The sequence below is a fragment of the Oryzias latipes genome, chromosome 11, assembly GCF_053564925.1.
Source record: "Oryzias latipes strain Hd-rR chromosome 11, Olatipes_Hd-rR_3.1".
NCBI classification, from domain to species: domain Eukaryota; kingdom Metazoa; phylum Chordata; class Actinopteri; order Beloniformes; family Adrianichthyidae; genus Oryzias; species Oryzias latipes.
Genome location: NC_136247.1, coordinates 22,423,921 through 22,565,302, shown reverse-complemented (window position 1 = coordinate 22,565,302; position 141,382 = coordinate 22,423,921). Strand labels below are relative to the sequence as shown.

General features: G+C 39.3%; 10 protein-coding genes across 17 annotated transcripts in view; 5 read left to right on the top strand and 5 right to left on the bottom strand.

The window, feature by feature from the left end:
* The window catches only part of rnf19a (ring finger protein 19A, RBR E3 ubiquitin protein ligase), a 23,523-nt gene extending 23,041 nt beyond the window's left edge, over positions 1–482 (bottom strand). Inside the window, exon 1 of the mRNA XM_023959646.2 lies at positions 294–482. The gene's annotated coding sequence lies outside the window, so the exon portion shown is untranslated. The remainder of the gene's footprint in view (positions 1–293) is intronic.
* Positions 483–6,047: 5,565 nt separating this feature from the next.
* ptpn2b (protein tyrosine phosphatase non-receptor type 2b) lies at positions 6,048–26,585 on the top strand. 2 transcript variants are annotated; one of them, XM_004073962.5, is made up of 10 exons: positions 6,048–6,336; positions 8,435–8,525; positions 8,627–8,727; positions 10,085–10,183; positions 17,278–17,415; positions 17,740–17,949; positions 18,148–18,309; positions 18,641–18,849; positions 19,070–19,165; positions 25,792–26,585. In XM_004073962.5, exons 1-10 carry the CDS (start codon positions 6,250–6,252, stop codon positions 25,811–25,813), a joined length of 1,215 nt encoding a protein of 404 aa, XP_004074010.1. In that variant the 5' UTR covers positions 6,048–6,249; the 3' UTR covers positions 25,814–26,585. The 2 variants fall into 2 exon arrangements, with proteins under 2 accessions (XP_004074010.1, XP_078811126.1); XM_078955000.1 differs by having other exon boundaries at positions 6,096–6,159.
* A 274-nt stretch (positions 26,586–26,859) lies between these two features.
* Positions 26,860–31,155, bottom strand: psmg2 (proteasome (prosome, macropain) assembly chaperone 2). Its single transcript, XM_004073797.5, has 7 exons — positions 30,961–31,155; positions 30,062–30,233; positions 28,849–28,907; positions 28,659–28,777; positions 28,393–28,572; positions 27,270–27,390; positions 26,860–27,168 (listed from the first exon to the last, which is right to left on the bottom strand). The coding sequence occupies exons 1-7, from the start codon at positions 31,015–31,017 to the stop codon at positions 27,085–27,087; spliced, it is 792 nt and encodes a 263-aa protein (XP_004073845.1). The 5' UTR covers positions 31,018–31,155; the 3' UTR covers positions 26,860–27,084.
* A 2,729-nt stretch (positions 31,156–33,884) lies between these two features.
* Positions 33,885–44,343, bottom strand: LOC101168130 (putative 2-ketogluconate reductase). Of its 3 annotated transcripts, none has more exons than XM_023960200.2 (7): positions 44,226–44,343; positions 43,814–43,959; positions 35,335–35,713; positions 35,065–35,236; positions 34,792–34,970; positions 34,632–34,728; positions 33,885–34,522 (listed from the first exon to the last, which is right to left on the bottom strand). In XM_023960200.2, the coding sequence occupies exons 2-7, from the start codon at positions 43,931–43,933 to the stop codon at positions 34,369–34,371; spliced, it is 1,101 nt and encodes a 366-aa protein (XP_023815968.1). In that variant the 5' UTR covers positions 43,934–43,959; positions 44,226–44,343; the 3' UTR covers positions 33,885–34,368. The 3 variants fall into 3 exon arrangements, with proteins under 3 accessions (XP_023815968.1, XP_023815969.1, XP_004073846.1); XM_023960201.2 differs by having other exon boundaries at positions 43,814–43,894; positions 44,226–44,315; XM_004073798.5 differs by lacking the exons at positions 43,814–43,959; positions 44,226–44,343 and adding an exon at positions 39,406–39,494.
* Positions 44,344–53,251: 8,908 nt separating this feature from the next.
* Positions 53,252–70,818, top strand: ncaldb (neurocalcin delta b). 2 transcript variants are annotated; one of them, XM_004073799.5, is made up of 4 exons: positions 53,252–53,556; positions 66,057–66,487; positions 67,492–67,597; positions 67,677–70,818. In XM_004073799.5, exons 2-4 carry the CDS (start codon positions 66,110–66,112, stop codon positions 67,769–67,771), a joined length of 579 nt encoding a protein of 192 aa, XP_004073847.1. In that variant the 5' UTR covers positions 53,252–53,556; positions 66,057–66,109; the 3' UTR covers positions 67,772–70,818. The 2 variants fall into 2 exon arrangements, with proteins under 2 accessions (XP_004073847.1, XP_020562672.1); XM_020707013.3 differs by having other exon boundaries at positions 53,348–53,488.
* A 1,828-nt stretch (positions 70,819–72,646) lies between these two features.
* grhl2b (grainyhead-like transcription factor 2b) lies at positions 72,647–107,673 on the bottom strand. 3 transcript variants are annotated; one of them, XM_078954997.1, is made up of 16 exons: positions 107,432–107,673; positions 90,972–91,161; positions 90,160–90,227; positions 89,098–89,476; positions 88,849–88,907; positions 88,566–88,722; positions 86,597–86,708; positions 84,279–84,373; positions 81,146–81,304; positions 76,945–77,002; positions 76,704–76,843; positions 76,095–76,132; positions 75,863–75,954; positions 73,666–73,751; positions 73,509–73,573; positions 72,647–73,420 (listed from the first exon to the last, which is right to left on the bottom strand). In XM_078954997.1, the coding sequence occupies exons 1-16, from the start codon at positions 107,536–107,538 to the stop codon at positions 73,306–73,308; spliced, it is 1,920 nt and encodes a 639-aa protein (XP_078811123.1). In that variant the 5' UTR covers positions 107,539–107,673; the 3' UTR covers positions 72,647–73,305. The 3 variants fall into 3 exon arrangements, with proteins under 3 accessions (XP_078811123.1, XP_023815953.1, XP_078811124.1); XM_023960185.2 differs by lacking the exon at positions 107,432–107,673 and adding an exon at positions 92,656–92,972; XM_078954998.1 differs by lacking the exon at positions 107,432–107,673 and adding an exon at positions 92,473–92,667.
* On the top strand, positions 104,290–110,500 carry znf706 (zinc finger protein 706). Its single transcript, XM_004073800.5, has 3 exons — positions 104,290–104,422; positions 107,823–107,958; positions 109,124–110,500. Exons 2-3 carry the CDS (start codon positions 107,824–107,826, stop codon positions 109,217–109,219), a joined length of 231 nt encoding a protein of 76 aa, XP_004073848.1. The 5' UTR covers positions 104,290–104,422; position 107,823; the 3' UTR covers positions 109,220–110,500.
* Positions 110,501–112,361: 1,861 nt separating this feature from the next.
* Positions 112,362–120,309, top strand: ywhaz (tyrosine 3-monooxygenase/tryptophan 5-monooxygenase activation protein, zeta polypeptide). 2 transcript variants are annotated; one of them, XM_004073801.4, is made up of 6 exons: positions 112,362–112,511; positions 115,078–115,376; positions 116,784–116,907; positions 117,699–117,862; positions 118,914–119,009; positions 119,089–120,309. In XM_004073801.4, the coding sequence occupies exons 2-6, from the start codon at positions 115,083–115,085 to the stop codon at positions 119,155–119,157; spliced, it is 747 nt and encodes a 248-aa protein (XP_004073849.1). In that variant the 5' UTR covers positions 112,362–112,511; positions 115,078–115,082; the 3' UTR covers positions 119,158–120,309. The 2 variants fall into 2 exon arrangements, with proteins under 2 accessions (XP_004073849.1, XP_011479072.1); XM_011480770.4 differs by having other exon boundaries at positions 112,372–112,511; positions 115,081–115,376.
* Positions 120,310–121,030: 721 nt separating this feature from the next.
* On the top strand, positions 121,031–137,433 carry pabpc1b (poly A binding protein, cytoplasmic 1 b). Its single transcript, XM_004073802.5, has 14 exons — positions 121,031–123,996; positions 126,956–127,149; positions 127,812–127,927; positions 128,565–128,704; positions 128,809–128,903; positions 128,977–129,114; positions 130,289–130,384; positions 130,517–130,883; positions 130,956–131,066; positions 131,159–131,295; positions 131,370–131,454; positions 131,624–131,754; positions 136,886–136,985; positions 137,065–137,433. The coding sequence occupies exons 1-13, from the start codon at positions 123,804–123,806 to the stop codon at positions 136,976–136,978; spliced, it is 1,896 nt and encodes a 631-aa protein (XP_004073850.1). The 5' UTR covers positions 121,031–123,803; the 3' UTR covers positions 136,979–136,985; positions 137,065–137,433.
* A 106-nt stretch (positions 137,434–137,539) lies between these two features.
* On the bottom strand, positions 137,540–139,227 carry LOC101159278 (type-4 ice-structuring protein-like). The gene is made up of 4 exons (XM_011480771.4): positions 139,152–139,227; positions 138,290–138,359; positions 138,096–138,201; positions 137,540–137,777 (listed from the first exon to the last, which is right to left on the bottom strand). The coding sequence occupies exons 2-4, from the start codon at positions 138,336–138,338 to the stop codon at positions 137,639–137,641; spliced, it is 294 nt and encodes a 97-aa protein (XP_011479073.3). The 5' UTR covers positions 138,339–138,359; positions 139,152–139,227; the 3' UTR covers positions 137,540–137,638.
* Between the last annotated feature and the right edge of the window lie 2,155 nt (positions 139,228–141,382).

Below are 141,382 nucleotides of genomic sequence, written 5' to 3'. Positions count from 1 at the left end.
GGAAGCTACTAACTTTAATCACCAGAGACTTGCTGCTTCTGACCAGCTATACTAAGATGTTAGCCGAAAAAGAAACTATTATATCCACTGTTATCAAAACAATATTTAGGAGTGGTAAAACTTTATTCGGTGTTACCGAAGAACTGGTTTCAACCCAAAGTGAAGTTAGACGAAAGAAATGTACAGGCTAACAAAGCTAGCTCATGATGAACACCCTCGAAGAGGAAGAAGTTCTGTTCATAACTGTTGTTAGCTAGTGCTGACTTTAGAAAGTCGGTTTCGCGAACACGTACCGTTTTATTTCGCCCCATCTCTTGTTACTTCACAGCAAAAAAATGTATATTATTGTGTCCATCTCACAAAGAAGGTTGGAAAAAAAATATGTAACACAAAACTTCAGCTAAGGTACACTTCCCGACTCCGACTGTTGTCATCAAGCCACCACGTAAGGAAATATACTCAAAACAACACCGACACTTCCGGTTATGAACTTCTCTTTTCAAAACAAAAGCCTTAGCTAGTTTTTTTCCCCCTACGTGCTTAACGATGTACTTGTCTTAATTTAAAGGAATAAAATGTTTTGGATTGTTTATTCAACTTTTGTTTATTTATTCTTCATGTGGTTTTTCGTGTACCAGATTACATATATGTATTTTTTGTAGCATTACTGTTTGTTTTAAGAAAATCATATTTTCAGTCTATTTACATGTATTCTCAAATGTTTTTACTCAAGTGTATCAATTGCTACTGTACGGAGCCCGTGTCCTGACATTCGTAAATTGCAAATAAATGTTCGATATTAACTTTCCCCAGTGAACTAAATAAATAGACTGAAAATTAGTTTATTGTTTGCTTCACTTTGAAATGGCAAATTTCACATTTTTAATACAAGAGGGATGATGCGCAATGACAGGATTTTTTAAAAATAATTATTTCATTATTCTAAATTTATTTATATAATTTCTTTTTTAAAACTTGTCCTGTTCAACAGCTAAACAAACAGATGAAAGCCGAAGGGCTCTTGTGTTGGACATATTTTACTTTTCCAGTAGGGGTTGTGAATCTACGGAAGAGGATAAGGGCCGTGGAGAAAGAAAAAAAAAGGCCATAGAAAATTCTGCCTTTAAACTCAGAATTCTAACTTTGATCTCAGAATTCTGACTTTATTCTCAGAACTCTGAGTTTAAAGTCAGAATTCTGAGATTAAAGTCAGAATTATGAGAATAAAGTCAGAATTCTGACTTTAATCTCAGAATTATAGGAGCCTGTGAGCCACTTCCTTCAGCACAGGCAGTGCAGATTTCGAGGAGCTGCAGGACTCAGGAGTCTATCAAAAATGTCGTCTTTAACCCTCGTACTATCTTAGATGACCCAACGCTTGCATCGACGTGTTCTCCCTACCATGACAAAGGTGGATCAAAGTGGAAAGATTTCATGTAATCCATGGACACCAGTGAAGATCACAAATCATTGAAGAAAAAAGGTTCAGCGCACTGTCTAGTGGGTCTAGATCAGTGTTTTTCAACCTTTTCGTAGCCACGGCACACTTTAACCTTAAAAAAAATCCCGCGGCACACCAGCATCCAAAAATTTAAAAAAAAGGAGAAACTCAGTCTGTATTGATCTACAGCCCCTCCCTCCACAGTCTCACATGCATTTTTGAGATAATTATTGCAGAAAAAGCTGGAAACTGCAGCTGTTTTTTTCTAAAAGATGCAATAAAAGTTAAGTTAGAAGATTTAAAAACAGTTTGAAGTGTGTTCGTTGGTTTCAAGACGTTTAACAACAGATCTCCTTGTGCGCTGTCACTCTCTCAACCCAATGCATCATGGGAGATGTAGTGCATAAAACGGCCGGCGGAGATCGCTTTTCGGAGCTTCATTGATGTGTTCACTTGTTCCACGGTCTGATAACGGACTCTGTGGAAAGCTACACCGCTAAAGACGAGCTTTAGCTGCTATTTTTGTTAGAACTGAGCGACTTTACGAGCTAAATCGGGACAAGGAAGTGAAGACTTTAACCACTTCTGATTGGTCAGACTGATGACATGTGATTAAGCTCCCCAAGAATGATTGGTGGAGACAGTTAAAGGGACGGGACTTTTCCAAAATACAGCCGGAGCTGCAGCTGAGTCGTGGTAACGTCATTCTTATCAAAATGTCTTTAATAAAATAAAATAAACGCAAAGAAAAAGTATTTTAGGATCTTTTATATTCCTAACTACTCAGTGTTTTATCAGGGCCTGTTTGGATGAACAGAGAGCTGAAATCCTGGAGATGGAAAATGTTGTTAAATCAGCTAATGAGGGCAATTTCTCCACGGCACACTTGACCATCTCCCACGGCACACTAGTGTGCCGCGGGACACTGGTTGAAAAACACTGGTCTAGATGACCCAACTCCCAATGTGCCTAGGATAGCACAAGGGTGACGTGACTTTTTGCGTGCTCGAGGCCTACCGGAGGAGGTAATTTTACTTATGGACGAGGAGAAGGTAAGTAAAACAAGACATTGTTTTAAAATGGATGTTGTAAATGAAAGGGCAGCAGGCTATGCTAGCATTTTGCAGCAGCTATCAGACGTCCACACAGATATGAAGTCATTTTTTTAATATGCAGAATGCTGCTAATGTATCAGGGTTAATATGTGTACCTGGAGCACAAACAACAGTTTTACTGAGTTTTAAGTTGTAGTTTATTTAATCTACGATATGAAGGTTTTACCGTCAGAATCGAAGGGCTCTGTCTGTCTGTGTTTTGACACGTTCAGCACCCCCATTGTGACCGTATATGAACTACCTTATAATCTCAGTTTTTATAGCCTTCAGAAAATACTCTTGACATTTGTCTAAGTTGCAGATTGTCGTGTTTTGTAACTACGTGATACCCACCGATTATTACACTGCATTACAATAGCATTCAGTTTTCCGCCTTCTCGTCACGTGACACCTTCTCTCTTTTTTACTATCTCATTGGCTAACACTGCATACGATGGTGCCCCGTTACTGAATCATCCCCTTTCATATCATTTAATACAACACCACGGGGGGGGGGGGGGGGGGGGGGGGGTGTCATGTGACACCCCAGAGTAGCATTCCGTCTCCACGTCAACTGCCGTTTCTTCTTCGCGTAACAGAGAACCGCAGGAATATGCTGACTATTTTTTAAACATATTAGCACCCACATTAGTGAAGCTAGCGCCATGCCTGTCGGCGCCGCTACAAACGTTACAGGGCACAGTTTATTTATTTATTATTATCATTATTATTATTATTATTATTATTATTATCAGAATTCTGACTTTATTCTCAGAATTCTGAGTTTAAAGTCAGAATTCTGAGAATAAAGTCAGAATTCTGAGTTTAAAGTCAGAATTGTGAGATCAAAGTCAGAATTTTCTATTACCTTTTTTTTTTCTTTCTCTTTGGCCCTAATCCTCTTCCGTATAAATCTTCTGACACACAAGGTATACATTTAAATAAACCACCTTTGTAATTAAGACTAAACTTTATTTATAATAATTATATTTGTAACATTTTTGATGGACCGGACGAAAAAGAAGATGAGGGAAGAAAAGGGAAGGAAATCACTAAAATCTCTAAAAATCACTCAATCTCATTGTACTATATGCACAATGACAATAAAGCAAATCTAATCTAAAGTTCAGTTTTGTTGTCTTATTTTTTTTTGTTTATTTTATTTTATCCATTTTTAAGCTCATCGTGTTTTGAGCAAATAAAAACAAACATTTTATGCTTAACTTTACATTATATTTTAAATTTAGAAGCCAGAAAAAATAAACAAAAATAAAATGGTGCTTTTATTCCTAAAAATAACTTTCCAGAATGACCACTGGTAACTTGACGGAAGGATTTGGCAGTTGTCCTGTGGTGCAAATAAGCCATCTAGTGGCCATTAAAGGCTATTTTCACACAGGCTAAAATCATCCTACATTCCTTTGTTTTCACTTTACAATGTCCTGATGGCGTACTACAGATTATGAATGACAGCTGACATGTCAATTTATCCTTATCACGGCCTCCATCAAGATCAAGATTCATTTATATGTCATTGTCATTAATGAACAATGAAAGTTTGGAGCATCAAACTTTCATTGTTTTGCTTCAATTTAGGCTTTGATATTATAAGCAGATTGTTAATAATATTTAAAATTACTTTTAAAATATTTACTCAAATAGAATATGATTTAAATGCAAAATGCATATATGACGTGGCGTTAAAAGTCACAAATACCATTTAAAAAAAATCACGAAGTTTATTAATTACACAAGAATTAACCCTCATACAGTTTACAAGTCGCTTCATTCGTTTTTTCAGGTTGAAATTCTCGAAACCGCTTTTTTCAAATGTGCAAACATGCAATAATTCTTTCTGTGACTTTTATAAAATTCATCTAAAACATAATTAGATAGATAGATGACTTTATTAATCCCACAATGGGGAAATTTCATTTCTGTGGCAGCAACACGACATTCAGAAATAATCTATATAATATAACATCAATAAAGGACATCACAAATGACATTTATATTAGATAATTAAAAATATTACTAAAATTATTATGAAAAATTATTATCAAAAATGAGATTCTTATTAAATAAAGAAATAAATATTAAATAAATACAGCTGCAAAAGTGTAAAAAACATGCGGTCTGCAAAACATGTAAACTGTAAAAAAAACATTACAAATTTTTTCAAAATACAGAAATAACTAATGAAGTTCACACCAAAAACAAAAACAAACAACTGTTCAGGAACAAAAAACAATTTAAAATTGAAAAACAACAACTACAACAAAAGTAAATGAATCAATGACTAAACAGAAAAAACACCCCTGGGACCGTGGAGTGTCACTTTGACACAGTGTTGTACAGTCTGATGGCTGTGGGGAGGAATGACCTGCGGTAGCGCTCCTTCTTACACTGAGGGTGCAACAGTCGTGTGCTGAAGGAGCTGGTCAGTAAATACACCTTTACAAATTATCTAGCAAAAATACTTAATACTTTTGAGCCTGCATTGGTTCATAATGAAAATAATCCTGGCAAAAGTGTGTATTTTTATCAGTCATTGTCTCAAATTGATTATAAAGTATTCATTTTAAAGTTGGGGATTTATTTTATTTATTAGTTTGATGTGTATTAGTTTTTGACTTCATTAAGTTACCATATCTCTTGTGTTTGGCGGAATTTCTTTTTTCTTTTTTCGCTTTACTCTATAGTTTTTATTTTTTTGTTGTTGGTGAATGTTTTGAAATACACATATATATTTTAACTAATTAAATGGTTTTCGTCATTTATGTCTCTCATCCCCCCGCCAACCCACACACACAACATTTTGGGGTCTTTGACAGAAAAAAAAATATATTTCAAAGAATAATCATTTTTGACGTGGTCCAAACCAAACTTCAATGAAGAGACAGTCAACAGTTTCATTGTATTCGAATGTTACGTTCTATTTATTGTGCTTGTCTTCTGGTAGAAAAAGTTAAGAGAGGGTCTTGGTAAGACAGTAAAGTCAATATCTAGTACAGCAATCTAAACATTTTAATTTTTTTGCTGCTGCATTACTAAATTTGAAATAGATATTAATAATAATAGTTCGTTTTTTGGTGACCAGCATTTCTACAGTGTTTTAAGAAAAGCTAAATAGAAAAATAGATAATATATATATATAATAATATATATATATATATATATATATATAATATATAATAATAATAATTATATATATATATATATATATATATATATATATATATATATATATATATATATATATATATATGTGTGTGTCTGACACGTCTGTGGGGAAATGTCTCCTGTTCTCATATTATTTTGAGAAATTGTGTTTGCCCTCTTACTGTTAACTCAAGGTTGCAATCGGTTTATGGGAAACAGTGACAGCTTTTTGTTTCGGTTATAAACAAATTCAGTGCGCTTCACACACATGCCAGGAAGCATATTTAATTTCCGTAAAGGTGTCAGATGACTTCTAGGTTTTGTAGTCGTTTTTTGTAGTTGAAGGAAGTAAGCTGAAGTTCGAAGGTTGACAGCTAGGGGGCATTATCTTGCGCATGCGTACAAGTATCTTCACTGACTGACAACTGGACTGACCAGATAACGGGCAGACGTACGGCTAAAGTAGGGAAGCAGTAACATTTTAAGCTAAAATTTTGTTATCTGATAAAGTAATGAGGGAGACAATGAAATAGTTAGTTAACCCTGGTTCATATGGAACATACAGAAGTTGCCTCGGTGAAAATGGACAAGGATTTCGACGACATAGACTCAGAAGGCCGGTGGCGAAAACTGTACTCCGTGAGTGTCTGTTAGCATGTGTGTAGCCTGTAGCACAAAGCTAAATGCGTTTTGCGCCGAGAGCGCGCAATTCTTTTTTAGCAAGCTCGCAACTCGTGCCTGCAATTTGATGATATATTTCCTGATTTCGTAAGCCTGTTTTAAAACTCAATTTTGTAGACACTGGTAATTTTCTTTGATCGTCAGAAAACACTAAACTCAGTATGTTAGCTTCTTGAGTTTGTTTGTGTCATACAGCTTTATACAGCTAAATTTAATCTATAAGCTTGTTCTTGTTGATATGGTTAAAGCTCTCACAGTGATCAGTGACTCATACATTTTCCGTTTGAGTCCAGTTATGGGATTTTGCTTTGGGTAATGCAGTGTTTATCACTTTGTTTCTGGTTTTTTCGCGATTCAAACGCTGATTTCCTGCGTACTGAAGACGTTTGTTTTGCGTCGCCGGTCACACACACTGCAGATCAGAACTACATGACTTCACAAACATGTCAATCAAATGCTTAAAAACGAGACACATGAAAAAATAACAGAAAAATAAGCACAAAAAAAGTTTTTGGTGTTTCCCCCCAAAAAACTGTACGCATCAATTTGCATATTGAGCCCCAAGAATTAAACATGTCTTGCTTATTTGCATGGTTACATCACATGACCTCATGTTTAAATAATCTAAATGGGTCTTCTAAAAATTTTTTTAAAAAAGTAGAGATGGTGTCAAATGAAGCTGGGATCAATATAGTGAACTATCAAAACAACAGGTCATAAAACTGATCCTATTGATGTGTCATAACATTAGGAGCTGTTGTTGGTCTTCAGAAAATATGCCACAGATGGACATAAACATAGCAAAGACATTGCTTGAATAAATGGATAAACAATGTTAAAATATTTGAAAAAAAAAGTCTTAGATTAAACAAAGATATTTGTTTAGTTTCTAGAATTTTAAGTATAAACTAATAAATAAATGATCACCACAGATGCATGAAATTAAACACTCTGATAAGCGGCTCTCTCTAAGTGTCTAAAGACCCACTCTGATGAAAACTGTGTTTTTAACATGTTCTTCTGGCATTTTTCTTATGATGGGAGAACATATATAGAGAAAGTTAAGCTTGAAATTGAATTTCTGAGTATTTGTTTTACTCAAATTGTTGTTAAATCAGGAGTAGACAATAAGGCAGTTTGAAAAAGATTGTATTGTAATGTAGAAAATACGTTGGGCAGGCCACAAGCTCCCTGCTCTGCTCCATTCTGATGCATCCGCTTGGAGACACCTAGATCCATGCATGTCTTTGTTTTCCTGGTCTGAGCTGGAATCTGGATCTAGCTGACAGATGGATAGCTCTGGTGTTGCTCGCCAATTTTTGTTGCACTGGGGAGTGTTAGGTTGGGGTTGTGAGGGGCTGTAAGCTAGTGGGAGAGAGGGTAACAAAAGGATGATAGGAAAGGGACAGGCTTACTCCGTGCCATCTGTCCCACCCACAACTCGGACGTAAACTTTTAATGAACTGCTGCTGCGCTGGAGAAACTATGTCCTACAAGACGACGAAAATAATAATCCTAATTAAAAGACCACTGGGATCTCTTTGAAAATGGTTGAAAGATGACCATAGCTTCAGTGTGTTCATGTGAATTTCTGGCATGCTAGTTAGTTGTACTTTGCCTTTAGTATTTTGACTCTGCTGTGTGCACACATACTAACAACCTCAAACTACCATTAAAAAATAATAATAAAGGCTTGGTGCCTAATAGCAAGAAGGCCCCTGGTTCAAGTCCCAGCTGGGGGTCTGGAAACACAACATCAATGGGGGGCCTTTGTGTGTGGAGTATGCATGTTCTCCCCATGCATGCGTGGGTTTTCTCCGGGGACTCCGGCTTCCTCCCACTGTCCAAAAACATGCTTCATGGTGTGAATGTGAGTGTCCCAGGGTGTGCTCTGCCTTCGCCTACGAGTGGCCGGGATGGGCTCCGGCAGCTCTGTGACCCCGAAAGGGTCAAAACGGGTTTAGAAGATGAATGAATAAAGAAAAAAGGGAGGACAAAGATTTACAGTAGTTTGTGTTCTTTTATGTTTGTCCTAATCCACCTTTCTGTCTTCCAGGAAATCCGGAATCAGTCCCACGAGTGCTCGTACAAAGTAGCGAAATATCCGGAGAATCGCAACAGGAACAGATACCGAGACGTCAGTCCATGTGGGTAAACATGTAGAAAAGTCCAAACTGTTTACCGCCAGATGTTTGTGTGAATTTCTAACCGTTCCTATGAACTTGCAACCAATTTGTGCGTCTTGCAGTCGATCACAGCAGAGTCAAGCTAGAGAACACAGAAAATGACTACATTAATGCAAGTCTGGTGGTGATGGAGGAAGCGCAGAGAAGTTACATACTAACTCAGGTGAGCTGAGGTGAACTACTCTGGACAGCTCTGTTGTGTGGGTTTAAAACTGTTGATTGATGTAGTTGATAATCAGACGACACTGTTGATGTAAAAAACAAGTCTGTTATTCTGAGTCTATTTTGGACTCATAAATGAATTCATTAGAGTCGTTAGACACTGCAGGCCTGACTTCCTTTCCTGAGAGTTTATTCTCAGCTCTGGTCATGTGACTTCAGGGTTCCACATGTTTATTGAAGAAACTAAAAAAAGAAAGAAAAAAAAGTCAGATTTTGGTCTTAACATTATATGAAAAGTTATAAGTACAGATTAGAGATGGAATAGTGTAAATCTCACAAAGATTTGTCAATTCTGGGGACTTGTTAAATCTAATTTCCCTTTACTGTCATTTTTTTAAATTCTTTTGCTCAATTTATCAAAACAATTTATGAGGATGTAAATAAAAATGACATATTTACACATTTTTACTATTTTGTATTGTTAATACATGTGAAATAATACATGTTAGGTATTGTCCCCTTTGTGGGACCAATACATTTCTATTCTATTCTATTCTATTCTATTCTATTCTATTCTATTCTACTGTGAATGTGGATTTTACACCAAATTGCTAACAACTTGTGGCTATTATGAAAGATTTTATGGGGATAGGATGCTAGTTTGTTGTCGTTGATTGTTTACTTTCTTTGTCGAAGTGAAATCTGTCGTAGGTCTCAAATTCTCATTTTGGTTACCGGTACACTAATACTAAAGAAAAAAACAAACCACACTGCAATCACAGAAAAAGGAGAACAAAAATCAGAGTTACGGTATGTTGTTTTTTTTTTCATTACCAAAAGCTGTTGCTCACGATGCAAATATGGTTTCAATTCAGTGAGAGTTGCTGTTGTTTGCAGCTTTTTTTATTTATTTTTAAAGAAACAAGGACACTTTTGTGGGAGGTTGTGCACGTAAACGCTCTCAAAGGAGCCACGTGCAATACTCTTAGTTCAGTCACCTATGCTGGAGTTGCGACACAGTTAAACGTGTATTTTAGTTGGTGTTTTTTTTATTAAATGTGGGTTGGAGATGAGTCATGTGGTTTGGTGAAGGTGTTAAAAAGTCCAATAAAAGTGATCAGACATAATTTAATGAATTAAAAATACTTTTTTGGGGGTTTATTCAGGAATATTAGTTTCACAAAATCAATTTAAATAGTTAACTATAGAATATAGAGCAGTTGTTTTAAAAAGTCTTGGAAGATTTCTTTATTTTGCACATCTAACTAATCAAGGGACTCCAGTTCTTGGCCTCATCTGCTGACAGAATCCTTCTTTTTCTGTCTTTTTCTTCTGATTGCATTTTAATTTATCTGCAGGGCCCCCTTAGGAATACCTGTGGCCACTTTTGGCTCATGATCTGGGAACAGAAGACCAAAGCAGTCATCATGCTCAACAGGGTGATAGAGAAAGGATCGGTAAGCATGTAAATATTTCATTATTGAATTCTGTTTTAACCGTCCACGCCACAGACCACATGTCATATGTAGACCGTTTACTCCACAGCTACACATCCGTTGTTGGTTTTTTACCATCATTCAGACAAATCAAACACAACCTACTCTGATCTCTACAAGCGTTCATAGTCAGCTGTTTTTTATCGTTGGGGCAGAAATTCTGTTGAGATGGTAAATATGAGGATGCAAGTTTTGCCAAACAGAAAGAATTCAAATTTTAATTTATGGTGGTCCAGAAGGGTCACAACACCACACAATAACTTAACACACAACACATTAACTCACAACAGAGTAACACATAACACATTAACTCACAACACAACACATTAACTCAAAGCACAACACATTAACTCACAACACATTAAATGACAACACAACACATTACACAACACATTAACTTAACACACAACACATTAACTCACAACACAAAACACTAACTCACAACACAAAACACTAACTCACAACACATCAACTTAACACACAACACATTAAATCACTACACAACACATTAACTTAACACACAACACATTAACTCAACACACAACACATTAACTCAACACACAACACATTAACTCACAACACAACATATTAAGGCTACGTTCACACCGCAGGCTGAAACGACCCAATTCCAATTTTTTTTGCCCTGAGGCGACCTGCATCTGATCTTTTCATGACAGTCTGAACGACACAGATCCAATCTTTTCAAATGCGACCCAGGCCACTTGGGCTACGTTCACACTGCAGGCTGAAACGACCCAATTCCGAATTTTTTGCCCCTAAGCGGCCCAATTCCGATCTTTTCATGACAGTCTGAATGACACAGATCCGATCTTTTCAATTGCGACCCAGGCCCCGTGGATTTGCCGTCCTGATTCCGAATTGTAGCCGTTCTTTTCAATTGCGACCGCCGTCTGACCGGCCAGGCAACTTGATTCCGAACTGTACGTCATCGACACGCAACAAACGTCATCATTTTGCGTTGAAGTAGGCGGGAACGAGAACGTAAACATCAACCATGGTGGACGATGCTGCTGAGACCAGACAGTGGAAGGGAAGCAGGTCACGGATTGGATTAATATTTGGGGTGATCGCTCTTTTCAGGCCAAACTCCAGGGCTCTGATCGCAACTGGGCGGTTTTTGAAAAAATTTCCAGCTAAATGGCAGAGCGTGGTGTTGAACCTTTCCCGCGATAACTTTTTTTTCTTTCTCCCCTTCCCACCGTGCTCAGAAGCGCAGGGGACCCAGGCGATCCTCCTCCTCCTCCCTGTTCTGATCCTTAGATTCTCCAGAACGGGTTAATAAAGAGTCCATAGCATTTATTCTGGGGGAAACCTTCTTTTATTACCGTCATCTTTCCTCCGTAACACACAACATGAATGCGCGCACACACTGCCCCCCCCCCCCCCCCCCTATTCTCTATCGCGGCACCCGCTTGCACACACACACACGCGGGCGCGCGGGCCCAACACATACACATTCCTCTTCCACTACAGTGGGTACAGACGATCCCGACTCCAATGCCTTCTTAAAATGAGAAGATTGTAATTGTGCTGCTCCTTCGTGAAAATAAATTTAATATTACAAAAAGAGCTCCGCTTTTGACAACACTGTTGTTGACATCCATTGTTAACGTTGGCTCCGCAAACAACAAGTGACGTCGTTCACCGTTGAGTATTCTTCTGGCTTCTGCGCATGCGGGTCTCGTTTGGGTCGTGTCACGGTCACACTGGAGATCACAAAAGTTCGGATTTACTTGGAAATGTGAACGGTCTAGCAAACAATTCGGATTTTTTGAAAAAATCCGAATTGAGCATTAAGCCCTGCAGTGTGAACGTAGCCTTGGGTATGTGGTCCTGAATCCGATACGTATCCGATCTTTTCAAATGCGACCTCCGTCTGAACGGCCAGGCCACATGAATCCCACCCGCTACAAACTTCATAATTAAGTAGGCGGGAACGAGAACATAAACATCAACCATGGTGGAAGATGCTGCTGAGACCAGTCAGTGGAAGGGAAGCGAGGTCACCGATTGGATTCATATTTGGGGTGACAGCTCTGTTCAGGCCAAACTCGAGGGCTCTTATCGCAACCGGGCGGTTTTTGAAAACATTTTCAGCAAAATGGCAGAGCGTGGTGTTGAACATTTCCCATTCCCGCAATGACTTTTTTTCCCCTCTCCGACCGTAGTCAGGAGCGCGGGGGACCAAAGGCGGATTCTCCTTCGGGTTCACTTCCCCGTTTGGACCCTTAGATTCTCCAGAGTGGGTTAATAAAAAGTCAATAGCATTTATTCTGGAGGAAGCCTTCTTTTATTACCGTTCTCATTCCTCCTTAACACACAACATGAATGCGTGCCCCCACTGCCCCCCCCATTCTCTACCTCGCTGAACGCACTCTTCTCCTCTCTCTTACACACGCGCGCGGCCCCAGCACATACACATCCCCATTCCACAACAGTGGGTGAGACAATCCTGGCTCCAATACCTTCTTAAAATGAGAAGATTGTAGTTGTGCTGGCTCCTTTGTGCAAATAAATTTAATACTGCAAAAAGAGCTCCGCTGTTGACAACACTGTTGTTGACATCCATTGTTAACGTTAGCTACTTCTGCAAACAACAGTGACGTCGTTCACCGTTGAGTACTCTTCTGCGCATGCGGGTCAATTCTGGGTCGTTTCACGGTCACACAGGAAATCACAAAGATTCGCATTTACAGTAAACCCTTGTTTTTTGTGGGGGCTACATTCCAAAAAGAACCCGTGATAGGTAAAATCCGTGAAGTAGAAACGTTTATTTTATTTTTTTTACAATTATTATACAATTTAATACTCTATTATACATTGAAAAGAAAGAATGAAACCATTCTACAGGCTCAAGCATTTGGTTCACAAATAAAAGTACTTTAGAAACATTTTTTTCGACAAATAACTTCTGTACTGTTCTGTCAAATAATAATTTGAATCATCAATGTGAACAGAAGGCTTCAAATTGCGGAGATTAGCCCCGCCCACCGCGACCCGAGTAATTGGATTAAACGGGAGAAAATTTAAAATGATTATGAAAAAAATCGGAGAAATAGTGACTCAGGTGTATTTCACTGATCTGCAGACTGAGCCGCTGCATCCTGAATCCGCTCTGCAGTGTTTTCTCCTTTTGAAGCCAGCGGTGCAGCTGTGTTTGTTCGGGAGAAGGACATAGTGATAGGCAGTTGTTGTCGCTCTTTTTTATATGGGTTTTTGAGAAACTCGAAATTGCAAGAGTATTTGCACATCCGTAATGTTAATTTGGCAAGCTGTTTAACGTACATGTACAGATTAAACTGCAACGTTATTGACGTAGAGAAGAAGCGGAGTGACTTTTTAGCCAATCAGAATGCAGAACACAATGCAAATCCGTGAAGTAGCGAAACCGTGAAAAGTAAACGGCGTTACAGAAAGGGATCACTGTAATTGGGAAAGTGAACGGCCTTGCAAAAAAATCAGATTTTTTTCAAAAAATCGGAATTGAGCATTTAGCCCTGCAGTGTGAACGTAGCCTAACTTAACACACCACACATTAACTCACAACACAACACATTAACTCACAACACAACACATTAACTCACAACACAACACATTAACTCACAACACAACACATTAACTCACAACACATTAACTCACAACACAACACATTAACTCACAACACAATACATTAACTCACAACACAATACATTAACTCACAACACAATAACTCACAACACAACACATTAACTCACAACACATTAACTCACAACACATTAACTCACAACACAATACATTAACTCACAACACAACACAATAACTCACAACACATTAACTCACAACGGAAGTAAAGCTGCAATGGAAGTGCTTTTATTCTGAAATTTCAACTGGGCTGAGCGGCTAACTACCTAACAGAAAGTAAGGTCACAGTGAGCTGTGGAGGGAGCATGATTTTTCTACAAGAGAAGCTAGCAGTGTTGCCAGATTGGGCGGTTTTGGTTCTAAATTTGCAGGTAAAAATGGCTTTGGGCGGTTTAAGGGTCGGTACGTCGGGTTTTTTCACTCATGCGACCCTTACAGTATTTTTGGGCCATAACTTAAAATCCTTGATTTTTAAAAATAAAAAATCTGCTTTATAATCCTGTGTGCCTTTAGTGTGAATTCTTGTTGACCTTAAATTCTTTTTCTGTGATACACGGCACTTAAAAATCCATCTAAATATTTTTGTACGACTTTGGTAAAGGATGAAACTTGATGGATTGTTGGAGCCTCATGGGAACTGTAGTCAGTGAAGTGATACTAGTGCTTTTACTGTTTGTGAATGAGTTGAATGACTCTTCTGACTGTTTCCCTTGTTGTCTGAAAAAGATGTCTCTTGGACTTTGATAAGCATGATGCTTCAGCTCAGTCCCTTTAAGGTTAATGTTGATTATTGTTTAAAAGTAGTAAAGAAAATGTAATGTAATAAACAAAAACGCTTTTTAATTTGTCTTTAACCAGAGAGCCACAATGGAGGGGTAAAGGAGCCACGTCTGGCTCCAGAGCCTCAGGTTGCAGATCCCCGATTTAGCCAAAATGCTTAGAAATCAGTGTTCTGACGGGTTAAGAATTAATGCGGATCTTTCACAAGATCCAGCATTTTGTGTCATAATTCATGTCATCCTGCACTGTGCAGATGAAACACCCACTCACAGCTTAAGCATCTGGCCTCCCTCTTTCTCAGTAGAGCAGCTGGCTTGGCTCCTGTTTGGGTAATGGGACATGTACACTAACATTTCTTGGAAGTGGAAGACCAAGAGCTCCAAGAGAATGGATTTAATCTTGGGGGTGTTTTCATGTTGATTGATTTGATTTGATTTATTAAATTAATTCAAGCATTGTAGTCAAAGCAATAAAGAATTTACACATATTATCAAACTCATTACAGAAACGATGAAATGCATAGATTAAAAAGACAAAACAAAACATTAAAACAAAACAAAAAAGTCACTTGAATCACATTTGCTTAATTAAATACAGATATCATTAACTAAAGAATAAGTAGAGTTTGAGTTAATGCTTGAAAATGAGTGGGACAAGCGAGCTTTTATAATCCCACCTCTACTGAGTTGATTCATTTGATAGTTTTTGTAATCCAGTTCTGATCAGATAGATTCTTTTCAAGTTACCAGTAATAGACTAGTAATTATTGCAGATCAAGTAAAGAAAATCAATCGATTATTGATTGTAATTTAAACATTTCAGTAATCATGCACATAATAATAATGGACATTACAATGGAATACTCACTGGTTGTAATTAAAAGAACTTTGATTATTTCACCACAATCAAGTTCACACATGGATTTGGACTTATTCAAACACCTGTTGATCCTTAACTCCCCTTATCTTCATATCCTGAAATCAGAGTTTCTTTATACATTTTCTTGAATATTTGAACATTGTTTGAGCTCATTACTGAACCCGTTCCAAAGTTTAGGGCCACACACCGACACACAGAAACTTTTCTTTGTGGTTCTTATCAGTTTGATCTTGAAGTTCCTACATCCCCTCAGTTTGTTCCTCCTTTGTAGCCTCCAAAAAACATCACTATGGTTTTATGGTTCAAAGATAATTTGTTGTGATCCATCCATGATTTTATTTTGTTTAACTCTGTGTTTACCACATTGATAAGTTCCCAATGATTGTCTGTAAAATAGAATATGTTTGTGTCATCAGCAAATAATGAGTTTCATAAGCTTTGAAACATTGAATACATCATTTATAAATACAACGAATAGCAGCGGGCCCAGACTTGATCCTTGTGGGACACCACAACTTTTCTCATTGGTTTCTGATGTAAATTCATCAATCTTGACTAATTGTTTTCTTCCCGTTAGATAGCTTTTGACCCAAGTTAGTGCTAGTCCTCTTATCCCATACACTTCCAGTTTGTCAAATAGGATGTCCTGATTGAGAGTATCAAATGCTTTTTGTAGGTCAATGAAAATTCCAGCTGCATTTGTTTTTGTCCAGAGCGTTTGTGAGGACGGCAGTTTAGCTCAGGTGGTATAACAGGTCGTCCAACAACCGAAGATTTGGCGGCTCGATTCCCGCTCTCCCCATCCAGCTGTTGCCCCCCGGGCGCGGCTAGACTAGAATTTCCCCATTGTGGGATAAATAAAGTATCAATTATGAATTAATCATTATTATTGTTTCCTCCACAGCATCAATGATGGCCAATGAAGTTGATCTGTTTTCTCTAAGACCATTTTGGTTTTCATTTATATTTGCACTAAATCTAAATGTCAACAGTGACCCTGATTTTCAGTAGAGAGTTCTGACCTGCAGACAACTTGACCTCAGCTTGAAGCTACACTGATAACAGCTGCAGAAGGACATGGACCTTAACAAACTAAGTCTGCAGACATTGCAGCAAAAATAACTTATAAACTCTGTTAAAACCAGAAGGATGGCTGTCAATCAAGCAGCAGAAGAAGGAATACCAACCTTGGACAATCGACCGGATAGGGACCTTTTTTTTTCACGTGATTACCTTAGCATTATAAAATTGCTCAATCAATATTAAAGATGGTTAAAGTGATTTGATCTCTAATTATTTCACTTCACTTGCTCCAAAAAAAATAGATTCATGATTCTTTCTAATGAAAAGAATGCTATGAATATTCCAAAAATAGTGTTATGTCTGACTGTTCTAATGTTTTAAAAACTTGATCTGCATATGCTACGAAGAATTTTGGAAAGGTGTTATGTCTATTTTTTCCGACGTAGTGTTGTTTTTAATCATATGATTTTTCTAATGAAAATAATTTGCATATATTTTAGATAACTGATCTAACAATTGCTATGTTGATTTTCCAAAATAGTTATGTCTATTTTTACATAATAGTTAAGTTTGATACGTCTTTGTATGGATGTATGAATGCTGATTGTATCGTTCTCTCTCTTGATAGTGGTCAGCTGGCATCTGCTTGTCATCCGGTGTAAATCTTCATCAGCTTATCGGGATCTTTGGAATCTTTTTTTCCTCTAATGTCTCCTTTCTCCCTCTGACAGGAAAAATGTGCGCCGTACTGGCCCACGGCTGAGGAGAAAGAGATGGCGTTTAAAGACACGTGTTTCTTGGTGACGCTGATATCCGAGGACATCAAGTCTTATTACACCACCAGAATACTGGAGCTGCAGAATCTGAGTGTAAGCAAATGCATCATCCAGGAGAACGTCCTCAGTGCTTCAGGAGGCTGTTGCATCACAAGTGTTTATAGTAATGTCAAAGAGCAGGTTTGCAGGGTTTTTGTGCCTTTATGTGGAGTCTCTTTGTTTCATATTTCAACATTTCACAGTTTTTAAGTATGGAAAGCTTTTAAAAATAAATAAAGTAACAGTTGTAGATTGTTTGTTATGAAAATAGTTTTCGGGTATCGTTCATTTCTAGCAAAAGTATTTTTTTAAAGTAAGAACAGAAATATAAGTCAAAGAAGTTCATTTGTGTTTGTTTAATACTTTATTTTATTACAGACTGGAGAGAAGAGGAAAATCTACCATTTCCATTATACCACATGGCCTGATTTTGGAGTTCCAGAGTCTCCGGCGTCTTTTCTTAATTTCCTCTTTAAAGTGCGGGAGTCGGGAGCACTGGAGGTGGACCACGGGCCGGCCGTGGTCCACTGCAGCGCCGGGATCGGACGCTCTGGGACATTTTCATTAGTTGATACATGCCTGGTCCTCGTAAGTTCTGCCTTTTTCTTACCTTGTCCCTGCACATCATTCAGAAGATTATAATTGAGAAAATATCATAGAGTTATATTATTGTCAGACCTTTGCTATGCGAAAATGGCAATAAACATTGTTAGGAGCCTACTGCAGACAAAGCAAAATCCTGAGAGGTGATGGATACTTCCTTGTACCATGTCCTGTTTTTTCTAGATGGAAAAGAGGAAAGAACCGTTCTCAGTGGATATCAAAAGCATCCTCTTGAATATGAGGGAGTATCGCATGGGTCTGATCCAGACGCCTGATCAGCTTCGTTTCTCCTACATGGCTGTCCTTGAGGGAGCAAAGCTCATTAGGGGGGACGCGTCCATTCAGGTAGCTGTTATTTCTGTCGTTTGCAGACAGTTTGAAGAATGAAAATTGCGTTTTGGTGTTTTTAACAAGTCAGATTTGACATTGATTTGAATTGGGAGCAGAGGGGAAAATATTATAGTATATAGTATTTTCGACGTAGAAAATATGTTGGTCGGGCTACAAAAACATTTCTAATTAGGGTAATAATTTTTCATTGATTACATTTAATGACAATAATTTAATGACTCTTGCAATTTCGTTGTACTGTTTTACCAAGTGTGACTGTACAATGACAATAAAGCTTTATCTTATCTTATCTTATCTTATCTTAATACTCATTGTCCCGGTTTAGAACCAGTGGCGGGAATTATCCAGGGAAGATCAGGAACCAGCTGTGGAGCCTCCAGCTTTAACTCCGACCCAAGCCAGGTCTCCCACAGAGCAATACAACGGAAACCAACGAGGAGGTCAACCAGAGACGGGAGGAGAGTACAGACTGGACTGCAAAGAGCCATCACAATCTCCCTTCAAAGAACAGGAACTGGACGGCAACACAACACAGTCAGTGCCGCCAGTCTCATAAAAGCGCACAGTTGAGATTTTAGTAATCCTGTAGATATAATAACAACCTGCTTGCCAGAATTTTCATGTTTTACACAAATTTTCTTTGCTCAATTCAAAAATATGAGTTTAAGAAAAAGTTCTGTTAAGTCTGAAAAAGGTTAACAGCTTTTACTTCATTCAATGTGGTTTATTTACTAAATGTTACTTTTTATTGCAGTAAACGACGCAGAGAAGACAGTATTTCCAAATCTGGAACCACCAAGACACCCCAAAGCAAGTCCAGGACAAATGACTCAGAGAGGAAGAGGAAAAGGTGAGGTTTGGTTAACGCTCTTCAACACAATCCAAGCATCACTTTCAGGACAGCTCACAAACGGAAGCATCTGGACCTTTAATACATGATCATACAAGCTGCTGATGTGCTGTTCTGTGCTTCATTTAAACAAGTTTTTGTTTTAGAGTGGTAAACACTGCTCATTTCCTGTCAGTCAAATGTTTTTTGCTGCAGAATTAAAACAGAATTAATCACCGATAACTGTTCCTAAAGCTTTTATCAGAAGTGAGGAGCAGAATACTCAGTAGTCAGTGTAGCATCAACTCAGTGTTTAAACACGTTGATGCTGCTTGAATGATAGTGATTTACAGACATGAGCAGGTAAAGTTCAATAAACAGAACTGTCAAACATGCAATGTTGGATGTGTTAATTATGATGGATAGTTTAAATTTCAGACTACCTTCCTGTGATGGTACTGTCTTTGGGTCAAGTCATTGTAAAAGATACTACCTTGTACAAAGAAGTACACCAAACCATAATGTTGATGCTTTAAAACAAACGTGTCACTACAACTAAACGGAACTAAAGTGAGTCATGACCTGCAGCTGGACTGCAAGGACCTTTGCAATTCTTCCTTTATGTGGCTTGGAGCAGAATTTTTTTTCTCCTGCCACCACTGTCATGCACTTAGTACAACCCCCCGCCCCCCCAATCATGACATCACAGAAGGAGAAAACATTCAAAAAGGAAAGAATCAGGCCAAAATCTTTTGTAGGGCTCAAAAAATATTCCAAAATGAAGTAACGAAATCAAAACACATGTAAGTTGTTGGAATCGAGGGAAAATGTTTTCTAATGTTTTGTTCTTTACAAAATGTCACACACAAAGTTCAGTCTACAACCACAATAGAGTTTTTTTTTTTTGTGGATCTTTGACCTCGGAAAAGGCCGCCATCTTGAATTTACCCCCCTTAAAAATTCCCTTAAGTTCCAGCTACAACTTAAAACTCCTCCTAGAGATTTTGATCTGTCTCCTCTAAGCCTCACTGGAAGGCGCCTCTGGGGAAAAATGCCTTAGTGTGGCGAGCTCACAAAAAGGCCTTTCTCTAGTTGCTCACACACTTTTTACTGGAATATTGGGAACATTTCATTCATGAATCTTTTGCTTCAGCTGAGCAAAACAATATGACACATGATACGAACATATAAGGACGGTGGTTGTGGCGAACAGAAACCTCAGTGTCCAAGGAAATCCCCACATTTACTTTTGCTGATTCTTTGCTAAAAAATGACAGATCTCTTTGACATCCCCCAGGCGACCAAAACACAAAACGGTTGTTATGGAGATAAAACCAGCAGAAAAGCTGCCATTCTGAAAAGAAGGGCTTTTTTTTATTAATTTATCACATGCAGCTCTGATCAGGGTTTAGGAAGTTTAAGGACGTGTAAGGCGGGGCAGAAGGGGGCACTGATACAACGGCGCTCGCGACTTTAATTATCAATTCATTTTTTCAATTATCATTTAATCAAACCTGATTCTATTTGGTAATGAAAAAGTGCTTTCCAATATCCAGCCATTTAAATGTTACAAAGGTGTTAATTTCATCAATAAAGTGATGAATCTTTACATGAAATCTAACTGAAAAGCTTTTTGGCCTTGAAAGAGGGAGAGCAGCAGTTGTTCATGTAATGTAACAAACAGAGGATAAACACTACAAACCCACTCAGTGAGTGAATCCAGACCAACTTCTACTTCGTGTGTGTTTTGGGAAGAGGCGGAGCTTGGTTCCTTTGTTTTTTCTTTTGTGCAGCGTCGCCTCCCTAAGTAGCGTCTGTCTGCAGCTCTGTGGACAGACAGTCAGTCAGACAGTCAGTCAGACAGACAGTCAGACAGACGGACAGTCAGTCAAACAGTCAGACAGACAGTCAGTCAGACAGTCAGACAGACGGACAGTCAGTCAGACAGACAGTCAGACAGACGGACAGTCAGTCAGTCAGTCAGACAGTCAGTCAGACAGTTAGTCAGACAGACAGTCAGACAGACGGACAGTCAGTCAAACAGTCAGTCAGACAGACAGTCAGTCAGTCAAACAGTCAGTCAGTCAGTCAGACAGACGGTCAGTCAGACAGACAGACAGTCAGTCAGACAGACGGTCAGTCAGTCAGACAGTCAGTCAGACGGACAGTCAGTCAAACAGTCAGACAGACGGACAGTCAGTCAAACAGTCAGTCAGACAGACAGTCAGACAGACGGACAGTCAGTCAAACAGTCAGACAGACAGTCAGTCAGTCAGACAGTCAGACAGACGGACAGTCAGTCAGACAGACAGTCAGACAGATGGACAGTCAGTCAAACAGTCAGTCAGACAGTCAGTCAGACAGTTAGTCAGACAGACAGTCAGACAGACGGACAGTCAGTCAAACAGTCAGTCAGACAGACAGTCAGTCAGTCAAACAGTCAGTCAGTCAGTCAGACAGACGGTCAGTCAAACAGTCAATCAGACAGACAGTCAGTCAGTCAAACAGTAAGTCAGACAGTCAGACAGTCAGTCAGACAGACAGTCAGACAGACGGACAGTCAGTCAAACAGTCAGTCAGTCAGACAGACAGTCAGTCAGTCAAACAGTCAGTCAGTCAGACAGTCAGTCAGACGGACAGTCAGTCAGACAGACGGACAGTCAGTCAGACAGACGGACAGTCAGACAGACGGACAGTCAGTCAAACAGTTAGACAGTCAGTCAGACAGTCAGTCAGACAGACAGTCAGACCTGCTCCGGCAGCCTTTTCTGAGAAATCTTCTGTTTTATGTTGTTGAAGTTAACCGCTCAAACAAAGCCCACCACTCGTCAAGTGAGGTCTTACTCTACTGTTGTGGTTTTCCTGGACAGTTTGGGATGCATTTGCTGCACATGACGACAGCTGGCCTGTCCAGTGGGGGGAAATGTATATTCACCCCCCTCTGCGGCAGCAACAACACCAACAACAACCAAGAGGAACAGATTTAGAGGAAGATGTTTACCTGCTGCTTTTAAAATCCAACACCTGTTGTACGTGGAGGTGTGTGTGTGTGTGTTTGGCGTCTGCTGTGCCCTTGTCGGTGTTGGGGTTGATTTTTGCTTGGCTCCTGTGGTTTAGAGTTGTGTTATTGCTGGCTGCGCTCGAGCATGAGTGTGTGTGTGAGAGGTGTGAACGTTGTGGTGAAGGATTTTTTCTTTTTCTTTTTAAAGGTCATGAAACTGAAAACAGTTGGGGTTTATGTTGTGCAGCATATATTCAAATTTGGCTGCAACGTGCAAAGGCAAAGAGTGCACAACCAAATTACATTCACAGTCAGTTCCCTCTGCATTTGAAGGAGACATTCTTTGTATTTTGTTGGTAAGTGATTACCTCGGGACAGAAAATCTTTAATTATTCATTTGCCATAAGAAATTGTCCCCAACAGTGCTAATGAAGAGGTCAAATGTGAGTTTTGGTCCGAGTGAAGGCTTCTTTAACTGTTTGTTGCATGGGTCTGTGTTTTCAGTGCAGCTCCAAACTTCCTGTTTTTATCATCTTTGTCATTTTTACTCATAACTTTTGGGTAATTCCTGCATTTGTTGCATTGTGGAGTCTACAAAAAACCTGCTTTTGTTGTGTTTTAGTAAGCAAGAAAATGGAGCTTTGGGAAGCTTTTTTTGTGTGTGTGTGTGGGTGTGTGCCTATGGCTTCACTTTTCAAATGGTTTGTAAATACTGAAAAAGTAAAAGCCTTAAGGTATGCTTTTATTGTTTTATTAAACTCTCAAGCCTGTAACAAAGACAATCTCCTTTGCCATAAAGGAGTGAAAGTCAGTTGTGACTGAACTGGTTTGATTTCCAAGAACCGAGTAATTGTACATTTTGTAAATCTTGTGCGACTCGCACAGGGCTCCAGACTAACTTTTTTCACTAGGAGCGCTGGGGCTCCTAAATGAAAATTTTAGGGGCACAACCAGAAAATTTAGGGGCGCATACCGTAAATCAACATGCTAACCAAATCTACTAATTTCCACTGTATTTCCACAAGGTAAACTGACAGCACCATCGCTGTCATGACAGTACAAATAGTAAAAAAAATACCATACATTCAGATTGGAAAAAAAAGTGCTTAGTAAGAGAAAAGCTCCAAAACTGATTGAAATTTATGTTGGCGACACCAAATAAGTGCAGCCAAGATGCACAATTAGCGTGTTTGAGATCACCCAGGTGGAGGAAACGCTGAGCAGATCACCTGGTGTGTGACGTTTCTTTTTGCTCCAACATCACCTGTCAATCATCACAAAAATATCACGAGAAAGGGGCGGGAGCAGCAAGGCCCCAACCTACGTGAACACAGCTGGAAATTTAGTAATGTTCTGACTGAACCTGTCCAGTCTAAAAGCACAATCATATCTATCCATCTATCCATCTATCCATCTATCTATGATTGGGAGAAACAACAATATACAGCTTTTGTAGATTTTTTCCCCTTTTTCAAAATAAAACATTTCTCAAAATCAAAGATAGTTCAGACTATTAATAAAAGGAGTACAGTGTTGAATATTTCTTCGGCGGACCGGCCTTCTTCCATTCATTTTCTTAATCCGCTATAACCTATGTATGACCTCCCCCAACAACAGGTTCGATGACAGAACCCATTAAACGTCTCTACCTGGTGCGTTCACGGAGCTTCAGAACATAAGACTTCAACAGCCACCCAGCTTAACTTAGTCCGCTATTATATATTCATGAGGGGGAAAAACCCGCCGAACCGACCCTAAAACCGCCCAAACTATGCATACCCGCCCAAAGCCATTTTTACCCGCAAATTTAGAACCAAAACCGCCCAGGACCAACACTGGTCACGTCCCCAAGAGTCATTTACCCCACTGTGATTGGTTGCTTTGTGAGCTCCGCGCACGACAATGAAAAGGTGTACACTAGCCGCAGGTCGGAAGAACGAATCAATAGTTCGCTTTCTCATAGCTCAGACGCACGCACATATCAGGTTGTGATGATATTCCCACAGATGTTTACGCGCGCTCGATTATCTCTAGGCCCCTCCCCCGAGTGTGTGCTCGTGTCTCATGAGTATGTGTGTGAGTGTGTGTGTTTGCGTGCGTGTGCGCTCACGTCTCATTGATCATTTCATTGCTCATTTCATTGATCATTGACGTTCCCCTTCCACGTTTAATGTATAAAAAAAATACGGAGGGTGGGGGAGGCAAATTTACTGGTAGCACATGTGCGACTGGATGTAAAATTCAGTCGCACTCTCAAATTTTGGTCGCAAAATTTTGGTCTGGAGCCCTGTCGCATCATCAAAATGGTTGGAAAAGAACTCCAGCTCCCATTTTTAATATTTGCCATGTTAGGTCGACCTGAACTTAAAACAGAATCAGTCTCTAGAGTCGTGTCTTGTCAGTGATGCAGCGCCCCCTTTGGTCAAAACGGCGTTTGAGTTTCAACCATTGACTGTATGAGAAGTGGACTCAGCGACTCCTCCCCCTGGTGTTCCAAACAGGAAGTACCCGCTGGCTCCAAGAAGCCAAAATCCCATAGACTTCTGTTGAGAAATAAACAGCTGTTACTCATTCTATTGGTCAGAATAACCGTTCCTACTCTGTTACCCTTTTTTAACATGTTCTTGCTAATCCTAATTTTTTTCCACAAGTGCAAGTTTTTCAAGTTATAAACCGACCAATCAGATGCCTCAATAAAAGTATGTGATCTCATGTCGAACATTGGAATTCTGGCATTGGTAGAGGTGTTGACTTCCAACAAGCTCACTCCTGACTGGAGAGAGTGGTTGCCATAGAAACGTTGAATCAGACCGGCTCGGATCGATCACAGCTTACTGACATGGTCTGGTTCCAACATGGCGGCGTGCGTGACTTCATTTGGTCGGAGCTGGAAGTAAACCCACTGTTTTCTATGGATGACGTCACGCTGGCTCGGTCAATTTCTCATACACACTCAATGGCAAAGCAAAAAGAAGCCTCATAATATTTGTTGGATAAGTAAGGGTTAATGGCCGACGAAGTATGCGGTTATTACTTTTTAACGCACGCCGTGGAAGCCTTCGCGTCGGACGGTTGCTTCCGCGAAGTGCATTAAAAAGTAATAAACGCACACTTCGAAGGCCATTAACCCGCTCTTACCATGGTCAGTTACAAAAGCAATACATATTAACCAGGTTTTAGTCCTTAATTCTCGTTTTATTTTCCGATTTGGATCGCTTTTCTCACAAAAAGCGGACTATATGTTACGTGATGCGGCGCATCATTGTTTTAAAGAAGCCGGCGCAGTGATACAAAACTAGCTAGCTGACCGAACTTCTTTTTTCACCGTGCGGTTATCAGGTTTTAATGCATACCCAGCACCCAATCAGAATCGAGTATTCAACCGGACCATGGTATAATATTCTATAATCCTTGACACATGTTTTTGAAACAAACAATGTTGTTTTTTTTAAATACATGTACAGTTGTTTGTGTCTGTTTGCTCCACTGCAGCTAAAAGCCTCAAAGCAGAACTGTTGCTCTACAGAAACGTCTGCTTTGGCTTGATTGCTAAACGTGGCATGAGTGTCTTTGATTGCTCTGCATCTATAGCTGTTGTTGATTCATTTTTATTCTTACACTTCTTCTGCTTTCCTTGCGGTGACAGGGTGAAAACCAGCGACTGCTAACCTCCGCCACCTGCAGCCACACCGCTACAGCTCCGGCAACAAAGCCAACACCGGCAGGGAACTCCAACCCTCTCCTCACCTCTGCATTCTTCTTCCTCTCTACTTCCCTTTTGTTCTCTTTAGCCGTCACGTAGCACAACTCCATTCTTCCTTTTTTATCGGCAGCAGCCCTCCTCCTGACCTTAAGATTTGGGGGATATTTGTCACCGATCCTCACTGGACTGTTTACAGAGAACACTTTGACATTCTTTGAAGACAAACACCAGCGGTTTACCTCCAGACAACTCAACACACCTTTAGTGCTACTTCCTCATCCAAATAAGACTTTTTTTGTTTCCTTCCAGCAGTTTTTCATGCTCCTTTGCTTTTATGAGACTGAAAATATAGGCTATGCATTGCCAATTTGTAATGCTGGTCATACGTGTATTTTTGGAGAAAAAAAAATCTATTTCAAACACATAATAAAAAAAAGGTTCTATTTTTTATTTTTTAAAGAAATTACTTGAAAGTTTTTTAGGTGATGTGGGGTGGTCTGATGACAATCACCGCTTCCTTCCACAAATACCAGTGGCATGACGTGTTTCCACCATGTACATAGTACTCTTTTTATTATTATGAGTAAAGATGTATTTTTTTGCCTGTAAAGACAAAAAAATAAGAGGGAGAGCTAATGTTGAAGAAATGACAGCTGTTGTGAGCTGCTCTCTTTTGGAAATGTCAAGTTTTTTTTCTTTGTGTAATCTTCTAATAAAACTTGTATTTGCTTAATTTACACACATTTTGTAGTTTGTTCCGAGTTGAACTCTACATAGTTATTGAGGGGAATGATCTCTTCTTTGCAGGAAGCAGCTAAAACAAGGCTGGAAGAGAAATCCACAAACCTGCTGGATAACGGAACGAGCATTGTGTCGTAATTCCGGCCTGTGAGGAATCAAATTACTCATAGGTGGGACTGCCAGGAATACAGCATGGCAGCCGGCCAAGCACTTTCAGTTAGGAGGGAGGAGACGGGACGAAGTGAGAGTAAAATGTAATCACAAACGCAATTCCCATGAAAATATTTTATTGTGGAAAACATTGATATTATCCTGGAAGTGCTTTCCATTTCCTGACATGCTGATGTGAATGAAGTTTGAGGAAAAGGGAGATCTTTAAGGGGTCAGTGATGTTTGACGGTGTTGTTCGACATCTGCAGCAGGAGTTTTGTGTAAAAGAAAAAGCTGCTTTGAGGCTTTTAATTGGTTAAATAAAAGATGAAGATGAAATTTGTATCAGAAGAGCGCAGGAGGGATTCCACTTCCAAACAGAAGACTCCAAGAAGTAGGAATTTTCCATCTGCTATTTGGCTCCTGGTCCTAAAAATGGAAATAAGAAAAATGATTCATATATATCTGTTAATTCAAACCTCTACACTGGATGAGCTTCATCATATCAGCAGGTTTTCTGTCTTTCAAACCTGGTTGTCCAGCAGATGAAGCCAGTCGTTGAGATGATTCACCAGAGCAAAGGCGTCGGGAATGTTGTCTCCTTCAGAACAGAAGAGCAGCAAGACGGCGAGCCGGAGATCCTCTGCACAACTACACACAGCATGAGATCAGAGACACAAACAAGAGCTGCAGTTGTTACGTTCTGAAGTTATTCTAAACTTTTTGTGACTAAACAAAAAGACTAAATGAATCAATAAGATTAAGCCATGTTTTCTTAAATTCAGGCTTTAAAAAACCATGCTGATATTATGATTTACTTTTAATAGCCATCTACTCAATATCCGGGTTTGTAGCGACCTTTTGGCTCTGAAGCTGCGTCTAAAACACGCTTGGCGGTGGACGAACTTCAAATGAAAAGATAAATGCACATTTAAGGTTTAACATTAAAAACCTGCGTTCACGCATGGCTACAGACATTTTTAAGACCATTTTTGGGATCTACAGTCAGGACCATAAATATTTGGACAGAGACACATTCTTTGTACTTTAGTTTCTGTACATTACCACAGTGAATTTTAAATAAAACAACTCAGATGCCATTGAGCGGGTCGTTCAACAACCGAAGGGTTGGTGGATCGATCCCTGCTCTCCCCAGCCAGCTTTCAAGGGGGGTGACAAGCAAAAAATTCTTATTTTCTGCTTTGCAATAAATTAATCTTATCAAGGAAACTTATCAATAGCAAAATAATGTTAGTTTAAGAAAACATGCCTAAGTGACTAGATTTTTCCCCACAATTCTTGTTGAGACCATTTTCTTACCTACTGGCAGATTTTTTTATTTTAAGAAACCATTTTGTTTTTCATATTTTAAGAATTTTTAACTTTCTCTCTGTGTTTACAGCCTGGATTTCAGGCAGGAGGTGTTTTCTGCAAAGAGCGCTAAACGCTAAACCCAAACTACCTTCTTCTTGAAGTCTTTAAAACAGAGAATCTCAATTTATATTTTTGTATTCCTTTGGTTTCAATTCCCAAATTACAATAAATTGTAATTTAACAATGAAAGTTCAACAACAGTTAATGGCCAATTACCAGGACAGCAAAGAGGGCTTTTTTTACGTTATGGGTACAGGTGTCATGTCGGAGTCCCAGTACCTGTCAGAGTAAAGTCCTTTTGTGATGCCTCCTCCTGGGATGCAGAGTCGAGGCTCGGCCTCAGCATCCGTTAGTCCGGGAAAGGCCGGCGTTCGCTCCATCTCCCTCCAGCCCAGCTCCTTCAGAGCATCAGCACTCACTCCCAGCAGAGACGGTGTGACCAGGAACCGAAGAGGAGAACTGATGAAAACGCAGATTCATCAGAACAGAAATGTCTGGAAATGGTTACAAAAATATACAAGGATGCTGTCAGACTGCAGGATTACCCCTGAAGCTGCAGGTCGTCTCTCTGGTAGGCATGGCTGCTGGACAGAACCATTGTTCTGGAGAAACCGCTCGCTTTGATCCAAGATACCAGCTGCTGGCGAAACCGCTTGGTCCTCGTCTGCAGTAAACAAACAAGTCAGAAATCTGACTAATTCCACGTAAATGTTGACGGGAATCAAACGGCTTTACCTGAATAATTGGGGCTCTGATCTGGAGAACTGCCAGCTTCATTTCTGCTGCTGTGTAAACTGCAAATGATTTATTTTACAGATTCCGTTACATTTTAATGAAATACGTTTTGTCTGCACCAGTGGTCCCCAACCCCCGGGCCGCAGACGGTCATTTGGTACCGGGCCACACAGAAAAAATAAAATAACTGACATGACTTCCGTTTTATTTATTTCAGAATCTGAAAGATGTTTTATTTTGAAAAACTGCAGATTCTTTGTTCCATTCGTCTATGTCACTCTTGACGCAGGCCAATTCGCTGATCTCGGTCACGTGATGGGTTACCGCTAAAATAAAACCCAGGAGCTAGTAAAATGAATAAAAAACAAACGTCTTTGGAAAGTTTCTTTGCCATGGGGAAAAGGCTCAGCCAGGAGACCAAAGAGGAGCCTTCCACTCCCCCCCCAAAAAAGAAAGCTACATTTAAAAAGACAGTATCAGGAGTCCTACTAAAAATACGGATTTATCTCAACGGGAGATTCCCTCGAACCATTCAGCACTGTGGTGAGTTGGATTTTCCATGCACTTATTTTGAAGGCATGTTTAAATGTTATAATAATAGCGACCAGAGAGTGTTGCCGGCAGAGAGGACGTTGCTCATGTCCTAATTCTTGTTAATTGTAATGTTTAGAAAATACCACCGTTTTCATGCAAGTCTCATCACTTTGTTGTATTGTAGTGTCTGTCACGTGCACGTTTGGTCTGCTGTCGGAGTTCCGCAGGCTGCAGGGGTTACTGTCGGAGCTGGTATCACAGGGAATTTTAGCACCATGAGTGTGGGAAGGGGAGAGGATGATGACACAAGTGCGATGAACAATGTTTAGCGTGTCAAAATAAAGGTGCAGAGCGCGTCTTATCACGCGTCTCTGCCTCTGTAGTAGCGTTGCTGCAGCGTGTGTCCGCCACATATAACATACCGGACCGTGAGAATTTTGCCAGACATCAAACCGGTCCGTGGTGCAATAAAGGTTGGGGACCGCTGCTCTACACAATACAGTGAAATATTAAAATCTGTCAGTCTGTCACATAAAAGGGTGATTGTACACGAAATACAAAACTATCACATAAACCCTTAAACCAAGTCACCCAAAAAACTGTCAACACAAATCAATGCAACAACATTTGCAGCATAGAAAACGTATCAATCAGACAGACTTTGCTGAACCCATGTTACCTTCTGCAGGAGTGTGCAGCTCCTCCGCATCCTCTTTGCAGGAGCTGTAGGGGTTGTTTCCAGCCATGGGGATGAGACAGTCTGTGTGCATGTAGCCCACTCTCCTCATGTTAAGAGTAGATACGATGAGGTCGACCGCCAGCTGACCCACGTTACCAACAGAAACAGCCGGCTAAGGGGACACCCAAAGAAACAGGACAAATATGGAAGACGGCTACTACTGTGAGGTGAAAGGCTTTCAGAAGGCCTGAAAACTCTTTTACATCACAATCGAATAAAACAGCACATTTCTAATGCCTTTTTCAAATCAAAACAACTTAGCTAGAACTTTAAAATGCAGTATTTCACCCTAGTTTATGAAACATTATGGCAAAAACTTGAAAAACAATATTATGTCCATGCATTTATCATTCTGGAGGTGTTAGGAACCAAATTATTAATACAAATAAATGTCAGAAAATAGCAATCGTCAATTAAACCTAACAATCTTTAGTTTTGGTAGAGAAAATTATCTTAAGTGATGGAATTTGTTAATACATACGTGACTTGGTTTAACCAATTAAATGTCATAATAATGGCCAAGGCCATTTATCACAACAGACCTGACCCCGGTGTTTTCTGCATGAACATCAAATCGCAGAGGAGCTACATTCTCCCTCTGACATCCTTTTACTCGAATGTGTTACAGTTTTACTGCTGTTATTTGTTAGAGTTCAATAACAACCACAATTATAATAAAGAATCAATCTACAAACTAACTGACTGGAACCAATTACAGCTATGAATAAAGTAAAAAAAAAAGAAGTAAGTAACACAGACTTGTTGATAGTAATATACAAAGTAAAACTGCTTGCAGTTGCAACAGAGAAACGTTTGCAAGAAGTGAAACAAAAACTCACCATGACGAGGGTAAAATCTTTGAAAACAGGAGGCGAGTCTTGCGAGGAAACAAACATGATGCTGAACAGGGAGCTGACACAAAACCAGAGAGTTACGGTTAAAAAAAGTATGTAGGAGTACGCTAATCACAACTGAAAATTTGTAATATCTAAGCACACGCTTCCTCAAGTTTCCATGCCTGATTCTGTTGTATACGTTCGTGGAGATTTTGAGGACTGAAACTAGTTTAGGCATACTTCAGGAATGCCTGACTATAATTCATCAAAAAAGCAAACTTAAGAAAATCTAAAATCATTATAACCTATTTTAACCTTTAAATGTATTGGTTTTGTAGTAGCGTGTGTAGATTATTATTAGTTTACCCCCACCTAGGAACAAAAACATTATTTTTTAGATTTCTTTAGTCAGGCTAGTAGCCAAAACACCCTCTAGAAATAAAATGGTCAATTTGTCCGCGTTTTTTTTATTTTTTTTATATAACTTTATTTAACAAATGCAAGTAAATTTGTCCGCGTTGAAGCTTTATTTATTTATTTATTTATTTATTTATTTATTTATTTATTTACCAATGTATAATAGTGTAGCGATCTGGGGGTTAGCCCCGCCTATTATTATTAATTTTATTATTATTATTATTATTATTATTATTATTATTATTAACAATAAGAATATTATTATTATTATTATTGTTGTTGTTGTTAGTAGTAGTAGTAATAGTAGATGTAGCTTGCCGTAGCTTGCAGCAGCAAAATGTGTCAAATTAACTTTAAAGCCCAAATTTTCTCCAGGGTTCATTTAATGTTTTTAATACACTATGATTTTTACTGTTGTGTGATCTTTTTTTTCGTTTGTTTCTTTTCATGATAGAAACTGTTGTCCCCACACGCATTTTAAAACTCGAGTGGATATGACATTCCAAGCAATGGCAGCCAAACTCTGGAACACCCTGACTCTGCTTCTACCATTGACTGTATACGAGACATTCAAGGGTTGTACAGTCATTGACAAGACTGAGGCATTCAATCATAAGACTTTTTTTATTTCAGCAGGCTTTTAGTTAGATTTGGGTTCTTTGTTGGATATTCTGCTTCTATCTTTAATATTTGTTACTTGTTTTATCTTCTTTTTGATGTGGTTGTAAACATTCTTTCTGGAAAATTACTGCATACACTACTTACTTTATAAAAAAGAAATAACCCACTTTCACAGGAATTTTTAAAATGTAAACTGTTTATTTTACTAAATAAAAAAAGAACATTTTCAAAGTCTTTCTACCTTTCTTTTATTGTTCTCTGCCCTTTGGTTCCTTTTTTACTGCTTACATTATTTTTTATTGTTTCTAATATTTTCCCCTCCAGGGGGGTATTCCAATAAGCAGGTTATTCTAGTTACCACGGTAACTTTGAGGCTAAGGAAGTTGATAACCTCAGCTTTTGGTTCCAAAAATGGAGGTATGTTTCAGGGTAGGTCAAGTTGCCATGGCAACTCATGCTCTGAACATAACCTGGTCTGGAGCAGGTTTAGTTGAAGCTTAGTTTGTTTTCAGAGAGGTGAAGCAGCATGGTGTGTCCATTTGAAGATGATTTAGTGGATGAAGAAGCTCAGATAATACTTTTTCCACCATGAGAGGGTGATAAGACCACATATAGATGTTGGAAAGATAAACTTTTTTACATTGCTCTAACTTAATTATTTGCTTCAGTTAAGATAAATCAATTATTTTGTTAAGTCATCTTAAAAATAACATCTAGTTATCAGACAGTTATTTTACCTTAATTCAAATTAATTTTATTAAGTAGGTGTAACTTTGATGCTGCTGTTAGATCTGCACCGCAAGCAATTGTGGGATACCATTCCATTTGCATGTCTGGACGGATTTGGGTTTAAGTGTGGGTTTTTGACCAACTGTGTTTAGTTGTTTAGCTGTTTTACTGTGTTTTGCTGAGTTATTTGTCCTTTTATGTTATATTTTTTCTGCACCATGAGTGAGGGAGGGAGAGGATGATGAGGTTTTATTTAGAAGCCGCTTATTCTTGGTGATGTATTGTCCAAGTAAGAGAAATTGTAAACTACATCTTGAGTCATGATACAATTCCATTTTGTTTCAATCATTTTATTGTTATAAAATGAGTATATCTGCCGGCTCAAACTTAGACATAGGAGAGTTCAAGAAGTACAATAAATTAAGATGGAAAAACATTTGAGTAAAATCACATTTAGTTATATAAATATGTAAATTTGAGTTGTAAAACAATATTGAGTTGGGTAGACGTAAGAAATTAGGTTGAATAAATTTAACTCAATTACTTGATACCAATAGAAGCAATTCATTTAAGTTGGATAAGTTATATGCGTCACAATGAAAATAGAAATGAGATTGAAACTCGTGCGTTTACTTTTTCCTTCTTTTTCTCCAAGCAGAAACTCTTTCTTTTGCTGATGATGCAGCCGTATTACTTTTTTGATGGACGTATAATCCTCACACACTGTCATTTAAATCTCAGACTCTGTCACAAAAGTATAGCGCTCTCTTTTGTTCTCGTCACGTTTCTATGGTGACTCTGGATATCGACGATCCATTGAGAATGTCTTTATGTACTTGCTGTGCACGTGCATTAACCCAGGGTTACCAAGTCCAGCGTAATTACGCCAACTCATATCCGGTCTTTTGGAACCGACATACCCAGAGTAAGCAAGTTCAGGCGGACTTCAGCCAGAGTTCAGGGTTAAAGTCAGGCTAGTTTAAACCTGCTTCCTGGAATACCCCCCAGTATTCTTCCATATTTTTTAGTGCGTTATTTATTCATTTAAAAAATGTTAATGTTAGTTCATTGTACATAGTATTGTGCGGTAAATTGCATAATATAATAGTTTGTATGGTAAAACCCATTTGTCACATTAAAAAGGAGGTCTTGGACTCACATTTTTGTCTTTTTGTTTATTTATTCAAGTACAAAGAAAACCTGTGATTCTACAGATTACGATTGAATATGTCGACAGATGCGCAACTGAGTAATTTACAACAATATCATACAAGAAAAAAAACATAAATGAGATAGAATGTATAAAGCCACTCTTTACCAACACCTAGATTTCCTGCTTCTCAGTCCTACTGTTTACAGTGGCTTAGTAATTTGAAAACATCTATTGATACAGCTCTTGGCCACGTTTGTTTTATATAAGAACTCTATGACAGCTGTAAATTTAAAGACATAACGTAATATAACCAGCGACAGACTGGCGGCCTGTCCAGGGTGCCCCCTATCTTCACCCACAAGTGGCTGGGATAGGCTCCGGCAGCCCCGTTTCCAGCCATGGGGCAGCCTCAAATAATCAGTCTTAAAAACCCCATAATGCTAAACTAATTTTTTGCTCTATAATTTCCATGTATTATCATGATAGCATTTTTAAAGCTTGACTTCATTGGGAACCTGACTACCTTTTACAACAGCGACAGCGTTCTCCACCATCAGCTGCACCATCTTTCTCACTGTGGTGTTAGTGTTGGTCCCTGCATGGGGAGTGAGGAGCACATTGGGAAGGCTGAGGAGAGGATGATCTCTGCACAAAGCAAGCAGCAAAGCCCAGTCACATGACACTTTTATTCCATCATTGCTTTTGTCTTTTTAATCCGTTTAAATAAACCTCAAGATGTCAAATGCGTTGTTACCTTGGTAACGGTTCAGGATAAGTCACATCCAAAGCTGCTGCTTGAATAACTCCAGATTGTAGAGCCTTGAGCAAGGCCTCCTGGTCCACAACCAAACCTGTTGAGTCCCATATTAAAGTAAATATGGTTGCATAAAAATGAAATCAGATCTAATCCCCACCTCTGCTGATGTTGACTAGTGTAGCCGTGTCTTTCATGAGGGCCAGCTCTCTATGACCAATCAGGTGTTTGGTTTCAGGGCTCAGATTGACCGCCAGCACAACAAAGTCAGACTCTTTCAGTAGGTCGTCCATGTTCCTGCAGTAAATCGCCCCCACAGCCTCCTCATCTTCCAAACACCTTAGGAACAACGGAACAAAACGTTTACAAATGTGTTTGTTTGGATCTATAGCTGGATTTCAGGGTCACATTGTTAAACATTGATCATTGTTACCGTCTTGTTCTATTGTGATATAGAATCCGCATGTCGAAGCCTTTGCCCCTCTGAGCAATTTTGTATCCAATGTTTCCCATTCCAATAATTCCCAGAGTAGATCCTGATACTTCAACTCCCATCAGGCTTGATGGTAAATATGTGGTCTTGGGATCAACAGAAATTAAGTGACCTGTAGAGGTGGAAACCAACAATCTTTTGTCCTCACCCTTACAGAAGAGGTATTGAAGAATAAAAATGTGAAATGATCAATTTCCAGTTTCCCTTCACCTTCAACAATCTTCCGTGCAGATGCCAGAAGCAAACCCATGGCCATGTCTGCAGTGGCAGCACTCACCACCCCCGGTGTGTTGGTCACCTTCACTCCAAGGCTGTTGATGTACGACACATCCAGATGATCAATGCCCACTCCTCCATTGGCAACCACCTTCAGGGACGGCAAGGAAGTCAGCAACGACGGTTCAGCTGCAGGGTAGCAGTTCCAGACAAACAAGGCCTGGATTTTGGGGCCATACACGAGTGGATTCTTCAAAAAGTCTTTATGGCAGATGAGCTGGAAGTGCTGTTTCATTATGCCAATGACGCCTTCCAGGTAACCCTCGCCGCCCACCTCGGAAAATAGAGCCCATGGTTTTTCCTCAGCCATCACCTAAAATAAAACCAAATTTAAATGTTACAGCTGTAGAATAGATGAGAAAATGACATCCTCATGACACAGGATACAATCAGGACACAAACTTGCCAGTGTCTGTTTTATTTTATATTGAATGCTTTGATGAAAAGATATGTAAACCTTTATGCTATTAAGCATAAAGCATCTCTAGATTTATATATTTATATATATAAATCTATATATATATATATATATATCTTCTTTTTTCCCCATTTCATTTCTGATGTATAAGAATTTGTGTTTTTGCTGTTTCATGGAAATAAAAATAAATTTAAAAAAATTAATTCAATAAGTTCAAACATAAAGATCGTAAAGTAGGGGTATTAACACCCATCAGTAAAAATTATTAGATTAGATTAGATTAGATGACTTTATTTATCCCACGATGGGGAAATTCCTTTATCTGTGGCAGCAACAATGACATTCAGAAAATAACATCAAAAAAGGACATAAAAAATGATATTCATATTAAATAAATAAATAAATATTAAATAAATACAGCTGTTTGTGATCAACTGTAAAAAACATGTAAAACGTTTTTAATACAAATATAAGTAAGTAATAAAGTACACACCAAACAAACAACCATTTAGGAACAAAAACAATCGAAAACAGCAACAACTGCAACAAAAGTAAATGAATAAATGAGTGAAAGAAGAAACACCCCGGGGACCGTCTGATGGCTGTGGGGAGGAATGACCTGCAGTAGCTCCGTCTTGCACTGTGGGGGCAACAGCCTTGTGCTGAAGGAGCTGGTCAGTGCCTCTACAGTTTGGTGCAGGGGGTGGGAGGGGTTATCCATGATGGATGTTAGCTTAGCCGACATCCTCCTGTCCGCCACCTCCTCCATGGACTCTGGTGTGCAGCCCAGGACAGAGCCGGCCTTCTTAACCAGTTTGTTTAGCCTCCTCATGTCTCTGTCTGTACTGCCACCCGCCCAGCACACAACTCCATAAAGGACCACTGAGGCCACCACAGTGTCATAAAAGGTCCTTAGCAGCTGTCTGCACACGCCAAAAGACCTCAGTCTCCTCAGCAGGTGAAGGTGACTCTGACCCTTCCTGTACTGAGCATCCGTGTTGTTGGACCAGTCCAGTCTGTTGTTCAGGTGAACACCCAGATATTTAAAAGTGTCCACAATCTCAATGTCTGAACCCTGGATGTTCACCAGTGAGTGTGGTGTAGGGATCTCCTGAAGTCCAGGACCAGCTCTCTTGTCTTGCTGGTGTTTAGCAGCAGGTGGTTGCTTCACCAGCCAACAAAGTCAGAGATGACCCCCCTGTACTCCTGCTCGCGCCCCCGATACACAGCCCATAATGGCACTTTCATCTGAGAACTTCTGCAGATGACAGTGGTGGGAGTTGAAGGTGTAGTCCGATGTTTACAGGGTGAACAGGAATGGGGAGAGCACAGTCCCCGTACTGCAGACCACCACATCAGACACACAGCCTGTGGCCTGTCTGTGAGGTAGCTGATGGTCCAGGCAGTGAGATGTTGGTCCATGCCTGCAACCTCCAGCTTCCTCCTCAGGAGTGATGGCTGGATGGTGTTGAAAGCACTGGAGAAATCAAAAAACATGACTCTCACAGTGCTCCCAGGGGACTCCAGGTAAGACAGGGCCCGATGCTGCTTTAGCTGGTATGTTTGTTAGAACTGAGAGACTTTAGGAGTTAAATTGGAACAAGGAAGTGAAGACTTTAACCACTTCTGATTGGTCAGACTGATGACGTGTGATTAAGCCTCCAAGAATGATTGGTGGAGACAGTTAAAGGGGCGGGACTTTTCAGAAAACAGTTATAGCTACAGCTTAATTGCGATACCATCATTCTTATCAAATTGTCTTTACTAGAATCAAATAAACACAAAGAAAAAAGTATTTTATGATCTTTCATATTCCTAACTACCCTGTTTTATCAAGGCCTGTTTGGATGAACACAGAGCTGATATCCTGGAGATGGAAAATGTTTTTAGATCAGTTAATGAGGGCAATTTCCCACGGCACACCTGACCATCTCCCACGGCACACCTGACCATCTCCCACGGCACACCTGACCATCTCCCACGGCACACTAGTTGAAAAACACTGCACTAGACCTCTCCACATATCACGGATGTTGTTTTCTGTTCCAGGCGCTGATCCAGCTTCTTCCTGTAGCTGTCTTGCACCGTCTGATCTTATATTTGTTGCTTTTTAAGTATTTTACATAATTATTATCAACGTTGTGAAGGGAAACCATTTATATGTACCATGTACCAAAACCTACTGGGACCGTGTTGTTCCCGGCAGTATTTGGAGAAAAGGCTGGAGTGTGACCCAAAGATTTATGATAAATAATGAAAGAAGAAGATGAAAGATGTTTCTTTTAAAATAATTCACAAAATTTAACCCACCAATCAATTCATGCTAAGATACAGTAAAACAATTCACTGTAACTGTACCTTTTGCAAAGAACACTCAGAAACATTAACCATCTTTTTTGGAATTGTACTGAGAGTAGACTTTAGTTTTTACAATTAATCAAAAAACATAACTTCACTCTGAAATTTGAACATATAATTTTTGGCTATCATAGTAAAAATGTGGACTCAAGTAAAAAACTCATTAATCTTATTATTATTATATTTGGCAAATTCTCCATTCATAAATGTAAATTCTCATAATCTCCTATACCCCTCCCCCATTTTAATCAAACAAGTTGAAATGTTGACAAGTTGACTGTCCCCACAACCACGGCTGGATGAAGCTCGTCTGCTGGATTTTTATATATGTAGTTGTAGATTTAGATAAGTTAATTCTTCTCTAAGAGTTCTGGTAAATCGCCTGTCCGTCCTGGGGGAGGATCCCTCCTTCATGTGGGCACCCCTGAGGTTTCTTCGTTTTTTTTCCAGAATCCGGTTTTTTAGGAGTTTTTCCTTACCGCGAAGGGGGGTCTAAGGGCAAGGATGCCAGTATAGCATAGTCAGTTTGTTAGTTCATTTTAGTATTTTCCTATTGAACTCTTTGTATTCGTGATCCTTTTAAGTTCATGTTTTACTTCGAAGCCCATCGAGACGACTGTTGTTGTGATTTTGGGCTATACAAATAAAATTGAATTGAATTGAATTGAATTGAAATCAATGTCCAATCTCTAAAAGCCTTAATCATAAAGCCGTATGCATATAGGAAAGTTGTAAAGCCTGGAATGTTTTTGTGTAAAATGCATGTTATATGTATGCTCTGGCATATTTTATTGTTATTTTGCAAAATTGTGATTTGTATCATTTTTACTTCCATTGTGTACAATAATTTTGTCAAAAAACATTTGTATCAACATTACTATCATTTGTATTACTTTTCTGTCAAGTAAAACATTTAAAATCAAGGTTTTGTTTTGTTAACTAAAGTATTTTTTGTTACTTTTCAAAATGTTTGTGACCATTTAGGGTTTTTCTATAATTAAAAGGTGTGTAAAGAATTTTGTGAACGTATGCACGTTATGTATTTATTAACTAAATCTCATAATCTCTGCCTGTCAGTGAATATATTCCTGTAAAGACATGCATAAATAAAGTAATCTTGTGTCAATATAGTAGTTTCTCTTTGAAGATTAAATTGATGATTAGCAAAAGATATCTGTGCTCAGAGGATAAGAAAAAGAAAGAAAAAGAAGGAAAAGGTGACAAAAAACCTTAAACAGTCCGGAAGCCGACTTGACTGTACATGCAACTTTTGCACTTCTTCTACTTCCTGTGTGCACAGTTGAACCAGGAAGTAATTCAAAAGACAGTGTAAAGAATTTCAAAACAAGAGCCTGAATTCAAACTTGTAAAGGAAACGTACATATACAGACCCCTGTCCAAAATATTTAAATATGATGAAAAAGTTTATTCTTTCCATTGTTTTAGTCTAAAAAATTAAACCCTCATAGAATTTAGATTTGGGGCCAATTGTTTGAAGGATTTCAAACAATTGGCGATCAAGCGGCTTGAGCCGAGGAACCCAAACCTTACAATTTTTTTGTACACCTCACCTGTTCTGTGTAAGCAGGTGTTTTCAACAGCTGGAGAAATGGTATTTAAAAAGGGTAATAGACTGAATTTAAAAACACTGAACTTTTTTTTAACAAAACGTTTTTAAATAAAAACCCAGCCCATGAGCATCCTCATTAACAACACCTTCACGTAGACTTTCACGTTAATTGTTTTCACGTAAATTCATGTTATTTACTGACTAGAAGTATCAGTGATATTTTAAATATAAATGAAGATAAGAAATAATTCAATGTAAAAAAATACAATACAATACAATACAATCACTTAAATTTTAACATTGTATATACTGGGTCAGGGTTCTGCAACCTCAGTTTCTGGAGCCACAAATGGCTGGTTTAGATTTTTAAACTGAGGTGATCAAACATTAGTTAAAAACATTTTGTGCCACTGCTGTCATAATGATTGAAAATGCCATGTTTGACTTGACTCTCCTGCATTTTTAATTCAAGTAAATCTGCTGCAGCAGGAGGATCTTATTTGAAACCGGGTGGATTTTATTTTGAAGGGAACTCATGTGTACTGCCATCTGAAATAAAAAAAAAAATTAAATTTTACACAGAAATATTATAAGCTGTAATAGGTGTAATAGGTATTGTAATCATTTAAAATGTTACGTTTTACACATTAATGCATCAAATGCTAAAACAAACAAATACATTGTTGTATTTTTTTGCATAATAAAGTGGGGGCAGTAGTACAGTACAGAATAGTATGGCACGGTGTGGTATAGAATAGAATGGCATAGCACCGTATAGTAATAAAGTGGGACTTTCTTCCCACTGGATTCTGGTAAATTGGACCAGATAGCTCTTATAGTGTTAAAAGCTGCAGACTCCCGTATTAGGGGATCAGTTTTAAATAAGTCTGTCAATAGGCTGCCTGTAGAGATTTTCATGGTTCAGCAAGTGTCACTGACAGAATCAAAACAGTTTGGTAATGTGCCTAAATGCTTTGCGATGCTTCATCAACCCATCAGTATAAGGTGGGAGTCCCACATCATTTAACTCTAACTGGATGTGGTATCCTGTGGAGGGTGCTCTGAGAGTATGGGATCCGGGGAGAGCCGGCTATCCGGTCTCTGTATGACCGCAGCAAGAGTTTGGTTCGCATAGCCGGCAGTAAGTCAGACCTGTTCCCGGTGCGCGTTGGACTCTGGCAGGGCTGCCCTTTATCACCGTTTCTGTTCATAGTTTTTATGGACAGAATTTCTTGGCGCAGCTAGGGGCCGGAGGGGATCTGGCCACAGGATTTCCTCTCTGCTCTTTGCAGATGATGTTTTCCTGTTTGCTTCATCGGGCCAGGAACTCCAGCTTGCATTGGGGCGGTTTGTGGCCGAGTGTGAAGTGGCTGGGTTGAGGGTCAGAACCGCTAAATCTGAGGTCATGATTCTCAACCGGAGAAAGGTAATTTGCCATCTCTCGGTGGGGAGAGTGCCCAGCCATCCCCACACCAAGACCCCACCACGGCACCATCGGAAGTCAGAACCCCCAATGCTCGCACGGCAGCAGATAAAAAACAACCGCCCCCCGGGTGATCACATCTGCCACCCGTGCCAGGGCCAGCAGGACCGCCACAGGGCCCCCAGAGCCAGAGAGCAGGGAGGCATGGGGGGGACAGAGAGTGCAGCTCCAGCTCAACCAGGAGAGCAGCCCCCCCCACCGCGCAGGGAGGGCCCAACGCAGGGCCCCGCCCCAGAAGAGTGCCCACAGCCCAGGATGAGCACCTCATCACCACCCAGGAGTTCTGGGCATCCCCCCGCCCCAACCCCAGGTACGAGCCAGGACCCCCCAAGGGAGACCCGCCCCACACTCCAGGCAGCCACCCACCCGGCCCATGGTTGGTCCAGGAAGGAGCAAGGCAGGGACCAGCCGCCCCTACCAGGAGGGGGACACTCAGGGGAAGAGGGGGTCCACAGGAGGTGTTGTAAACATGGCCCGACCAGGCCCACCCACAGTTGGAAATTTGGTGAGGCCCAGCGCTCAGGGGCAAGGACCAGAACCCACACCACAGGGACATGGACACCCCCAGGCTCAGATGTGATGTGATCCCCGGCTCTTGGCCTTGCCAGAAAGTTCAGGGATCCCTCTCCCTGCGTGGAGAGAGGACTGCCGGGCCCAGGAAGGCAGAACCCAAGTGACACCTGAATCTGCATTCTATGAAATTTTAATTTTTTGAATGGAAAAATGAAAATGGATATATTTTTTAATGATATTCACATTTTTTAGAAAGTTTCTGTACCTCCTCCACAAACATGAATCATGTAATTTGAACGTGAAGTTGTTTTATTGTACAATAAATTATATAAAAAAGTTTTTTCTTCACGTCTGACACACAAGTTGAAGCAAGACTGCAATGCACAACCAACAAAATACAGCAAGTGGTGGACTTTAGCCAATGTTTATATTCAGCCACATGATTTCACACCCCTGACATGAACATTATGTTAAAAAAAAGACTATTTCGATTATATTTTAACAAACAATTGTGCTAAAAATCCTAATGGACTTCTTTGAATCAGCTGCAAATTCATGCCTGGACGTTCATATTTCAAAAGTAGTAGTAAGTAAATTGTTTTTTCAATGAACCTAATAACCTAATAACTTCTTTATTTTACTAATCTTACTTGAGTATATGCATAACTAGTATACTTTTCTATACTCTTCTATGCTATAGTATAGTATAGCATAGAGTGGACGGCAGTTTAGCTCAGGTGGTAGAGCAGGTCGGCCAACAACCGAAGGGTTGGCAGATCAATCCACGCTGACACCCCCCCAAGTGCAACCAGCCTGTAGCCCACCACTCCCCCCAGGGGATGGGTCAAATGCAGAGAATTTCATTCATATCCATTGTGGGATAAATCAAGTATCTATTATTATTATTATTGTGTGACAAAACTGTGCATAATCTGTACATTCAACGTCATATTTGTCCTAAATAACTCTCAATTTTGGCTCCTCTCATCAATCATAACCCTTTGCAAAAAGTAGTCTATTTTAGGTATACTACAATTGCACTTAGATTATACTAAAAGTTAGGCAGTATACTTAAAGTTTTTGCTAAAGGAACATCAAATTTAAAAACATGTGTGCTATTTTATTTATTTAAATAAATTAGATTTCAATCTTTAGATCCTGTCTTCTTTTCCAACCTTTAGCAAAAACACTTTACGTTTACTGTATTAAGTTTACTTGAGTATAGTATAGTATAGTATAGTATAGTATAGTATATTGTAGTATAAGTATAGTATAATATGGCACCGTATGGTATATTATAGAATAGCATAGCATAGTTTAGCATAGTTTTGTATAGTGTAGTATTCAAAACAAGAAAAAAATACATGACAGAATTGAATTAAGGCGAATTAATGAGTGAAAACATTGTGATTAGATATCCAGTATAGTACTGTATAGTGTAGTATAATGTAGTACAGTACAGTATGTCATAGTATAGTACAGTATAGTATAGTATAGTATTGTATGGTATAGTATAGTATGGTTTAGTATAGTACTGTATGGTATGGCATGGTATAGTATAGTATAGTATAGTATAGTATAGTATAGTATAGTATAGTATAGTATAGTATAGTACTGTATGGTATAGTATAGTTTAGTATAATACTGTATGGTATAGTATAGTTTAGCATAGTGTGGTATGATACAGTGCAGTACAATATAATAACGTAAAGTAACATATAGTATAGTATAGTATGTATGGTACAGTACAGTACAGTAGAGTAGTATGGCACAGTGAGGTGTAGTATAGAATAGCACAGCATAGCGTAGTATAGTGTTGTATAATATAGTACAGTACAGTATGGTATAGTATAGTTTGGTATGGTATATTATAACATAGTTCATGCACATGTGTGGGAAGTATACTAACCCAATACTTCTTCAGATTAAATTGAAACAGTTGACAATAGATGGTATAAAATGGGTAAACTTCAATTATACTACCTCACTTAAGTATAGATTAGGTATACTTGTAGTACACTTAAATACACAAATTTTTGCTAAGGGAGTCCCAGAAGCAAAGTAACTGTACCTTCTTCGGTGGTAGATGACATGCAGATCTCTGCAGGTTTGTCACTTTCAGCAGCCCCGGAGCTTCTACTGGAGCCCACAGCTTTGTCACACGACGGGCAAAGTGGACACATCGCATCATAGTTGGCAAGTTATTGATTTAATAAGCTATATGATAGAATTTTGAAAAAGAAAAAACGGAACAGAGGCACTTGAAAAAGTCAAGAAACAGATGCTAATATGATAGGAAGACAAAACACACAACTGTTTTTCACCAGCGAACACAAATGTCTGTCACATTTCTTTTAAACATAAATCATTCTTTGATTTTAGTGTTTATTCATCATGAATTTGTATACAGATGTTTGTTAAAAATAGTAATCACGTTCATCTAAAATGAAAAACATTTTATTTTTTGGAGCTGCAGCTCTTACCTATTCAGTTAGAATTTCTTTGTCTTGGAAACTTTGTTTTAAAATAAAGTCTGCAGAGAAAACACATCAATTCTTCCTGGAAAATTAAGAAAACTAAAGATGAAAGGGGAGTTATAATCTACTGACACCCACTGTGTCTACACAAGCAAAGTTTTGAGCATTCAAGCGATCAAAGGTCATCAAGCCCTTTCACTGTGCATAAGAGACTGAAGATGATTGTTTTTTGTCAGAAGTGTTTTTGCATTTCCTTCAAAGTTTGGAGAAATTTTAACTGATAAATAAAAGAGAACCTTATATATTTGCAGTTAACACATTCAAGTGTGCAGAGTTGGCAGGAAACTAGTTGTGCATTGAGCTAGAGATCATGCTGTAGTTATTGTTTCCTTACAAATAGCAGCATTATATTCAGGCTAATGTACAAGAACAGAGACCACAATACTCTACACTCAGATTAGAAAAGGAAACATGGTTTGAACTGTGTGCATGTTCTGCAGGAAACACTTCTGTAACTCTCACTTTTACGTTGATTATTTCTATGATGTATTGTGATTTTAATGCATTTTTCTGTTTTGTGAAGCACCTTGAATTACTTTGTGTACGAATTGTGCTATACAAATAAACTTGCCTTGCCTTGCCTTGCCACTGTGTTTTTGATAGTTTAACCCACAAACTGAAGCAGTGAGCTGTTTAGTCACACATTGGAAGAGACAGCTGTGAATGATTAATTTTCTAAAGCAACTTTTTTTAAAGAGTTCTAGGAAAAAACAGATTTGAGTACTATCCAACAGGTATGATCTGCAAGCCTCGCACTTTTTCAGATGTTTACAGGTGCATCACTTTATTGGGACTTTCGCTGCCAAAAAAACCTATCAAGAGTGTCCTGGATGTCATTCTCACATCTACTCCAACTCAAAAAGGTCATTATGTTTCTGTGCATGTCTTCTTCCATTAAACTTCTTGGGAAAGACACAAAAGACACAGATTGGGACGAAGTTATGACACCAATTAAGTCATCTTCAATGTGTGTGAAACAGTGTCTCACAGTGAAAACTTCCACATTTCCAAATTGGCTAAAATGTATCCATAAATGAATCCTACATGTGACAGATCTCATCAAGGGCCACTTTGATTCACATTTTGGTTTTGGTTCCTTAAATACAGTGTTTTTGGGGGGAATATTTTTAAAGCATTCACCAGTGGGATAAGAATAACTCTAAACCCACTCATGCTTTTGTTTGGGATCCGTGAAGAAGGGTCAGAGGATCATTGCTTTCTCTACATTACTGGCATGAAACTTGATCCTTCTCAAAATGGAAGGACGAGGCTCCACCCACTGTGTCACACTGGGTTCAAGTTGTGTTTTTTTCATCTAAAACTTGAGAAAAGAAGAGACGCCCTGAGAGGTTCAGCCGAAACAGTGCTATACACCCATCTACAAGAGAGAGAGAATGACCTTTCTTTCTTTTTTTTCTTGTCATTTATTCTACATTCTATGTTCTTATTTGTTTATATTCTGATCAAATATGTATCCTTAAATGTCTTCTCAAAATATTAATATTTTATTAATATGCAGCAATTATAGGTTTTGTAATTGTTGTTGGCAGGAGGGCAAGAGGGAGGGGATTGTCATTGTTTGTTCTGTTTTGTGTCATCATGTTTAAAACATTTAATAAACATAATTAAAGACAAAAAAGACTGCAGTGATGAAGTGTGCAGAATATCAGTCTTTTTGTGGCGAGTTTCTAGTTTTTAACTTGTTTTCATCTGCCTCCATTCATCCTCTGCATCCACATCCTTCCATCATACATATCATTCTTCACTACATCCATGAACTTCCTGTTTGCTCTTCCTCTAAGCCTCGTTCCTGCTCGCTCCACCCTCAGCACCTTTGACCAACATCATCACTGAACGTGTCCAAACCATCTCCATCTGCATTCATCTCCATAACATTTACCCTGTTCTATTCCTCTGAAGGATTCACTCCAGATCCCATCCATCCTCATCTCTCCCAAAGAGAACCTCAACTTCTTCATCTCTGCTAAGTCCAGATCTGCGGCCACTGTCTCTAAATTTCTGTGTAAAAAAAACCTGAATTTGTTCATCTTGATTAGGACAAAAAATCTCACAACCACTAGATGGCAGAAACATTGTCTGCATCATGCCAGTGTGAGGACTCTTCTATTTGGATCAGTTAAATTCCTACAGGCAGCTCTTCTCTTATCAAACTTCACAAATGAAACAATTATTGCTTTAATTTGTAGCATTTGTCACCAAAATTGTACAGTTGTAGAAATGCAGAAGACTTGTGATGTAAACTTTTATAGCGTATGAGGTTTATATTATGTGGGATTTCGAGTTAGACATAACTTTTTTTCATAAAGCATGAGACTAAATTTTTTGACAACTGATTCCAATTTTCTCTAAACCACTGATATAAACCAGACAGTTGTTTTTACTCTGCATATTTTGGCTGAAAAATAACACTCCAAATATTAAAGTTTGTTGGTTTCCCCTTCATTTTTTAAACTTTATAATTGTACTTTATTTTTTTTATGTTTAGCTGGTGATTTCTTATGATGTGTCTTAAAGCCATACGCATCTTTTCAACAGTAGCTGACATTAAAGGTGAAAAGTCTTTTTTTAAGGAACTGCATACAGTGTGTATATGCATTAGTGTGTGTGTGTGTGTGTTCATGCTTAAGATCACCAGGGAAGGACATGTGCAGATCAACAGATTACGTTCTTTTCACTGTTGCATAATCTCCTCACCTTCATTTAAGGTGTCTCCTCATCTCCACATGCTTGAAATGATGTCCATAAAATTAAAATCCAACAAACTTTATGAATCTATCAACATAAATGACTTTTATTGGAACAGAAAACTTTAAAAACACATGAAAAGGGATCAACTGTATGAAAGATGTGTTCAGGGGAACTAATAAGAAACCAAATGTTCATTGTGGACAATTTCACTTGTTGCAGTGATCAACAGATGTGGTAGATTTAGTCCAGTATGGTGGTCAGTCATGACGTTTGATGGAAATAGTCTCTCAAACTTTACCAAGAGCACCACAACTTCATCTTCCTCACTTCACCTCCTCTGCTCTTTCCATCTTCACCACCTCCTCTCATCCAGGTGCATCAACCTGTTATCTCAGTAAGACTGCTGACTTCAAAAGGCCAGGAGTCGTTCAGGCTTTCACTAAGCCACTTCAGACCTCCAGCCAAGCTCCTCTTCATCTGCTGTCACGTCCCACAGCAGGTGGCCTTTTAGCAAAGTGCTGACTCATTTGGTAGACTCAGCAATTATGCCTCTGCTCCATTACACAGCGTTTTAGATCATGCTGGATTTCATGGATGCATGACCCGTCACTGTCACATCAGGAAAACAAAGCGTTTTGTCACTTTTTAAAAAAATGTAATGAACATTTATGACCGCTGTTTAGTTGTGTGTCTGCTCGCCAGCGTTGAACTTGCCATGAGGTGTCATTAATAGATATAGATAGATAGATGACTTTATTAATCCCACAATGGGGAAATTTCATTTCTGTGGCAGCAACACGACATTCAGAAATAATCTATATAATATAACATCAATAAAGGACATCACAAATGACATTTATATTAGATAATTAAAAATATTACTAAAATTAATATGAAAAATTATTATCAAAAAATAAGACACACGGAGACGCTGAGGACACAAGTCCTTGACTAAAACCCATCCTGATGCAGCTTATCTGATCACCTTCAATGCTTCTGAGCAGACAAAAACCCCAAAATTAATGGATACGTTTGTGTGGGATTCATGTTATTTCTTCAAATTTTGAAAGAAAGTTTTCCTCTGCTTTAATAGACATTAGATAATAAAATCCTCATTTTTATGCAACATTCTCAAGTAGAACTGTCATTCGACAATTTCTGTAGTTAAAAATTCACATTAGAAGCTTTTGTTTTGACATTGAATTCTCTCTTATGGACATGTTATTAAAAAATAATAGTTGACCACATCCTCTGTCTTCTTATACATTAATCAGATATAGATCCAGTAAAAGTAGATTTGCTGTTTAAAAAAGTGATCAAAGTATGCAACAACTCAAACAAAATATGGCGTATCACCTATTCTTTCTTTATTTATCAAAGAGGAAGGTATTCGACCAAATTCATCAGTTTTTGGAAGAACATTAAGAGATCTGGAGTAGCCATGTCCTGTTTGATGACATCAGTTTCTCAGAATGTTGTGGAGTACTTCTGATCTACTTATCTCCACTTATCTTCATTTGAGGTTTGTGGACACTCATTTGAGCTCAATGTACCACCAAATTTTACACAGATTGAAGAAAAGGTTTCAGTGGACCATTAACCTCTCTTTTGGAGGCAGATATCATCACGTTGTGGACTTCAGTGACAAAGGAAAGAATGGAGTCCATGGTTTTCTTTAGAGTATGCAAGGCAGCCAGGAACAGAGGCAGTGAGACAAGCCCAACATTGGGCTCAAATTTCAGAGGGTTTGTGGTTATATGTGGCCACTGGTTCTCTCCAAATTTGCATTGTTCATTCTAATCACACATTTAAACTTTGGTCTCACATAAAACAAAGTCTGTTCCAGAAACATTGTTTGCTCATTTTGCAAATACCATGTTGGGAAACTAAAAACAGAGAGTAGTGTCTTACAAGACTCACTCCAAAGAAAATCGAGTTTTTGGTGTTTTTAACTTGTTCTTGTGGCTTTTTTTTGATGATGGAGGACATATATAAAGAAACTTGAGTATTTTTTTCTTTTTAAATCATTGTGAATCAGGAGTAGACGGGAAAAAAAATGCTGTTTGAAAGGAGTTTCTTCGTGAATTTGAAAAGTGTGCGACATGCTCCCTGCTTCGCAATGGGAAGGGACTAGAGTGCTGCTGCCCTTAACTCAGAGGAGAATTGCTAATGCACTCCTGGCACTATGCAGAAACTATGCCCTAGAAAACGACACACAGCTTAGATTTGGCTAAATATGACACAATCATAATTAAAAGACCACTGGAAATGCTTTTAAAATAGGTCAAAAGATGATTGGGGTGGACTGGACTTCCACTGAGCCTGTGGAATCTGTGATGGTTTCCAAGCAGGCCATGTTCTTATCTTTGGATGCTCTGACTAAATGGGCTACAACCTTTTCAATGGTAATTAACCAGCCACTGCAAAAGACCTTAGAGTGTCTAAATAACCATGTAGCCTGTTTTTGAAATGTAGGAGAAAATGAGATTACCGTACGACAGCGTACTCATGGGCAGGGAAGTCATTTAAACCCCACACAGACAAGACAGAACCAGAAAGCTTCTTGTTGTGACACAACAGAGCAAACCCTTTGACCCCACATTAGAAATGCTGACATGCTAAACTGTTTAGTTACAGATTCTAAAACAATTTCCAGATAAAGCTTTAGTCTCTGCAATGGACTTGGTACCTGTCCAGGGCGTATGCCACCTTTGCCCAAACATTAGCTCGGTGGGCTCCAGAAACTCTACTCTAAAAGCGTTCTCAGTGGTCTTTTGATCATGATTGTGATGTTTTTAGCCAAAATAAAAAAAAAAAAAACTGTCATTTTCCAGGACATAGTCTCTACAGAGCGGCAATAGTTTATTAGAAATTCACCTCTGAGTTGTGGGCGGGACTGTTGGTGCTAAGCAACCCCCCCCCCAACCCATTGTTTAGAGGTCGGAGCAGTCAGCTTGTGGCCCGCCCAGCGTATTTTCTACATCACTGCTACAAGCTTTTTTCCAACTACGTTTTTTCTTCTGACCCTGATTCACAATAATTGGAATAAAAGAATACTCAGAAATGCAATTTGAAGCTTAATTTTCGTTTTATACGTCCTCCATCATCAGTAAAGTGTCAAAAAAGCTTGTTAAAAACACAAAAACACTTGTGGGTCTTTAAGTGAATGGTATGTTTTGGTAAGCTGGACTGTAAAATGTATCAGTGGCTTAAAAAATAAATAGGATGTGATTATTATTTTATTATAGTCAATGACATGAGGAGTTCATGGGTAAAAGGTAACAAACATTTGCTTGAATTTTTATGTGTGGAGAAAATTTGCAAAAAAACTCAAAAAATTAGAGTTTGGGATGCCATATAAATATATCGAAACAATCTTTTTTTTTTTCTTTTCTAAAATAGTTTTTGAATATTTCCCATCTTGCTAGTGTTGCAGAAAAGTTATGTTTGGAAGGCACACAAAACAATGCATAGCATAGCAGTGACACTTGTGTGGTTCGGATTCTTCTGAAACAGTTAAACCTGCATTGCACAGTGTTTGAGTTCAGCATCCATTCACGTGCTGGGTAATCCAGTCAGCCTGAACATTGGTTTGCTTCCAATGACGCACAGCTTATTCAGCCTTGTTTCCTGACTGCTGATACTGGACCTTCATTTGTTTTCTTTCTTGTATATTTTTTAGGAGCTCCAACAAATATTACAACAAAGATTTTGCGCTGGATTTTTTCAGCAGTGAGTTTGAAACTGTTATGCCATAATGATGCACGCTCTCTCACTGATGAGGAGGTGCATTATCAGAATCAGAATCCTTTTATTGTCGTTGTACATGGTGATACAATGAAATTGCAGCAGCCTTGGCGTGATGAAGATAAATAAAATAAAATAGAAATAGTGGACTCACATCTCTAACAAAAAATGTAAAATATATACAGAAACAGTTAATTATTAAATATGTATGGACAAAATAGAATGGAATGAGTTGAGCTGCTATGAGTGCAGCATATAAATATTGTGTGTTATTGCACAGAGACCCGGTTATTGCACAGAAGTCAAGATATTGCACACATGTGTAGTAGTCAGGAATTTAGCATTTGTAAAAAGTCAGAGTGGGGTGTAGTTGGTGGAAGTATGTGTATTCCATATAGTGATTGCCTGTGGAAAAAAGCAGTTCCTTAGTGTGTTTGTCCTGGTTCTGATGGACCATCTACTTGAAAGATGTTTTTTTTCTCTAAAACGTTGCAGTGCGTTGAAATGGAACACTGCTGGAGAGCAAATGTTATGTTTTGCCTCATCCTGACAGCCGCATGAGTCTGACTTTGTCTCATTAGATAACAGCTAATCAAGCAGAAAAGTACTTTTTTCCACTGTGAAGCTTAGTGGCTTCTCCAGCCTGTGTCTTTTACTTCTACTTAGTAGCGCTCTTAAAGCCCCTGTTACCTAATGACGAAGTCCACTTAAAGCCATGAAGACAGCCGTCCAGTTAAAAAAGACTTTTGGCAAGGGTGCTGCGATACACTGTTGTGTGTATTTATGTGCTTGAATGAGTGCAGGGTTTGAGGACTGCTCTTCAGTGGACAGCCAGTCAGATCAATGTTATGCAAACCTATTAGAGGTTGCAGCATTCAGGGACTTTCCCCTCAGGGTCAAACTTACTGATGAGCTTCCACCTCTGTTAAAAGTAAATAACAATGTGCTGCGCCGATCAAAGTCTGCTGACAAAAGATGCAGTGATTAGAGTAAAAAAACGAATAATTGCAGCAGTTCTACATTTGCCTGAGGCCATTTGTAAAAGCACCTGCATTTGAATCCAAGAGCTTGCAATTGCAACTTAAAGAAACAAACTTTGATGCAATTAAAACTTCTTTAAACGGGTTTACCTAACAAGTAATTTGACAATTCTATTTTTTTTAGCTCTAACTATTCAGCTTTTATATCATGTTGTAAATTATGCATAAAAAACTTAATATCTTTTCCTTCATTGCTGCTCTTCTGCAATGAGGGGAACTCAATAGAACTTGCGAACGTTTTGCACTTTTGGCCATTTCTGAAGAATCTAAACTTCAAATGTGTTCTTTGTGTTTGCTACTTACATACTTGCTTGATGCATGCAATAAATCACTGTTGCACAGTCAGACTTTTTGCCAACTCAGGTTGAAGGACAGGCTCTAAGTGTACTTCATAAGGCCATTAAGATGAGCGGCTGAATAAGACCTCTGGGTTTGACTTCCTCTAATCATCTTACACTAAGCATGCCTGTCAATGTGCCTACCTGAGACCTCTTGTACTGGGCTGCTGCAGATGCATGTTGGTCATAATCATAAGCTGGTTCTTTATCATCATGCAATACTCAGAAACAAGAAAGCTCATTGAGGTAGAATGTATCGTCTGCAAGAATTTTGTTTGAATCTTGTTTTGCAAAAATATAAAAAGAGGTATAACAAATATGAGATTGTAGCAATGTAAAGATAACCTCTAGCTTTTATCTTATTTGCAACAAAGAATAAATAAGAAAATAAAAAAAGATATAGAAAAGACTGAAGACTGTTTTTAAAAAGATAGGAATAGGAATTCTCTTTTTGTCTTTCAATTTTTAAAATATTTGTCACTAATGAGAATTAAATGTTTACAACAAATTATTTTTTATCCCTGAAAAAAATATGATAAACTATCTTTTTTTAACTTCATACAACGCAATACTACAAAGCCTTACATTAAAAATAATCATACAAAATATTTTTTTTCCTTAAATTAACACTTTGTGAGCACAAAACGCCAAAGTATGCCTACAAAAACTAATTTTTGCCCACAAAGTGTTAATTTGTGCGCATAAAATGCTAGTTTGGGACCAAAAATTCCCAATTTATGGTTATAAATTGCAACTATGTGCAAACAAAATGTTAAGTTGTGTGCTCAAAGTAGCCTATTTGTTTGTGTGTACGAAATGCTAATTTGTGCACATACAAAGTTAATTTGTGTGTACAAATGACGAATTTGTGTGCACAAAATAGTGAGTTGTGGCAACCATTTTTTTCATTTGAGGGAACATTTTTTAATGAATCCAGGGCTCTTGATGATCCTTTTTTTTCATGAAAGCTGCTTTTAGAAATGCTGCTTTTCTATATTTTTTATTTCGAACTATATTGAGTGAATTAAAATGGTGAAAAAAATGTTGTTATTCCATTTATTAGAAAAGCAACCGTTTTGGTTTTTTTAAAGCAACCCTTTTTGTGCACACATGTTAATTTCCCGTAATAACCATTCAGGTGCTCGGCTTTTGTTGCCAGGACAACGACGCTCCCCATTGGTGCCCTGCGCACCACGTGATCCACAGCATTGACGTCACAGCAGGAGGCTGCGGGGCTAAGCGGAGTGTGAGCTGCGGCTCAGATACAGGCGCCCGGAGTTTGGACTACGAGCGGCACCAAACTGCAGCTCTCCGGTGCTTCCTTCCTGCTGCACCTCAACGGTTTACCAGAAACTTTGAGCTTCCTCTCACAGAAGTAAGCTAATGGACTATTAAAGGAAACTTTCTGCAAACCTTCAACTACAGCTTTAAATTTAAAGCTAGGTAAGTTGTAGCTAATTTGTCCGTCCCGCCGTCTTAGTTTTCCCTTTTCCTACTTTAAAATTTAACAATATAAAAAAGGTAGGACGCACGTGCTGATTAAATTCGTGTTTTTAGGCACATACTCGTTCCTTTTTGGGGATATTTGTCTATGAGAACGACTAGTAGTAGTAATTAAACTTTTTTTTTTTTTAATTCCATAACTTTGTTGTTGTAACAGGACACGATGCTAGCAAGGATAAGGCTTTATCCACATTGTAATCGGATGAAGCAGCTCTTTTTATATCCTTAATGAGGCTTCAGGTGTACCAGAGAAACGGCAGACATTTATCTTATTTTTTAGTTAGAGTATTTGTTCGAACAGGAAGCTAAAGATGCTTCTGCGGTGAGCCATAGGATCTTATTTCACCACCAAACACACACCAGACCAGGCAGGAGAGATAAGGCAGCTTCAACACTTGACAATTAACTGGAAAATATTTGGGGGGTTTTGTTAAAACATTTTTTTTAAACTTATTTTTCCAAGTAAATGAGTTTTTGAAAGTGTGAATTCCTCTGACTTCCAAACCTGTCAGTGTTTTGGTTGTAAAGGATCATTTAGTAAGATAAAGTTTCAACATTTGCAAGCTAAATCAAATAGGATAGTAAATTATTTGCCAGTGTTTGTGTTTGTAGATTAGCATCTAACGTGTTTATATTTCTGAATTATCTTTGTGAAGACCGTTAAAATGTTTTAACAACTTGAGCTGCATATTAGATATGAATAGGGCTGTAAAAATAGATTTATTAAAAAAGTTGTAATATTGATTTATTACATTCATAAAAACAACCTTTTTCTTAGTTTTCAGGTGCGTGAAGTTTTTATTAATAACTAAACAACATTGATTGATATAATTGACATTTGTAAGTCCTAATAAAAACATCTCAGAATTTAGTTTTTATAAATATTCTATTTCCAAGGTTTATTATTTATATGCTCCTGGAGATTACTAATCCTTGTTATGATGTAGAGTAGAATCATTAAGTTCAATGTATTTGTTATTTATTTTACTTTAAAGGTAAAAATGTTACATATTTCAGAATTTTTATTGAACATAAATTAGTATACAGTAAGCCCTTGTTGTTCGCGGGGGTTACGTTCCAAAGAGAACCCGTGATAGGCAAAATCCGTGAAGTAGAAACCTTTTTTTTAAACTATTAATATACAGTTAAATACTCTATTATACATTGAAAAGGAAGAACAAACCATTTTACAGGCTCAAGCCTTTGTTTCACAAATAAAAGTACTTGAGAAACTTTTTTTCAACAAATAAGCTGTTTTACGTACGTGTACATATTAAACTGCAACGTTATGATGCACAGGTAGAGAAGAAGCGGAGTGACTTTTTAGCCAATCAGAATGCAGAACACAATACACAATGCAAATCCGTGAGGTAGCAAAACCGTGAAAAGTAAACCGCGTTATAGTTAGGGATCACTGTAGTTAGAAATTACACCATTTGTGGTGTTTATAAATAAGCAATAAAGCAAATAGAGATGATTTGGAATGATAGTAGGTCTTGTAGAGTAATAAATAAGATTCAAACTGGAGTCCGCTTCTCAGTGGCTTTTTTTACTTGGTGGTTTGTGGTAAATAAATGGCTTCGGTTTGATGTGGGATGTATATAGAAATAGATCATAGTTCCATTTTTTTTACCTTTTGGCTCACTCAAATGTTTTTTGAGGAGAGGGGCTTTTATGGATGTTAAAACTGAAACCCCACCTTCTGCCCTCAAATTTGATGCAAACCAGGAAGTTCCTGCAGTTCCCCCTACAACCACTGGAGGCAGGTTCCACAGGGGAGTGCAGTGCTCTCTCATTTATTGCAGAATTATGTTAAAAAAATAACCCGCGATAGGAGAAATTAGCAAAATAGGATTACAGCTGTTTAACAGCTATTAAACCTCTCACTATACACTTTAAACACTTTTTTCAGATGTGAACATTTTCAAACATTTCTCTCTTGTTTAAACTTAAAGTTCAAACCATGAAAAAATAAGTAGAACAAAAAAATATCTGTTTGTGATCAAAGATTTATACGACTGAGTTTTAGGGCCACGGTGAAGAAAAAAAATTCTGGCCAATGTGACGAGTTTTTCTCGTCATTTACGAGATTAATGTCGCCATGACGAGAAAAAACTCGACACAAAGTTTCGAAAGAAACTTGTCGTGTCGAGATAAAAATCGAAATAAAGTTTCCAGATTAAAGTTGCAATGTTGCCAGTCTTTCAGGAGTATTCAGTGTTATGTTATCTCGTAAATTTAAAAGATAAAAACTCGTAAATTTCGGAGAAAAAACTCGTAAATTGACAAAATTTTAAGTCGTAAATTTATGAGAAAGAAACTCGTAAATTTAAGAGATTAAAGTGGACGCGAGCATGCGGAGCAGCAGGTGAACGACGCGCATCAGCAGAGCAGACCGACTAAACTTGGTGGAACAGGTGATCTGAATGTATTGATAACGTTCCAAATGTCTGGAAGCTCCTTTGTTTGATTTATTAAAGTTTTATTCACTGATGGGTGGTTTTGCAGGATCTCTGCAGCCCGATGAAGCCGTCAGTATCCCTGCAGCTGTCCACTTCAATCCTTTCTTCCTCCACCAAAGACCAGATCACTACGTCTGTGTGACGCTTATGTTCAAAGGAGGAGCACTTTTTTGGCATTTTCAACGTTCTAATGCTAATATAACGGACTAATTTCATTCATCTTTGTTTTTTAATGATCAAACGGGACGCTTAATCTGCAGGAGTGGGCGTATGTAACACTGTTTACTTCCGCATTGGTGTTCGGATGACAGGTTCATGACGTAAGGTGACAAATGAACTTCAGGTTATGTGAATGAAAAGGAGAATAAAGTCTGCAGCGGTTTTCTACACCCAAACGTGTCTCTGAGCTCCTTATTTTAAATATGAAAAATTCGGAAAGCCGACTACACTGACAATAATCTGATTTTGAATCATCAAAAGGTTCAGAATCTCTTTGTTTTAAACCTATAATAATCGTGAAATAAAGCTTCACAAAAGGCTCCGCATATTTTATCTTCAAGCTAGGCACCGATAAACGGAAAACTTCGGTGTTTTATCCATGTTAATGTACGACATTTTTCTCGAAGATTTACGAGATTTTAAGTCGTAAATTTATGAGATAAAAACTCGTAAATTTACGAAACTTTATTTCGACTTTTATCTCGACACAAGTTTTTTCTCGTAACTTCGTGTCGAGTTTTTTCTCGTCATGGCGACATTAATCTCGTCATGACGAGAAAAAACTCGTCACGTTGGCCAGAATTTTTTTTCCTCACCATGGCCCTAAAACTCCTTCGTAGATTTATTCAGATTTGGCAAACTGAACTCATTCTGCGGGAGCCACTGCACGGAGGAAATTGATTGGCGAGGTCTCCAGCCAATCGGGACACAGAACTGTAACCAAAACTGTAAAATAATTAATTCTAAAACTTGCAAAAAATTCGACAGAAAACAAAAAAGTGAAACAGCGAGACCACGACAGATGAACCCTGTGATATAGTCAGGGAGCGCTGTGATTTCTCATTGTTATAAAATCAGGTTTTTCCCCCAAAATAAACCCATTTATAATCTGATTCAAGGATCTTTTTGATGTACAAAGCTTTATTCCCCATTTAGGATCACTGCGTGGAGGCTAAGTTTGAAAAAAAAAAAGCTCTTTTTATTTAACAAGAGCTACTTGTTGCACGTTTTGTTGCATCCACGAGTGAACCCAACATAATTCAGACTTTGTGCTGTTTTTGAGCGGTTGTTGAGGTGGACGGAGTTGATTCCGGTCAGCGTGTCCATCCCTCTTCAGGGTTCGCGTTCGGCCTGTAGAATCTAACGTGCCATCGAAGATTATCTGTCCAGTTAAATGTGTGTATGATCTGAACAGGAATTGAAATTGTCACATGAGAAAACAAAGTCTGCTGGTCTGGAGAAAGCAGTCACACAGAGAAAATGGAAAACAAACATGTATTTGTGTGGCTTTTAAACTTTTTATTTCAGATTAGTAATTAAACAGCTTAAGCTTTCCGCCTAACAAGAAGACGTTAGAATCTACAGAGGTGTTGATACAAGAGTGGAGTCTAGCTAATGTCTACTGTTGGTTTTAAAGGCGTCTTCCCAAACATTTCAAGATGCTAAACTCTAACAAATGTTTGCTAAATTTGAACACATGCTTTATTTTTGTCAGCGTGGGTTTCTTGCGGTCATGCTCTGGGCCTGACTGGCTGCATCGACCTTGCATCCTGTAGTTAAGCTTGTCGAAGAAGAGTTTTTAGGGAAAGCGGATGTGGAGAGAGGAAAAAAGATTAAAGTTAGTCTGTTGCAGAGGAGAATCAGCAAAAAAGGAAAAACACTGATTACAGCCTGTCACGTGGATACAATTGTGAACTGATGTCTACATTTATCTCACTCTGTGGTTCAGATACCACTAACAGAGGGAACATTTTCCTTCACTATTTAGCACAAAATAAACATCCTTCTCCCTTAAGGATAAGTAACAATTTACCATGTTTTCCTGTCTCTTTTTTTGTGGGTCTAGTTTTATCTGAGTTGTTTTGTGAATCATGTTTCCTCATAAGTCCCTTCAAGGTCAGGATTGTGGTTTTCTGAGGCACTTCGACGCACAAACCTCTCCTGCTCAATGCTTGTTCATTTGGATCTAGTTGTTGCCTTGAATTTCTCAAATACAGAACAAAAACGACTTTTTATACGCAAGTTTAAAAGTAGGTAATGAAGTCATCTTTCAAGACGAGAGTGTAAACTTCACGCTGTCTGTCCAGAGGAACTACGGCTGCTTTGTGTCATCACAGCATCATGTGACATCAGGACAAACTCAAAATAATGACTTTGTAAATACAATTTTGTGGCTAAATAAATATGTGCTTAAAGGGATAAAAATTTTTAGCTTTGAAATTTTTAAAAATATTTATTCAGAGTTGGCCAAAGATTTGCATCATCATCTAGAGATACCATCACATTTATGAATTTCTTTAATATAATTTTCAAAATAATTTGTTGTTGCAGATTCATTGTTTATTTTTATTGTTTTGTAATATATTCTTCAGATCAGATAAATGTTCTGGCATAGTTCTGGATGGTATTTTTATGGGTTTTGTTAACCCCTTGACACCTATTGATGCAAATATGGACCAAACCACTTCAGCTTCAAGTTTATCGTAATTTAGTAACTACTTGAAAGCAAAAACATATACTGTATATATTTTAATGTTATTTTATTTTTTTCACAGCTGGAAAATAAGTTGTGGGGAAAGGGGTTAAGCAAAGTTTGATACATTTTCATTAGGGCTGGGTTGATAAATCGATGATTCGATCTGAATTGATCCAAGCTTAATCGATCCATAAAAGTAGAGATCGATCTTTGGTGCTTTTGCTTTTCCGGTGACCTAACGCTATTCCCGTGAGATTTTGTGAGATCAAGCATTGAAACAATGACGGTGTACAGATGTAAAACTGCTAAACAGATTTCAAAATACAATCAGAAGGTTCATGAAGCATTACTAATGTACTCTGATACATCTACAGAGTAATTTTAACAATAACAGCAGTAAAGCCAAAGTCAGCTAGCTTGATGCTAACGTATAATGGAACTTCCCATAGGACGGCTAATGCTAACGCTTGTTTGACCTAAGCATACATTGCTAACTAAATGAACAGCTTTATATATCCAGCCATGAATATTCTAAACTTTTTCAAGAGTTTAAAGTAACCATCTGTGGTCTAAAGTACTTTTTTTTTGCTCAAATATAGCGTGTAATGCTAAACCGTAAGCTCCACCTAGTGGCCAAACTGAAACGCAGGTTTTCTTAACGATCTGTGCGTTTCTGTTGGAGCTTCTCCGTTAAATAATACATTTTACAGTATGTGAACTGTATTAGATTAATATGAATATCTTCTAAAAATGTACATTATTATTGTATTTCTATACAAATATGTGTAAATGTGTAAATTCAAAATTGAATTCAACCAAGTTTATTGAAAGAATCGAGAACATTTCGTGCATCAAATCGATCGATTCTGGAACTTATTGGTGAAACCAGCCCTAGTATTTTAAAGCACAATCGTTCAGCATGAATAAAACCAATACTTTAATCTAGTTTAAATCCTTTAATTTTTATTACATTATTTCTAAAAAAACTTTTTTTTTGTTTGTTTATTAAATTATTTTATGTGTTAAGTTCCTATCAGATAGATAAAAAAACAATCTAAAATAAAATGAAACAAATATTTGACGCTTCCTCTAGTAGTGATTAGCATTTTGGATCCAATTTTCTTTTTGATTTATTTTTTAAATATTGTGGAGTGCAGTTCTAGTATTACAGTGTTAGACTCAGTTTACATTTGCTAGAAATTCTTCATGGTACTAGATTGTGCTGCACCAATATTGTTTTTATTTTTAGGTATGTGACGGCATATGCTGTTTGTTGTTCATTATTTATGTTTAAGACAAAAAGGATCAGATAAAGGTAGAAAAAAGTATCACCGTACGCCCGCTGTTGGCTTTTTTAACAACTATACAAAGGTAATGGCTCCTAAAATATACTTTTACTTGTAATTGTACAATTTTGATAAATTAAGTTTATTTATCTCTGGTTTAAAAAAAATAAAAACCTATACAGCTTTAATCTTTTAACTCTTTTTTTTTTTGTTTTGTTTTTTTGTTCGGACTTTCCTGCGGCTCTGGTACAGGTGGGACCAATAGCGGCTCTCTGACCTTAAACCAAATAACGCAGCAGATAGAGTTGCAGTCGGACATTCAAGGAGTCGCTGAAACCAGCAACACTTTGCCACGGTACTTGAAATGTGAGCATGCGTGCTGGTAAAGTTATGCCTGGCTGCAGCTGTGTTTAATGGAGTCAGCTGGGGCTTGTTTATAGATGAACTGATGCAGATATAAGTTCTGAAGCTTGTAAAACTGTGTGGTCCTTTCATCCATTAGCAGGATCGTTATTTTGAAGCTCATTGAGGTTTTAAGGAAGTAGCTTTTTTATTTCTTGGTTATTATTGTGCGGATTGAGACGAAGCCTTAGCATGAAAATATTGAAAGTGGTTGTCAGGAGAAAGTTTATGCTCCATTTTTGGTTTTTTAGATTATTAGTTGGAAGCAGATTAATAAACCTTTAAAGGCTTTGATGCAACATCACTGTCTGCTAAATAAAACCCAGTAGCTTCAACAATTTCCAGGATTATAAGTGTGCAATACTAGCGTACTTTGGTAACGCGTGAAAATCAATGACTACATGAAATATCTAATGTGCAACTTTCTGTATTTAAAAGCATTTTGTCGACATATCAAGCAACAGCTAGTATTTTCGCTAATGCAGATGGAGCAGGAAGAATTTTCAGGTTTGTCTGATACTAATAGTTACAGGAAATGTTTGACATGCAGACCAGAGTGTGGTTTAAACACCCGCTAACAGAGGTAAACAAACGTTTGTTCCTGGGTTGCAGTAATCGTGCACCACTGAGAACAAATTACTGATGAATCCACCCAACTGCAGAGAAAATGTAGATTACATGTGCTTTTGCAGAACTACTTTCGTTTAGAGAGAAGCTTTTTTTGAAGCGTAACATTTTTTTTTCTTCCACTGAACTTTCTACATCGTAAAATAATTGATCTTGTGTGAGAGGTTATCAGGTTGCAAATCCTGCAGGTCTGATAATTGCTTGTCTGTGTGGTGGAGAATAGCTGCACTCAGCTCTGCAGCTTGGTTGCAGATGCATCGGATTTCCTTATGAATGCATCATTCATAAACGCACTATTTGTTTTTGAGTTTCTCCCAGCCGCTGCGTCTTGCAGGCTGCCTTCTCCACGCTCCATGCTCTTGGATTATCCGGTAGAGTCTTGCGTTAAGATTTACGGAGAGGATCTAAATGGAGACTTGCCTGTTACATAAGTAGACTACAAGATGTTCTAGGAGGAAGGTCTCATTGAGATCAAACAGCAAGTTTGTCTGAATATAGAGAGCACACCGCTTTATTTCACTTGCATTTTATTTTTGTGATACATGTTCTGTTAAGGACAAATCTACACACATTTAAACCTCCGAATTGTTATGTTTGTCTTCCTTTTGAAAAGTTTAAAGTATATTTTTTGATGTCTTAAAGGTAATTTATGGATTTTAGCTTTATTTATGCCACAAGTTTGTTGATATATTTTGTTTAACTCATTCAATAGTGCAACATACTTAACAGAAATATAGTAAAAATATTAATAAATAAGTTAAAAAAACAATTTTCTTGTCGATCTGCTATCTATTCAGAAATTCAACAATTATTATAAATAAATACTTGTTGGTTGCTAATTATTTCTTAAAAGATATGAAGTTTAATGGGTATTTATTGTAAATAATCCATGTTTACCTTTTGTTTGTTATATATAAGGGAGGCTAATCTGCCATTTTCTTATTCATGAATGAATAATAACTGAATAAGTAACGGTGAAGATCTCCTTTTAAAGATTTGAAGGTCTAACATTTTTTTTTGATGGATTAGAAAAACCAGAACGTGGGTCACTTCTGTAAATTTAATAAAGGGGCTCTATTTTTTAAATTTGACCCATTGGGCTCATAGAACTTAAATGCTTTGCTTTTATTTAAAAAACAAATCCTGATGATTGTTGTATCATCAAACAGTTGTGGAAATAGTTGGATTATTCAAAACAAAGCAAAACATTGGCTTTTGTCTGCAAGTTTTCTTTCTTGAACATATCATTGGGAAAATGTTAGCTTTGGATGCTACTGATCACATCGTATTGTGCCAGGAAATGCCGTGTTATCATTCCCATCACAATCCACCATTCCCGTCGAGTCAGCGTCTGCGCAGATCTTGAAAGAAAAAGTGACGGCGTGAGAGCCGAGTGCTTTACTGAACATCCCATCAGCCAGTCCTCCTTTCTATTTCTGTCCCTGTGAGATCAATGAACACTTTTAACAGTTAAGACTCTTACCTGCCTCGCCTGGCAGCCAGCTAAAGTCACAGTTATATAACCGAGGCTGCGATGCTTGGAAAGATAACGTAGTTGAAAAGTAATAACCATTTCACTACCAGCCCAGCGAAAGCTAGTTTTGCGTGGAAGACAGGCCTGAAATAGAGATGCTGACCTCAGCCTGTGCAGATGATAGTGAACTTGAACAGTTGGTGTCCATTTCCTGCAACGCCACCTCTATATGTGGCCAGTGTAAAACTACAGTCCAGCTACCTGCTGAATTTAATTCCAAAAATACATAAAAATGTCTGAAAAACATCAACGAAAGCAGTAACTTTTGTGTTTAATGCAGGTTTTGATGACAAAAAAAAACCTCCTACTTTTTTCTGTACATCTGGATGGGAATATTTTACATTCAGCAAGAGGAAAATCCCAACATGAGCTTACAAACTCCACAAAAGAAATGTTATTTATAGTTTGCCTTTTAAAACAAAACAGCAGAAAATAAAAAAAACACGAACGACTCACTGCAGAGACGTGGCTCTTGCATAAATCACAGTTCCTTAAGTCATTTTAACCTCAAACGTGTGTAAAAATATTCTAAAATGGCAAATATGCCACCAAAGCTAAATATTGCGTACATTATGTCAAGCAAAAAAGTTTCAGGTTTGAGGAGTTTTTAGCAAACTGTACATTTATAGCCATCCACAGTTTACACACCTTTGACGCTTTCAGCCAAAAACATGCTAGTCTGCAGTAGGGATGCAACTATTACTACGATTCAGTTCAATGGTATAACAAACTGAGAATTGTGGCGTTCCAAGAGATCAATCCTCAAAGATTGGAGGGGCATAAACACATTTTAAATCAAATACATGTACTTTTGATTTAGTAAATCCTGTGGTTGTTTCTGCAGAGCTATTTGGAATCAAATTAATTCACCTTTTCTCTCCGGTTTGTAATAATGAAGAGAAAAGAAAAACATTTCATCCATTCTGTCATAATTGTGAGGCTGGAAGGAGTCTGTCTGATTACGTCTGCAGCTATAAAACAAGCTAGTGAACAATCAGCCTTTTACTGGAAGCTTGATTCATTTTGTTGTTGTTGTTTTTGTGGCGAGTGAAAATTGTTTAAAGTAATGTTGTCATGTTTTCTAGCTGGAGCGTGCTGAAAGGCTAGGGTGATTACTTGTTCAGTTGTCATGACTACTCTTTCCCAGTAATAACAAGAGTGTACCACAATCCATCAAGCAATTAAAATGCAAATTGTTTGACAAGCCAGTCTTTTTTTCTAGCCACTTCACCAGGCTGAGCGAGAGCCTGACAGAACATTCCTAATTTGATATGAAAGAAAAGAACACGGACATACTGATGGATGTTCCAAAAACATGTTGATTTGAGCTTTTTAGATGCGTCAAAGAAGAATGGAAAGAGTCATTTTTCAACCATTTCAGTTTGGCCTGAATGCATGTCAGTGTAAACAATTCATGAAATATCAATTAATTAGTAAAACAAACAGAGGCTGCATTGTAAATTCTACAGTCTAAATAGGATTTGGAGTGGAATGGGTTTATCAAGAACAGCTACTTATTAATAAATTCGTCTAGATGGCCTGAAAGCAGATTCTTAGGATGTCATCTAATAAATCTGTTGTTTTTTTGGATTTGCTTTAGTGGCTGTTAATGACTCAGATATGACAGGAAATTACTAATCACCTGGTTGAATCATTTTTACCAACAGTTCTGCTGTTTATAATGGTAAAAACACAAAAGCAGGAACTAAATCTACTTTAAACAAAGTTATGCAAAATAAACTATTAAAAGCATTAAAGAAGAATGTTTTTTACATCCTCTCATTGAAAAGATCACGTTAGAGGGGATAAGATGCAGCTTGCCTTTAGCTAGACACAACTTTCAATTAGATTTAATCCAAGAAATTATAATATCAGTAATAAAAAATTCTAATTATGTAGAAAATTGTTTTACATCGCTTAAGAAATGGGTTTTAACTCCTAGGAACCCAAAAACAATTTCCCTGTGGGCTTTTAAAGTTAGTTTTTGTGTGTTTGTTTATTAATAGCAGCCTAAAAAAAAAGAAAATAATGAAGATACAATTAAACTAATAAAAAAAATATAAATGATCTAAATTTGAGCACATGGGTTCTTAAAGGTTAAATGTAAATGTGAAAAATAAATTAATGACATGAAACAATTTTGCATGTTTGCATAGCCAGTCTTGTTCCAAAGCAGGTTTTCAGGATGGAATTGTCATAACTTGGTATCTAAACTAAATACATTTGGAACTTGTATTAATAAAATTAGAGAAAATAATGGGAAGGTTTTGATTTATATGTTTTCCTTACAGAAATGCAGCACAATTCCTCCAAATCCTAAATGCAGATTTTATGCAAAATAAAAGGACAAGTGCACAGCTAAACATTTAAATGAGTTGGCCCTAAAAGCTTTTGTGCAGGAGGATTCATTTAGGGAGGCCTGCCATTAACAGCAGCTTCTGCAGATGGAGGGAAATACCACTGAACATGCTGCTACTGTAGTTAGTCAGCGTTCAGGGGAACGATTGGTTTCTGCAGGGCTGAAAGTCCCTGTCACCTTAATAGAAATCATAATTTATGTGAGGTAATTTAAGCTGCTTTTTCGGGGAATTGAAGGAAATTTAAACTAAATTTCTCAGGATATATCAATTCGAGAGCAAAGGTAAAGCAACTCATTTAGATGAGTGAGTGTGAATTAAGGTAACAAGTGTTTCTTTCCACAGCAGGAACATGCGGCATGTACTTTGTTGCTTGAACTGACCTGACTTGACTAATCTCATCTGACATTATCCTTGGCCAATCTTTACGGCTTGCTTATTGACTTCACCTTGGGTCAGAGGCTTGCAGTCAAACAAGGGAAGGTGCTAAGCACATTAGGAGCATGGTTTTTCATGCTCACTGTCTACAGCTGGCTGACAAGCTCCACATTTCTGTACGTTGCAGAGGATATGCTCCTTTTGTGATTGTGTTCAGGTTGTCTGCTGTGCAGAAGTGAGACTGAAGGTGCAGCCTAACAAAACCAGAAAGAAAGCTTTAAAGTTCCTGCAGGAAATAGAAAGTTGCATTTGCAAAGCTGCATGCACAGACGTACTGGCACGCATTGGGTCTTCATTCAGCAGGTGTGATTGTGCTTGTGGAGGAGCTGTGCAGCTTTTGGGGGGTCTCTGTTTAACCTCCAGCGGGGTATTATTGGAGAAAAATATACAGATGCAGCAGAAAATGCAAGAATTTTACATTTATAAATTGAAAGAATAGAAGTTTTACAAACTCTTCTCTGAAGCAAGTAAGTCCATTTTTAACACTAGTTTCCTTTCCTAAACAAACTAGCTAAAGGTGAGGGTTTTTTTTTTGGTCTTGAAAGCCTCAATCTCCTTCAGGCTTTCAGTCCAGCTCTGAGTCACCAAACAGCAGATGAAAATATCATCTAACCAACTGCTGTTTGCCTTCATCTGCAGTCGGAAGCGCAGCTCCTCTCACATCTCCCACAGCCTCAGCAACAGCCGCCGTCATGGGGAAGCAGAACAGCAAGCTGCGTCCCGACGTCATGCAGGACCTGATGGACAACACGGACTTCACGGAGCACGAGATCACCGAGTGGTACAAGGGTTTCCTGCGAGACTGCCCCAGCGGCGCCCTCTCCATGGAGGAGTTCAAGAAGATCTACGCTAACTTCTTCCCGTACGGCGACGCCTCCAAGTTCGCAGAGCACGTCTTTCGCACGTTTGATGCCAACGGCGACGGGACTATAGACTTCAGGGAGTTCATCATCGCCCTCAGCGTCACCTCACGGGGTCGGCTGGACCAGAAGCTGAAGTGGGCCTTCAGCATGTATGACCTGGACGGGAATGGATACATTAGCAGAGCAGAGATGCTGGAGATCGTGACGGTGAGTCTTTTTTTATATGTATGTTTTCCTTCTAAGCTCTCAGTGATTGAGACCAGCAGACGTTAAGTGAACTTATCTCACAGCATTTGTTCAATCGCCTCCCATAAGGCCGTTCCTGACAGTTTAAGTGGAGGTTTTGGACGGCAGCAGGTCCTCTCTGGTCCTGGATCTCTACAGAACCCCCTTCCATCATCCCGTTAACCTCCTCCAGCTTCCAACTAATGAGCTTCAGTGTCACACATCACCCAGCAATCCTCTTCACATGTTTGTTACATCAGACGCCTGATGGTTTTAGACTGAGCTCTGAAAAACGTGTAATCCCACATCTTCAAGTGTTCCAAGAGGGCCGCTACTTTTATCCATGATGTTTTCATTCATAAAAAGTTGATCTAAAATGATAAAGTATCATTGTTCCAGTTTGGATTGCTACCTTCATCAAAATGACAGTATATCGTCATTTAGCTTGTAAATATTGTTGAGTTTGTACTTGAACAACTTGAATGATTTTAACTTATTGTTGGGTTCATTCAACAGTGTTTGGAAATATTGTATTTTTAGAAGGTATTGAGAATAATAAGGGAAGAATAATGTAAAACATTAAAATTGCAGTATAAAGTGTATTAAAAGAAAAAATCAACCATAGCCATAAACAAAAAAATCCTTCATACACAGGATAAGAAAATGATATAAATTAATCTGAAAGGAAATGCAGAACATTACAAATCTGAAAGGCTTAATGTCCTACTCTGATAATCTATTTACATATCTTTACATTATAATTATTCAGTTTTTAGGCAAAATCAAAAACATTTTATTTCCCACAGTTTCAGAGAGAAAAGCCAAAAAAAAAAGAAGTATTTTCTTTGGTCTTTCTCAGCTATGGACCTCATAGATGATTTTTATTTTGTTCTTTCTTTGGTTGTCAACGGGTTGTACTTATCTATCTGCTTTTTTTATGACTTTGGCAACGAAACAATGTCTTATTCTGTTTACTCTGCCTTCAGGCCATTTACAAGATGGTTTCCTCTGTGATGAAGATGCCGGAGGACGAATCCACACCAGAGAAACGCACAGATAAGATCTTCAGGCAGATGGACACAAATAAAGACGGTAAGGATGGATTCATTGTCCGAATGGAAGAGAAATGCCATGAATTCAGGGGCTCACAAGTCTTCTCTTTGTGTTCCAGGTAAACTGTCTCTCGAGGAATTTGTCGAGGGCGCAAAGAACGACCCTTCCATTGTGCGACTGCTGCAGTGCGATCCCAGCAGTGCTGGGCAGTAGAAAACTGGACTCTTCCCACTGATAAATCCCTTTTAATCTTTCCAATCTGACCTGCCTGAGATTGTTTTTAACACAACATGAGCTTTGGAGGCACATGAACACGCAGACCTGCAGCTGTACATGACACAAAAAAACGCAAAAAATGTTCTTTAGACTCGCTCACTGACACACTGTTCATGTGCCTCTTTTGCCTTGGCAAAGGCTGCTGTCAAAAACAAGTCTCACTCGGGGTACAGAAGGGACTGGAAAGACTGAAATCCCATCAGACTTGTTAAAACAGAAGCTGTTCCTGCTCCTACTGAGAGGAAAAGCCGGCAAGGATAACCCTGTGGTTTGCGCTATTCATCGAGCCGATTCCAAGTTTGCTGTTTTGTTTTCTTTTTCTTTTCAAGAAAAAAAAAATTCTCAATTCAAGAGGAGTTCCGCGCGTTTGCGAGTGTACAGAGTATTTCATTGTAGCTCCAAGTCAACACTGGAAGAAATGAAATGTACGAGTGCAGGACTCTCCCTGTCCACTTGGATTATTTATAAGCAATATCTGGGAATTTTAGTTTTTATAACCATTATAATGTTTTTTATAGTTAGTCTGGAATGATGTTACAGAAAAAACAGTTTTTCTTTCAAAGGAGGAGAATGAAAACCATCCGGTGTTTTGAAAGTGACTTTCTGCCAAGTTCTGTGGACACATTTTAGAGATCCCACTAATACTCATCTTTGCACATAGTTTCAATACAAGTCAGAGTTTTCAACGTTTTAAACTGAGCTGTGATTCTCTGTGCCCAACTATGGATTAACCATTGACTGTATTTGAGAATGGGACTGAGTGACTCCGCCCCAGTCGCGTTCCGAAAGGGAAGTACCTGCTGGATCCAAGAAGTCTAAATCTCATAGACCTCTATTGATAAACAAACAGCTATTACTCAGTCATTCTGTTTGTGTGGTTAGCGCTTTTGCCTCACAGCAAGAAGGCCCCTGGTTCAAGTCCTGACTGGGGGACCTTTCTGTGTTTGCATGTTCTCCCCGTGCATGCCGGGTTCTCTCCGGGATCTCCGGCTTCCTCCCACCGTCCAAAACATGCTTCGGAGGTTAATTGGCAACTCTAAAATTGTCCATAGGTGTGGAGTTAGAGCAAGTTATTCAAGTTCTAAACAGACCAATTGATGAATTGACAAAATGACAAATATATACCACAATGCATTGCATTTTTTATGTTAAAAAAGTAAAATCTAAATTATTATTTTATAAATCATCCAAGTTTTCAGAGTCAGAACAGTGGATTCATAAAACGTCTTTGTAAAATTCTCATATATAATCACATAATCAGTGATGTCTTTAGAAAAAGTCAAAGTCCCACTATCTGTCACATACCTACTTGTGTGAAATTTGTTCTCGGCATTTGACCCATCCCCTGGGGGAGCGGTGAGCTGCAGACACAGCCGCGCTCGGGAACCATTTGGTGGCTCAACCCCCCAATCCAACCCCTTAATCCTGAGTGTCAAGCAGGGAGGATTTGGGTCCCTTTTTTTTTAGTCTTTGGTGTGACTTGGCCTGGATTTGAGCTCATGACCTTCCAGTCACAGGGCAGACACTCTACCACAAGGCCACTGAGCTAAAAGTAGTGAGCATTGTGTCCAAATTGCGTTAACATTCAGGCCAATGGATAGTTCAGCACTGTAGTTCAGTTTTTTATTAATTGGGGAGTAGGGAAGGAACATTTAGTCAATGGTGCTCACACTGGCCAAGAAGGGAGGGGCTTCCTTTTCTTTTTCTGCTGTTTACTACATGTCCGCCTCCTACAGTTGGAAAAACCTTGGTGCGAAATATCGAAGCTGAAATCTGGTGAATTTATCTCCTGGCTTTCTCTTTCTCAGCTTTAGTCCGTAATATGAAAGATGTGTGCTATAATCTATGTAAACGTGCATTTACATAGATTTTTCCTTGAAAATGGTTACTTTAAAGCAGGTTGCCAAGTGTGGTATGAACACAGCTTGACAGGTTTTGTGGGGCCTGCTTTCAAATGGTAGGGTTGTGGACTTCCAACAACCTCACTCCTGATTGGTGGGTGTGGTTTCCATAGAAACATTGACTCAGACAGACTTGGACCAATCACTGTCTGGCTCCAACTTGACCATGTTCGTATCAATGGCAACTGAATTGACTTTCTATCGTTGGAGCCGGATGTAAGCCATTTTTTCTATGAGTGACATCACAATCACTCAGTTCAGTTCTCATATACAGTCACTGGGCTAACAAGTGTGTTTGGAAGATGTTATATGAACATATAGCTTGTTCTTATATATTCTGTTACTCTGATGACATTGTGGCGTTTTGCTGCAATAGATGAGATTCACTTTAAAGCTGGAAGTTATTGGCATTTTCCATTCATCATTTATGCTAGATGTTAAAAAAGAGAGGACCACACACATTGCTTTGCAGACACTTTTGAAAATCTATTTTATCCCTAATTTTTGTAAGAAAGGAACTGTCTGCAAATGTTGATTTTCCTTAGTGGTGAGAACAGTTTTTTGGGGGGGACGAGTCCCGATGTCTCCTCCTGAATGGCTTTTATTTTCATCACTGAAGCAGAAATTCTGTTAGTCACGATGGCGATTGGCAGCAGACCTCGCCGGCGTGCTCTGAGCGCTCTTCATCAGCTCTCATTCACACCTGCCTGTGGACAGGAGGTACAGTGTTTCTCACATGATAGCATGTGACTTTTGGCTGAAAAAAAATGGAAAAATAAAGTGCAGATTTATTCTCTGAATTTCATCTTATTTATTTTTTTAAATATAAGTGAGTCGATCCGGTACTTCGACCCCATGTTTCATTTCAAAAGTATCTTGTGGTCAAGTGCCAAATATGGATGGAAAAAAGGAAAAGAACAGTATTGTGTCCGTCATAAATAACCTGCTGAACAAGGATATAAAATGTTAAAAAAAAAAAAGCTTTCACTGTATCATTTTGTAGATTTTATATTTGTTAACTTGCATTATGTGTTTTGTGTAGTATGTCCATTTTGTTATTTAAATAAAGGCAAAATGGGAAAATGTATTTTTTTTTTCCCAATTGCGCCCTATTTACCCACTGTCTCAAATTTGATGCACATATGTTTTAACATAGCAACTGTTTTATGAAGAATTATCAAGCAAGCCATCATTTAAAAAAAGGAACAATAGATGAACTCTTATCCTAATCTTTTGAAAATTAGCAAAACTTTTTCCTGCCAAATGTGTTTTTGAGATTTAATAGAAGCGACAAATTTGAAATGAGCAGGAAAACGCATTTTATTGCCTCTAGTGGAATGATGATGGACTACAGGGCAGAAGACATGGGCCAAGTTATATGCTGTACACTTTAAAAACAAACAAGGGAACACCGTGGTGCAGCGGTAGGGCGGTCGACCCATGATCGTAATATTGCGGGTTCGATTCCCGCCTTGCACGCTCATGAGTTGAAGTGTCCTTGGGCAAAACACTGAACCCCACCTTGCCTCTGGTGGTAGGCGGGCGCCTGTGTTTGGCAGCGGAGCGGCCACCAGTGTGTGAATGTGTGTGTGAATGGGTGAATGGGGCTGTGACTGTAAAGCGCTTTGTCCTTGTAGGTAGAAAAGCGCTATAGAAGTATGCCATTTACGCCATTTTATAATTGAGCGTTACTCCAAGCCAGTCACAGTTCTGTGTAATCAACCTGTTCGATTGGGAAGCACAAATAAAACGCTTTCCATTTTCTTGGAAAGCTCAGCACTTCACTTCAACCTTTTTTTTTCTTTTTGACAACATTTTGGTCATTAGGGTGTCACTGCTGAACATCCTTCAGTGATGAAGCTCACAAGGAACCAAACTACTGCTTACCCAGACACAGAGCTGTTAGGTTTCGTTTTTGGCACATGCAGAGTTATGTTGTTTCACCTGTTAAGCTTTTCCTTTCTCCCCCTAGTGGCGGAATTGCACATTTCGGTTATTTCTTCAAAAATCATAACTCGCCACAGGAATGGACTAGAAACTTGCTTTCTTTTTTAAACATCCTTATGATTTTTACTCTTCATGTGTGGGCCGGACTAAACCACCTGGCGGGACGGATATGGCCCGCGGGCCGTATGTTTGACACCCCTGGTCTAGTGGGTCTAGATGACCCAACTCCCAATGTTAAAGTGCCTAGGATAGCACAAGGGTTAACAGGGATAGAGTGTCTGTCTGTCTACAGGGGTTGGACTCGCTACCATTCCCGCCCAGGAGGAGGACACCCAGGAGAAGAGGGGGTCCATAAGGAGTGTTGTAAACATGGCCCGACCAGGCTCGCCCACAGTTGTCATCTCAGGCGACCTTCGCCCTTGTGTATTTGACACTAGGGTAAAGGGAGGGGCAGAGCTGTCCACTTATTGCTATTTGATGGAGAGTTGAACTCCCACATTCGGTAGAGCTTCAAACAGCTACTGAAGGGAGGCTGGGGACATTGGTTCTGAGTGGACCATGTTTTCCACCTCTATTTTCTCTGGTGCTGTTCTGAGCTGTGGTTGCAAGGTCTCTGGTGCCTGTGCCTGTGCAGGTGGAAAGATTTCATGTAATCCATGGACACCAGTGAAGATCACAAATCAATGAAGAAAAAAGGTTCAGAGCACTGTCTAGTGGGTCTAGATGACCCAACTCCCAATGGTAAAGTGCCTAGGATAGCACAAGGGTTACAATGATTGAGTATATTGCTTATCATACAAATCTTTATTTTATGATTTAAAAAGGATACCCCATTCATATTCTTAAAATCATAATTTCTTCCGGAGTATGTAATCTTATTACCACAACTGTAGAAGATGAATTTCCAAGAAGAACATGCTTTTCTGTAAAATGTGCACAAAAACAAAACCCACAGAAACATGAATTCTTTATCTATTTATTTATTTTTTAAATACTTCAGAAAAAAAGGAAAAATACACTCACAGGTTGAGTCTGTCCAAAAACAATAATGGAACACATTTTTTTTGCTTCAAACATGAGGTAAATGTCCACCTTAAAGGGAAAATACTCCAAAATCCTAATATTACATGAATTATTTAAATGTCATGAAGGAGCTCCTAAAGGTCGGCGTTGCAAACCTTTTAAAAACCTTCTAAGTTATTTAGAAATGGTGACTGGAAGAGTCACTGAAATGTTCTATGATATTTGAAATTCTGGGATTAAATGTTAAAGATTTTACAAAATAAATAACATCTAAAAAAACATGCAAAAAAAGAAAAAAAGACCTTCTCAGTTACTTGGATTTGATTAATATGAAATGTTTCCATATGTTTTTCCTGGTTATTGTTTGGCAAAAATATTGAATCTGTACAAAAAAATATAATCATCTATATAATAAAAAAGGGAAAAAAACAATCAAATGAACATGAATAAGTGGGATCCATATTTTGAATGTGTGTCCTTTCATAGATGGACAGTATGACTTGCTTCATAGTGTTGGAGCGTCCCATTTCTCCACGACTGAGCTTATCAGAGGACACGCTTCCCCTCTGACTGCAGTCTCTGAGGTGTGGCGTGAAGATGTCAGATCTCCGTCAGGATGATCTTGAAGGAATCTGCACAGCTCTCGATGTTGAGGATGAAGGTGTCTTCGTTGGAGTAATGCTCGATGATGTTATCATCCATGTTCACCAGGATACTGTTGCAAAATTAAAACACTGGATAAATCAGTTGTTAGGGATCAAAGTGATGGAGTTGTTTTTCTTTCTTTCTGCATCCACGCTCACCCTTTTTTACTTTTCTTGTATACTTTGGCGATCCTCTCTGTAGGCACGCCGTACTTCTCTGATATCTGTGGACAAATGAAGAGTGGCCTTTAAGCAGAGGCTCTGCTGGGCACTAATTGCAGCTTTCACCAAAAGCGGGCGGGGAGGCGGCACTTACAGCATCCATAAGGCCTCTGAGTGTTGGAGACTTCAGCATGAGAGCGTCAAACACCTCCTCCGTCTCCTTTCTGACGTACAGCAGCACTGCAGATCAGAGGAAGCCAAACACACAGTGCATATGTTTTATCATGTATCTGGGTTTGGACTGGAAACAACATAGAAAACATTTTAGACTCAAAACCGGCTTTTTTATTTAATTATTGAAAAAAACACCACCACTATATATAATGAAAATAGATAAATAAACTGTTCGGAGGAAGTACAGTTGTTTTTCTTTTAAAGGTGTAGTCTTTATGAAAATAACTTGCTCTAATGTTATATATGAAACCAAAACCCAATTTTCTAGCATGACTTTGCAGCAGCCACGTGTTTTTACTCCCTTTAAAAATGACTTTAATTTGGTACAATTCTCCAGGAGGCCATCCTAAAAGCTTTGATTTTAGAAAAATGTTGATTGCAATAAGCTAAGGAAGCCACAGGGGGGCAGTACAGCATGTACCACGAGTAGTTGTCTTCATCACCCTCTGTAAAAGGATCCTTATAACAGCTGTTTTTATCTTACTCTTTGTAATGCAAAGGCTCTGCAGCTGGCTTATTTGTGTAAAAAAACAAGATTTGCAGGGTTCACAAGGCTGGAATAGTTGCATCTAGAATTTGCAAACCAATCTAGAAGGTTAAAAATTATTTCCTATCCATTGGGGTTTCTCTGAATGGAAACAACGGTTGGTAAAGACTTTTAATAGTAAAACAATTTTAAAAAATCACTAGATCTAGCTGATCAAATAATAAAAAGAGATATAAAGGAAGAAGGGGTGTGGCATCCCCCAAATCATTAAGGCTACGTTCACACTGCAGGCTGAAACGAACCAATTCCGATTTCTTTTTTCCCTATGCGACCTGCATCTGATCTTTTCATGACAGTCTGAACGACACAGATCCGATCTTTTCAAATATGACCCAGGCCACTTGGATATGTGGTCCTGAATCCGATACGTATCCGATCTTTTCAAATGCGACCTCCGTCTGACCGGCCAGGCCACATGAATCCGACCCGTACGTCATTGAAACGCTACAAACTTCATAATTCTGTATTTACGTAGGCGGGAACTAGAACATAAACATCAACCATGGCGGACGATGCTGCTGAGACCAGTGGGACGGTTTTTGAAAAATATTTCCAGTGAGATGGTAGAGCGTGGTGTTGAATCTTTCCCGCCATGACTTTTTTTTTCTCCCTTTCCGACGTTGGTCAGAAGCGCGGGGGAGACCTTCTCCAGGGCTGAAGGCGGATCCTCCTCCTGGGTTCACTTCCCCGTTCGGACCCTCAGATTCTCCAGAGTGGGTTATAAAGAGTCCATAGAGTCCAAAGAGTCCACCTTCTTTTATCACCGTTCTCCTTCCTCCGTTACACACAACATGAATGCGCGCCCACACTGCCCCCCTCATTCTCGACCTCCCTACACGCGCTCTCCTGTCTCTTATTACACACACACGCGTGCTGCCCCAGCACATACACATCCTCATTCCACAACAGTGGTTACAGACGATCCTGGCTGCAATGCCTTCTTAAAATGAGAAGATTGTAATTGTGCTGGCTCCTTTGTGAAAGTAAATTTAATAATTCAAAAAGAGCTCCGCTGTTGACAACACTGTTGTTGACGTCCATGGTTAATGTTAGCTACTTCCGCAAACAATGAGTGACGTCGTTCAGTGTTGAGTACTCTTCTGCGCATGCGGGACACTAATGGGTCATTTCAGGTTCACACAGGAGATCACAAAAATTTGCATTTAATTGGAAATGTGAACGGCCTTGCAAAAAAATTGGATTTTTTTCAAAAAAATCGGAATTGAGCATTAAGCCCTGAAGTGTGAACGTAGCCTTAGTTTAACCCATGGGGCCAACTTTTGGCCACAGTTTCTGTAAATTGAAAAATGTGCAATTAAGTTTATTGGGAAAAAAGGTACTAATAATAATATAGTAATCATGACTGAGAAATCATTTTTGAAATCATTTTGGCCGCTGTCAAAATGAAAAAAAAAAAAAAAAGGCAAAGCCCAGACGAAAATTGCTCTTGGGTTCTCCGGGAATGAATAATTAATTATGTGTATATGGTCTGGGTGGAGTTATATATTTTTTCAAATAAGCTTTAGCTAATCAAATTGTGTTTGTCAGGAGAATGTGGAGCGATGTTTACCTCTTTTGTGCGTCTCCTCTTTGATCTGTTTGAGAGGGGATGGACACAGATCTTCATCTGACGGCCTGAACATCCTCTTCACCAGCACGCCTCTGAAAACACACAAACATGAGGTGTGCCATGCTGTCAGGTGGTCTCTTTGATTTGTGCTAAAACTAGGGTTTGATCTGGCATAAACTATACTAAGGACATTATTTGAGCAAAAACAATACCTTTTTTAGATAATACTCACCCTTCTCTATCCATTTCCTCTGTGTTGAAGGCAAACACCTGAAAGGAGAGTATTAAGATGTAAAAACTCTGAAGCTTTGTTCCCCCCCCGGGCAGATGACAGAAGGTGCTAAAAACGCGTTTAGGATATGAGGTCACTACCCGATACCAGCAGATATCCGCCACCAGAAAGTGGTGCAAATCTGGTGGATCTCGCTCCAGGCTTTTCCTTTCACAGCTCTATTTTGAAATATGAACGACCTGGTGTCGTATAATTCCAGTTGTACACAAACAGCAATTATTAAATTCTCCTTCATGATCAATTTTCAAACGGTTGGAACTTCCGTAAATTAAAAAGGGACGTCTTCCATACTTCACTACCAAATCTGAGTCCCTGATTGGTCAAAGTTCAACCTGGTTTAAGTTTCAACATGCATGGATCGGCTGTGCGTTTTGTTCGTGAAGCCCAAAAACGGACGCAGAAACGCAAGAGTTTTCAACGCGGAAGCCTGAAACACATGTTTACATAGACTTTTCATTAGAAGTGGTTGTTTGAATGCGGGTTGCAGAGGGCGATGTGAATGTAGCATTACACTAAAATATCATTGAGTGGAACGTGTTATAAAGTCACCTGTCCAGCCCTCTGAAGGGTCCCAAAGTGAACATCAGGGATGAACAGAACTGGCTGCGCCTCTAGGTCGGTCATGGTCTTGAAATAGGTGGTGTCGGACTTTTTGGGAACGGTTATGACTCCAACATTGCTGTCTTTGCCTGGAAATGATTATTACTTTCATTAATATAAGAAACAGATGGAGTCATGCCTGTATGCTGAGATTTGATGATTGTGACGTTAAAATAAATGCAGATCCAACCTTTTGACTTTTTGCGGAACAATTTTCTCTCTTCATCTCTTATTTTTCTCTCTGCTCCCTGAGAGGGAAAATGTAGAAAAGGACAAACAAATAAATAAACGATTAAAAGTTTAAAACGATTCATGAAATTATCAGCAAAATTCTGTGTTTTCTGTGCATCTCCAGCCTGGTCTGAAGATGAGTGCAGGCAGACCACTAGAAGTCTGTCATGTCTGTACAGTTTTACTGAAAACATCATAACTGATGACAGACTTTACAATACAAGCCATAAAGAGTCATTTTTTTTGGTTGTTTCTACCCATTATTGTGTTATTGTGTACATTTTCTTTTAATTTCATACTTAAAAAGATAGAAAAATCAACGACAACTTTGTGGAATCTAAAAAACACTTTTTAGATCTCTTACTGTGTTTCTATATCTCAAACCTAAATGTTTTTACTGCCAATAATTCAAATGTGTTGCCATAACTGTCATTATTTTGTGTTATTTATGGTTTCAAAAAACTAACAAAAACACCTGATGTTGATCAGATGTTTTTTTTTAGAATTTAAATTCTTTTTCACAGCTTTATGAGCAGGAAGCAACGTTTCTGTAAATTTTCAGAGTAAAGTTCATTTTGAAAATAAGTTGAAACCAGAAACAGTTTGACAAACTTGAAAATGGATCTTTACGCCACATCATCAGGATGTCTGGCCTGGGCCTGTGTGACGTAAGGCTTAATGGAAAGTATCTGTGTTGAAGATATCTAGCCACAGGGGTTGCAATCTAGCCACAGGGGTTGCAAGCCAGTAACTTCTGTGCCGGTCCCAAGCCCGGATAAATAGAGAGGGTTGCGTCAGGAAGGGCATCCGGCGTAAAAATTGCCAAAATAACCATGCGAATCATCCACAACACTTTAGACATACCGGATCGGTCGAGGCCCGGGTTAACAACGACCGCCACCGATGCTGTTAACCTACAGGGTGTCGGTGGAAATTTGACTACTGTTGGTGGAAGAAAGAGGGGAGGCAGAAGGGTCCGTGGCCAGAGAGAGAAGGGAAAAGGCAGGAACATAGGTTTGAGAATAGGGACTCTTAACGTTGGCACAATGACAGGGAAAGGCAGAGAGCTGGCAGACATGATGGAGAGAAGGAAGGTAGATGTACTGTGTGTGCAGGAGACAAGGTGGAAGGGCAGCAAGGCACGTAGTATTGGAGGAGGATATAAACTGTTCTATCATGGTGTTGATAGGAAGAGAAACGGGGTAGGAGTGATTCTGAAGGGGGAGTTTGTAAACAGTGTTCTAGAGGTGAAAAGAGTCTCAGACAGGATGATGAGCCTAAAGTTAGAAATTGAAGGGGTGATGGTGAATGTAGTCAGTGGGTATGCGCCACAGGTTGGCTGTGAGTTAGAAGTGAAGGAGAGATTCTGGAGTGAGTTGGATGAGGTCATAGAGAGTTTTCCCAGAGGAGAGAGAGTTGTTATTGGAGCAGACTTTAATGGGCATGTTGGTGAGGGCAACAGAGGTGATGAGGAGGTGATGGGCAGGTTTGGTGTGAAGGAAAGGAATCTGGAGGGACAGATGGTGGTGGACTTTGCGAAGAGGATGGAAATGGCTGTAGTCAACACTTACTTCCAGAAGAGAGAGGAACATAGAGTGACATACAGAAGTGGAGGTAGGAGTACTCAGGTGGACTACATCCTATGTAGACGAGGTCATTTGAGAGAGGTTAATGACTGCAAAGTGGTGGTAGGAGAGAGTGTAGCCAGACAGCACCGCATGGTGGTGTGTAAGATGACTCTGGAGGTCAGGAAGAAGAAGAGAGGGAAAACAGAAAAGAAGACCAAGTGGTGGAAGCTACAGAATGAAGAAACTTGTGAGGAATTTAGGCAGAAGTTGAGGCAGGTCCTGGGTGGTCAGGATGAGCTTCCAGATGACTGGGAAACTACAGCAGAGATTATCAGGGAAACAGGTAGGAAGGTGCTAGGTGTGTCATCTGGAAAGAGGAAAGACGGTAAAGAGACTTGGTGGTGGAATGAGGAAGTACAGGAATGCGTCCAGAGGAAGAGGTTGGCTAAAAGGAAGTGGGATGTAGAAAGGACTGAGGAAGGTAGACAGGAGTACAAGGAAGCGCAGCGTAGAGTGAAAAGAGAGGTGGCAAAGGCCAAACAGAAAGCTTACGATGAGCTATATGACAGGTTAGACACAAAGGAAGGAGAGAAGGACTTGTACAGGCTAGCCAGACAGAGAGACAGAGATGGGAAGGACGTGCAACAGATAAGGGTGATTAAGGACAGAGATGGAAAGGTGCTAACAACCCAAGAGAGTGTACAGAAAAGATGGAAGGAGTATTTTGAGGAGCTGATGAACGAGGAAAATGACAGGGAAAGAAGGGAGGAAGATGTGGTTGTTGTGGAGCAGGAAGTAGCAGAGATTGGAAAGGATGAGGTTAGGAAGGCTCTGAAAAGGATGAAGAGCGGAAAGGCCGTTGGTCCTGATGACGTACCTGTGGAGGTATGGAAGTGCCTAGGAGAGACAGCAGTGGAATTTCTAACAAGGTTGTTCAATAGGATTTTAGAGAGTGAGAAGATGCCTGAGGAATGGAGGAGAAGCGTTCTGGTCCCAATCTTTAAGAACAAGGGTGACACGCAGAACTGCAGCAACTATAGAGGAATAAAGTTGATGAGCCACACAATGAAGCTGTGGGAAAGAGTAGTGGAAGCCAGGCTTAGGAAGAAGGTGGAGATTTGTGAGCAGCAGTATGGTTTCATGCCCCGTAAGAGCACCACTGATCCCATTTTTGCTTTGAGAATGTTGATGGAAAAGTACAGAGAAGGTCAGAAGGAGCTGCATTGTGTGTTCGTAGATTTAGAGAAGGCGTATGACAGGGTGCCGAGGGAGGAGCTGTGGTACTGTATGAGGTCGTCTGGAGTGGCAGAAAAGTATGTCAGAGTAGTTCAGGACATGTATGAGAGAAGTATGACGGTGGTGAGATGTGCTGTAGGTCAGACAGAGGAGTTCAAGGTGGAGGTGGGACTACACCAAGGATCAGCTTTGAGTCCTTTTTTGTTTGCTATGCTGATGGACAGGCTGACAGATGAGGTAAGACAGGAATCTCCCTGGACAATGATGTTTGCGGATGACATTGTAATTTGCAGTGAGAGTAGAGAGCAGGTGGAGGAACAGCTAGAGAGGTGGAGGTTTGCTCTGGAAAGAAGAGGTATGAAGGTCAGTCGTAGTAAGACAGAATACATGTGTCTGAACGAGAGGGATCAAGGTAGAAGCGTTAGGTTACAGGGGGCTGAGGTGAAGAAGGTGCAGGAGTTTAAGTACTTGGGGTCAACAGTTCAGTGTGATGGGGAGTGTGGAAAAGAGGTGAAGAGGCGAGTGCAGGCAGGTTGGAGCGGTTGGAGGAAAGTGTCAGGAGTGTTGTGTGACAGAAGAGTGCCAGCAAGACTCAAAGGAAAGGTGTACAAGACAGTGGTGAGACCAGCTCTGCTCTATGGGTTAGAGACGGTAGCAGTGAGACAGAGACAAGAGGCTGAGATGGAGGTAGCGGAGATGAAGATGTTGAGGTTCTCCTTAGGAGTGACCAGGTTAGACAGGATAAGGAACGAGTACATCAGAGGGACGGCTCATGTTGCCTGTGTCAGCGACAAAGTCAGAGAAGCCAGACTGAGATGGTTTGGACATGTTCAGAGGAGGGATAGTGGATATATTGGTAGAAGGATGTTGGAGATGGAGCTGCCTGGCAGGAGGGCAAGAGGACGGCCAAAGAGGAGATACATGGATGTCTTAACAGAGGACATGAAGTTGGCTAATGTTAGGGTAGAAGATGTCCATGATAGAGTGAGGTGGAAAAGGATGATTCGCTGTGGCGACCCCTGATGGGAAAAGCCGAAAGAGAAAGAAGATCTGTGTTGAAGATAAACTCTTTACAGGTGACAAAAGTGTCTGACGTGAAAGTGATAGTTTAACAATAGGTTGTTAAAATTCAGGATTTTTGGAATCTCTTTGAACAATTAAAGATGGAGGCCTCCCATCCTGGAAAACTGACTTTTATTTTATTTTTCTGTCTGCTTCCGATCCCACATTGGTCCTTCTTCAGCTCTCCTACAGTGAGTTATGTGGCCATAAACTACAAACATGTGGATTTCAGTCTTTCTCGTCTCTGGAGAGAAATGATGTTTTCTGGACTCTTTTGCAGGAACCTTTCATCACCTTGTCACAGAAGACCTTGATCTGCGAGTAGGCCCTATGCAGGGGCTTGTTGCTGCGGTTGTTGTAACTGTAGGTGTCGATCTGGATCATGAGCGGGAGACCCTTGACCCCTTTCTGAGAGGAGAAGTCTGTGCTCAGACAGTTGACTGTGATGAAGATCTTCAAAAGAGAGAAAAAGGAAGGAAAAAAAGGTTTAAAATGAGTCTTTACATGCAGCTGCATTTTAAGTCTAAGGATTATGTTCAGGTTCACTTTAGTAAAAACCTGAATCTTGTTAAAGTTTAAAAATGTTTCATTGATTACAGAAGTGAAACTGGTATTTGATATAAAACTAATACTTCCCTAGAAATTCCCCAGAAATCTTTGCAAAACAATAAAAAAACAATGTGCATTAATGCTCATATAGACAACAATGTTCTCTGTAAAATGCTTATATTTATTAGGCTTTTACTTTGGCAAATAGGTGACATCATATCTGCTGTTTCAGAAAAAGAAAAGTAGTGAGCCTGGTGTCCAGATTACATTCAAATCCAGGGCTTGGATTGTCCCGCACTAAATGGTCTTTTAGGAGTTAGGGAGGGAATCTGGATGTAAAAAAAACAGTTTTGGAGCCTCACAGTGTCACACCCTGATCAGATAATCAACTCAAACACCGGCAAAGGTTTCCTAAGCCCTTAAACAGCCACTCAGTCTGAGTCAGAAAGCCACACTGTTACAGGAGAGAGTCTTCACAGCCTTCACACGGACGGACATCATGCTAACTGTTCACAGAGTGCTGTTTCCTGGGGAGGGGGGGTAAAGGTGGCTGATTCTAGGGGCCCAGACTGAGGGGGGGGGGGGGGGGGGGGCACATAGGTCCCTAAAGATGATGAAATGATAAAACAGACTAATTGCAGTAAGTCATTAACCAATATATAATTAAAAATATTTTATTTTCAATGTCATGGTAACAATATTATTTTGTCTTGGAAACATGAAGTTCTGCAGCCCCCACCCCAATTTTTATTTTTAAATGTGTCCGAATTTCTACCTTAATCCCTAACAACTAGTCCGGCACTATGTAGTGCCCTGGATTATGAAAGCAAGTCAGACACCACGCTCACTACTTTTTCTTATACGGCGGATAAGGCGTCATCGATTTCACAAAGTTGAAATTTAATTAATATGAGCGTTTTATGACAATTATTTATGAATCCACTGTCTTCTGAAGATAAAAACGTTGATGGTTTATCAAAAAAATATATTTAAATTCATTTTTTTGGCAAAAATTGTTCAGACGCAATGCATAGTGGTTTATATTCGCTGAGCATATTCTAGTGAGCATCGATGCACACTGGTTTTTCACAGAGACTTCTGGGAAATTTCCAGGGCACTCAATTTTGGAATTGTAGATTTGGACAACACTATAAAATGGTGAACGTACTATAGCGTGCACCATGTAGTGATTAGTGAAGGAATTTGGACACAACCCTAGTTTGTGACAGGCAGCGTGAAAATGAAAAAGCATTTCTGTTAAACCATTTTAATTGTCAAATTAAATATTTCTAATTGAATTTAACTACACATTTACTAGAGAACTTTTTGAAAATGAAATGTCTAATACCATTTTCTTCATCATTTTAATTAAGTGACAGAATAAGCGGTGTTGAAAAATAAAAAGCCATTTTGCGGATTGATTTTTTAATTTAATTTTTGAGTCAACAAACGCAGCTTTAATGTGAAAATACAAAAATCATTTCCGGTATAGACTTTTATTTTGAAATATGAGACACATATGCTTCTATGTGTGGTGCCGCTGGCTGTATCCAAGCATTTTAACAGAAGATTGAGAGGAGGAAAATACATGGTATCCAACAGCATTTTTTCGTCTGCTCCTGATTTACAACAATTTCAATTAAAAAAATACTCTGAAACGCAAAGTTCATCTTAATTTTCTTTATATGCGTCCTCCATCATGAGAATAATGCCTCAAGATCGTGTCAAAAGCACCCAAAAACACATTTTTCATCAGAGTGGGTCTTTAAAGTCCAGTGTGAAGTCAATGTTGGGTTGAGATGCCATGTCACCTGCAGGTAAAGTCCACTGTGTTTTCTGACGTCCACAGTCTCTACAAACTCTAAAGCACTTCTTGCTGCTTTTTACCCATAAGCTGCATGGAGATTATGTTCTTTTCCAGCAGGACTTTCCACCTGCCCACGCAAACAAAGGTACCACAAGCCGGTTCAGGGACAATGGTCTGACTGCATTAGATTGGCCGGCAAATTCACCTGACCTGTTATGATGAGGAAGATGAGAGACACCAGATGACACCGACGACGATGACCTGAATTCTTTTGGTCTGATGTGATATCTAATTTTCTAAAGACACTACATTTAAGGTTTTGGGTTATCTAGAGCTATTGCCTTAGCTATAGATAAGTATTTAGTGCTTTAAGAGGTGCAGTAACGCTCAGCTGTCACACATATTAAGATAAAACGCGGGAAAGAATCACAGGCAAAAATGTGGACAGAGTCAATATTGGCATGAGAAGTGGGCTTGGATTTCCTCCAGCGATGTCTTTATCTGCGGGCCGCTAGCGCCGTGAAAAAAAAAGCTGCATTACACACTAAACACACACACTTGTGCTCACATAGAAATGAGGGCAAAACAAACAAAAGAGGGTGGGGACAGGGACCGGTCTGTGTTGGCCCTTGGGGGCACTCTGGAGTTCAAACACCAACATTTAGGGAGTGTCCACAAAGGAGTGGGCTTCAAGGAAACAAGGAGAGCAAACAGAGCAACAGTGAACCGCTCTGCCCACTGCTTTAAAACCAAGTTTAAAAGATGAAGTGAGGGCCAAACTTTCCGCATTTTGTTATCGATTTGGAGGGTTTGTTGCATCTGCACGCCGGATGCTTGCCTCCTATTGAAAAAGCATTTTGTCAAGTGTGTGCGTTTGTCTGCCAATCGGCGCAAATAAACCCGTCCTGCTGCTTTTTTTTTTTTTTCCTTTCGCATTTACGCCACACCTCCAGCAAAAGTAAATATAGTAGGCCGTGTTCTGGGAAAATTACAGTGACATTAAACTCCTGCATGCAGGATTTGAGGAAAAGGAAAACAATAAAAAAAAGCTGTAACATTAGTCGTCTGTACCTTGGCCTCTTCGTTAACATCCCAGGTGAAGGAGATGGCGTTGTAGGCGATTTCTTCAATATTGTTGATTGTGTTGAAGCTTTCTTTGTAATCAGCTGTGAGGGGGGGAAAAAACAAAATGAGTAAATCCACAAGAATGCAGCAGACAGTGATAGAAACTAAAAGCTGGTAGCTTTTGTTTGGTGAGATAGGCTATTAAACGGCACGCTTCAGTTTTAGGAGATAACGCCTTATCTGCTGGAGCAAACACGGCCCCGGGCTTCAAAGACAGTGAGAGAAAAAAACAGGAGGCCATTCGACTCGGAGAATGGAATTAAAGGTCAGCGCATCAGTTTACTGTTCCTGCCTTGTTACATGGCAGACTTCAGCTGGATACTAGACAGCTATTTAAATAAATAAATAAACTTTGTAAAGAACAAGCTGGAATTTTTACTCGTCTCAGTTAATTTGATTACTCAAATCCATGATTATTTGGCAGATTTGAATTAGTCTTCACTGAGATTTGTGTTCAATGAAAAATATAAAATTACCTTCTTGTTTTTAATTAGTGTTATGTTTAGACCTATTCTGTTCCTCCAGGGTTGATGTTACTCCTGCTCATATTTTGTTTTTTATTGGCATAACACTCCTGATCCAGATGATCAGTGGTGGGTGGGGCAGGGATAAGACGCATTGGACACCTCTGGTATAGAGAGATGTCTGGAAAACCTCCAGAGGAGGAAACTTGTCTCACTTTAGATCTGCTTCATCAGGCTGACGCCGCTTGGATCAGTACGTTGAAATTCCTCAGGTGCATTAAAGACAGGAACAGGCACCAGACTGCCCTCCTATACGCAGTAATGACCCCATTGAAATGATCCAGTCAGCTGTGCAGAAAACCTCCTCTGATCTTTAACTGAAACAACCACTTGGACTTCCTCAGCTTGAACCCAGTCACCGGCCTGCTGTCCATCCTTTGTCTATAGTAATTGGCTGCTGTCATTTGACCCACATACATCTAAAATATGTATTCAAATAACTGAATTCTGGTGTTCCAGTTGCTTCCATGACCAACGATAGACATGCAGAAGACAAACAGAAGCTCAGCAAACTCCAGATTGGTACTGTGGCAGAATGCTTATTGTGCAAGGAGTTCAAGCACATTGACTGTATATGAGAACTGGACTGAGTGTGACATCACCCATGGGAAATGCCTTACTTTCACCTCCAACCAAATGAATACAATCTGGCCCCCTTTTCTTTTTGAAGTGGGGGACCAATGGACTCTAAAGCAGTGAGTACATTTGGAACTTTCCTCCATATTTTTACTAATGAATGCTGTTTATGAAAATGAATTACAATGGTCACTTGTTTATTACGGGTGTTAGGTTGATAGGTGAAGTCCACCAAGTAGGATTAAGGATGTTTTAATGCCGTAAAACCCCTCACTCCACACTTTATAGACCCTATCCACATTATGACCTTCATAGGAAAATAAGTCCAGTATTATAGAGCGATCTGCTTGTGATCAAAGAGTTGTTTCGATGCTTCTGTACACGAGACACCGCATGGAGGAGATTGATTGACAAGGGCTACAGCCAATCAGGAAGCAATACCCAATGCACTGTTGAAAAAGCACAAACTTGGACTGAAACAATGTTGCTAAACGGTGAGACCGCAGAAGATTATGATCCGTTTGGCTGGTGTTACCGGCAAAAAGACGTTTCCCGTTTTTTGGCAATTGTCTCAGTTGGAACACAGGCTCCAAGATAAGGATCTGAATGCTGAAAAAGTACTTTCAACAGACCAGAACAGTTAAGGTAATGGTGTGACGAGCATTCCTCTCCGTGTCCCAACAAGCTGCACTCAGGTGTGTGTGTTTGTGGGTCTGTTTGTGTACTCTTGTCTTCCATCCCAAGTCTTTCACATACCTCTTGATTTTCGCCTGCCCAGCAGGCCTGAGCTTGTCAATGCAGACCGCCTCCAAGCTTAACACAAACTCATTCAATAAGGCTCAAATTTGAACGCATCGACTGAAAATCAGAGGAAGCAATTACATTCGTGGATGAATTGAAACAAAAAGATGATTCTAGTTTTAGAAGACACCTAAGAGGCTGTAAATGTGTTCGTTTGAAAGGCCCGCCTCCTCCCAATGGTGGATGACAGTGGGCAGTTTAAAAGGCAGACAGATGGGTGGAGGCTTGTTTGCTCTTGGTTTGGTAATGCCTTGCTTGTTCACCGAGCACATTCCAACACTAACACTCATTTTTCACTCTGTCACGTTCTGCCGATCTTTCCTATCCCACCACCATCTGCTCTGAGAAGCACCGTCAGCTTACCGATGTCCAGGACTCGCTGTTTGGCCGTGTGCTGGCGGGAGTGCCAGTACTTCCAGTATTTAAGCTGCTCGTCTCGGTTCTTGTCCTGACTGAAAACCACCATGATCACGCTCTGCCAAACGAGAGCAAAAACGTCAAAATCCAGAGGAGCTCAGAAAACTTCATGAAAACCTCACTTACAGTCTGGATTCTTTCAAACAGGTTGAGGAATGTTAACAGAGGACCATTATGTTCTTGTAAAAAGTTGTTTATTGTAATGTTGTCTGTGTCGTTACGCAGACCGTTTGTTTAGAGCTGCCATGTAATGCATCCATGATAGCATCTGTTAAAAATAGCTTCCACGATGTGGGATCTGCATTTGACATGATGCAACTGAGGCAACCACATTTAAAACAAGTTCCCTTTGGGGTAACAACAAGCATCTCTTTTTCCACTTTTTGGAACTTTTTTTAAAGTTTATGCTTCTAACAGGAAAAAAACAGACACAATATGGTTTAAAATCGTCTTTGAAACCGCCTCACAAAAGGCAGAACAAACACTCTGAAAAGGCAGGAACAAAACAAAATTCAGCATTTTTTAATTTCACGTCTAAATGAGCGGGAAAACCGTGAATGGCTAGAGGAATTTTTCATTTGATTTCCAATGTGACACATTTTGATTCTATGTTGATTTATTTTTTTGCTTTTTGTGACAGCAAAAACACCCTAAAAACAATTTTATTTGTAAAACCTTTTTGCACATATCAAGTATTATATATAAACAATTTTCAAGGATTATCTACCAAAGATTTGACGAAAAAGCTGCTTCTGTGCCTGAAAAAACAAGAACTGACTTTAAATAAAAACAACTAATACATTTCATAAATAAATGAAGAAATAATCTTCTAAGTGAAGATCAATCTGGTTTTTCAACAAATTGGCTGATATTGATAAAAGGTTGTTTTTTTTTGTTTTTGTTGAAACATTTTATTTATTCACCACACTTCCTTTACAGCATTTTATTTTAATTAAGTTACAAGTGGATCCTTAGTAGTACAGTCGTCCTTCGTTCTAAAATTAACCTGCAATAGTCGAAATCCACCAAGTTTATCTTTTTCGATTTGTAGATGTTCTAAGGCAGCAAAACTTACTACACTTATTTAAACTCTTAAAGTTAAAACCTTCGTGAGAAAAAAAAGCCAGTCTCATAGAATAAAAACAAATATCTGATTGCGATCAAAAATAGATGTAAATTTGGTCAACTGAATGCATTCTGTACAGAAGACACAACACAGAGAAGATTGATTGACAATGATCTACAGGATGCAGCAGGATGCAAAACACAATGTGCTGTTTAAGAAAGAAAAAGAAAAAAGCAAGCAACGTTTCAGCACATACATAAATCTGCAAAACATTGAGGCCGTGAAAGGTGAACCAGGATATAGCGAGGAACCAATGTATTTAAAACGTTAAAATCCTAGCTAGAACTTTCTCCTAATTTGTCTCGGCCCCCACACAACTTCTCGGAGGATTATCCGACTTGTCTTCAGCGTTTCATGTCCTGCTCTCTGCTCAGCACCTGCTTTGGTCTCACAGACATAGACAGTGCAAATCCCAGCGACCTCCAGTTTCTCAGAGTGACCTTTTCTCTGTCTCCCCCTGATGCATAAGGATTTGAATTTTTGTTTGTTTGTCGTGATCTATACATTAAAGATGAGTTGGTTCTACTTCTTCATTACTTTATAGGAAAAGGCAGACTCGTCTAAAGCAGTTTTATATTATGGAATCCCCCTCACCCCCCCAAAACAACAAGGTTCTTTGTTGTCGCGACCACACTTGCAGAAGTGCTACTGGGAAAGCATTGAGGCTGTTTATGGAAGTGGACCAGTGCTTAAAAACATCAGTCGTTTGCCTCCAAAATTCTCTTTTCTACTTGTTAGTTCAGAGCTTTTGTCATTGGGGTGTTCAGAGGAGTCAAAGCAGACGCTCACCCGCACTTTGCTGATGGGGTGACGGAGACGCTTGTTGGCACTGAGCTCATTCAGGGTCACGGCGTAGAACTGGCCTTTGTTGAGATATGTCATGGGTCCTTCACCCTGCTTTTGGCGCAGTGAGCGCGTCGCATCCAGCGTGTACTGGAAGCTGTCCCTGCGCACAGTCAAAAGATAACTAATTAAGAACAAGAGCATAAGCACAGGACTTTTACCTAAACCTTCAGACCTCACCTAGGCTCTGATTTATTAATGATTAGGCAAAAATAGTACAGTAACTCACACTCCCGCCTCGTGAAATAAGAAATCATCTGGAGCCAGAGAGGAAGACGAGTGGTACTTCTGTTTAGAATGCAAAAAAAAAAAACACACACAAAGAGGAAATTATTCATGACAAATGGGAAGTGGCTAAATACTAATACAAAGAAAAAATTCAAACCTCTGAGAGGTAGTGTAAAAAAACTAGATTGACAGGGGATCAACTGAAATGTGGAAACGTTTCCTGAAAACATCCACTAGATATGATTCTCACCCCATCAGTGTCCTCGTCGTACGGGCTGTCAGGTGGACTCTTCTGGTCCTCTTTCAGGTACGTGCTGTGACTGACAGTCGTAGCCTCGTAGGGGCTCTGCTCAAACACCACCCTTGTGGGCTCCTCTCCTTCCCCTCTGTAGTGGAGTCCAGCTCCTGGCATGAAGACGGAGGGGAAGCCTTCAGCTTTCACCATGGCGTGGGGCGGTGAGCCGGCGTCCGCCGACCCCGGCTCCGTCGAGGTGCTGAACGGCTCTCGTTTGGCCTCCTGGGGCTCTGTGTTCACTGACAGGTTCACTGGTAAAGACTTGAGGACTTGAACCCGGTTGTCCAACGTTTCTGGTTCAGATTGGTTGCTGCTGTTGCTGGGCAACATAGATCTGTGTGATAACATACAAGTGTTGAGGTAATTTCATTCGATTAATATAGTTCTTGTTGCTGGTCACAAATTAATTTGCTAACAAAAATCTAAAAATGTATAACTTTAATCAGGTAATTCATAAATATTTTAATTATGAATGTAATCATTTCAAGTTTTTATGATTCAGTTGTGGTTTTGTGTGTCTGTAAAGGACAGGCATGCATGGTCACTCACACACACACACGAACTAAAAATGTACTCCGTATTTTTCAGACTAAAAGTTGCACCAGAGTATAAGTCGCAGCAGACAGATGCATAATAAAGAAGAAAGAAATCCTATGTCAGTTGCATCCTCGGCCAAACTATGCAAGAAAATGCGACTGATACTCAAGAAACACTAAATACAGATATGGATTCATCGAAAATTGATCATTTTAGCGAAATATAATGTAATGTAATAACACAGACACACATGAAAGTGCATGTTGATGCTAAAACAGGATTATGATCCCATGAAGGTGATAATCACATGATGCAGTTTGTTTCATAGTAATCTAAGAGCATCAATCTGTACTTTTACTGCAGCCACTGAGTTTGATGGAAAATGCAAATGCATCGATGTGATTGCAAGACAACCTCATGGATACGGTGTATCTATGCATACGCATTCTTTTGGAGTGACATCATATCCAGTTTTCCAACCTCTTTTCCTGCTCTTCTATAACTTCAGCCACTTTGGGAATCTGTAGGAGTCTTTTTTCTTTGGGAACCTGCCAGAACACAGACATCATAAGAAACAAACATCATTTCATATATCATTTCATATTTTTAAACCTCTAATTGAAACTCATATGTATGAAGTTGAAGGTTTTTAAAACAATACATAAAACCTGAAATACATATTTTTGATACAGCCACAGTTGTTTGGGTTATGCTTTATTTTACCTATGATAAGTAGTGATGGGTTTTAAAAAATTAAAAAATCAAATCTGTAATTTCTGGGGTGCAAAAGAAGCTTTTTTTCACAATTCTTTTTGTAATAATTTAGGATTTTACTGATGAAAGTTGCAGTTTTCCTTCGGGATGCCACTGTTTAAAACCAAACTCTGTGTTACACTATTAAATAGATTGTGGAAAAAGTGAATTGTTGCATCCCTACTGCAAATGTTTGCATATGGTTCCATTACAAGTAATAAAGTCATGTGTTGTGCTTAATCTCATATTTTTTTGATTTATTCCGTTACACCGGGCTTATTATAAGCCAACTGAAAGGGTTTTCTTCATTATTATTTGCTTATTAGTCAATCAAAAAGGGGATTTTTTTGATTTCTTTTTAGAAAACACAAATCATATTTTAAACCAAAACTAAATTGTGACCCAAAAATCAAGCATTCCTAATTTCTATGACCATAGAAATTCGCCTTTAGGTGACAATTTTAAACGAGTATTTCTTCAAACCTAAAATGTGTTGGTTTATAAATGCTTATGGTATTTTGGGTATGATTTTGGCAAACCTTGTAGTAGTCGTAGAGCAGGCCCAGAGCGTTGGCGCTGTCCTCGTCCCCGTTGATGCTCATCATAGCTTTGGTGGCGGCTGTAAGCGGGTTCTCCAGATACGACCTCCACGCTTCATCCTCGCTGGTGTACGCCCGTCGCATTGCAGGGAACGAGTTCTCATTGGGGACGACCACGACCAGACGCTTACTGTCAGAAAACATTAAAAACAACAAGAGTTTTTCTTTTTTTTTAGCTCTTCAGATGCATCTTCTCCTCTTTTAACTGTTGATCTGCTGGTTTCAGTTTCTGCCAATAAAAGCTTTTTTGTTGTGTTTGTGACACAATCTAAGGCTTTCAGGTTTCTGTTTGTTTCTCAGCTATTAGGGCCACTTAAGTGAAGATCACGGTTTAGTTAAGCACACATGTTGTTGGCGCTACGCCTCTTAAATTAACCAACCACAGGAGACGCTCACAGCGCGTCGGCTTGACTGCTACAATAAATAGCGTTGGTATGATGTCATCTCTGTCAGTTCTTTGAGCAACAATATAGATAACCTATGTATAAACTATCATTATATTTAGTTCCAAAAAAGCATTATAAAGAATGTATTTATGGTCCTTTGAATAAATTGGAAAAGAGAATTTTTTAAGTGTAACAAACAACTTTTAATCTTGTAAATAAATTATGTCAACCTTTGCTTTAAAAAAATACCTGAAACCCAAATTTGTTTTTCTGTAATATATTTATTTCATAACATACGATAAGGTTTAACTTTTTCAAATTTGACCTTTTCCTGCATCTGCACCTCTTTTGTAAGAAAGGTATGCGTTTTACCATTAATCCTAAATGCGATACTCTCTCTAAAAGCAAGTTTGGGTAAACATATTGAGTAATGAATGGCTTTTTGTTGTTATTTTTGATTTTTTTATTTAAAAAAATAAAAAAGTGACATAAATCCTGTTTATATAACTGATGTAATACCCTGGAAACAGTCGGACTGCTGAATCGGGTGGAAGAAAAACAGTTGTTACATATAAATATATATTTTTTATCCTTTAAAAATCAGTATAATAAATAGAAACTTTATAGTAACTTTAATGATAGGAAGTTTATGTCAAAAGAAACGTTTTAATTGTAAAAATCAGTTTTTCTCCAAAAAAAGCAACACTCTTTTTATTACTTACAACTTTTTGAGTTATTATTGTGACCAAAAATGTTTCTTTTTTAAATTTAATGTTATTACATAATTATATGACTTTAAAAAATTAATATGAGTAATTTTAAGTGAATTTTTAAATGCTCTAATACAAATGTTAGGAGTACCAAAAACGTTGCACCAACTCAAAAAAAGTTTAAAAAATAAAACACAATGACGGTTTAAAGCAGAATATTTGAACGTGGAGCTACAGAACTTTAGGTGTTCATCATGGAAACCTGCCGCTGCACCTTAAAGCCTGTTTTGTCTGTGAAAAATGGCGATTCTAATGAAATCCACCGCGCCAGAAACCTGCGCTTACGCCTAAAATGCTTGGAAATGTGTCAATAACTGGCATCCACAGGTGATAGGATCCGTCATTTTTGTTCCTGAGGTAAACACGGTCTCAGAGGATTTAAAGTAGCTCCAATCATGTCTGTCCCGAAGTTTCAGGTAGAAATCACCCAAATCCCTCTCCTCTCCTCCAGCCAGGTCGATCACTTACTTGTCTGTCTCCTGTGACATTTTTTTGCTTCCTCTACGATTCTTCCTAGTGAAACTGGACTTTCAAGTCGGAGCAGGTAATAGAGTGCGTTGGGTGCCAGAAGTTGGGCTACAGGTAAGTCAACTTTTCTCGCCCCGCGTCTTTTTCTCCCTGCCCCTCTCCTCCTCCTGCACTCCTCCACCTGCCCAGGTAAACGCCGCCGCCGCGACCTAAGCCAATCAACTGCTGCTCTTGGGTTCCGCGCGCACGCAGATTGGGAGTAATATGGCCATAGATGATGCCGCCATGCGCTGAAATATTTGCTTTTGCTCGCTTTCAACAACTTTAGGGTGAAATTCTGAGCTTGACACTGATTGGCTGCTGCTGATCATAGCGGCGCTCTGATTGGCTGGCAGTCAAGAGGCCCACCTCACCTGGTTGTAAAGTGGTATTTTTTGGAGATTTGAGTGGGACAAACAAACAGGTGTCAACCGTGGAATTACATTTTATAAATAAAATAACCCATTCCACTTCTTATATAAACTGAGTGAGATTATGGATTGAATATGAACTTTGAAGTCTTATTTTATTTGTGCCCTCAGGATTTAATAATGGCTCCACTGTGTGTGTTTCAGGTCATTTCAGAGGAGACCTAAGGCGAGGAGGAGCCCTGTCATTAGCTGATACAATGCCATTGTGCTCTTAATGAAGCCATTGTCCAAGGAGATCCCTGTGTCTGACTGAGCAAACACTATGTGTGGTACTTATATAGTGTCAGACCTGCTCATAGGGGATGTGATTGCTTGAAGTAAAAGTATTGAACTCTTTTTTCATCATAGTAGTTTGTTTGTTGTGTGAGTTCTGAGAGATTATAGCTAATAAAATACAAATTAATTGCTTCATTTTAACAATAAATTAGAGCAGGGGTCTGCAACCCGATGCTCCAGAGCCATGCAGCTGTTTTCTCCCTCCATTGAGGCTCTTTGGCTTTAAGAGAAATACTAATATTTTAAAAAATATACTGGTTAGTTAGTTATTTGACACATTAGGTATTTTTAGAGGGACTTTTATGTGCTGATTTCTAAAGTAAAAGAATGTCAAATTGTAATATATATTTATAAAAACACAAGACTATTGTAATTCAATCGTTGTAAATATTTAATCTAATTAATGACCAAAAAACATAATTTTCCCCCCCAAACAGTGAAGGGGGGATTTGCGGCTCGTTGGTTTTTGGTCATCAGAAACTGGACCAAATGGCTCTTTTAGTGTTAAAGGTTCCAGAGCCCTAATTTAGAGTGAAGGGGGAATTTTAAAAAATTGTACTTTTCATCACTTTTAAATGTTTAAAACTTTATTGAATCTATTCATCTTCTTTATAGATGGTATTTTCCCCCCAGTTTTTCTTGTTTATTTTAAATCGTACAAGTTAAAACCCATTTTTGTTCCATTTTATTAATTTTTCAGTTCATGTTGTAACTGCCAGTTTTTTTTTAAACCTTTCACTAACAGAAGATTGGGTTTTTATTCGTTTGCAGTGTTTTAAAATCTCACATTCAATGGACACACAATGATGTGTTATTAGTCACAAAATATTACTGTGCTTATTTGAACAGAGAAAGACGATTTAAAATTGAAAAGCTGTCTGTCTGTCTGTCTGTCTGTCTGTCTGTCTGTCTGTCTGTCTATCTATCTATCATAACCAGATTAATTTTTGTCATGATCAAAAAGACAAACATAGAAGTATATAGCAAAAATTAAAATTGTAAAAAAAAGTTTGGCAAATAGTCATTCTGCAGTTTGTATGATGAAAGTGTTTCCATAACAAATGACTGTCCTTTGCTTATGAATGCCTTCGGGCGCCCTTGTATGGAAATTCACAAAAGTAGATGTCAGATTCAGTTTAACCGTCAACAGCGTGCGTTTGTTTGTGTGTTCAGTTGATGCATGCAGGAAGAAGCTTGCGTGTGGTGCAGACCATCACTGCCATCCTCCCTTGTCCAATTTGCTTTACACAGCACCTTGGCCTTGCCTGAGCTCCCAGCTCCGTTTGTGTATGTGTGTGTTTGAGTGAGGCTGCAGAATAAATACAGGTGGGGCTCTTTTCTTCTGGAAACACAGGTAGAGAGAGTGAGAGCTCAGCAACACAAACAAAAAGCCAAAAGCATGAACCGTTTTCATTCAGCTGTAAGGCCTGATCTCCACTTTTATCAGAGTGCTTTGATGGATTATAGAAAAGTACACTTGTGTGTTAATGGTGGGAAATCAGGGAAGCTGATATCACTCAACATAAAACAGGTAAAAGGAAAAAAAACTACTAACTCAGGATCTAAACATAGCTGCAGTAAGAGGAACACAGAAATGCAAAATAATAATTGGTGAACTGTGAAAACAAATGATATGAAACAGTGTTATGTCTATTTTTCTGATAGTGTTATGTCTAATCATATTCATGATTTTTCCAATGAAAAAAAATCTATACATATTTTAAACAATTGATCTGCATGTGCTAGAGTTATACTATTTGACATAATTTTTAAGTAATTCATCTTTGTCGTGATAAATCATGTAATAATAATGAATACAGTAAAACAGGGGTGCGATTATATAAATTCACTTCCTTCCACTCCCTTTCAAGCAATCTTTGATTTAATGTCTAATTATACTAAGTTTTATACGTCTTTGTATGAATGTAAAACTGCTGTGTGTATTGTTTTGTGTGTTCTTCTTCCTTTGATTGCTTGAAATAAACCATTTTAAAATAAAATAAATTAAATATGGGATCACAAATAACATTTAAAGTCAATGCAAAGAGTCGCAATTACAAAAACATAATTTTGGTAAAGATAAATGCTGCTGATGCATATACTATTTGTTACAAAGAAATGGAAAAAAAACTGCCAAAAATACAATGTACTATTTGAAAAAAAACATCCATCGATCCATTTTCCAATCCTAGTTAACCCTTGTGCTATCCTAGGCACTTTAACATTGGGAGTTGGGTCATCTAGACCCACTAGACATTGCGCTGAACCTTTTTTCTTCAATGATTTGTGATTTTCACTGGTGTCCATGGATTACATGAAATCTTTCCACCTTTATCCACCTTTGTCACACCGTTAGCACAACGATTAATACCTTTCAGGGTCATGGGGTTGCTGGAGCCTATCCCATTTACTGTTGGGTGAAGGCGGGATATAACCCAGAACAGATTGTCCGTTCATTGCAGGGCTGCACTGGGAAAAAATACTTTAAATAAAATCATTCATCCACCTCAAGAACGTCCTAAATCCTTTTGGGGGTCATGGGGTGAAGGTATGGTATGGTACACCATGGACAGGTTGCCAGTCTTTTACAGGGCCACACAGGAACACACACACACCCAATCTGTAGTCGCCAATTAACATAAAGCACGTTTTTGGACTCCCACGTGTGCACAAAAAACGAAATGTCAACTTTGAGCTGTGAGGCAAGAGTGCTAACGACTACGCCGCTAGGCAGCCCTTCAAGAAACCAAAAGAAAGACATTTGGGATGTAAAATAGATTTTTTATATCATAATATAAAAATGCTTTCATGTGCTGCAAAATCTGGACCGTAGACAGGTCAGCTTAGGGTCTGGATTATGTTACGATCCAGCATCTTTAAAAAGAAACAGTATATAGAAACAAAGTGTTTATTTTGTCTTTGACTTCATGTCTTCTAAAAGGGAGTTTTAACTTTTATCCGCAGATAAAATAATGAACCGGCACTGAAAAGTGAGGCTTTGCTGCATTACAGCTGGTGCCAGGGTGTTGTCTCCCGATTTAGTTTACTGTTTACTGTAATTCTGTGGCATGCCAAAAAGAAATAACGGTTAAGCGTTTCTATTATTTTCCCCATTCCCTGCATCGCTTCTGCCTGCTGGAATGTCTGACATGCAGCGATAGGACAGCTGAAGTACTGCGAAAACTCATACGGGCTGCCGCAAGCAGGCATGGACAAGACTGGAGAGTCAGGGACCATGAGCCGCCAAATACCTTCCTCTGATTGAGCCAGTGTGTCTGTGAGTCCCATTATGTGAGAAAGGTGAAAGGTGTATACCACATACCAGGAGGGTTTTTTTCCTTTCCAGGAGGAGCAGCTTGTCTGGACTTGGCCAGGATAAGGTGCCAGAGTCTGTCTGTTTGAGTGTAGAGCAGCACAGCTGGGATGGGGGTGTGTGTTTGTGTGTTAGGAGTGGGGGCTGCAGTATGGATCAACAGGGGGAGGAGAAGAAGGGGAAGACTTAGACTGATGAGCAGGAATACCCTGGAAACAGTAATACTGCAGAAAATGTGAATGAAAAAAACAAAAACAATTGTGATATAATTGTTGTACAATACATATATGTGTCAGACGTCACCGGGTCAAACAAGGTCTGCATCAGGTGCTGGGGGACCAGAGGAGCCTGATGGAAAGTGGGCTACTGGAACAAGACGGAAATGGACTAGATGTGAGAACAAGGTCCTGTTGGAATGCTACAACTCAAGTAATCCCACCCAGAGGGGTTATATGCAGAGAATGTGGAATGAATGGATGCTTCGAAACCTACAATCAAGGCTAACTGCCAAACACCTGGTAGCCCAATAACATCCACAAACGGCAACTCCTATCACAACTTGAGATTGAAGCGATACAATACAATTGCAACACCACAGTCCAGTGCCAGACCAGCAGGTGAGAGAGGAGGCTGTACCACATACACAGCCCCAACAACTACAGATACGCTGAGCGAGGCAGCAACTGACCTGAAAGACAAGATCATGTCTAGAATGAACACTAGGCAACCCTGACACCAGCTACAACCGTTAACCCTTGTGCTATCCTAGGCACTTTAACATTGGGAGTTGGGTCATCTAGACCCACTAGACAGTGCTCTGAACCTTTTTTCTTCAATGATTTGTGATCTTCACTGGTGTCCATGGATTAGATGAAATCTTTCCACCTTTATCCACCTTTGTCATGGTAGGAATAACACGTTAATATAAGGATGAGGTCATCTAGGATAGCACAAGGGATAAGTGATGTATCGCCTGAAAATCAGATGCCTCAATAAAAGTAAGTGGTCTTGATTGACAGATTCTCCTGAGCCCAGTATCAAGTGGTAGGAGTGTGGCCTTCCAACAAGCTCGACAGTGATTGGTGAAAGCGGTTGCCATAGAAACAATAACTTAGACCGATTCTGACCAATAACTACTCACTCGTGATTTCTGGTTCCAACATGTTGACGTTTGTATCGTGGAAAAATGTCGACCTTCTTGACTTGATTTCATTGGAGCCGAAAGTATGAGTGAACGTCACACTCACTCGATCCAGTTCTCATGCACAGTCAATGGATGACTCTAACAAAATTCCAAATTTAATCTTGATCCGTCCAATTGCCCGTTTTGAAAACAATTTTTGACTTGAGTGCGGTTTACCAAAAAGAACATGACCGCCTTGTTTCAGGTTTATTTTTCCTGTTCAGAGTCCTCTGGGTGACACCAGAGATAACTGGTCTAATGTAAATATGTCATTAGTTTTGTACTCATACTGTTAGATGTCATGACTTTGTTTAATCTAATCAAGGATTCAGTTATGCTATAGATTTTTTAAAACGTTGTTATCCTTTTCTGGTTTTAATTGGTTTGTTTGATATCTTCTCCCACAGCTGAGATTGCTGTGGTGTTCCACAAGGTAATGTACTGGGACTAATACTTTTTACTTCGTAAAATTTCACTTTAGTCAAATTTAAAGTAGTAACTCACCAGAATTGTTATACATTGGTTTCCTTAGACCATATACCGGTAAATGTTTGCTTTACAAGTTAGCCATTATTATTATTATTCTTTTTCAAGCCTTTTTACACATTACCAAATGACACTAGTTTATTTATTCGGAAAGGTTTTAAAAGTCCAACTCCAATCATCTTTTATACTTTTTTAAAAACATTCCCAGTGGTCTTTAATGATTATGCTGTTTTTAGCCATAATCAAAAACCCTATGTAGTTTTTTAGGACATAGTTTCTGCAGAGCAGCGGGAGTTCATTAGTAATTGAGCTTTAGGCGGGGGACCATGGGTGCAGAGCAACCCAGCCCCCTCCCACTCCCTTACAGTCCCTCAGACCCTCAACTTAACATTACTGGTGCAACAAAACGGTAAAAAAGATTGGAGATGTTAAGCTGTACAGTTTTGATCCAGATTAGAGCTCAGAGACGCACATGGATCTAGTTTTCTACCAGCGTCAGAATGGAGCGGAGCAGGGAGCTTGTGGCCCGACCAGCATATTTTCTACCTCTGAAATACAAAAAATTAATGTTGAGTTTAATTTTATTTGTGTATGTCCTCCATCATGAGGAAAATGCCACAAGAACATGTTAAAAACACAAATGTTATTGAAGTGAATCTTTAAAGACAGCAAGGAAGACCTCTAGTTTTCTGCTTCTAAATTCCGATCAAATAAAACCCTCAGAAATTCAGTGTTTGGCCTCAATTTTAAATGGGCACTTGGACATTGAGTATTACTTTATATCTTTTTAAGGCTCAGACTTTGCATATTGCCAAAATTCAGGAACAGTGGTGATGATTTGCATCGCTGTGACAGAAAAACATGTAGATCTGTTTTGCAAACTGACCATATTCTGTACATGTTAGATGTTGCTTTCCACTCCGTTTCACCAACCAGAAGTTTTCACAAAGTCGTCATTGGATGCCAAAGCTGCTGACTTCATCCACTAACGGTTACAGCTGGCACCAGCATCGGGGTGCTGGTACAGGTGGTGAGCTGTCACCACCTTCACAATCAGCCTCTGTCTGAGCAGCTTGTGCTTGATCCAAAACCTCACCTTTCCCTCACTCGCCCATTGTTTGTGTTTCTGTGTGTGTGTGTGTGTGTGTGTGTGTGTGTGTGTGTGTGTGAGTCTAGGTAAGAAATTAACTTTTTTCTTTCTCCCTGAAGGCACTATTTACCATCTTGAGGGTATTTCTCAGGACATCTCAGGGTCAGATCCACTGAAACAATGGCCAGAAACAGTTGCATTCCTCAAGACCTTAAACCCTCAGAGGTCAACTGCTCAGATGTGTGGAGAGTGCAGCCGGTTAAAACTTTAGTTCTTTGTTTTTTCTCTGTTAAACTGCACTGTGAAAAAACGGTTTTAACAAGTCTGAAGCAATACTTCTTGTTGTAAAGTCATGTGCTACTTTGCGTCTGTAGCCAGCAGCAGGATTCGCAGGTGTGTGTGGGTGTGTGTTGTGACTGTGTAGTGGTTTGTGTACAGCCTGACTGGTCTGGCAGCATTGTGGCATGTAACGGTGGTGCAGCAGACGCACAAGGTGGCAAAACCTGTTGGTTTGGAAAAAAGGGAAAGCGCACAGAGGGAACAGGGAGAGGAAGTGGCTAATAGGAAGATGAAATCTGACTTCCTCTTCCCTCAACAGCCTCCAGAGAAACAGGGAGGTCATTTCACCCCTGACTGCCTCCCCGGGAGACAGACAGGGCTTCCATCATGAAATCCACATTGTTTGACCTTGATTTCAGTTTTTTCATGATCTCCTGTGATTCAGCAGGAGTAAAGAGGCTGTAAGTGTTTTTCATTTTGTTTTCATTAAATAAAAGTTCCACTCTAATCATCTTTTGATCTATTGTAAAAGTGTTCTCAGTGGTCTTTTAAATAGGATTCTGCTGTTTTAAGCAAAATCAAAGAACTTGTGTTGTTCTGCAGAGCTGCGGCGGTTTATTAGAAATTCACTTCTGAGTTGTGGGCGGGACTGTTGCCACGGAGTAATCCCGCCCCCTTGTTGATGCCAAGAGCTCTCTGTTTACACACTACATCGCCATTCACGCCCTCAACCCACAGCGACGCTTGCACCGCCCTCAGCAGTTCGTATTTAAAGCACCACTTTCAATGAAAGGTCTACGTAAACGCGAAGAAGTTTGCGTTGTCGGTGCTTTGCACTTTTTCTGTGAACCAGATTGAACTTTACCAATCAGGGACTCTGGTGTGGAAGTGCATCCCTTTTGGACAACAACAACGTTTTTATTATACGTCCCTTTTCATTCACGAAAGTGCCAGTGGTTGGAAAATTGATCATGGAGGAGAAATGATTAATTGCGGTTTGACGGGGGATTTGCACCACTTCACCTTTGCACCGAGCCTCTGCAGCTGCAGTTGGGGTGGCGGCGGTCCGGTGAGAACGCTGTTTGCTAAACGCGCATTCAAACCCCCACTTTTTCGCTGGGGCTAACCAGCTGTATAGTTTTCAGCTTGGACGAAGAAAAATCAAGATGTACGTGGATCTAGTCGTCTACAAGTGGATGTATCAGAATGGAGCGGCGAGTCTGTGGTCCCGCCCATTGTATTTTCTGCGTCACAAATACGATCTTTTTCCAAATGCATTGTTTTTCATCTGCTTTGAATAAAAAAATACTCAGACATGCAATTTGAAGCGTCATTTTCTTGACGTGTGTTCTCTATCATCAGAGGGAACGTTAAAGGAATGTTCAAAACACAAAAAACACCCTTTTCAATAGAGTGGGTCTTTAATTCTTTTATTCACAGGGAAGGAACTAAACAGACCAAAAGGGAAAAGAACCAAGCAGGTGTCTGTGGCAAACCTCTGCCCATTCACATCCACAATGAACAGCCAGATGATACGCTCCCCGACCATTCAATGGCTGACACCAGGAAGATTTGTTTTCAGGCCTTAGGCCGGACAGCCCCACCCAAAAACCTGTAAGCCAGCAAGTCCCTGCATAACATCCTCCAGGGTGGGGGAACTTGAGCAATGTGTGGCTTTTGTCATTTTCCACTCCTTCTTTATTTTACATTCAGCCTCCTTCAAAAAGCATAATCACACGCTTCTCTCTTGAGAGACATTTCCCTCTTTCACAAAGGACCGTCTCCCTTTTCTTTAGGATAAAAAAAAAAGTGGAGGAAAGATGTGTGGGGGTGGGGTGGGGGCCACAAGCCAGTGAGTTGAATATTTTTCTCACAATGATAAGATTTCTGTGAAGGAAGTCTTGACACCTGAAACTCAAAGAGAACTAACTGAAGTTAGCAAAGAACGACATCTTCCCGCTGGATTTTGTAAAAAGCAAACACTTAAAAAAAAAAATGCTTTAATTTTTTTTATCACGGTTAGGTTGATGTTTATCGACACAACTTGTCTGCGTCTCCATCAACTGATAACAGGAGCCGACTTTCATTTACATAGTAGCTGAAAATAGTCAAATGCCAAGAGGTGATGAACAGCTCCACTGTTTCCACCTGTCAGCAAAAAAACCACAGCCACACTGATGGGAAGAGTTAAGCGTCTGACCCATGCTCTGCCTGTGCAGGTCACTGCTTATGGAGCTGAGGTTCAACACACAACAATGATCCCATGTGAAACACTCACAGCAAGAAAAACAATCAAACGTAGCATCGCAGGCATCATTGCTGCTGGGCGTCTCATAAAAAGTGTGTTCATTGGCTTTTGGTGTGGATTGCAACAGCTTTTCCTGCATATGTGAGATATTCCAGCAAACCACTTCTTTTTTGTGCCCCCTAGTGGCCTTATGATGGAAGTGACGGACCTCAGTTTTAACGACCCACTCCAAAGAAAATCGTCTTTTAAACAATAATTTTGAGTTGCAGGTTTATTATAAAAAAGATTTAGATAAAACATAAGATAAAAGATAAGACTCATGACTTTTTTTTTTTCACCTGAAACAAATACACAAAATAGTTCCTAAAATTGGGCACACAAAGATGAGATGAAACAACAGGGATCAGACATTTCTTTAAAGCCAAAACAGACATATGTGTGACATGTTAGTGTAATTTAGTCAATAACACCTAAAACGTAAACAAAAAAAGTAATTTACAGTAGTTTAAAGTTCCAAAATTCGTCATCCATATGATGACTTAGGTAAAAGTAAAAAGTTAATAAATATAGATGGTAAATATCTTTTTAAAATTTGTAATAAATGTGCATGCAGAAAATCTGATTTACCATTCAATTTTATAGGATCAGGTAGAAAGAAAAGATAAATATGTGCAAATTCTGGTTCAGCTATTCCAGAAAAAATGCTATTGAAGACATTACTTAATAAATGAAATAAAGTGATGTAAATTATGTTACAAGAACCGTAGATGATTTTGCAGTGCAGTGATTTTATGACATGCGTACTGCTTCAAAAGTTTCAAGGAGAAATAGTAAAGCAGGTCTTTTTATTAAGCTCCATGTAAGTGGGATAAGATTAAAATATAAGATTAAAAGTATGCTCGCCTTCTCTCAACTTTCCATATACGTTGATGCATTTGCCTTATTTATAGGATAATAATACAAAATAATAACACTAAATCAATCGTTAATGGTTCAAGTTTTTCAGGGTCAGGGTACCTTTTTCGGTTAATATGTTCAATGTTTATGTTGTTCAATGTTTAGGTTGACAGTGTTCAGTGTCAAAGCTTGTGTTGATGTTTTAAGTTTGTGTGTTTGACATAACCGAAATACAGTTTTTCTCAGTCGCTTTAGTACAATTCTCAGATCAGAATTGAAGTTTGCAAATACGTGTGTGCATTTCTCAAAACAATTTGTACAAACAGCAAAAAACTATGGATTTCTTGCAAAAGCCTGTAACTTGCTCAAAATCTTTAATTCATCTCTGAAAACTAAGTCTTTAGGTCATTGAACATGTCAGTGCCATCAGAATGTCAAGTCCTTGTGTCATTGTCTACGAACAAGACAGTTAAATGACTTAGTCATGTTGTCAATATAACTGTGTACTTTAGAGGGAGGTTCTGATGTAAACTATGGCTAAAGTTTGGATGACAATATTGTACAATGTAAGTTACACCTTTTTTGTTTGATTGCAAGAGACTGGTCAAGATTCACATTTACACTTTTATTGTTCATATTGTAATTTGTTGACAGACCATGTCATACCAACATAGAAAAAACCCACTGCAAACAGAGACAGACGAGATTGAGCAAATAGTTTTGGGAATTTCATTCTGATCTGAGAATAGTACCAAAGCGACTGAGAAAAACTGTAAATGTCTCTCTAACAAAAAAAAGAAAAGGTTTTTGTGCTATTTTTTAACGGTAGGTGGCAGAAATGCATGAAGAATTTTCCTTTAATGACAGTTTCATGTTCAGACAAAATTTGAACAAATTTCAGTGCAATGTATACAGAACTGTATCTAATAAGAACTTCTACAAACCTTTTCCTCAAACAAAAGATTGCTGATTGGTTTAGTTTGACTGATATTTGCTCAAACTATGCATTACTTAAATATCGCCACTAGAGGACACTGTTGTCTATATAGAGCGTGATGCATTGGTACTAGTTTTTGCCCAGGAATTTCTGGCACTGTAAAAAAAATGTAAACTAAACAAATATTTAAAAATGAAACATCTATTGTCAAACTGAAAATATTTGTTTTATTATTCCTATTCTATCTTTCCTACAGCTCTTAATGAGGAATTAAAATATAAAGTTATGCTAGTCATAGTTATATAAAGTTAGAAGTCATGTTCTAATTCAACGAATCCATTCATTAAGTAAGTTTACTGTTATAAGTCGACCCCATAAGTTGAACCTATAGTTGCTGTTTTGAACTGTATGAAAACAGAAACAACAAGGTTTAGATGCCTTGATAAATCTCGATTGGCTTTGTTACGTAATCTGAATTGCGTCCTCAAACGCAACACTGACGTTCACATGTCGGTGCGAAACCAGCAGCTGTCGCGTTTGCTTGTTGGTTTGTCCTTCAATTCAGACACGTACTCTTAACTTAGGAAGGTAAGCGCCTTTGTTTTGACTAACAAGTGGAATATTGTCACGTTTGGGGGATTTTGGTTTTTGTTAACCGAAGCTTCGAGTCCGTAAAGCTCCATGTGGTTTAGCCGCTAGCTAGCATGAGCTCGTTTTCCAGGTTACTAACTAGAATAGCAGCAACGTCCCGCTTTAATATCATCAAACTATAATTTTGTTTTAAAGAGAGTTTATCTAAAAATATATCTGTTGCTTTTTTGAGACGAGTTGACGTCAAATAAGATGGCCTAACTAAATTATAAACAGTTTGGTTACGTACTGCGTTAAGTACTTTTTTAAAAGGTTGCCAACAGCTGTAACAATATAATATGTCATTTTTATTCACAGTAACGTTAGTACAAATTACTTAACATTGTCTAAGTGTACTATGGAGTATCTATTTATGAAAGCTGTACGTTTATTTATGAAAGCTACTCACTCATCTCTATGTACCTGAACTCACCTGCACCTTGTGTTTACTTCAAGTGCTTTGAAATGTGTGGATTATAAGACTTTAAAAATGCTTTACCGACAGTAGGTAATGTATTAGCTCATTATAAATAATATCATAAACATCAACTTTATTATAAATGCCTCAAACGTTGCTGTTTTTAACAGATTTATTGCAGATTCGTTGTATTTTTTTCTTCAAAAGTAATAATTTATTTTACGGTATTTATGTTGCATTTCTTACAGGGACAGAAATGCACTAAAAGTAACTCAGATTCACGTGGAGGAGGTTAAATGGTTCAGCAATGATCATGAGTCATATTGTTTTGTTTTTGGTCAAATAAACGCACAGGAAGAGCAATTGGAGGACAAAACTAACCATTTAGTTAGTGCAAGTCTTTTATTTTGAAAGAATCTGAACATTTCACTGACAAAACCCAGCAGGAGCATTAAAGCTAAGATTTGTCTTTGTTATTGTTACTATTAACATTGATGTAAATTAGCTTTTGTTTTTTGCATGAATAAAAACTTTAAATATCTAAATATAATTTTAAATACCGGTATATGTTGTTTTTGCCACTTTGGATCTTCCTTTAATATAGGAATAGATTTTAAAAACATAAGAAAAAAAAACGTCTTTTTTTTTTTAGGATTGCTGTGGATGTTTTCTGTTGTGGGCCGTCATCCTCTCCTGTTCACCTGAACATATTTATGACCGAGTTTGTTTATCATCTTTAAAAAAAAAGTATGTAAATATATGGGCCCCTTTAAATGTTTAGCACTGGAGATGATCTAACATTGCAGTTCAGCATAAGAAAATGTAATTGAAAGACCCACTGCAATGAAAATTGAGTTTTTAACAGGTTCTTGTAGCATTTTTCTCATGATTAAGAACATGTATAAAGAAAATTAGGATTAAAATAGCATTTCTGATTATTTCCTTATTCCAATCATTGGGAGCAGAGAAGATAATGTCATTGGAAAAAGCTTGTAACTGTGACATAAAAGCTACTACAGTTTCATGTAGACGACTAAATCCATGTGCGTCTTCGTTTTTCCTCGTCTGATGTCTCCAATATTGCTCCCCATTTTTGTTTCACCCGTAATGTTAGGCTACGGGTGTGAGGAGCTGTAAGCTAGCAGGTGAGCATGTAAATAGATGGATGATGGGGAAAGGAGGCAGGCCTACTCTGCGTTAACAGTTCCACCCACGACTGCCAATGAACTCCTGCTGACGCAGGCTTTTTGATTTTGGCTAAAAATGTCATCATTGTAATTCACTGGAAACGCTTTGATAAGAGATCAATAGATGATCAGAGTGGGACTTTATTTGAATCTTTTTTAATATAACAGATCTTAGACGGAGAGATTTTGTCTTGTTTGTCGCTTAAAACATTCAGCAAAACCTCCGTGCCACCAAAGGTCAAGTTCCGGGTTAAAGTCTTTTTGGTATATTTGGTCTACGTCGTGGCTATAAATGAGCGGCTGTCGCCACAAAAGCTGCGTTCTGAAGTTTTGGAAGGCCCATCAGCTGAGAACTGACAAGCCTGCATACGTGACGCTGTGACATGCACTTAAAGTATGTCGCTTTACCTCCAGACCTATGAATGCAAACGCTGGAAAAGAAGTTTCAAGTAAAGAAAACTCACAAAGAACAGAATAATAAAAGTAAAGGTGTACTTTAGCCGGTTGCAGCTCTTTTTGTGACTGTAAGGTTGCACTGAGCTGCAGTTCCAGGTGTGTCTAAACCTTTTAACATTTTGAGGCCAAACTAAAACTTTTAAGAGAATGAAAGTGAAATGATTTGTTTCTTGATGGGAGGAGCTCAATGCTCAGATTCCCACGGTTCAACTTAATACACGTGGAAACAAGACGGAGCTTTTTCCCATGATGCAAGTTTACACAAGAAAGAACCTGCATGTCTGATGTCAGCCTTTTTTAGTAAGTGTCTGAGTGTCTTTTTGAAATTGCAACTAAACCTGAGTGAAAGAAAAAAAAATCTCTTAAGACTGTGGTTCCAACCGCCTGGGCAGCGGACCGGTACCGGTCCGTGGGACAGCTGGTACCGGCCTGCAGAGAAATAAAACTATAACCTACAACCAGTCTTTAGTCCTTAATTCTTGTTTTTTTTTTCCTGATTTGGATCGATGCGCCGCACCACGTAACAAATAGTCCGCATCGCGCCGCACCACCGCTGCAGTCAAGTTTCTGCGATATATATATGCTGATCGTCCCGATGGGTTGAATAAAGCATCAGTTCAGAGAGAAAGTTCACCTCTTACTGGTTGTTTTTGTCCAGATGATGAAGCAAAAGGTTGTTTTAAAGAAGCCGTCGCAGTGACACAAAACATTCAAGCTAAGTGACCGGAACTTCTTTTTTCACCGTGCTGTTATCACTGTGGTATATCACTTTTTATACCATGGTCCGGGTGAATACTCGATTCTGATTGGCTGCTGGGTGTACATTAAAAACCTGAACCGACCGACGCGACAGCGTGCGTTAAAAAGTAATAATGCACACTTCTTAAGCCATTAACCCGTACTTACTCATGATGTAGATGAACTTTATCTTCAAAAGTTACGGGAAAGTGGAAGGTCAAAATCTCGAAGGCCCGCTGCAGCCTCCGACAGGCTGTCCTGTAAAAATATGACATCAAACCTGTCCTGAGGGTGGAGACCACTGTCTCATGAGTCTTTGGCTTCAGTTTGCAAAGTTGTGGAGGCAGGAGAGTGCAGCTGAGGGGAGTTTGTACTCCACATATTTGGAAGAAGGAGCCGTTGGAACCTCCTGTATGCCTCGTGTCTAACAACACCAGCAGAAACCTCCCGTCCAAACTGTCACACTGTCCAGACGTTTGCGAGGTTCTGTGCTTATGTTTGGGATTGTTTATTTCTGGTCCGGCCTGTGCGCTCACGTCCCATCTCTGTGCTTTCTCAGCATGGCACGAGGACACCAGAAGATCCAGTCGCAGCAGAAGAACGCCAAAAAGCAGGCAGAGATGAAGAAGGCGAAGGGCCACGATCAGAAGACCGCCGCCAAAGCTGCCCTGGTGTTCACCTGCTCTGTCTGCAAGGCAAGTTTAAACCCCCCAACTCTGAGGGAAACCAAATCCTTTGAAGTCCCACTCCAACCTGATTGTTTGGTTTTGGAAAATTGTCGTCTTTTTAATTATGATTGTGCAGCCAAAATGAAAAAGCGTTGAGACATATTTTATGCCCAGCGGCAGTAGCTCATTAGAAATACGATTCTGGTTTGTGGGCGAGACTGTTGACAAAGCAACCCCCACCCCCCCCTCGTCGCTAAATGCTCTGTTTATGCGCGAGCTCACAGCCCCAAGCTACAGTTAGCGGCGCAAAACATTGGCGAGTAACTTTGGATCATCCCAGCCTGCTGCTGTTGGAGCAGAATCCCTTGGCTCGCCCCTTTTCAGTAACCGCATCATTATTCTGAGCTTTTTCAAACCTCCGCTTTCCTGATCCGACGCAATTTGAATGAAGAAACACTCAAGAACGCAGTTTTCATCATACATTCTTTTATATAGGTCCTCTTATTGTGAGAAAATGCTACAAAAACACCAAAAACGGGGCTTATGCTTATCTTTTTATCACGATGGAGGACATGTATAAAGAATATGAAACTCACTATTGCATTTCTGAGTATTCCTCAATTCAAAGCAACGATAAAAATCGCCTCTTTCAAATAAAATTGTCTCTTTTAAAGGAGATCTGATGTGTAGCATTGAAAATAGAGTTGTCGTGTCACAAGCTTCCTGCTCCGCTCCATTCTGATCATCCACTGTCAGACAAATGGACCCATGAACGTCTTTGGTTTCCTGGTCTTAGCTGGAATCTGATCAGAACTCAACGGCTGGATAGCTTCACAGCTTGGGGTGTGAGGGACTGTAAGCTAGCAGTAGGGATATAAACCGAGATCTTTAAGCAATGGGGAGGGAAAGTGGGGTTGCTCGGCGGCAACACTCGGAGGCAAATTTCTGATGAACTCCTGCCGCTCTGCAGAAACTACGTCGTAGAAAACTGCTCAGGTTTTGTGGTTTTGAGCTTTCATCATTGAAAGACCATTGGGAACGGTTTTCTAATAGATCAGTGGGACTTTAAGGAGTTATTTTTAGGATATGCACATTTTATTTATGCAATTCTAATGTCATTTTCGTCTTGTTTTTACTAAATTTGCAAGCTTTAAGTGCTCCTTCAGTCTATTTCTTGAACTTCTCTCTTCAGTCTCAGATGCCTGACCCCAAAACCTTCAAGCAGCACTTTGAGAGCAAGCACCCCAAAGCCCCCCTGCCCCCCGAGCTGGAGGGAGTGGAGGCATAAGCGGCTGTCCCCCGGAGGCTCCAAACCATGGAAGATTTCACAGAACCAGCCTGAGCCAGTTGCCTGTATTCACACATGCGAGGTTTCTCCTGCCTGTCGAGTCCTACCTGTATGTTCTGGTTATTGGATCCACGCAAACTCTGACCTGAGGCCACAGCAGAGCTGTTCTTTCAGCGACTCTGTGTTCATTTTTTCAATCAAACAGGTATTTGCTGCTAGGTCATGCATCTCTTACTGACTCATGCATGTTGAACTGAGCTAAGATTTATAGACAACATGCCAAAAGAGGTTTAAGGAAGGATTTTTGGGTTAGGAGATTTTTAACCTATGCAGCTTTTCGAGACGAAAGTGACCTCATTTCCTCTAAAAAAAAGTGCTTTAACAGTTATGTCTAAAGGAGGCAGTGGAACCTGTGCGCACTGTTGATCCTCTTTCTTGTTCAACTGCAATACGTCTGCTAGCTGATCCCTCCATCTGCATTGGCTCACCATAATGTGAAACTTTCAGCTGTTTCTAGGCTGCTCCACAATTGATGGTTTACAAAATAAATGTGATCATGCCAGCAGCATTTATGTGCTTGTGAAATGGAATGTATGCTCCGATGTAACATAAATTGTATCTTAATTTTGAATTGTTATATATATATAATCTCCTTTTTGAGATGTGTAATGTATTTGTAAATTATCATCCGAAGGTTCATGGGGGGAAAATATCAACTAACTGCAGTTTTCAATAAAAATACAGCTTAGACAAATTTCTTTAATCTGGCTTTAGAAATGCTCTTTGAGTCGCTCCGTCTGCTTTTTATCTTTGGAAAAGGTAATCAAACTCATCACTGAAAAGTTAATTGCTGCTTTGCACTCAGTCAAGAACCAAAATACAAAAATACCTTTTTTTTTTTAACAAGGATGTGAGAAAAATCAGGATAATTTTATTTGTATTTTATTAGATGACTGCAGAAAACGGCTTAAAGTCCCACTCCCCCTACTGTCGAGGCGTTCCCTGCGGTGTTTTAATTATCATCATGCCATTTTTAGGAAAAATAAAAGAGAAACCTTTTTTTTTTTCCTTCTTTCTAGGACATAGTTTCTGTAGAGCAGCAGTGGTTCATTAGAAATTCACCTTTGAGTTTTGGGAGCAACTCCGCCGCCCCTTCCCCTCCCCGTTGCTGAGAGATCGGAGCTCTTTTGTACGTCACAAATACGTTCTTTTTTTCAAACACCATTTTGTTATCTGTTCCTGATTCACAATGATTTGAATAAAGAAACACTCAGAAATGCACATTTAAGCTTAGTTTTCTTTATATCTCTGTCGTCATTAGAAAAAATCCTACGTTAAAAACACCCAAAAAACATTTTTTATTGGGGCGGGTTTTTGAATTAATAATCAAACTGGTGCCCATTCTGGAAATGAGCGAGGAAAAAATGCATGAATAAAAATCAGTCTAAAAACATATATTACTCTCCCCTTGCAGTTTGCTTGTTTTGTCATGAAAAAGTGGGCTTCGTCCAGTCTGTGGCTTTAAGAGTTTGAGTGAGTCATTGTTCCACCTACCTTCACACACATTCCATATCCTTCCTTCCCATCTGTACATTTGTGAATGAAAAACCTTCACGCTTACAAACCGTGGCCATTCACATGAGCTTTGTTTCAATTTAACCACTGGTCTCTATAGAAAAGAACAGCACTTAAGAAAAATGACAATAGTCTAAATCCAGGGCGATGAGTTTTCTCCCCAGCTATAGATCACCTAATTTGACATGCGAAGAAAAACTCTGTCATTCTCTTCACTAATCTAAAAGAACAAATCAAATTATTTTGTTTGTTTATTTTCAATCGTATAGGATGGCCACCATAGCAACACTATTGTACTCTTATCCCTGGATTTAACAAGGTAGAATTTATTTATTTGACTTGCAAAAATGTACAGTAAGGGGAAGAATTTCAACGTTTTTTTTTATTCTTGCTTGCATTTTAATATTCTATTCCTAGTATATTAAAGACTTAAATGAAGGCTTTAAATTCCATCATTTGGGAGAAAAAAGTCACTCATTGGTAGAGAGCTGCCGCTGTATTTTTAATGCACTGCTGCACCTGTTTTACACAGTCAGACATGTGTGACAGGGATTAAGATTAAAGAGCACAGCTGGATCAGGTTGTCTAATCCATTATGAATTAACTATTAAATCTTTTTGAGAAAAGCACTGTTATGACATTACCTTAGAAAAGAAGTAAAGTTTATTAGAGGAGTTTAAAGTCAATTAAAAAAAAACAGCTGCCCAACTTGCTAAGATTCACATCATTACTGATTGCTTAAAAAAATGTCTAAAGAAAAACTGGACAATGTTTTCTACATTTCATATCAGCTTTAAATAGGACAGGTAAACAATGTATTTATAATAACTTTAAATAGTTTTTACACCCGGTAAGACCTTCTATAAGCTTTAGGGTGCAGGTGTTTGCTTCTCATTCAGTGTCACATGGATTTTTGGAAATGTAATTTATAGGATAAGGCTATCTAAGGTGTAGGTAAATGTTTTATTGTGGGTTAAGTTACAATAAAAATCCTCAGGAGTCTTAATAACAACTTTTTCTATGTTAATGCTCATTCAATGTGCATCCGTTATGAAGCATAAATGAATAAATACAAGACTGAAAGCCAAATAATTGGGATTCAATGCCTTTTTTAAACTCAGTTGATTACAATATATATTTTTTAATACATATTTTTACTACACAATTTCATTAACATATTTTATGGATAAAATAAATAAAATATTTTATTTAAAAAAATTATATGCAAAATAAACTAACAGCGTTTGTTATTGTTTAATATATCAATAAAGTTGATTTCCCACAAGCCTTTGCAAATTTAAGAAAAAGGTCTTATATTTAGAGCTTTTCTTTACGTGGATAGGTTTTTTTGAGCACTTATAAATTAATTTTTTAAACAATGAACATGTAAATAGTTTAGATTAAGAACAAAATATATTCTGTATAAAGTACCATTTGCTACGATTTGTATTGGAAAACGAAAAAAAATTAAGCAGTAAAATAAAACTACTCTACAAGCTTGAAATTGTATAAAATATTAATAAACGCCTGCCACAAATTCGTTTTGTATTTTTTTCTTCCTAAATATGGTTGCCCTGGCAACTTGGTCCTGACGTCATCCGTCCTGGCGCGACCCTGCTGCTATGTCTTTGATTTGAGGGAAACCCCGTGGAAGAGCGGGAGAGATCGTCAGCTGTGCGGCCGGGAATCAGGAGCGACATCGTTCATCATCTCTCAGGTTCGTCCGTGTTCTATTGCGGTTTTGGGGAGTTGCTGTATCTAACAAAAACGGTTGTTGAAACGCTCGGCGTCCCATCGAAGTGCCCTCAGTGACGCAGAAATGGCTGCTTTGTTTGTTAGAGTGTAGGTGGAAATCATTGATGCTCCGGCGCTGCTCAGTCATTGTTCTGCGCCTGAATGGAAGTGGAACTTAACAGCACGTTAAACCTCGTCTAACCATGGATTTAAGCATCCGCTTCTAGAGTTGTTTAAGCGTTTTTGTTTATAAAGTCCCCCTAAATGAATGGTTGTATATTGTAAAGCCAGCAGCTCCGGCTAATCTTCCGGAAAACGAAAAGGGCGTTCACTGTAGACCCAAGACGGACAGAACCATTCCATCCTCGCGCGGCTTTCAGAGACGAATCCTCGTTTTTTCCCTCCTCTCTGTATTGTTAAGTTGTTTCTAATGAAAACGGGGATGATACTGCGTCTTATCCATCGAGATAAGCTGTTTAAGCGGTTTATAATATGGCCGGATATTATACTAGCTCAGGGGGCAGGTGTGTATGTGACATGAAACTGGGTGGCCGACATTCCTCAGAAAGGCGCAGGTGCCTGCTGGGAAATCTGAGCGTCTCTCAAATGAATCATGTGCAGCTGATTTTACCATTCCGACTGGAAACATGGGTAAGAAACCTACTACTCTGAGGATTTGTCATTGTACAATTTGTCCTAATGTTGAAATATTCAGGTAAACTATCTTGAAGTAGGACGGTTTGGTAAAACGTATTGTTTTCCAGTAAAGGTCGCATAAATTACTATACGTACGTCGCTAGAATCGATCATTAAGAGTAGTTGATGAACGTATTAATCAAAATCAATAAATCAATTTTTTTCATTAAGTAGAATCATGATGATACAACAGCATGTTGTATATCTGTGCTCAATTTTTTATTTTATTTCTGGCAACTGTACTCTAAATATTTAAATAGGTTAAATTTGTTAGAGTTCATAGTTCTCTGATCTAAGAATTAAGTGTTCTTTTTTTAGCATTATTGTTTTTCCCTCTTAGTGATATATTTAAAAAAAAAGCTTTTCTGATTGAAATCATTTTTTTGGCGTTTTTCATATGTTCTTGCTGCATTTTTCTCATGGTGGAGGACATAGAAAGAAAATGAAGTTTGGAACAGCATTTCTTTTTTTCTTTCTTAACTTGTCCTGTCCAACAGCTGGGCAGACAGATGAGAGCTGAAGGCCTCTTGTGTTGGACATATTTTACTTTAACAACAGGGGTTATGAATCTTCTGACAAACCAGAGGTATGTCTGAATAAACCCCTTTTGTAATCGAGGCCAAACTTTATTCATCTTTATCATATTTGAAAATCTTTTGTGTTGGACCGGACGGAAAAGGAAATTGAAATGGCATTTCTAAGCATTTCTTCATTCAAATAGTTGTGAATCAGGAGCAGATGCAAAAATGCTTTGGAAAACGTTACTACGGCAAGCCACTAGCTTCCTGCTCTGCTCCATTCTGATGCATCCACTTGCAGTTGACTGGATCCATGAACGTCTTTGTTTTCCTCGTCTGAGCTGGATCAAAACTGTAGGGCTGCACAGCTCCAACATTGCTCGCTTTTTTGTTGCTCAGCTAATGTGAGGTTGGGGTTGTGAGGGGCTGTAAGCTAACGGGAGTGCACATGACTGGATGGCTAATAGAACGGGGGGTGGGCTTACTCCATGCAATCAGTTCCACCCAAAACTCAGAGGTTTAGATGGGATTTTCTAATGTCGCTCAGCAGAAACTCTGTCTTTATTTTTATTTTTTACCTAAAAACAGCAGAATCATAATTAAGACCACTGGGGAACACTTTTACAGTGGATCAAAAGATGATTGAAGTGGGTCTTTGACAAAGTGTGATATAGAGTAAGTAGTTATAATTTCCAAATATGGCATATTATGAACTGACACAATTAGAGCTCGGGTTGTTTGGTTTGAGCCCTAATTTAAATGTGGAATTGGGATTGTTTTCCCTTGTGGAATAAGGATAATTATTGCAGCTAAACTGTTTTAAATCAGGTGCTGTTATATAACTGCTGCAGAACTGACCTAAATTTGACATGAAAGGTTCCCTCATCTTCATCCATAACCTGCAGAAATAGAAAATTACAGATGAATAGAATTTTTCAGGATGGTTGCATTTTTTTTTTTATCCACGAAAAGTTTGCTGGAATTTTGTTTTCATATTTCTGCATATCTTTAGATCTGAAGAGCTCAAAAGAATGATGAGCATCTAAACTGTTTTTTTGTTCTTTTAATGGTGTAGTTTGTAAGTCTCTGTATTAAGATGGTTTTTGATTTTCTTGTATGATTATACTCACCCCTACAAAAAGGTTGGGTGTTCCAGGGTGGGGCAGGTGGTGTGAGCCATGTAACACTGCTTGCAGCTTTGCCTTTAGTTTTATTTTGGTTTAATGCTCAGCTCTGCAAAATATGTATTTATTCCATTAATTGAGCAGTAGTGTGAAAAATGACTAAACACTGTTTTCTTCCCGTTCCTTCTCCCTCCGTTTTGTGTCAACAAAGAAGCCATGGCAGAGAAGGAAGAGCTCGTGCAAAAGGCCAAACTGGCCGAGCAAGCTGAGCGTTACGACGACATGGCCGCCGCCATGAAGGCCGTCACCGAGAAGAGCTCGGAGCTCAACAACGAGGAGCGCAACCTCCTCTCGGTTGCTTACAAGAACGTGGTGGGGGCTCGCAGGTCCTCGTGGAGGGTGGTGTCCAGCATGGAGCAGAAGTCTGACGACAGCTCAAAGGCGGCGCTGGCCAAGGATTACAGGGAGAAGATTGAGACCGAGCTGAACGACATCTGCAAGGACGTTCTGGTGAGGAGTTACGGGAGGGTAATGTGACTTTTACAAGAGAAACATGCTCGTCATGTTGTTTGAATCCGTTCTCAATAAGTCATCTGGGCGCTTTGTGCTGAGAAAAGGAAAACATGCGAAATCTAAAAGGGATTTTCTTCTTTTTTTTTTTTTTATACCAATCATTCCAAATCAGGGTGAATTACTTAATATTTTCTTATAAAATAAAAAAAGGATGCTGGGATAGGCTCCAGCAGCCCCGTGACCCCGAAAGGGAAGAAGATGAAGAAGAAAGGATGCAACAAATCTTTGGTACCATCTCCTGTAGCTCACCTCCAGTAGCAAGATCCCCAAAAAACTGGCAGTCTAACCAAACTCAGAGGGGCTGACCTGCATCCAGGCTGCAAGGGAAAAAAGCATTTACTTTCAAGAAGTGCTACCACAAAAGCAGGAAATATTCACTTTTAAACGGTTTCAGACACTTTTTCCAGTATGAGCCACACATTTGTGTGGATGTGTTCACTGTCAATAAAGTTAGATTTGTATCAGGAATGGAATTTTAGTATAAAAGTTTTAAAAATATGAATTTGCAATCTTTAATTAGTTATTAATGTACCAAACCCCAAAGATGCTTTTGGGTGGGCAGCCAATAGTGACCCCTACTGGTGGTATGTACCAAGATGAGATGAGTTACTCAGTTTAGGATTATGGGAGTATTGACACCATGGTATGGAAAAATAGATGATCTATATAGATATAGATAAGTGCATGTGTCACTTCTAGATCTTTGGTGAGTAACTGCAATGTTTCATTCTGAAACGCCCCCCAGTGCATATTGAACTGCTCCATTAGTCACATGACCAGTGTGTGTCACCTTTATCAACACCACAGAAGAGGATTTTAGAAAGGGTTTGTATTTTGCACGTTAAATTTGTTACCTGGACAGTTTTGATGGTGTTTGTTTTTAGAATAAGTCCTAGAAAAAATGAATCCACCAATCAGAAATTACCGGTAATTTAATATCTTATGCAAAAAGTCATCTGTACGTTATCTTAAGTGTGGTTATCGCCCATCACTATAAAACAGCCTGGTTTTACTTTCTGTAACTTTTTCTCTACTTTTGATCGTTTTCTGTGATTTTTGGAAAAACCTTAAATAATCAAAAGAGTGAATCTACTGCAGTGATTCTACTTTATCTTTGCCATTGGTTGGAGATCACCAAAAAGGATTATTTCCTAACATCTATTGAGATGCAGATTATTTCTATCTATACACACTTTCTGGGAGCAGCAAGGTTTTGAACCTGCATAGAAAAACCTTTCTGTAAAAAATAATTCTAATTCTTAGTAAGTTATTAAATCAAATCAAATGAGTGTAGACTCATTTCTGCATTTGAGTTGATAACATTTCCATTCCTCTTACTTCCAGGATCTTCTTGACAAGTATCTGATCCCCAACACCACATCTCCTGACAGCAAAGTCTTCTACCTGAAGATGAAGGGGGATTACTATCGCTACCTCGCTGAGGTGGCCACAGGGAATAACAAGGACTGTAAGTGCTGCCTTTATTTTATTATATCTCTATGCATCTGATTTGCACTGACAAGAAGTTTTATCCTGAAAATAATTGAGGTTATTTGGGCAGTAGTGTGTGTTTTCAGAGCTTCTGATTGTAGAAGTTCTCATGCAGTAGAAAGACCACCTGACTTATCATAGGAGTTTGTGGCCAGAGCTCTGACATCTGCTTCATCCTTGACCTACATCAGCCAGCTATTGAGGCAGGCAGGAGCTGCTGCTGAGTTGTCATGGTAACAGAAGATAAAGGCAGGGCGTGAGCTGCTGTTTGTTGCCTGGAGACATTTCTGACTGTTCTTGGTTGGCTGACTAATTTCCAGTGACGGGCAGATTTATGTTTTTCTGTAGCAGCATAATAAAAAAATAAAAATAAAAGAAGTGTGAATATAATTGTATGGAGCCCTTTCACAATAAAGCTGCAAATGTTTTGATAAATAAGATATTTTTTTATCAGAATAAAGGTCATTTCAAGATGCAGATGGTTTTTCTGGAGAAACTTCTTGGTGAGACATGTGATATGGATTTTATTATAGTTTTTGTATCAGTGGAATATTTCAGATGCAATTCTGTAGAAGAAAACACAAGTTTAGATATTTGTGTTCAGTTCATGAAAACTCTCCCTTCAAGTTGTGCATTTCTCTTTGCTGATATGCAAGCAAACACAAAATACACTGAAATTCCTTCAGAGTCGTTCTGGCTGAAGGACTAATTGTGTTTACATTTCTCTGTTTAGCTCTGTGTTCTCACTGTCCGTTCTCTTTTGTGAAGCTATTATTGGGAACTCTGAGGACGCCTACCAGAAGGCGTTGGACATAAGCACTGCAGAAATGCCGCCCACACATCCCATCCGCCTGGGCCTTGCTCTGAACTTCTCCGTCTTTTACTATGAGATCGTCAACTCTCCAGAAAAGGCCTGTCAGCTGGCCAAATCGGTACGAACCTTTTCCTGCTCATCAGTATTGTTTTTGGTTTTTTTGGTCCAATGTGACTCCCCTAAAATAAAGCAGTGATCCTAGTGTTGACAGTAATGTTGGGTGAGGGGTGTTGTGGGTAGGGATGCCGTGCCCGGCCCTGGAGGCTTTGTCAAACGTTTCAAGAGTTTGACGTTAGACCGTTTACTTTAATTGAAGCATCTGATTGGTCAGTTTATACCTTGAATAGTTTGCATTACAGAAAAAACATATCATGGAAAAAAGTGAGGATTAGCAAGAACATGTTTTAAAAAGTATCAGAGCAAGAATGTTTATTCTGACAAACGTAACGTCAGCTGTTTATTTCTCTATTGACGTCTATGGGCGTTTGGCTTCTTAGACCAAGTGGGCACTTCCTGTTTGGGAGGAGAGGGGTCACTCTGTCCAGTTCTCGTATACAGTCAATTTTTTTAATTCTCCGGCTAGCTTACAGCCCCCCACAACCCCAAGCTGGTGCAAAAAAACAAAACAAAAAGCCGAGCCGTACAGTTTTGATCCAGATTCCAGCTGAGACGAGGAAGAACAAAGACGAACATGGATGAAGTCGTCAGATGCATCAGAATGGAGCTTGTGGGTCATCCGTAGTGTTTTCAGACGAAAGCAAGCTCTTTTAATCCGTATTTCTTGTCTGCTTCTGATTCACAACGATTTAAACAAAGATTCAGAAAAGCTATTTAAGCCTAATTTTCCTTACATTTGTCTTCCATCGTGAGTAAAATGCCACAAGAACAAGTTAAAAACAGTTTTAATCGGAGTGAGTCATTGAAACTTAAGCTAGTTTCATGCTGCTTTGCACAGACTTGTGGTCCAACCAACATTTTGCTCAACATATGCTGTGAAATCTGCTTTGTAGCATGGATGAAAAAGCTGTGCAGTGAAACATCTGCAGCCTTTTTGTGTGGTCATTTAGATTAAAAAATAAATTATACTTGGATTTTCTGCTGCAAATAAATAAAGGGTTTCAGTTATTGTGGAGTTGGTGGTTAAATTCTCTTTGACTTTTGTCTGCCAGGCTTTTGACGAGGCCATCTCCAAGCTCGACTCGCTCAACAACGACTCCTACAAAGACAGCACCCTGATCATGCAGCTGCTGCGTGACAACCTGACAGTGAGTGTCCGGCCGTGACGGCCGCCGCTGCACAGATTTCCTCCTCTGAACGCGTGCGATGTGCTGTGCTTCCTTGCAGCTATGGATGTCGGACACCCAGGGAGAGGGCGAAGGAGATGAAACCGAAGTCGCAGCTGAGAAGAACTGAACTCAAATTGGAAAGAAAGAAAAGCTGTTTTTGTTTTTTTACCTCTCACCAGCCTAAGTTGTGTGTGTGTGTGTGTGGGTGTGGGTGTGGCTGCGTGTGCACATGCATTCAGAGACATGTATGTCTACACTCTGCTCACAATGTGTATGTGCAGAAACATTAGTGTGCGTGTGTGTGTGTTTGGTAGTTGTACGGCCACTTACAGGGAGAAAAAGTGAGACGTTTTCTGTTTACCATGACTCATCAGTTCATATTTTCTCTACAAGAGATCGATTTCTTCGATCCGAACCCCCCCCGGCTCTTCAGTACAGAAAGCTGCTTATAATCCTGGCCAAACTCGATATTTAATGAAAATTGAAAGTAATTGTAGTTTTATTGGAATTTGAATCCCTTCATTAAAAAAAAGCCCTTTTGACTGAATTTAACCTGCGATAGAAGCAATACTCTGTCACTAGCAGCTTGATCTTTACATTTGAAGCCATCCTCCCCTTCCGTGTCCAGTGTAGCAGGTCTTGTGGACGGTACACCTGATCCAGTGGTTTTGAGTGCGTTCAGCCATAGAAATGTTGTGTGAAAGGCTGCTTTGGTTGATTTGTTGAGAGGATTATTATTCCACCGTGAAATAAGAACCTTTTTTGCAGTTTTGCGTACCACTGCGACAGCCGGAGACGAAGCGAACAACTTGACAAAAGGCTCAATACTGTAACTTTTTTTTGTGTGTGGATATTTTCTCTTTTCAGCAGTGCAGACGATACTTTTCACCATGTGCTTTTGTGGCTTTCTACTCTTTTTCTATTTCAGATGTTTTTGTAATATTTTTTTGTGCCCTGTTTGACTCCTCAAAGTGGATGAGATTCTCAATCGTCTGGTGTGAGGGTTGGCAGTCTGTGATGGGATGTAACTTTACCCACTCAGCTTATTTACAATAACGTATTGAGAGGAGGTGGTGGAACACAGTGCTGAATATAAACTGATTGTAAAGTATCATGGTAGAAAGCTACACAAAAGCCATTTAGTAGTCACAACTTTGTGCCAGTTTCTTCTGAAATACAGTTTTGTTCCTTTTTTAAAGATTCAGGATTTGCAAGTTACACTGAGTGCGTAATTTTACCATGTGGTTGCATCTAAATGGAATTAAATGATAAAAATTGAGTGTGCTGTGCTCTTTCTTTAACTCTACATTTAATGCATCCTGTTTGTGGACAATGTGGTTAAAAAATTTTATTGAATTAAAATATTTGAGGTTGTTTAAAATATATTAAAAAACAATCCATTGTGAAAATTTGATAACAGTGTAAAAAACTTCTTTTTTTTTTTTAAGGTGCACCGTTTTCATTCAAAGTGCTGCCCTCTACAGGTGATGGGTGTTTTTGCAGGGAGTCATGTAGTTTGAAGAGATGTTTTTTTACTTCTGACTTTGGCTCAGCCTCATGCTTGTAATCCAAGCATTCACAGTAAAGATCAACATCCTAACCCTGAATGGGAAGTAAGCCTCCATATAAGCATTTGTGTACCATAAGCTTTCAGTGTGGTCTGAATAATAAAAGTCATCTTCCTCTTTACTCGTACGAGTTTCTTTGCAGCAGATATAAAGTTCCTTGCTTTTAATCAAATTATAGATTTATTGAATGTCTTTTTTGATTCCTTAGTGACTTTTTACATTCCTTGTGGCCGTTATTTAAGTATCTCAATCTTTTTGTCCTGTTAAGTCTTGATTTTAAATGTTTATTTCCGGTTTGGTGAGTAAATTAAGAAGCTTTGGGGACATTTTAGCAGCTTCCTGTGATCTGACTTGTTTCCTTCCATTTTTGTGAGCTTAAATAGTTCATATTTTTTGTAAAGGTGTTCATATGTATGTGGCCCTGGAGCAGCGGTTTGCAACCTGAGACGCTTTACCACTCCATTGTGGTTCTCTGTTGAACAAAGATAAAGTAATTTTTAAGAGCAAGAGTTACTTAATTAACATTGATTTAACTTAGATTAGTTACGTTTATGAAAATTTGGCTAAGGTGCACCCGTAAGATGAACTATGCACATCAAGAAGCCTGTTTCTATCTATGCACTTGTCTTTTTTTGTCTTCAAAATGCACAGGTTCTAAACATTTAGCAAAACTTTGGAAAAAAGTCTGATCTTTTCTGATTGCTCAGTTTATTTTATGACTTTAAAGAACATGTCTTATGCTGCACAACAACGGTACGTAGCTATATTAGAGGGAATGTTGCAAATGCACTACTCTAAAAATAAAGGGAACACCTTAATAACTCAGCGTTCCTGTAAGTCAATGAAACTTCTGTGTAATCAAACTGTCCAATTAGGAAGACTAACAGTTTCACATGATTTTCTTTAAGCGCAATAGACAACAGGTGGAAATGATATGCAATCAGCAGGACGCCTCCAATAAAACAGTGGCTCTGACCACAGACAACTTCTTCATTTTAGTGTTTTCTGCCTGATGTTTTGGTGACTTTTGAACACCAACAAGGTTGTCACTCCAGCGGTTTCATGTAACGGCGTCTACAATCCACACAAGTGGCCCAGGTAGTGCAACTCATCCAGGAGGACGGCACATCAATGCGAGCTGTGGCAAGAAGGTTTGCTGTGTCTGTCAGCGTGGTGGCCAGAGGGTGGAGGTTCTACCAGGAGACAGACCAGTACATCAGGAGATGTGGAGGAGGGCGACAACATTGCATCATGACCGCTTCCTCCTCCTTTATTCAAGGAGAAATAGGAGGAGCACTGCCAGAGTCCTGAAATAATGACCTCCAGCAGGCCACAAATGTGCACCAATCTGCTCAAACTGTTAGAAACGGACTCTCTTGAGGGAGGTATGACGTCCACATGTGGGAGGTGTGCTTACAGAGAGAACACCAAGATTGCCAAATTCGCCACTGGTGCCCTGCACTCTTTAGAGATGGAGCACAGGTGACAGATGAAACAGAGTCTGGAGGCGCTGTGGAGAATGTTCTGCTGACTGCAACGCCGTCTAACATGACCGGTTTGGCAGTAGGCGGCATTTCTTTGCAGGGCTGCACAGCTCTCCATGTGCTCACCACAGGTAGCCTGACTGCCATTAGACTGTATGCTGGTGTGATAGGCCATGCACTGAATGCAAGACAATGGTACCTGTCATGTGGCTGGAGTGTATAAGCCGTTCTTGCTAAACAAAGGTATTGATGTATTGGACTGACCTGCTCGTTCCCCAACCCTGAATCCAATTGAACGCATGTGGGACATCATGTCTTGGTCCATCCACCAACATCAGGTTGCACCACAGAGTGTCCAAGAGTTATGCGGATGCTTTGGTGCAGGAGTGGGAGGAGATCCCCCATGGAGACCATCTGCCTCCTCATCAGAAGCATACCCAGGGATGACATTCTAACGTGTGGAGGCCACATCCACTACTGAGCCTCATTTTGACTTGTTTCAAAGACGTTGCATCCAAGTTGGATCAGCTTGTGTGCTTTTCCACTTTGAATTTGAGTATGATTCCACATTAAGACCGCCATATGCTGACACATTTAATTTCCATGAATAGTTTTTGTGTGGTTGTGTTGTCAGGACATGCAACTACGTAAAGAATAAAGCATTTAAAAATAATATTTCATTTGTTCAGGTATAGGATGTGTTTTCATAGAGTTCATATACACATGTTTTACTAGTTTTATTTTTTGAAGACTGTCAAATGTAAAGGACAATTTAAGATTTTCACAAAATGCTTGTTTCCCTTTTATATTTCTGTTTTTGCTCACGACAAAAAAGAAATATAATTCATATTTACAATTAAAAAAAAAATCCTAAAGGGTAAAATAAGAGTTTGCAGCTCCTACTAGGTTTTGCTCGTTGAAGAACTGCTCTAAATGGCTCTTTTACTCCTAAAGGTTGCAGAATCCTGTTCTACAGGAATCTATGAAGGTATTTCATGGTGAAAGCTGAGTGGAAATCAAAAGGGGCATATTTTTCTGGCTATTTAGTAAATTCTATATCGTTAACCAAAAATTCAAAGAAATTAAAATAACTGCATTTTAGCCAATGTTTATATGAGATCACGTTACTTGCAATGTAGGTTTAAATGATTTCATCATAAAGTTGTGGTCAACACCCCCTTTAAGATTTTTTTCCTTCCCACCTAAATTTGATTGGATGATTCCAGTGACGTCAAGACAGTATATATAACCAACTTCCGGATAAAATCCTTCCCCCAAACCCCGGCTGTCAGTGCTATGTGATTGCGTGTGCTCCCGAGCTCGCTCAGCACACGGCAAAAAAAAAATATAAAAAATAAAAAAAAAATTACAATTTTTTTAAAAAATACATTTAAAAAAGCCCACCCCCCATTTTCTTTTTTGTTACGTTAAAGCTGGAGTAAGTCATTCTCGGACTGGACGGTAACGAAAAGAGAGGTTAAACAACCGAAAGGCAAAGTCGAGCTAAAAATGTGTTAGACCGTTGAGTGTTCCATCCTAGAGCTGCATTTAACATCGCCGGAATTCTATTTGTCATTTAAAAAACAATTATCCGGAAAGTTTTAAGTCCAACTGCCGGCATCTAACGTGACGCCGCAGACCGTTGGGGAACCAAACCGTCAACTTCTCCGTCCAGGCAGCTTCCTTCGACTTCGAGCCTCCACGCACGTCCAGCAGGAGAGATGAACCCCGGCGCTCCCAGTTACCCCATCGCCTCTCTGTATGTGGGGGATCTCCATCAAGATGTGACCGAGGCCATGCTGTACGAGAAATTCAGCCCGGCCGGAGCCATCGTCTCCATCCGGGTATGTCGGGACATGATCACCCGGAGGTCCCTGGGATATGCCTATGTCAACTTCCAGCAGCCGGCGGACGGTGAGGAATTCTCTAATATGCACCATTAAAGATGAAAACGTACAGATACTCCCAGGTATAATGCTAGCATATCGGAGTTGAAACTGTTGTCGTTGGGGGGCCTAACTGTACAGCGGCTCACCCCCCCAGGAGCACTCAACTGTTCCCGAAGAATTTCGTTTTAATTAACGACCCACTTATGAAAATTGTGTTTTTACATGTTTCTGTGGCATTTTTCTGATGATGAAGGAGATATATAAGAATAATACGCTTGAAGTTGCATTTCTTAGTTTGTCTTTAATCATATTGTTGTGAATCAGGAGCAGAGGGGGGAAAAAAGAGCATATGTGACGTGACGTAGAAAATACGCTGGGCGGGACACAAGCTCTCTGCTCCGCCCTGTTTTAGTGATAAAAACATAGAGATTACTGTTAAATTAGTCATTTTTCTAAACGATTTTTATTTAAATAAATACATATTTTTATTACTTAATTTTTAATTTGATAACACCCCTAGAATATTAAAATATTCCATGTTTTTTTTAAATCTTGTTTGTTTATCTTAACATTCTCTGTTTATCATTTCATTTCATATCATTGTTGTAATTATTTTGTCTTAGAATTTTATATGGATGCACTTTTCTACATGTTCTGTAAATGTCTTTATATTCAATTAAGTTGAATGGGCGGGGTTTGCTCTGTCCCAATGGTCCCTCCCACAACTCAGAGGAAAATTTTACATGAATTACTGTGGCTTTGCAGAAGCTTTGGCTGTATTCTTCCCTGCTCACTACTCAATGCAATATTCGCCATTTTGTAGAGCTGTCCGAATCTACAGCTTTGTCCGAATTCCCTCCCTACTCCCTAAATACAAAAAACTAGATCGTGCAGGACAAACTAGTGCCCTGGATTTGAAAAGCAATTAGGATACCATGCTCAATACTTTTTTTTTTCTAAATGGCAAATATGGCGTCACCGATTTCCCGAAGTAAAAACCTAATAAATATGAACATTTTAAAAAGACTATACTGTGTTCTAATGACAACACTTAAGGCCCGTACACACCGGGACGAATATTCGCCAGGCGTTATTCGCCAGCGTTTTTCGCCACGTTTTTTGTGTTCACACCCAGGCGATTTTCGCTGACGATGAGCCGAGCGAACATGCAATTTCATTCCCTGACATTAGATGGCGCTTAATGTAAACATAAATACTCCTGTACACAAGGTGGCGCTGCGGAACTTTACGCTTCTTAAAGTCGCTTTTCCCTCAGAAGAAGAGAGCAAGTATTTACGCGCTTGTCAGAATCATACAAAGAAAACATGAATATTTCAAGCACCAGTTGCTCCAACTTCTCCTTAGCTGCTGTGTAGACGCTACACGGCGTCCATCTTCTTCGCTGGTATGTGTGTTCAGCAAGGCAGTTTTGTGTTTGAGCGCCCCCAAGTTGTGTTTTACTGTAACTTCAGAAGCTCCAGACACGTGTGCAAAAGCGCCATTCTCATTGGTCGAATAGATTTCGACGCGTCGAAAAAAAAACCGAATCCGAGGCGTTTTTTTTTTGACGCTCTGACGCGTGGCGTTTTTTCGCGTCGGTGTGCACACTCTCATTGGTGCCCTTTGTTTAGTCACGAGGCGTTAAGCGTCGGCGAAAATCGCCGGCGAAATTCGTCCCGGTGTGAATAGGCCTTTAGATCCATCCATCCATCCATCCATTCATCCATTCATCCATCTTCCTCCACTTATCTGGGACCGGGTCGTGGGGGCAGCAGTCTAAGCAGAGATGCCCAGGCTTCCCTCACCCCGGCCACTTCCTCCAGCTCCTCTGGGGGGACCCCGAGGCGTCCAAGGCCAGCCTGGGTCTTCCCCAGGACCTCCGCCCAGTGGGACATGCCTGGAACACCTCTCCAGGGAGGCGTCCAGGAGGTATCTGGACTAGACACCATCACTCGTGATCAAGACCCCAAGATATTTAAACTCCTCCACCTGGGGCAGGAGTACCCCACCCAACCAGAGAGATGGCAAACTACCTTTTACATGTCATCGATTTAACAGTAGATCAAAAGATGATCGGTGTGAGTCTGTAAGATCATATTGAACACCAACCGACTGCTCTGAACTCATGTATTCCTGGCTGAAGCTCTCCGGACCAGCCGCACCTCCCTCATGAAAGCTTGTCTGCATGTCATTGATAAGGACAAGGTCCACCCTTGCTCTGTTCCTCTCTTAAATGCAGATGTAGCTCGTTTTAAGTGTGCTTAATTAAATACGATTGGTCAACCTTTAGTAGTCCAGAGCCTTTTCCTATTTCCTCTATTAATTTATCTTTAGAATTGTTTTTGTGACATTGCTTCATATCCATCTTTTAGTACATCTTCATCTTTTTTTTTAAAAGAATAAGAATTGTTTTATTGCATTATTCCAAAACTGAACCTGAAAATGTACAAAAAAATATATTTTGAGTGGGAGATTTTGTCCTCTTTTTACAATAAAATGATAATCAATCAAGCTGATTTTATCTTTTCTGACAAAGCGCAAACGTGTAAAGACATTATAAACATGTATAAATCCAAAAGAAATTCCAAACAATATGAGAAATGGCTTTAAAAAAAACAGGCGAAACTCCCCCACGCTATTTCAAAACTTCCATGAATTTTTTTTATAATTTTGTGTCAGAGTTTGTTTTAAACCAAACATTTCAAAGCCAAAACCATTATTGAACTCATGTTAATTAAAAATGTGCTAATTGGGCATTTGTGTCATTCCTAGGTCATTGTAAAAAGCGCCGTGATTGGCCGACACACCAGCGGGTGCAGAGACTAAGAGTGAAATATCATGATGTATTGCGAAACATACAAACATGCAATATTCAGTAGTAATTTTACCCTCCCCTTTACATTTTCTCTTTGCCTATATATACTTGTATTTATATGTTTTTTGGGGGCAATTTTTCACTTTTTTTTTAACTTCTTACTTTTCAGCTGAGCGTGCTCTGGATACCATGAACTTTGACGTGATTAAAGGCCAGCCGGTACGCATCATGTGGTCACAGCGGGATCCATCGCTGAGAAAGAGTGGCGTGGGAAACATCTTCATCAAGAATCTTGACAAGTCCATCGACAACAAGGCTCTTTATGATACCTTCTCTGCTTTCGGCAACATTCTTTCCTGCAAGGTAAATAGCTTGTTATCCTGACCCAAACCTGGAACTTTGAACGATTCAAAAAAGCCATTTGGGTTAGTTTCCTATAGAGCAAAACCAGCTAGAGTTTAGAAATGACACGGTATCAATAAAACAAAGCTTTGAAATGTTTACAAGAAGGAATTCATAACAGTGTTTTACTTTTCTATATATAACAATTATAGCTTCTTTTAACTTTGACAGCAACGTTCCTTTGAAAATAAAATACATCTTGTGTCAAATAAAATCCTCCTGCTGTTGCAGATTTATTTGTATTAAAAAAAGCCAAACATGATCTTTTACCTTCATTTTTTATTTTTATTTTTTATTTTTTTTACCATCATTTTCCTGAGCTTTCTGACATTGCCATTTCCATACATAAATTGTACTTATTCTATACATACATGACAAAACTCGTCAAAACTGTAAACTCATCACAAATGTAAATAATTAGGCACAACAGAGGAGTTAAACAAGCGGCTGTGGAGCCTTTGGGTGAAGAGGCCTGAGCTGTTTTGGCTGCAGGAGGACCATCAGGAAATGAGTTTGCAGAACTTTTAGTCGGTTGGATTCTTTAAGGAGATGCAGTGCATCTGAAAAGATTTGTGCTGTATGTGTGTACGCCTTTAAAACGTGACGTGTTTTCTTTTTCTAAGGTGGTTTGTGACGAAAATGGCTCTAGAGGCTACGGCTTTGTGCATTTTGAGACTCATGATGCGGCTGAACGAGCCATTGAGAAAATGAATGGCATGCTGCTCAATGACCGAAAAGTGTAAGTGAATGTCTTAACAAATAATCAGCTGTTTGGTTGGAAACTAACATTTGAATTGGAAGATTATTAGCATGCTACACGCTCTGACATTTTGTGGCTTTCTGGTTGAAAGACCCACTCTGATGAAAAATGGTGCTTTCAGTGTTTTTAAGCTGCTCTCATGGCATTTTTCTGATGTTAAATGACGGATATGAAGAAAATTACTCACAATTGCATTTCTAAGTATTTATTCAGATCATTGTAAATCAGGAACAGATGAAAAAAAGCTTTTTGAAAAATATATTAGGAAATAAACTGGATGGGCACCAAGCTCCCTTTTTGGAGCTGTCACCAATGGGGAGGGGAAGGGGGGCGGAGTTGCATTCGCACCAACATTCCCGCCCTCAACTCGGAGCGGAATTTCCAATGAACTACTCTCTGCCACGTAATCATAGCCAAAAGACAATGGGAACGCGTTTACTAAAGATCAGAAGATGATCGGAGTGGGACTTGAATGGTTTCCTTGTGAAAACTCACCAACCACATTCAGAATTTGTCAGGCTCTTGTATGATTGCATTTACTGTCAAGTTTGTTAAGGTTATTTTTATGTTGTGTTTGACAAAAGGGATGTATGAATGAAAACTTTACTCTTTACAGATTTGTTGGGCGTTTTAAATCCCGCAAAGAGCGCGAGGCTGAGCTGGGCGCCCGAGCCAGAGAGTTCACCAACGTGTACATCAAAAACTTTGGTGAAGACATGGATGATGAGAAACTGAAGGAGATCTTCAGCAAATTCGGTTTGTGAAAGCCTGCATACGATTTATTCCTCAAAGATCTCTAAAGGGATGGAACATGTTTCTATGGCAACATTTAGCAACCTCAGTTGAACTTTGTTGCCTAGGAAATGCCACGAGTGTTCGAGTCATGACTGATGAGAGTGGCGGGGGTCGAGGCTTCGGGTTTGTTAGCTTTGAAAACCATGAGGATGCCCAGAAGGTGAGATTAGGACTTTTTTTTGGTGACATCTGTGGTCATGTGGGTGACTGGTTTTGCCCTCCGATCGTCTCAGGCTGTTGACGAAATGAACGGAAAGGAGCTGAACGGGAGGATCATGTTTGTTGGACGAGCCCAGAAGAAGATGGAGCGCCAAATGGAGCTGAAGCGCAGATTCGAACAGATGAAACAAGACCGCACGACCCGTTACCAAGTAAGTTTCTTTGCTACTTTCATAGGCTCTTTTTTTCATCTTTTTGGCAGGGAGCACTGGCTAAAATGGCAGTAATGGTGAAACTGTAGGACACAGGCTTCATTGTTTCCTCACTGTGGACTCTAATGTTTATTTTCTAACTATAAGGATTTTTCGGTAAGACAAAATCATTTACCCTCCAGTTAAGGTTCAGGGGTAAATTATTAAAAGTGTAAATGAAAACAGATACCTTGGCATAATTTTGGACTCATTAACGTTCAAGAGGCATATAAAAAGGGTCTGTCACACACTAAAATAAAATCTGTCAAATTTGAGCTCCATACAAAACTCATTAACAAGCCCCAAACTCTACATGAATGTAATGAGAATGTCTCATTTAACATTTGTCACAAGCAAAGAAGACAAATATGAAACTTCTGGAGTCTGTCTATAAACAAGCTCTGAGGGTTCTTGATAGAAAATCTCAACATCAGTGCAAAAATACTAACCAAATATCAAATGTTCAGCTTTGAAAACGTTATCCAGACTGCAAATTTACAGCTGTTGTTTAAGTTCATGAATAATGCGGCTCCTCCAGAGCTTCTGCTATGCTGACATCAGAACAGATGAGCAGAACAACAAGGTCCGGATGGAACGGCCAGCGTGGCAGAAGGAAGTGCTCTGAGCCAATCAGCCTTTTTCTTTTTAATCGCTGAGTGGAGTGAACTTCAAACATGCTTAAAATTATGCAAAAACCTACCAAAATATGACACAGAATTGAAACAAACTTTTTTTAACATAACAGACATGTCACCATTGTTAAATATGTAGTGTGTATGTACTGTGTTTTTCTCAATCTCTTGTCTTGTATTATGAAATAATTGTAACTTGGATGTAATGGCATTGTACTGTTTTATGCTAATTGGTAATTCTTGCATTTGTGTGTCTTGGTGGCTGCAGATAGAAATGAGTTCTTAGAGCTTATAGTCTGGTAAAAAGCATCTCTCCCTCGATTAATGCTCCTGTGGTCCCTGTCAAACTAAATAAAGACTTGATTTCTGGCTATGAAAAATGAAGGTAATTTGGAGTGGTTTGATGCATGTTTGTATTATTAGGTGTAACCAAAGACGTGCTGAGTTTTATTTTTGAATCATTGTTGATGTGTGTTTTTCTTTTATTTCATTTTTGTCTGCAGGGCGTCAACTTGTACGTGAAGAACCTGGACGACGGCATTGATGACGAACGCTTACGCAAAGAGTTCTCACCATTTGGCTCGATCACAAGTGCCAAGGTGAGCTGTTTGTGTTTGTCCCTCCTCTGCAAACTTCCACACAGCTCCCACGAGCGAAAGTCTTTTCTCTGCATGTGTCGTGGGTCGCTCATGCCTCTCACCTCGTGTTCTTCGGCTCTCCCGCACTTTAAGGTGATGATGGAAGGCGGCCGCAGCAAAGGCTTCGGCTTCGTCTGCTTCTCGTCCCCGGAAGAAGCCACGAAGGCTGTGACGGAAATGAACGGACGCATAGTCGCCACCAAGCCGCTGTATGTAGCCCTGGCTCAGAGGAAGGAGGAGCGGCAAGCTCACTTGATTACTCAGTACATGCAGCGCGTGGCCAACGCCCGCGCCGCGGCAAACCCCGTCATGAACCCCTACCAGCCCGCTCCGCCCTCTGGCTTCATCATGACCGCCATTCCTCAGGCGCAGAGTCGTTCTGCGTACTACCCAACCGCCGGCCAGATGGCTCAGCTCCGCCCGGGCCCCCGCTGGACTACACAAAGTGTTCGACCACAACGTGAGTGTGTAGCGGTGTTGCTTTGCAGCAGAGCCTTGTCAGGTACATGTAACTGTTCCGCTGTGGATGCAGATTTCCAGAACATGCCAGGAGTGATGCGTCCACCAAGACCACGCCCCCAGAACTTCAGCACAGTGCGAGCTTCCTCCCAGGTGCCCCCGATGATGAACACCCAGCGTGTCGGTCAGTCGTGTAAACATGGATCTCTTGCTCGGTCGGTTGTTTCCAGTAGGATGTGTTGTTTATCTTGAGCTGCTCTTTCCCTCCTCCTGCAGCCGCCCAGAGCAGCGGCCCCCGTCACCCAGTTGCCACTGCAGCCACTCATGTCCGTGGAGGGCCTCAGTACAAGTACTCAACAGGAGTTCGTAATCCCCAGCAGCACGTCGCAACTCAGCCGCAAGTCACTCTGCAGGTAGAAGAAGTTTAGCTACACCTGAAGAGAGTCCGACTCTGCCCTTCACTCACTCTTCTGTCGCCTGCTCTCAGCCTGCAGTCCATATTCAGGGCCAGGAACCCCTGACTGCCTCCATGCTGGCTGCCGCTCCACTCCAGGAACAGAAACAGATGCTGGGTAAGAAGTCCAAACAAAACTTCCACATCCACTCCCACATGGCAGTAAATGCCCCGGGCTTTCTTCCCCAGTGGCCTGCTGGGTATTGAACGTGGGGACTTCCTATCAGACTCCGGTTGGTGCCGATTCCTTTTCGATTGTTGATCTGCTCCGTCTGTCTCTTTAACAGGCGAGCGGCTGTTCCCATTGATCCAGAACATGCATCCCAGCCTTGCAGGCAAAATCACTGGAATGCTCCTGGAGATCGACAACTCGGAGCTGCTCCACATGCTGGAGTCCCCGGAGTCTCTCCGTTCAAAGGTAGATGGCGTGAAACACCAGGCTTTAACGGAGAAACCACATAGATTTCAATCTAAATTAATATACCGTAAATTCCGGACTACAAAGCGCACCCGATTATTAGCCGCACCCACCCATTTTAGTAGTAGTAGTAGTCTTTTTTATTTTGGACTAGTGAAACAAATGTAAAATAACAGAATAAGACAAGAACGAGACAAAACTTACAAAAACAAGAAAAAGACAAGTAAATTATACAAAACAAACAAAACAAAATGATATAAACACCAGTCCAAAAGGGAGTGAGAAGAAGAAAAATCTTATAAACTCTCACCCCCCTTTACCCTAAGCCCTTACTTTCCCACCATCAGAGTCCAGTGCCCTACCCAAGTGTATATGTACATATATACATGTAATTTTCATTTCCAAACAACATACAAATGAATAACAAAACGTATTGTCAAAGTATGCAGATTTATAAATGCTGACATTCTGTATTTTTTTGTATTTGCACATATTTATCCATGATCATCTTCCTGTATCTATATTTAAATTCTTTTATGTTTGGACATTGTTTCAAGCATTTACTGGTTCTGTTCCACAACTTCACTCCACAAATTGAAACACAGAATCTCTTTTTATTTGTACGTGCTTTATGTATGACAAATGTATCTTTTTCCCTAAAATTGTATTTTTCCTCTTTTGTAATAAATAACCTTTGGATATTTGTGGGTAATAAGTTGTTTTTGGCCTTGAATATTATTTGAGCGGTACAATACTCTACTAGATCGTAAAATTTGAGTAATTTTGATTCTATGAATAATTTATTTGTGTGCTCAAGGTAACTGACTTTGTGTATGATTCGTATTGCTCTCTTCTGAAGTATTGAAAGTGAATGTAACGTTGTTTTATAGTTGTTCCCCCAAACCTCTACACAATAAGAAAAATATGGTAAAACTAATGTACAGTATAACATGTGGAGTGATTTGTGGTCCAGAACCAGTTTAGCTTTATTTAAGACAGAAATACTTCTGGATAGTTTAGCTTGTATGTAGCTAATATGTGCTTTCCAGGTTAGTTTGTCATCAATTATGACCCCAAGAAATTTATTTTCATAAATTCTTTCAAGTTTCACCCCATTTATGTGCATGTCAATGTCAATATTTTTACCCTTATGGTGACCAAATAACATCATTTTTGTTTTACTTAAATTTAGTGAAAGCTTATTTACATCAAACCACAGCTTCAGTTTTTCCATCTCCTTCTTAACAATTTCAATGAGTTGCTGCAAATCATCCCCATCACAAAACACATTAGTATCATCAGCAAATAGAACTAGCCGTAATTTGTTAGAAACCTGAAATAAATCATTTATATATAAAATAAACAATATTGGTCCCAGAACCGACCCCTGAGGGACACCACAAACAATGTCCAAACATTGGGAACAAGCACCATCAACCTTTACAAACTGCTTTCTATTGCTCAAATAGCTTCTGATCCAGTCTAGCACTAACCCCCTAATGCCATACCGATCCAATTTATGAATTAATATACAGTGGTTAATTGTGTCGAAAGCTTTTTTTAAGTCAATAAATACCCCGATTACATGTTTTTTATTATCAATAGCATTTGTTATATTTTCTATTACATTCATCAGGGCCAGTGATGTTGATCGATTTGACCTGAACCCATACTGTCCTTCGTCCAGTATCTTGTGCTTTTCGATGAAAGAGTTTAATCGGGTTATGAAAATTTTTTCCAAAATCTTTGATAACTGCGGTAACATAGAAACTGGCCTATAGTTTGTGAAGTGATGCTTGTTCCCGGTTTTGTACAATGGTATAACTTTTGCAATTTTCATTTGATTAGGAAATGAACCTGTTTGGAATGATAAATTGAAGATATATTCTAACGGTTTCAGAATTCCACTGATTACTGTTTTCACCAAGGCCATATCAATGCCATTAACATCAGTAGAGAGTTTACCCTTCATTCCTCTCACGGTCTTTAATATTTCATTTTCAGTTACTGGGTTAAGAAACATGCTACTGGGATTTCTGTCAATTAACATTTGCACATCCTTTCTAAATGTTCCTGGATCCGGGATTTGCTTTTCTAACTCAGGTCCCACGTTTACAAAGAAATCATTAAATCTTTTAGCAATCTCTTCCCTTTGATCTATTTCTTCACTCTTACTAATAAAATACTTTGGATAGGAGTCTTCCTTGTTACCCTTTCTTAGAATAGTATTAAGTATGCCCCATGTTTTTTTGATATTACACATTTTCACGTGTTTAACTAATTTTATACATACACAAGCCGCGTCGGGGTACAAGCTGCAGGAATTAGACAACATTGTCATCCTGACGGATCACTTCCTGACTCAGAGTGTAAGTGTGATTTATTTGCACACAGTGGGTGGAGTCATTTTTGCCTCAGGCTCATGTCTTTGAGTCTATCTGCATCTGCCAAACAGTATGCACCTCTATTCTGTTCACAAGTTCCTCAGTTATGGTTTTTATTTTTATTATTTTTTTTTAACTTATTGACAATCTAGGTATCACACATAAAATTACAAAAAGTAACCATATAATCAACATTACATCCCTCAGTTATGATGAGGAAATTTACATCCCCGATACCCCATTTCCCATGAGTCTTAGGGGCTAAAGGCGGGGCCAACGCCCGGCTCGCCATTCTGTTGTACGTGTTTAAGAATGAGCAGCAGTGCATGGAGGGGTGAACGGGTAAAGCTCTCCTTCCGCTTGTGTCGCGGCAGCGTTATGGGAGTAACAGGGCTGTTTAAAAAACACGCTAGTAAAATAAAGCAGCGACGACTGAAAAGCGCGCGCCTCAGCGCGATACGCGCGCCTCCTCGCGGCGCGTGGGTCAGAAGTTTCCTTCCACAACAAACACTTGCTCCGCGGACGCCTCGAGTAAGCCCTGGCTGCAGCCTGCAGAATGGCTCGACGCCTCCGCGCTCCCGCGCGCTCCTTGTCTCCCCTTCCTATCTACTCCGACAGCTCTGGCCAGCGCGGCTACAGGGAGGAGCGCTTCGTCCCCATTGCGCCGGTGGACGGAGCAAATCGTGTCTGTGCAGAGCAATCGGACTTAATACTGTACGTTTTGTGTATGAGGGGCGGATGCGTTGTTACGTGTGGGAGCCTTCAGACTGCCATCGGCCCCGCAGCTCACACGACACGCAGTCTCCAGCTCACACGGAGGCTGTGAGCGTTTCAATGCAAAACTCCGCTCAGTCCTTAGAAACCGTTAACACGACCACGTCAATTTGTGTTTCCAGTCGTGTCCCGACAAAATAAAGGCTGATATTATTGCCACATATTTACGTGCAGCCAGCCGAGTCACTATGACTCAGAGGTAAATGCACTCCGGAGCATGCGCTGTTCTCTCCGTCACGCAGCTGACCGGCTTTTCCAAACCCGTTGGTGATTTTTTCACGCTGCTTTTAACGATTGCTTTTAACTTGAAAGCTTCATCATATTGTAGCGGCGATCACGTGCACGTTGGGTCTAATGGCACCAAAGTATTCTGGGATGCGGCTGGACATGCGTGTTTCGTTTTGTTGAACCATGACTGAAGTGTCTAAGACCTGAAGTCAGGTCCATGCTGTTTGGCTGCTTAGAGGTGTGTTGAAAAACAAATGACTTGTGTTTGATGTTAGAGAATACAAACCATTCTCTGTGTCCAAAAATACGTACACGGCGGCCGGCAAAAAAATCCAATAATTAGCCGCGTCACTGAATAAGCCGCAGGACTGTAAGCGCAGGAAAAAAGTAGCAGCTTGTAGTCCGGAAATTACTGTATATGTAGTAATAACGTTTAAATGTTTGATCCCAGTTGCCACAGAATTTAGTGTAACAGCTTCCTAAAGCTTGTACAGGATAGTGTTTTGAAGCCGTGGCCCCCGACCTTTTCATTCAATGTCAGAGAATATTTTCCCAGACTCGTCTGTGTGAGGCTAAAGTGGGGGTCTGGATTCATATTTTTAAGCTTTCAGTTTCCCTTAAATCTGAGTGTAAAGTGTATCTTCCGTCTGTCAAATATCTTTTGACTTTATTAGTGCTCCAGATTTCATCTTGGAATCAATAAAATGAGACATAGATTTCCTCCTAAACCATAACTGCTGAAATGGAAACTTAAAAAAATCAGACGTCATCTTCAGCCTCGCCTGACTTTTAAGGTGTGATGGATAAAAAACCAAAAAGTCACTTAAACTGATATTTTCTGAATGTATTAATACACAAAAATCCACAGTTTAAATGACTTTTTTTGGCAACATTCTCTTAACATTAGACAACCAGTTGCTTAATATTATGGGTTTTTGTTATGATTTGTGGAAACGACTGTCCCAGTAAATCCATTTTTGAAGTAATGACTTCTTTTATTTTGAAGTCGAAGGCTATCTTCCGTTTCCTCTCTGGTTCTTTTCTGCAGAGATAAACTTTCCAAATCTGTTTATTTCTTGTTAGCTTTGCTAGCTTGGGGATTTATTTAACAGTCTGAGCTTTAAGAAAATTGCAGATGTATTTTTGACACACGAACGAGCGACTTGACGTGCCTCAAGAACGGGTTGGATGTGGTGGAGAGTGGTATTTCAAAATAAAACCACCTTCAGAATCTGATTATAAATAAAACTGAAAACATGTGGGCTTTGTTTTTGTTTTTATTTTTTCTTCTTCCCCTTGTCCCAATGACTGGTACCGGTCCATGACCTGAGTGTTGGAGACCATTCATTTAAACTACACACTGTTGATGCAGAACTTTTAAACTTTGGTGGCAAATCTTGAGTCATTTGTTAAACTTTTTGTTTTCCGACCAAAGACCCCCAGCTGTTTGATCACCCCGTCACAAGATGACATGGTTCAAACCAGACTGTACCATCAATACTAGTACTGGTGACATGACTGGGACTTTTTTAATGTCGTTTTTTAGGTACCATGTTCTGTTCTAAAAGTCGAATATTTACTGCTAACAGGAATCAGAATGACCAAAACATTTAACCTGTTCTAATTTATATAATAATTCATACTAAAATTGAAATTATTCCATTTTAATTCATTTGTTTCTATTAGATATGGCTAAAACCTCAAATTGAGGATTGTTTTTTCTTGGTACCATTTCTTGTTTCCAGGTGGATGAAGCCGTGGCTGTGCTGCAGGCTCACCAGGCTAAAGAGGTGGCACAGAAGCCGGCGACTAATTCAACCGCAGGCCCAAGTGTCTGAACCCGAGGTGCGTGCTGGCTTTTTGTTTGTTTGTTTGTTTGTTTAAATATATGCATGCAGCTTCCATATTTGATTTCTTTCAACAGGGGTGGGAAACCTCGAGAGAGCTTCACAGAGGAGATTTTTGAAAAAGTGGGAAAAAAGAGAAACCTTCAAAATAAAATAAAAAAAACAGCATTTAAAAAAGAAGACAAAAAAAGGAAAAGAAGTCTGCAACCAGACAGAAAAAATACATGTATAAAAAAACCTGGTTTGTTAAGTTAAAGAGAAAATCTGTTCAAAAAGAGAGGAGAAAAGAAACTAAAAGATCCCCTGTTCTATGGGGTTTTAGAGTTCTAAGACAAAGTATGAATGAAAGCTTTCCTTTTGCCATTTTAGTCCTTTTAACTGTTTGAGCTTTCCATGCCTGTGATTTTTCCCTTGCTTTGCTTGCTTAAATAAAAGTTCCAAAATTACTTTACTGTGTCCTTTTTTTTTTTTTAAGGGGTACCGGTATCATCAATGTAACAGAAATCAGTAAAATGTTAGAATTTTAAACTCACAAATGAAACCAAACAGCCATAGTGCTTGAGCATTTATTTGAATGGTGCTTCAGAGCTGATCCAGTCAAAGGACTAGCCCAAAAATGTGCTTCCGGCTGAAACATCGGCATCAGCTGCTTTACTTGTTGCTCGTCTTGGCCAACTCTTCTCTCAGTCTATCGAAGAAGGACTGGACTTTTTCAATGAAGGGGTCAACGTGGGGTTGGATCTGCTCGACGGCGGGCTCCAGCTGCCCTCTTTTCTCGTCCAAGAAGAGCCTAAAGAGTCAAAGAGAAATGTCTTAATGACCGTTGACGATTACGAGGAGTTTTCCCACAATCATTTATCTTCATGCGTGTCTCTGGGCATTTTATTTTGAAGAGACATTTGTCACTTCAAAATAAGTGCAGCTGGGAACTTTTTCACTTAAAGCGCTGGATTCAGTTAAAAGTGATCCTCCTCGTCTGTCCTTTCTGAGAACATGAGCGGCTCAGATTATAACTGAGTCTCCTTTCATGGAAACGGTCTTTGATGTCAGTCATTCTGAATGTGGAGGAAAGAGATTTTCCAGCTTTACGAAGGTCTACAGAACTCACTGAGCTTGGCTTTTGACTTCCGGGTTGTTGATAATGTCGCTGAAGTCTTTGGACATTTTGGCATGGACGTCCTTCAAAAGGTCGTCCAACTCATCGGCAAATGTTCCTGATGATTTGGAAAAGATTGAAAAAGACGGATGAGAAACGCAGATGTTTCCTGCACCACAGCAATGTCATTAAAGCTTTGGTTTTACCGTGTGCCAGAGCAAGCACCACAACTGCTGCAATGATGGACAGTTTCATGGCTGCTGACTGAATCAGGACCTAGAAAGCAAGCATATCAAAGCAAAAGAGCAAACTTTTAGTTTTGGTCATTTTTTTTTAGTTCAAACCTTCCTAATAATCTCAGTTTTTAATGAGCAAATTTACTCAACTTTTCATCTTTGCTCTGTGTTGTTCAACCTCTTCATGTCTAATCTAATTTCCAATTATTTGAACAAATATTTGTTTGTTGTTTGTTGTTTTTCTGTTCAAGGTGGTGTGAAAGTAAGTGGATTTAATTCAAATTATCAGCATATTTCATGAAAGGGTAAAGATAATGATTCAGTGATGAAACTGGTGTTTTGTTTTCAGGATCATAGGATAAATATGCTGAAAATGAGAACTTATTAACTTAATTATTCCAGTTTTTAGTTTGTGAAACTTTTGAATTATGCATCTTAAATAAACAACAATCCTTTGATTTTTATTTCACTTTTCCCAAAAAAAACATGCAACTTTCCCTTTTCCAAACTAAGATAAAAAAATGTTTTTGTCCTTCGTTAATTCAGATGCTGTGTTTACATGTTGTGTAGAGCTTATCCTAAACTATTTTTTACATTTAAACATTTGGTGCACTTTAGTCAATCAAAAAAATAAATAAAAAAACGTTTTCATTATTATTTTTGCTTTTTAGAAACGGCCAGTCTGACCTAAAAATTCTAATCTTTCTGTTTAACACAAATCTAAAATCATATCTGTCAAGTTTTTTCTTTTGTAAACAGTTTACTTTACTAAAGAAAAAAAAGTGAAGTTAAGTATAAATCCAGAAAAGGTCCATGAGAGGATGAGACTCACCTGTTGAGGGAATGTAGAGAAGCTGCTGCCTCCCTGCAGGACTCCTGCCCCTCTTATAGTTCTGCCCCAAACTAATCTGACCGGATGAGATAAAGCAAAAAACCATGTCAGGATGTTTTGTGGTGCGGTACTAACTGTCCCGAGGATGTCACTTAATGTACTGATCCATGTAAAAATAAAAGACTCACCAGACATTTGTTCTATCACTGGATAATATCCACAAAAAAATGTTTTAGTTTGCTCATGAGTAGTGGGCCAAAATACCTGTGGACAGGTGCAGAAGGGTCATTAACAAATACAGAAACAGTTTCATTGCAGTGATTGCCTTAAAAGGTTGTAGAACAAAATATGAAGTTATGGGTACCATCATTTTTGTCCAGCCCTATTTCATTAGTTTGTTTTTTTTAAATAATTCTGTTATTAGACAACTCAAAAGTAATGGCTGATTTTGATGATTTAATTTTCAATAAATTTTAATTTATTGTTAGTTTTGAACGTTTCAAGTCATTTCAGTGAGCATTGTGGTCTTTCTTACTTTAACTGAGGGGTACCAACTATTTTGTCCACCTCTGTACATATATGGGAAGGATTGACTGTGGAAGTGAAATGTTTTGTACTGTTTGTGTGATTTCTTAGGTGGCCGTGGTGCAGCGGTAGGGCGGTTGACCCATGATCGTAAGATTGCAGGTTCAATTCCTGCCTTGCCCACCCATGTGTTGAAGTGTCCTTGAGCAAGACACTGAACCCCACCTTGCCTCTGGTGGGAGGTTGGTGCCAGTGTTCCATCAGTGTGTGAATGGGTCTGTGACCGTAAAGCACTTTGGGCCTTTGAAAGATGGTAGAAAGCGCTATATAAGTATGCACCATTTACCGTTTCTTATATATCATATTCATTATTGGTGACCTTATTTTGAAAGCATATATGTTTCCTTAGGAATAAATCAGATCTTTTATTTTGAGTTCATATCTTTTTGTCCTACTAAGTTAAGTTAACGTGAAGCTCCGCCCCTTTCTGTCTGTGCTGCAGTTTTTTTCTGTCTCTAACCCCCAATTCATGTAATAACTTCCTATACTTTTTGGTTCCCCGTACCCTCTAAATAAGAATGAAATACTTCGGCCAAGATTAAGAAATGTTAGCGAAACACAGATGGGAGCTGATGAATCAACATTTAACATGGAATAGACACGTTTTGGCGACCTAGTTTCCAGAGATTCCTCTGAAAAACAGAGAAAGGAGACTACATCACTGATGACGTAGTCACAAAACAGATGAAAGCTGTCTATCTTGGGGGGATTCGTTTGCTCTCATTGAATGTGCAACCCTGCAAAAAAAGAATAATAAACTTTTTGAGATTTGGGGTGAAGCTCTATTTCTTGTTTGGCACAAATCCAACGGTTGCTTCCAACTCTTCACAACTTCTGGAATATAATTGATTCTCTGATGCAACCCTCACGGATAAACCGTTTGTCTGGATGGCAACACTAGGTGATGACTAAAAAATCACTTAAAATATTGTTTTTTCTGAGAAAATCTTGACTTTACGCTCTAAATGCCTTTTTTCCCTTCCTTTTTGTGCTTTAATCGTTACCAGATGTGGTCATGTGGACCATGTTTCCAACTACTGATCTGTCTTTGTGTCCATGCAGCAGGCTGGACCTGCAAAAACAACAACTCACTATAAAGTCTGTTGAACAGAAAATCTGGCCACAGATTCATGTTGTTCGGGTTAGTGTCGGCCTTTTGGAGCCTTGACCTATTTACAGCGTGAAAGCGATTGCATGAGGCAACCGGCCGCAGGAATGAGCGTGTTTTTACTGAATTACATCATGATTCCACAAACTGATGCTGATAGCAGAACAAAAAGTCCTCACTGTGATCTTAGTTTTAGGTATCTGAACATGATCATTCTGGTACAACTTTGCCCCAAACTGATTATCAGAGGTTAAAACACATCTTAATGTACTTTTTTTTGCATGTCAGAACATCTTTTAGCTCATAACATTATGAGTAATTTGAACTAGAAAAAACAAACGTCTTCTTCAGCAGATCTAAAGTCACAGCTGCCCAAGTAAAGTTGGTCATTTCTGTTGCTTTATACAAGTACAAACTTTACAGTTCACAGTTTCAATGTGATTTTAGAGGATTTTGCACCTCCAATTTAGAGCTTTTCGCTTGTTTTTCAATAGACAAAACAGAATTTTATATCACCTGATTATTTCAGGTGTTGTTA

What these genes read in the sequence shown, in the direction of transcription:
- grhl2b (XM_078954997.1), bottom strand. Translation starts at nt 107,538, where the DNA reads ATGTCATATTTTTACAGGACAGCCTGTCGGAGGCTGCAGCGGGCCTTC. An exon ending in ATGTTAACGAAGAGGCCAAG is followed by an intron (nt 81,305 to 84,278) that starts GTACAGACGACT and finishes TCTCTTTTGAAG; the next exon opens with ATCTTCATCACAGTCAACTG. An exon ending in GAGGAAATGGATAGAGAAGG is followed by an intron (nt 75,955 to 76,094) that starts GTGAGTATTATC and finishes GTGTGTTTTCAG; the next exon opens with AGGCGTGCTGGTGAAGAGGA.
- ptpn2b (XM_004073962.5), top strand. Translation starts at nt 6,250, where the DNA reads ATGGAACATACAGAAGTTGCCTCGGTGAAAATGGACAAGGATTTCGAC. An exon ending in GAAGTTACATACTAACTCAG is followed by an intron (nt 8,728 to 10,084) that starts GTGAGCTGAGGT and finishes ATTTATCTGCAG; the next exon opens with GGCCCCCTTAGGAATACCTG. An exon ending in GGGTGATAGAGAAAGGATCG is followed by an intron (nt 10,184 to 17,277) that starts GTAAGCATGTAA and finishes TCCCTCTGACAG; the next exon opens with GAAAAATGTGCGCCGTACTG.
- pabpc1b (XM_004073802.5), top strand. Translation starts at nt 123,804, where the DNA reads ATGAACCCCGGCGCTCCCAGTTACCCCATCGCCTCTCTGTATGTGGGG. An exon ending in GCAACATTCTTTCCTGCAAG is followed by an intron (nt 127,150 to 127,811) that starts GTAAATAGCTTG and finishes TCTTTTTCTAAG; the next exon opens with GTGGTTTGTGACGAAAATGG. An exon ending in ACCATGAGGATGCCCAGAAG is followed by an intron (nt 128,904 to 128,976) that starts GTGAGATTAGGA and finishes CGATCGTCTCAG; the next exon opens with GCTGTTGACGAAATGAACGG.
- psmg2 (XM_004073797.5), bottom strand. Translation starts at nt 31,017, where the DNA reads ATGTTTGTTTCCTCGCAAGACTCGCCTCCTGTTTTCAAAGATTTTACC. An exon ending in GACGACCTGCAGCTTCAGGG is followed by an intron (nt 28,573 to 28,658) that starts GTAATCCTGCAG and finishes CGTTTTCATCAG; the next exon opens with TTCTCCTCTTCGGTTCCTGG. An exon ending in TTCATCTGCTGGACAACCAG is followed by an intron (nt 27,169 to 27,269) that starts GTTTGAAAGACA and finishes TTCCATTTTTAG; the next exon opens with GACCAGGAGCCAAATAGCAG.
- ywhaz (XM_004073801.4), top strand. Translation starts at nt 115,083, where the DNA reads ATGGCAGAGAAGGAAGAGCTCGTGCAAAAGGCCAAACTGGCCGAGCAA. An exon ending in CCTGTCAGCTGGCCAAATCG is followed by an intron (nt 117,863 to 118,913) that starts GTACGAACCTTT and finishes TTTGTCTGCCAG; the next exon opens with GCTTTTGACGAGGCCATCTC. An exon ending in TGCTGCGTGACAACCTGACA is followed by an intron (nt 119,010 to 119,088) that starts GTGAGTGTCCGG and finishes GCTTCCTTGCAG; the next exon opens with CTATGGATGTCGGACACCCA.
- LOC101159278 (XM_011480771.4), bottom strand. Translation starts at nt 138,338, where the DNA reads ATGAAACTGTCCATCATTGCAGCAGTTGTGGTGCTTGCTCTGGCACAC. An exon ending in GGTGCTTGCTCTGGCACACG is followed by an intron (nt 138,202 to 138,289) that starts GTAAAACCAAAG and finishes CCAAATCATCAG; the next exon opens with GAACATTTGCCGATGAGTTG. An exon ending in GAAGTCAAAAGCCAAGCTCA is followed by an intron (nt 137,778 to 138,095) that starts GTGAGTTCTGTA and finishes TTGACTCTTTAG; the next exon opens with GCTCTTCTTGGACGAGAAAA.
- znf706 (XM_004073800.5), top strand. Translation starts at nt 107,824, where the DNA reads ATGGCACGAGGACACCAGAAGATCCAGTCGCAGCAGAAGAACGCCAAA. An exon ending in TCACCTGCTCTGTCTGCAAG is followed by an intron (nt 107,959 to 109,123) that starts GCAAGTTTAAAC and finishes TTCTCTCTTCAG; the next exon opens with TCTCAGATGCCTGACCCCAA.
- LOC101168130 (XM_023960200.2), bottom strand. Translation starts at nt 43,933, where the DNA reads ATGATGCGATGTGTCCACTTTGCCCGTCGTGTGACAAAGCTGTGGGCT. An exon ending in TGCACGGAAGATTGTTGAAG is followed by an intron (nt 35,237 to 35,334) that starts GTGAAGGGAAAC and finishes CCACCTCTACAG; the next exon opens with GTCACTTAATTTCTGTTGAT. An exon ending in TATCCTGAACCGTTACCAAG is followed by an intron (nt 34,523 to 34,631) that starts GTAACAACGCAT and finishes TGCTTTGTGCAG; the next exon opens with AGATCATCCTCTCCTCAGCC.
- ncaldb (XM_004073799.5), top strand. Translation starts at nt 66,110, where the DNA reads ATGGGGAAGCAGAACAGCAAGCTGCGTCCCGACGTCATGCAGGACCTG. An exon ending in AGATGCTGGAGATCGTGACG is followed by an intron (nt 66,488 to 67,491) that starts GTGAGTCTTTTT and finishes CTCTGCCTTCAG; the next exon opens with GCCATTTACAAGATGGTTTC. An exon ending in GATGGACACAAATAAAGACG is followed by an intron (nt 67,598 to 67,676) that starts GTAAGGATGGAT and finishes TTTGTGTTCCAG; the next exon opens with GTAAACTGTCTCTCGAGGAA.